At 36.9% G+C, this 144179-nt stretch overlaps 6 protein-coding genes and 1 pseudogene across 33 annotated transcripts; 4 read left to right on the top strand and 3 right to left on the bottom strand.

Moving 5' to 3' along the window:
• Positions 1–11969: 11969 nt before the first annotated feature.
• LOC145788764 (mRNA export factor GLE2-like) lies at positions 11970–36463 on the top strand. Of its 8 annotated transcripts, XR_014350593.1 has the most exons (8): positions 11970–12207; positions 15059–15120; positions 15966–16063; positions 17355–17587; positions 18713–19400; positions 20858–20976; positions 27798–27875; positions 33814–34790. XR_014350593.1 is itself a non-coding variant. In XM_082905752.1 (7 exons), exons 5-7 carry the CDS (start codon positions 19316–19318, stop codon positions 33997–33999), a joined length of 390 nt encoding a protein of 129 aa, XP_082761878.1. In that variant the 5' UTR covers positions 11979–12207; positions 15059–15120; positions 15966–16008; positions 17355–17587; positions 18713–19315; the 3' UTR covers positions 34000–34782. The 8 variants fall into 8 exon arrangements, 6 of the variants coding, with proteins under 6 accessions (XP_082761878.1, XP_082761877.1, XP_082761879.1 ...); XR_014350592.1 differs by lacking the exon at positions 33814–34790 and having other exon boundaries at positions 11971–12207; positions 27798–28314; XM_082905752.1 differs by lacking the exon at positions 27798–27875 and having other exon boundaries at positions 11979–12207; positions 15966–16008; positions 33814–34782.
• LOC114281053 (uncharacterized) lies at positions 16055–25184 on the bottom strand. The gene is made up of 3 exons (XM_082905757.1): positions 24964–25184; positions 23386–23504; positions 16055–16574 (listed from the first exon to the last, which is right to left on the bottom strand). Exons 1-3 carry the CDS (start codon positions 25046–25048, stop codon positions 16518–16520), a joined length of 261 nt encoding a protein of 86 aa, XP_082761883.1. The 5' UTR covers positions 25049–25184; the 3' UTR covers positions 16055–16517.
• LOC145807468 (uncharacterized) lies at positions 25131–30286 on the bottom strand. 6 transcript variants are annotated; one of them, XR_014350594.1, is made up of 5 exons: positions 29252–29384; positions 28309–28458; positions 26879–27009; positions 25588–25651; positions 25131–25201 (listed from the first exon to the last, which is right to left on the bottom strand). XR_014350594.1 is itself a non-coding variant. In XM_082905756.1 (4 exons), exons 1-3 carry the CDS (start codon positions 29341–29343, stop codon positions 25624–25626), a joined length of 270 nt encoding a protein of 89 aa, XP_082761882.1. In that variant the 5' UTR covers positions 29344–30204; the 3' UTR covers positions 25135–25201; positions 25588–25623. The 6 variants fall into 6 exon arrangements, 2 of the variants coding, with proteins under 2 accessions (XP_082761882.1, XP_082761881.1); XM_082905756.1 differs by lacking the exon at positions 26879–27009 and having other exon boundaries at positions 25135–25201; positions 29252–30204; XR_014350597.1 differs by lacking the exons at positions 25131–25201; positions 25588–25651 and having other exon boundaries at positions 25667–27009; positions 28364–28406; positions 29252–30286.
• A 5118-nt stretch (positions 36464–41581) lies between the features above and the next one.
• Positions 41582–52105, top strand: LOC114281052 (uncharacterized). Of its 16 annotated transcripts, none has more exons than XM_082905740.1 (5): positions 41582–41840; positions 45420–45561; positions 47660–47754; positions 49122–49240; positions 50384–50762. In XM_082905740.1, exons 3-5 carry the CDS (start codon positions 47670–47672, stop codon positions 50516–50518), a joined length of 339 nt encoding a protein of 112 aa, XP_082761866.1. In that variant the 5' UTR covers positions 41582–41840; positions 45420–45561; positions 47660–47669; the 3' UTR covers positions 50519–50762. The 16 variants fall into 16 exon arrangements, with proteins under 16 accessions (XP_082761866.1, XP_082761864.1, XP_082761867.1 ...); XM_082905738.1 differs by having other exon boundaries at positions 47655–47754; XM_082905733.1 differs by having other exon boundaries at positions 41585–41840; positions 47642–47754.
• An 8421-nt stretch (positions 52106–60526) lies between these two features.
• Positions 60527–68327, top strand: LOC114281051 (AT-hook motif nuclear-localized protein 11). Its single transcript, XM_028223486.2, has 4 exons — positions 60527–61059; positions 66122–66189; positions 66317–67247; positions 67653–68327. The coding sequence occupies exons 1-3, from the start codon at positions 60756–60758 to the stop codon at positions 66455–66457; spliced, it is 513 nt and encodes a 170-aa protein (XP_028079287.1). The 5' UTR covers positions 60527–60755; the 3' UTR covers positions 66458–67247; positions 67653–68327.
• On the top strand, positions 66802–67976 carry LOC145788802 (uncharacterized). Its single transcript, XM_082905047.1, has 4 exons — positions 66802–66822; positions 67086–67247; positions 67342–67395; positions 67653–67976. The coding sequence occupies exons 1-4, from the start codon at positions 66802–66804 to the stop codon at positions 67974–67976; spliced, it is 561 nt and encodes a 186-aa protein (XP_082761173.1).
• Positions 68328–68352: 25 nt separating the features above from the next.
• On the bottom strand, positions 68353–140803 carry LOC114281050 (GABA transporter 1-like; annotated as a pseudogene).
• Between the last annotated feature and the right edge of the window lie 3376 nt (positions 140804–144179).

Below are 144179 nucleotides of genomic sequence, written 5' to 3'. Positions count from 1 at the left end.
TTTTTTTTTGGTAATTGTTATAGTTTTTGTAAATCAAACTTGTACAGCCGATGTAAATGTGTCATACTTATTTACTCGCAATTATAATTTCACAATTTCTTTTTCTTACTTATATTGATGAATCACACAAATCTTTTTCACATCTCTACCTCTCTCTCATTACCCGTAGTCTGTGCATTATTTATAGTAATTTACGATTTTTCCTCAATTTTACAAATTGAGACAACCATTTATAAAATTGAAGTTTAAATAAATTTGAAGAATTAAATTATAAATCCTAAACCCTAAAATAAAAATAAATAAGGTAGCGTTTGGTAACGTTTACGTTTTTGGTTTATATTTACAAAAAAATTAAAAACTGATTTTTGTTTATTTTTAGAAAAACATAAATTACAAACGCGTTTGGTTTGAACAAAATGTTTAAACAACCCATAAAAACATAAAATAAAAAATATGTTTGTTCATGCCTAAAAAATGTGTTTGTTCAAGCTTAAAAATAATTGAAATATCTCCCTTCATTAATAAGTCGTGGATAAGCATTACAAATTCATTACAACATAAATGGTTTGGTCATTCATCCAAACAATTTCATTCATTATCATCATCATCTGACATCTCAATATCAGATTCATACATAACATCCATGCTCTACGCGTAGTACTAGTGTGCATCATCCATTAACCCATCTTCGGCACACTTATTTGCGGTCTTCATTAGTGAGGACCTTTGCAAACGTTGGGTCATGCGATTAACTTCGTCGCGGATACGATGCAATGCCTTTTGCAACAACTGTGGAGTGTCAGTTGGCATACGCATGGCTAACCGGCGAGGAAATTTAATATTAACTTCACGACATAACTTAACGAGAACGTTTGCTTGAGTTATGCGAAATTCCCACTCAGCTCTCATGGTATTGACGGTGCCACGTGAGTAACGCAAATTTGGATTTAATGGGTATTGAAATTCATCTCCATCCGCAACCCAATAGCGACCCATTGCTGAATATAGATCAACCACCGTATATTTCATGATGATATTGCTCGAAATAGCTGTAAAACTTTTGTTGTGGTATGATGCGATATTTATACCATATATACACATGGTAGCTGTATGTATGAAATTATTGTAAACAACTATGACAACTATGCATCAGAGTTGTCACGTCAACTTTGATGACCTGAACAACTATGCATCAACTTGATAGGAGTTGTCACTTCGACTTTTATGAATTGCATAATTTATTGTTATTTGAAAACAAAAAGTAACAAATTTGTGAAAGAATATTTCAAGAAATTAATAAATACATGAAAATACAAAAAATGTACTGAATGCTTGTATTTTTTTTATATATTTTTTGGTATTTAGTGAATTTTTAAAAGATTTTGTTTAGAATTTTTTTACTTTTTAAGTGTATTTATGTTAGGTGTGTCTAAAAAGTAAAAAAAATTGCTTAACATATTAAAAAAATTCAATAAAAGAAAAACACGAAAATTAAGAAAGTAGAATTTTCTGAAAAATATTTTTTGAAAAATAAAAACAAGCAAGCTAATCAACCGACTAAATGTCTGAATTAGTCAAATTTCTCTGCCTGAAATTTTTTTGAAAAAATAAATGTGAAATTATAATTTAAAAATGCAAAACAAACACCACGGCCGTAAAATTGGGTAAAAATGTAATTGACAAATATAACTGAACACAGCCTGAATTTTGACTACAACATTGCATTGAAATATACTTATAATTTTAAGTACTAAAATATTTTAATTTATTATAATATTTTGTCTCAACCAATTTATGAGCATTTCCTGTTGGATCACATGCATGCCACTGACCTTATACAGTGCATTCGGCTGGCAGGACTCGACTTTTGTCAAGTCATGAACGAATCAAAGGCCTGTAGCATCGGCTGTTGTGCCGCAGATGGTGTCAGCCTGGCTACTGTAAAAATGTAACTTTACCTTCTTTCAAATGGAAGTTGAAAATTAAGAGGTTGTTTGGGATGATCAAAATAAGTGTATTTTTTCCTCACATTACAATATTTTTCTACAATATATTTTTCTACCCATTGTTCAAACCACTTTTTCTACAATATTTTTTATTTTTATGTATTTCTTAATTTGTTATTTTTTAACAAATTTTTTTACTTTTTACGTGTATTGTAATGGTTATTAATTTATTGTTATTTTGTTCTGACACCCCCTCAAAATTTGTATAAATTGCATAATTCCAATGGGCACAGTAGGTAGGTATGTGACTTTGTGCAGCGATGCGGTGATGTATCTGACTTTGTGCAGTGATACGGTGATGCATGTGACTTTATGCAGTGATGCAGTGATGCATGTCACTTTATGCAGTGATGCAGTAATGCATGTGACTTCCTACAGCGCAACTTACATGCTTTGTTTTTTCCTCACATTTCAGAATTTATCTAAGTCACATTAAAACGACTGTGAAAAGAAGCAGAAAATGCTATTATGTTGGTGAAAAAAACATGATGGACGGTTGTGTAATAACAATGAAAATGGGATGACTGTGAAGTTCATTAAGTGAAAATAAGATAAAATATAGGCTGCAAAGTTCCAATCGTGTTTACATATCAAGTGACCATTTTATTGTTTTGGAAAAAAAAACAATGATTGTTTTGTAGGTCGAAGTGAGTTAGACGGTTATGTATTTACTTGCATTTTGTTTCATAGTTGTTTATGAACAATATTACTTTAAAACAAAGAAAATTAAAGCCGTTGTTTCATTTTCAGATTTCAATTAAAATTTTTTTAAAACACCTATACGTATTGAAATCGTCAATTCCAAGTGACTACTTACTGTATTACAAAAGTAAGCATGACAAAATAGTTTCATGTGGCGATGTGACAACTCACTGCATTTTGTTTTATTTGACAACTCACTGCTCGAATATGAAGGGATTGCATTCTGATTCTCTGGCCTACAATTATGATTTTATCTGACAACCATGTCCGTGACTACATCACAGGTACACAAAGTCACAGGTACTCAAAATTACATGAAATGAATAACATAAAATACTATCACGTGTATAACTTTGTCCATAGTGCCCTAGCACGCATTATCATCACCAGATCATCTCTAGTTAAGCCCCACTATGATGTCTATAAATACCCCAATATGATGTTTGTTGAAGTCATAACAATAGTAATATATCTACAATTACTATTATTATTAAATTTTTTATTTTATCAACAATGTCTTCAAGAGATGCAGAAAGTTCACGCCGGCAAAGAAATCCGAAAGTGTGGCTGCTACCTCCATTTACCTATGACTACAAGAGCGAAAAGTACTCGAGTCCGAAGGATTATTATGCTGGTATCCGAGCAGAATGGGCGTTCAGGGTAACGGAGCAAAAAGGATTGTATAATGATCTACGTAACTTTGGGGCACCGGTACCTCATCGTCGTTCATTGACCATGGCTAGACGAAATGTGAGTGACTATGAAAAAGCAGTTAGCATAATTAAGAAGGAGAACAACAGAATGTTGATGCGGAGATGTCGACATTTCATGCTTCAGTTAGCCACCGAAATGGCAGAAGCAAGCAACAGAGATTTGACAGTGATTGAGCGAAATAATGTCTTAAACAATGAAAAATATCTCTCTGACTACTACATGTCAGATGAGGAATAAAAAATCAAACACCGTTATCTTTCATATATGTTTGTATGTACGTTGTGTCGTATGTTCGTTACTGGAGTGTAATACAATGTTGTTGTTCATCTTACGTACGGATCTATTTCAAGTATTTGTTTTATGAACCTGAAGTTTATGACATAACTACATTTATAGTAATTTACAGTTATTAGTTCATGACTTTCTTTATTGAATTGCAATGAGTTAATGAATGTTCTGGATTAATGAATGGATTAATGTGCGGATCAATTATGTGAATAATTAAAACACATAAAACAGAACAGGTAGCTCGGTGAAAAGCTTCCCTTAACCGCGCCTCGTTAAATAGGGATCCTCTACGTAAAGAATTTCAATCTCCATCAGGAAAGAAGAAAGAGTCACCTTCCAATTCTTGTAAGTCCAGTACAAATGATGACTCTGGTAAGGAATGGGGGGTTAACAGAAAATTAAACTCGGTAAAACGAACTACCGCCTTCAATAACACATAAAACAGAGGAGGTAGGTCGGTGAAAAGTTTCCCATAACTGGGCCTCGTCAAAGGCATTTTACTCTACGTAAATAATTTCAATATCTATCAGGAAAGAAGAAAGAGTCACATTCTAATTCCTGGAAGTCCAGTAAAAATGATGACTCTGGTAAGGAATGGGGGGTTGACATAAAACTAAACTTCGGGGGCTGGACAAACAGGCTCAAAACCAAGTGGTTGGTCCAGTTGGGGGACTAATAAAGTTCAGACAAACGAACTACCGCCTTCAATAACGCATAAAACAGAACAGGTAGCTCGGTGAAAAGCTTGCCTTAACTGCGCCTCGTTAAATAGGGATCCTCTACGTAAAGAATTCCAATCTCCATCAGGGAAGAAGAAAGAGTCACCTTCTAATTCTTGTAAGTCCAGTACAAATGATGAGTCTGGTAAGGAATGGGGGGTTGACAGAAAATTAAATTTTGGGGGCTGGACAAACAAGCTCAAACCCAAGTGGTTGGTCTAGTTGGGGGACTAAGTTTAAAACCCAATTGGTTTTATTTGATTTGGTTGGGATGAATCACTATTTAGAATTAATTATACCCAAACAGATTGTTTTCTGCACATTTTTTAAGAAATTGACGATTCTCTTAGTATAGAAACTAGAATTGTTATCAGTTCTAATGACGCTGATTTGTTAATTTTCGGATTTATACCCAAAGAGAACAACACTTCCGACATTACTGTGTAACACCAGTTTTCCAGACAGATTTGAATGCACCACTTTTCTGGACAGATTTGAATGCACCATGATATTCATAAACATTGTTGGCCAAGTACTCCTACGTAACCCACGTTTCACTCACAAGATTCACCATTCTTTTAAAGTTGATTTCAAAAGTTGAGATTGTAAATGTTTCCCAAAATATTACAAATCGAATATTCAAAAGTTGATTTTAAAATAATTCCAAATGACAATAGAAATTCAAATAGTCATACTTTTCCCGTTGATAGAAATAGTAGGTCGTAACAACGAATGATGCATAGCTAAGTGAAACACAACATTGCCTACATAAGCTTCATTTTTTAAAACATTGAGTAGTCAAATCGTGGAGAGGCTTGTCATTGCGAAGTCATGTGACCTGGTGCATAGGCTTTGGTTTTCTCAATATTTTGCTCAATTATTTGATACACAGTGACAACTCATCTCTTATTGATATATGTGGGATTCTCAATTCAGAAAGTCACATGGCAACAGTGAATTCACTGATTTACCTTACAGTGAGCATGCCCTTATTTTGTCCGTATATGCAGATGGATTGTCAAGTCATGTGACTTTGTGCACAGGCTTTGGTCAAGTTGATGTTTTGCTCGATTTTTTAATTACAGTGACAACTCATCTCTTATTGATATATGTGGGATTCTCAATTCAGAATGTCACATGGCAACAGTGAATTCACTGATTTACCTTACAGTCAGCATGCCTTTATTTTGTCCGTATATGCAGATGGATTGTCAAGTCACGTGACTTCGTACACAGTATTTGCTTTTCTCTATTTTTTTAGTCTAGTGACACTCATACCTTGTTCATATATGTGGGATTGTGATGCAGAGGCATCTTTCTAAAGCCGTTCATAACCAACTATATAAACGGCTAAAGGTGAAGACACAACCTTACAACTCATTTCGCTCTACGAAATTGTCATTTATTTGTTTTAAAAAATTAGCATGGCTACATGGTTCATGGGAGGGAGTGGGAATCGCAGAGGTGGTAGGAACTTGCAAAGGGGTGACAGTTCACGACGAGGAGGGGGAAGGGGAAGTGGCAATGCTGAAGATGAAACACCATTTCCTTTGTTAGATGCCTCTTGTGCTTATCATGATAGCTTTGGGAAGCGACATTTTGTCATGCCCAAATACTATCGAGATCCATGTGGTTTGGTGGAGGATCCATCAGATAATCAAACAGGATATGGTTTAGCAAACGCTAGACTTCTGAAGTGGCCTGCACTATTTATAGAGCGAGTGCAAATGGAAAGATTATGTCGGGAAAATCGACTGAAGGTGCCAAAAGCACGTTCTGTTGAGATCCAAAAGGAAGATCCTGATAATGTTGATCGACTATGTGAAAGACTACAACGTGAGATTTCTCAAATGCGGCGTAGGTTAGCCCGCGATATGCAGCTATACATAGTTAAGAACGATGCCCAGAAGAACAGAACAGAACCAAATGTTGCGGCTATTAACGGTATCATGGAGGATCCTGAGCTTGTCTCTGATGCTGAGCTTTCGGATTATTTAGACTCTGAGCCACCTGCCGATTTAAGCGCGAATTAGGTGTTAATGTCTATACTTTGGCAATATTAGGTCATGCATTAATATGTAATGTTTGTGTTAGAGTAAGTATAATTGTTATGTTATGTTTATGTTTATATTTATGTTTATGTATTGTGTCTGTCAAATGTTGCGGTTATTAATATGCAATATTAGGTCATGAATTATGTGTTTGTCTGTCTAACTATTATGTTTATGTATTGTGTGTTCAGTTCAGGATGTCCAGGATGTATGTAATATGTGTTCAGTTCATGGTGTCCAGAATGTATTTTTGTGGGAGAATTATGTCTGTACTACCTATGTAACTGAAAACTATTACATTTGCAACTTCAGTTATGTTGTTTTCATGCTTGTATGAGTATTTAGTAAATTAGTGACTTCGTATATTATGTATTAAGATTTATTACAAAAATGTTGACAAAATTTATTTTAGGAGCTCTCGCTGTGGCCTTCGTCTTCTTGGCCTACTCCGCGGTGGTCTTCACGTCTCACCCTTCGTCGTTGCTCGTCGAGCTGCACAGTGTGTGGGTGTGTTTTGGACTGTAGAGCATGCATATCACCTTCTAACCCATAACAAAGACGAAACAAAATTTTTTTTTTTTATAATGAAAACGAGTACAAAACGGTTTTACTAAACTGGTTTTCTGAATTACATTCTCACCTTCTAACCCAAAACAAAGACAAAAGGATTAATATATATGTATATTTAAATGAAAACAGCTTTCGTAAATCCAAAATAAATTTCTGAATAACACCTTCTAACTCAAAACAAAGACAAAAGAAAAAAAAAATTACATGAAAAACGACTTTAGTAAAGCAAAAAAAAAAAAAAAAAATATTAATTACATTATCACCTTCTAACCCAAAACAAACACAAAACAATAAACAACAAAAATTTACATGAAAACGGCTTTAGCAAAGACCAAAAAAATTTTTGAATTACATTTTCTAAACCAAAACAAAGACAAAAGAAAAAATAAAAAACTTAATATGAGAACGGCTTCAGTACAGCCAAACAAAATTTATAAATTACATTTTCACCGAAACAATGACAACAGAAAAAAAAATATTTACAAAAAAAAATTAAATCTAATTTAAATGAACAGTGAAAGTGTGGTTTCAATCCATACTTACAATAGTGAACAGTGAAACCATGACTTTTGTAAATGAACTTGATTGGCTTAATAATATCTAAATGAATATGATTTTAAAATTATATATATGAAAAATATTATGTAAAACAAATATATGAAAAGAGGTTTTTCTCATATTATGTAAAATTTCTGAATTACACCTTCTAAACCAAAACAAAAGAAAAAAAAAAATTTAACATGACAATGGCTTTAAAAGCCAATAAAATTTTATGAATCACATTATCACCAAAACAATCCAGGAATGAAACAGTTTAAACGCTATTCTAAATAGCGTTTTATTCATTAAAATTGCTATTTGCAATAGCGTTTTATTCAGAAGTGAACTCGCTATTTGTAATAGCGTTTTCTTTATTAAACCAATCAGAAAATGAAGCGCTATTCAGAATAGCGTTTTATAATTGAGGTGGCAAAAATAGCAAATGAAGCGCTATTCATAATAGCGTTTTATAATTGAGGCTAACATCGCTATTCCGAACAGCGTTTTATTAATTAAACTCGCGATTCACAATAGCACCTTAACTATTCATCAAATTTTGGCCTCCAAACAGTTAAAGCGCGATTTGTAATAGCGCTTTAGCTTAGTTTGGGAAATAGGAGGCAAAAGAGGCTTAGTTTGGGAAAAGGCCCAATTATGAGTGTTGTAGAAATTGCATGTGAATTAAGAGAATTGAAACTATTTCCTCACTCATTTGCATTGAACATTATCTCACACTTATACATTAATAATGTTTATCTTTTTGAGAAAAATGGTGAATCTGGGAAACATGAATTATAATGTTGAACTAAGTTGGCTTGAGTGTCCAGGGTGAAAATCCTAAAAACCGCGCGTCTACATGGGTACCGATCCCGCGAACGAAATTTTCGTGAAATGGCAATAGTAGTGCTAGTATAGCCTATGTTTATATGAGTCTCGATTTACGGTTTTCTCCGGACGAAATTTTCGGGAAAGGTTGTATTTGTTTTGAAATTCCCAGAGTGTGATTCATTGCCTTATTTTCTATTGCAAAAGAAAGGATTTATGAACCATGATATTAATGTGGCATTGCATGGTTTTGGAAAGAGATATAAAAATGTTTTGGCACAAACATTGCATATGCAATCACCTTATAGCTTTGTTAAGATTCATATACTGTGTTCGATTAATTCTACTGAGCTTTGGCTCACTCTATGTGTGAAAAACATTTTAAGTGTTGATGATATACCTCCACCAAGGCAATAGCTTGGGAGGACTTTGAGTGAGAGCTTCTTTTGTGCATTTACTGTTTTCTTTTATTTTGTATAAGCCAAGGGCTTTAATTGTATTGGACTTAAGTCCACTTTTGTTATAACCAAGCATCGTCTTGGAAAAATGTAAGTCTTTAGGGCATTCTTATCTGTTTACTCTCCATTCTTTCTTTTAGCTTGCAACATATGCTATAGATTCAGGGCTATGCATTATGAATATTTACCGCATATGTTTCTCTTTTGTAAATCATATTGGACTTAATGAAAGATGCTTCTCTTATTATTGTTGTCGCAAAATGGATATTGTGGATGGATTATTGTAATTATTTCGGGCATTATGTTTCCATCAAACTTTTTGATTCGGATATTAATTTTATGAATTGGTAATACCAGAAACAAGCTACATTGTGGTATTATGATGATAGACAATGATTGGGGACATCTTAATTGAAAACACTTTTTTTTTTCTTTTCTTTTTTGTCTTTCTTTCTTGTAAATTGGTTGAGCCATACAATTACATGGCAACCATACAAAATTTTGTGAATGTGGCTAAAAGAATGCAGAGTATCCTCAAAAGATTCTATGTATTTGCAAAGATTGTCAACATTCATGTCACCATTTTGTTGAATTTGTTTGAGCACTACTTTATTAAGGGAATGTTTCTTAGTACATAAATTGGGTAAGAATAAACAGGTAAATTCATAACTTGGGAATTTATGAGCTTCCTCTCCTATTAACACCTTTTGATTCAAAGTTTTTCATTGACCTTGTTACTTTGTTTTTCTGCTTAACTAACAATGTTCATTTTTTGTTTACTGATTAATCATTAGTTTTGAAATTACTAATCCTATTAATTGTTAAATTATACTGGGTGTGAGATTCAGATCATCTCTATTACATAGTTGTAATGGAAGATTTCCAATCCCTATGTCTAACCCATTTATACTGTCTAGGGATTTAACTTACTTTCTGCAATTGTTGTTTTTAGAAAGAAGTAGGGACTAAACTTATGAGATAAGAAAGCTTGAACAATGGAAAGTTTGTACATGAAAAAATGGTGCATTTGAATGAGTTGGTTATTTTCTATAGTGCGTGGTTACATTGTCTTTAACATTGTTTATAAGTTATGTTATGTGAATATGGAGATTACATTTATATTCTTTTATTTTGAATTGTTTTCTACTCTAATTATATTGTATGTAATGTATGAAGTTATATATATATATATATATATATTTCACTACATCTCTTTGTGAAGGCCTCTACTGTTGGTTTTGATAAATCCATCACACTTTTATTTATAGATTATTGACAAGCATTACTTTTTGTAAGTTTTTTTTAAATTTTTTTTCCCCTTGTAGTTTTAGCTTATTTGTATGAATTATTTTCCAAGTGCTCATTTTCCAATGACACTCAGCTATTTACATTTTCCAAATAGGCTTATGCCTATGCATCCATCTTTCCTGATTTTTGTAAATCAAAGGCTCCGTTTGGTAGGCAATTTAAATTATAGTTTCACCCATTGATTTGAGTGTGTTGTTTGTTTTGAACTTTCAAATCATAATTCTACACTCATTTCTCAAAACTCAATTCAAAATATAATCATTACTTTTTAAAACTCATAACTAAACATATAATTCAAAACTCTTTTCAAAACTCAATTCAAATCAATATTTTAATTTTTTAAATATTTTAAATACTTAAATATTTTAAAAATATTTTAATTTTGTTAAGATTTTAAATATGTTAATATTTAAATATGTTATGATTTTTTTAATTTTTTAATTTTTTGAATATTTTTAAATATTTTAATTTCAAAATATTACGATTTTAATTTTTTTAATTTTAAAATATTTTATAAAAATAAATTCAAACTCTATTTTATAAAAATATTTTTAAATATTTTAATTTTTTTTGTTATGTATTTGGTTATGATTTGAGTGTAGAGTTGTGAAAGTAGTATAGAGTTTTGAGTTATGTGTTTGATTATGAGTTTTAAAAATAATATTTTAATTGAGTTTTGTTTTATGTGTTTGGTTACGATTTGAGTGTAGAGTTGTTTTTAAATTTAAAATATTAACATTTAAAATTATTTAAATTTTTTGAATATTTATTTTAATTTTTTACTTATTAAATTTTTTAGATTATTTAAATTATTTAAATATTTATGATTTAAATTTTTTGAATATTTATTTTAAAAAAAATTATTTCCTTTGTAGTATTTTCAATTAAAAAATTGATTAATGTTATTTTTTGTTAATAATAATTTTTTTTAATTGAATTTTAAAAAGAGTTTGGTTATGAGTGTTGATCAGAATTTTCAATAGTGTGAAAGTAGTGTATTTTGTTATGAGTTATAACAATTTTCTTACTTCACATGTCAAATCAAACTTTCAAAACTCAATTTCATACTCAATTTAAAACTCAATTCAACACTCTATTCAAAAACCATAACCAAACAAATTTTCTACACTCAAACCATAATTCCACAACTTACAAACTTAAAATACAACTCATACTCTCAAATCATATTTACAAAATTATACCAAACGCAACCAAAATTTTCTTGTAATGGGCACCAATAAACGCCAATAATGAGCATTAGTTAGCGTAGCGTGTCTTGCACGTAACCAATCAATTGTGATAAAGATATCTACACATACATGACTCTCAAAGCTCTCACTATTATCTCAATCACTTATAATGTGAGGTCCATCCATATATAAATAGACCTCACACACATCAACGGTCAAAATCAAATTAGGAGTTATGGAATCCAAAAAAAATCATCCCAAACATTTCTGTGCTGTCAATTCACTGTTAGAGAATATAATGTAAATGTGTCCACATTTAAGAACTTTATTATAATTTAAAGATAAATTATTTATTAATTTAAACTCATTTATTTGGAACTAGTATTCCATATAAAATCTATATAACAGGGGAATAAGGTTTTTGAATATTTGATGGGACTTTTGTTTGTTTGTCAAAGTGTGAACCGTTAGATTGGTTCAATCCCATGGTTGAAAATGTTTCCCTCACTTGGACATTTCAATGGTTCTGATTTTTTTTTGGGTGAATATCAAAGGTTGAGATCAGTTTTCCTTTTAGCTTTTAGATTTTCACATATTTACACAGACATCTTCTCTCTCTCTCTCTCTCATTTTGATTTCAAAACCGTTTGAAGCTCTGCTCTCTCACATCTCTTCCTCTTCCTCTTCCTCTTCCCATCACATATCTTCCTCTTTCCACCAAGCTTTCTCTCTCCGGTGGTGATTAGCTCCAACGGAATATAGCCCCGGTGGTGATATTCGGAATATAGCTCCATCTGCCTCAATCTCTGTCTCCTCTCTTCCTACACAACTCCAAGGTAGAAAGCTATCCTCCATGTTGTTTTTTGTTGTTTTTTTTAGGTGGTGTAAGAATCTAGGGTTTTTCCCCTCTTCTATTTCTAGAATATTGCTCCATCTGCCTCAATAGGGGTGGAAGAATCTAGGGTTTCTCCCCCTTCTATTTGGGTTTTGAAAATAGGGATGGAAGTTGTAGTGATTAACCCTAATGAAATCTAGAGAACCCAATATGTTGTTCTAGAATTGAGTATTATGAATTTCTTTTGTATACATAAAATTGGTTTAAAGTTGTATGTAAATGCTAGGTTTTGAATTTCTAGAATTTGTATACTCAACTTCTGTTTTAGTTGGTCGCTCTGTGTTTTCGTCCTCTGTACAAAACCCAAAAAGGAAAAGAATTTAAAGAGAAAAAACAAAGACAACCCATTTTTTGCTGATTGAGTTTATAGTTTTCTTGGCTCATTTGAGCTACCAAACGGAGGTTCAGACTCAGTCCTATTGCTCCTTTTTATATTTCTTTTAAATGTTTTATTTCATGTTGTTGATTATTAGTTGAACTCAGTCCTGTTGCTGATTGACTCAGTCCTATTGCTCCTTACACCCTCTGTTTGTTCCGACAGAAAGTAGTAGTTGCTAGAAAAAAACCCAATTCTTTGGATGGTTGCTTTTATCAGTTCTTCATATTTCTTCTATTACTTCAATTGGGTATGTGGGAATTTGAGTTTTCTTGGAATATTTTTTTCTGGGTATAATTTGATTATTATGCATTCATGAGGAGGTAAAAATTAAATAAATATAATCAAGGGTTTAGATCCAGAGGCTTCAATTGTTTATGGGTCATTTACATTGGGCTCCATAGTAAAACGCACAAAATTGATGACAATGTTGAGATTGTTAGGAGTGAACACATTTAAGGTTAATTGTGAAATTGATTTTTGATTTGCCATAACAACTACTGTTTGAACAACAACATGAATTGTGATTACTGTTCCTGAAAATTAGATTGGAATTGGAATCAACTTTTCATCAAACAATGCTCTGCATTTTGTGGATGTATGTAGATAATTATAATTTCTTTCGTTTATCATTTTTGAAAGAAAATTAAATTTTTACGAATTTACATAGTAAATATTTTTATAAAAATATGTAATTTTAATATAAATTCATATACTTACATAAATTTTTAGGAATTTATACATTCTTACTTATATAAATTTATAAAAATTTACGTAATTTTATATAAAATTACATATAAATGTATTACACAAAGAAATATTTCCTCATTTTGAATTGTAGGGTGCTTGGAACCATGGTAAAATTCATAATTTTTTTTAACTTTTATTAAAATTATATCAAAAAAATTAATTTTTAGTCGGTCTTGCAGACACAAATTTAAAAATTCCAAAAAATAAACTATTAAGAAATTCAATTGCTTTGATTTTTTTTTTTTGGGCCTTTCTAGACTTCTTTTCAAACTTTTTTTTTAAAAAAAAATTATTTTTTCAATCCATTTAATCCAATAAAATTCAAAATCCTAAAGCTTATTTACATTTTTCTTTAAATTCAGTAACGACGCAAAATAAGTCCAAAAAAAAGAAGAAAAAATCTTATAAAATGCTAAAGACAGCCATGAGGCTCTAAATAGTGTTGACGTGTGTAAAACTTGAATGTACCATTGCTTTGCTCTTCTTCTGCTCTATCCTGTTCATCGGTCCTAATTTCCCTTTTCATTGGAGGCCGTAACGACGACGATGACCCTACTCTTCTTCCAAGATTTATAGAGTGTGTGCTATTATTAGAGGAGAGAGAGAGAGAGAGAGAGAGAGAGAGAGAGAGAGAGATTGATATTTATAAACAGAAAAAACTATACGTATATATGTATCTATTTTTATATATTCAATAGGGAATTTTAGAGAGAGAAATGTTGGGTCTGGAGCGGTAGCTAATATGGAGAAGGATTTTGATTCAAAGCTAAGGATTGAGAGCAATTCTTCCAATGGAGGGAACATATCCAGATCTAAGAGTTTGAGAATTGTGCATGTATATAATCATAGATTATGTATACGTATAGATGTTAGAATTTCTGGTTCTTTATTTTATTACACGTAACTTCTTGGAAATCACCATTTTTACCTAACATGAGTAGATGATACAGATGGAAATCACCATTCTTGGAAATCACCATTTTGAGAATTGTTTAGTACTGATTTATTTTAATAACACCATTTTGAGAATTGTTTAGTAGTGATTTATTAATAACACCATTTTTACCTACCTTCTTGGAAATTACCATTTTGAGCTTCTCGCGAGGTTGTTTTTCTTTTTGATTATTTGTTTTTATTGATTGATTAATAACATATTTTGTATAAGCTAATTTTTTATTATTATTAATAGTTAGTATAGAGTACGTGTGTGCTCAAATTGTGAGATGGGTTTTTATATTTGGTTAAACATTCTAGAGAGTAATTGAGGGAATTATTGACTTCTTTCAATTAGCAATGGGTTTAGTTCTGAGTTTTTGAATTTTGCTTCGAAGCTCTTGCAGGTTTGATGATCTTCACAATCTTCTCTTTGTTATGTTTCTTTTTCATTTTTCATTTATGTAGCTTTCAATTTATTTGGATTGGTGTTTCTAAACCTTAAACTAATATGTATTTGTTTTTCTTCGGCCTCATATAATTTATTTAGCAATGGGTTTGCTTTTCCTTAAATGGGTTTTGTTAGCAATGGGTTTGATTCTCAAATATATATCAGTTAGCAATGGGTTTTGTTTTTCTTTGGATCACCTATAATTTATTTGGATTGGTGTTTCTAAACCTTAAACCTTAAACTAATTGTGAGATGGGTTTTTGTTTTTCTACTGCGCTGAAGGAAAAGCAACAGCAGCAGCAGATGCCCAGCTTTTCGGCCTCCTCTCCAATCTCCTCCAGCAGGTATGATTCCTGACATATATAATATCCTTATGTATGTATTTGTACCGTTTTTGTTTGGTAGATATGAAACTATAGAAGTGGCAAAACATGTGTAATGATTAAGTTCTAATTATTTCTCAATCTTTGATGAGATCTATCATCTTGGTATTTGAATTTGATAGATTAGGTGATCTGGGTTTTCTCTTTTATTTATCATTGAGTTGGGTTTCAATTGTTAGGGTTAGATTCTCATTCTCAATGTTCCTTTTGCTGCCATTTTATTGTTACAATCCAGAGGCTTCAATGTTATTTTACATTGTTTATGGGTCATTTACATTGGGCTCCATACTGTTATTATTAGAATTCCATTCTCCCCAACCCACAATTTTATTAATTAAACTCAACTCATCTCAATCTAATACATTTTATCCAAGCACCAAGAACTACATTAGTTTTTGAACTGGTTGTGGTGACCATTGAGTGTAGAACACCATTTAGTGTACACTGGTTAGTTTTTTATTTTGTTGTACACTGGTTAGTTTTTCCAATTTTCTGTAGAACACCATTGACTGTTTTTTTATTACCACTGGTTAGTTTTTTAGTTTGTTGTACACGGGTGATCCTCCCGTTGTTATCATAGCAGCCGCAAACCTGTGGTGATCCTCCTGTTAAAATTAGAATTGGGTTATTGGGTTTTGATTAAAATTAGAATTTTCTTTGATTAGAATTAGAATTCTAAAATTAAAATTAGAATTATTTGATTCAATTTTAGTTTTTCTGTTATTGGGTTTTGTGAATTTTCTTTTTGTTTCAGTGGCTTCAAGGTTCTGATAATTGGTCTGTTTTTGTCCGGTGCTGCTCTCCAGTTCTCCAGTCCTCGATTTTTGCATCTCGAATTTTGCTCGCAAGGTGACGTTCATCATCTTTTGAATTTTTTGGATCTATCTTTGCGCCTTCTTCCAAGGTATTCATTCCATTTTCCCACCACTTCGAACTGTGTTGATTGTGGACATTTGACGAGTTCTTTACATTTTCTTTGAATTATTTGATTCAATTTTAGTTTCTTTGAATTGATAATAGTTTATTACTTGAGTCTTTTTCCATTGAATTGATAATAGTTTATTACTTGAGTCTTTCCGCTCACAATTAATTGGAATAAGTTTTTTTTTTTTTTTTTTGTCTTTTTATAAAAAAGGCAAACTAATTTCATGACTCTGAAATTTTACCAAGTTTTTCTGCTAAACTACCAACTAAATTAAGCCTTAGAAAACATAGGCTTGCACCCTCTTTACAATTGGTTTTGACAGAATGTCTGTGAGTCCTTCGTATTGGTTTGAAATTTTAGGAAATTACGAGACATGAGCATCTTGAAGGAGTTGGAAAAATTTGTTCTTTACCTGCTCGCAAAACTTTTTGCTTTATTGTTGAATATAAACTGTGTTCACTCCAATTGTTTTCAGTTCTCCTTGCAATATCTGTTCCATAAATAAAAAATAATACATGGAAGTGAAAGGTATGCATTCCTTTTAAGCACTAAATTGTACAGATTCAGTCAGTTTGTCTGTTTTTTTTTTTTGCCAGCAAATAACAACCACTTTCTATAATAGGAATGCACTTACAAATACTTGGTAGCATGGGATTTGTTACATTTGAGAGGGACACAAATGCCTTGAGAGCCAGAAAAGTATTGATACCTAGAATAATAAACTCTAATTCCCTCTCAAAACAAGAATGAAATCAGAATCCAGCAAAGCCCATAGTGTTGCAATAAAAAATAAAGAATAAAAAGACATCCAAAGGGATTGCCCCCATTTTGGTCTAATAATAACCCAAACCCCTGCAACATCAATGGGGCCAATTTTGGCCACATTATTCTCCAACCATGAAAGCAATATCAGAATAATGGTTCCAGACCTTTCTGTTCAACTAAAAAATAAATAAACTTATCATTTCACAGCCATTCCCATAATATAATTTTGATTTCTGACAAACAAATAAGGTATGTGTACATTACTTTTGAGATCGCATAGTATGAACAAATATCAAAGTTCCGTTTCATTCAAGCTAGAATAAGCTCCTTTTGCTTAGGATATACATGTTTATAAACCAAATTCAATATTATATCACATAATTCCTGACCATATAGTCAATTTTTTGTTAGGAACAGAACCCCAATTTAAAACAACATCATGTCAATAGGTGTTTAAACAATCATCTAAATATCGTTGACCTCTAATTCCAGTTTTGTATGCCAGGCTGTTTTGGGAGATGATGAGCAGAAACTGGTTTAATGAGAGAATAATAGTTTTGGCATCGGAGAGAGATGATGACTTATTGAGAGAGTTCATGAAAAGACAAAGAATTGGACATTAATTAAGAATTGCAGGCAAGTAATCTTATTGACACATTTTTTTTTTCTTTTTCCTTTTTTAAATGTTGTGACTGAGGAGGATGAACCAGACACTTCCTGCTATTTTTGGTCTCAAAGGTACTGACTCAACACACACACACAGTTAATGAAATGTTTGATTCTTTAATGAGAAATGGGTGTTAATTTTTTTATTCATAAAATGGGTTTTTCTATATTATGAGTTTTTCTATTGTTTGCTAAATACTCATAAATATATACGGATCTATAAATACTTCTGAGCTTGCTAAATACACTTTAAATGCTGATATGGATTTTCCTATATTTATTGGCCTTTTTTTGTTTTTCTATTTTTCCCCCCCTTTTATTTGGGAGTAGGGATTGGTAAGCTGTGATAAATATATATATATAGTTTCAGCATTGCCTATTACTTTTTTAAGACCCTATAAACAATTGTCCCCTTACTGTATGTTGTTGATTTGTTGTTTTATCCATTGAATTTTATTATATCAGTTTAGTCTTATAGTTTATTTAATTTCAATCTAAATTTTGTTGGCTGCTGCCCATGAGCTAACCAAATAGATCCAAAGGGGCTGGTTTCATATTTTGCTTATGGTCATGTATTGCTTAACAAATATTCAAAATTTATTTAAGATTGGAAGCAAAATGAATCTTAATGGGTGTAGGTGAAGATTGAAGAAGATGATGGAGGGTTACATACACAAAATTGATGGGACTAAATTGATATAATAAATGGCTTTGGGTTTTTGGAAGAAAATAAATGGGGTTTTTTAAGTTGTATTTATTTGTAAATGATGGGAGAATTAAGTTAATTAGAGTTTGTTGTTGAATTACCAAGCGAAGAGTTTGCTTTTTGAATTTTATTTTATTAAATTTTTTCTTAAGAACACGTCTTTCTTAAATTCCCTCTAACCTTATGTGATCAATTAAAGGAAGTTCCAAAAAGAAAGAGTTGAAAAAAAATAAAATCCAAAGAAAATATTGATTGATTTTTATAAATTAATATTTTTATCAATCATTAATTTGTATTTGTGTTGATAATGTGTTGTGTTTGTTCGTAGTGTTTGCATTGGGTAACCAATTATTATTTTGCAACAATGTATGTGTTTGGTTTGAATTGGGTGGTCTATAAAAAAACATTTCATTAGTGTGACAATGCGTGCGTTTGTTTTGAATTGGATAGTCTCTTTTAATTATTATATTGGCTTTTTTTCTATTTTACAGGTGGATGAATACTACAAGCGAATGGTAGTATTGACTACCTTTTTACAAGTCTACATTTGCTCAGGTTTAAGTTTTTCTTATCTCTCTAATGATTTTGTATTTATTGTTGTATAAACTAAACGTGCACTTCTTTGATTGATGAGTGTTGAAAGTGGGGCAATCTCGAGGGTAGAATTTACGCTATTTTTGGTTTTATCGTTGACAAACTTTGAAAATGATTGACGTTGTAGAAACTTATACAGATTTGGTTTGGTTTGAGAGGTAAACATTTGAAGGTGTTTGTTATTTAGATTTTGATCAAGAATACTATTTTTGTATTGGCATGGTGTGCTCCAAAGGGAGAACACCATTTTGTTGTTCCTTTTATTTGAAGTTGTGTTTCTAATAAAGGGGATCCCCTTGCTCAAATGTATGTTATCTATTCATTTTTTGTATGTCATGGTAAAACAGATTAGGTATGCTTGATTCTCAGTGTTCCTAGCTTAAGAGAGAATGACATGAAAATTATTCAAACAAAATATTATTTACGCCGTGCCTTTAGGCACGGGCATACACTAGTTATCAACAATTGAACCGAGTAGCGAGTGAGAGAGAGAGGGAGAGATGATTTCAGAGAAGGAAGAAGAAGCATCAGTTCGTCGGCGCTTATCCTGCACCACCTGCTTTGATGCGCTCTGGTTTTGCTATTGTACGCTCCTTATATCTCTCTTTCAATTTGAGTTCCTTTTATTGTTTTCTACATGTACCTGGTAATCAATATTTTTCTATCCGATTGATCTCCAAAACGAAAATCATTTCAAAAAGCTTATCTTTATTTTAATCTTAAAGATGTGTTTTTTTTATTTTAATTTTTTAATTTCACTGTATTGTAAATCATTCTACTTGATATGCAAAATGATGATTAGGGTTTTGGCATACACTTGTTTGTTCATGATTTAAAGGTAATTTTTCTCTTCAATTTTACAATAGCTATTAACATGAACTATAACCTGCTTCTCTTGAACAAAATTATGCCCTAATATATAGAACCAACTATGGGACATACATTTGGAACAATTTGAGTGAAACAATTATTAGTTTTTGCTCTTGAAATGCTTGGTTCTCAAAAAATTGATTTTTTTGGCCTGGATTTGATACGTACTCGATCAAATTTTTATTTGTCAATGGTTCCGGTGCACAAATACTGCTTTTATGTACTAATCATAATTAGAGTTACAAATACTCCTAATGGTGAGTTCTCCCCTGCTTTTTTGCTTCTAATTTACTCTTACAACCATTTTAGCTCCAAATATTCAATTCAGACGTTGACAATGGTATTAATTGATTGATTAGAGCAATAGTTTAAACAACATTATTGGAAATTGTAAATATAAAGAAATGCAAAATAAAACGGGACTCATCATTGCCAAGTAGCCATGAAGGTCTAAACAAGTTGGATAGAGCAACATCAGCCCTTGGAGACCTTGGCCCCTCGGTGCACCTCTTGCTTTGAATAATTAGGTGAAAGTGAATTGTAACAGATGCTTCCTAGATCCATTATTGTACATAGAGCAACAGAAGGGATTGTGGAAGTTCTAGATTGTCATAGAACTACGTAGACCTAAGAATGACAAGTTCTACAAAAGTAATATTTTTTGATCATTTAGTTATCAATATAGTACTTACGTGAAATCTTGAGAAAATTAGAATACCGAATTATTTCAATAACATCCATTGAGGATTGTCCCCTACAAACCCCCAGAATGATAAGGGAAATAAAGATAAAAAGATAGCCGAGAGATGCTTAATTAACTTTTCCCCATAAAGCCAAGATACTTTTTGAAGACTATTGTCGGGCACTAAGGGTCTATTTAAGTTTGATGACAGTTTTATGCATTGTCTATTCTACTGCAATTTCACTAGGCATTCACTTTGTCCTTCTTCAATCTCTTTACGCTGTGTTTGGTTGGGGGATTTGGAGAGGGATTTGGAAAAGGAAAGGGAAAAAGTGTGTGAAACTAGGTGAAATATAGGTATGTTTTATTCACACCTACCTTTTCCATTTCCCTTTCCAAATCCCTCCTCAAATCCCCCAACCAAACACAGCATTAGTGGTTTTTTTTTGTTGTTTGGATTGTCAAACTAATGGCATTCATGTTTTCTCAGCTCCTGTCCATCAGATGCAGCAGTATTATAGGCTTGGTGTCCTTGATAACTGTTCTGGAAAATGGAATGCTCTTGTTGATTGCTTAACTCTGAAAACAAAACGAACTTCCGTAGTGGAGGTATGTCCTTAAACCTAAATTACTAGTAGGAATGCTAGTAACAACCTCAGTACATGGATTCTAAAATCACTGTTCGCATAGATTAAGGCCTGAAGCTATGTTTTGGTTTTTACTTATACTTTGGGATAATTGATGGTCCACTCTCAGATACCTTCTTGATGAACTATTACATGTTCTGCTGGTCTAAATTCAAAGCTGCTATGATCTTTTATTTACTTTTTTCTTTAATAGAACATTTTTTTTAAATATATGTCTGCTTTGTTCATATTTTTTTTAAAAAAAATATTTGTTAAATTTTTTGATAAAGATAAGATTCAAACCCCCAACTGCACAACTCCCTCTCATATGCCATGTTAGTGTCACCCATCCCCCACAACAACGAAATTCTTGTATGTGATACTAGAGTAATAGATTACAAACCCTGATTATGATCACTTCCTAAAACAGGATAGGGTGACCATGATTATTAATTTATTATTAACAAAAGTCTGCATGGACATTTTTTGCCCTGTTCTGCTGTAAACACCAAAGTAAATGAAATTTCTTGCATACTGTAGGATGTAAGATCCTCTTTATCAAGTGCAAAAAATGGCTTTATTTTGGTTAATCCAATTTTGGTTTTCTAGACAGTCGTAAGAAAAAGAAAAGGAGAGATAAATAAAAACCTTTGCAAATAGTTATTTGCTTAAGGTGATTCCAATTTGAACAACCTACGAGAGTGAACGTCAAACCACAATTTTGCTATTTCCGAGTTAAGAATCAAGGTTACTATGTGCTTTTTTTAACAATATTATATATATTGATATCATGTGAGTGGAGCCGTTATTGTTGCTGACAAAATATTTTTCCTCGTAATAAGTGTGGTAACAATTCAGTTCTTGATTTTTAGTATTCAAGCTCTCAGCTCATTTTTTCAGTGTTTCTGCCCCTTGGATGTGTGTGTTCATCCTTGCACATGTGAAATTGTGATTACTACTACCCTCCTGGATGTGCATAGAAATAGTGACTTGTAAATGAGAATCTAGTACAAGTATATGATAATAGAAAAAATATTACGAGTAACGGTAATTCCAGCTTCTAAACAGACAAGAACAAGTGCTCAACCACTTCAGTACAGACGTCAGGCAAACGTCAGAAGATTCTCCAAACTTCTGCCTTTTTAAAAGTTATCTATCTCCAAATTCCCCTTCCTAATGAATACATTGACATTACTTGAGAAAAAATTGCCTGCACCAACTTCTTTATCTCCACTACAAGAAGCCAAGAATCCAAACATTAGTCCCAATTACTGATTAGGGCAGTACCTATGAAGCATAGCACAGATACTTCATATTAGTCATCGTAGCCGTGTCCGCAACATGTTGGACATCGACATGCTTCAGACATAGATTCTCATTTACAAGTCACTATTTCTATGCACATCCAGGAGGGTAATAGTAATCACAATTTCACATGTGCAAGTATGAACACACACATCCAAGGGGCAGAAACACTGAAAAAATGAGCTGAGAGCTTGAATACTAAAAATCAAGAACTGAATTGTTACCACACTTATTACGAGGAAAAATATTTTGTCAGCAACAATAACGGCTCCACTCACATGATATCAATATATATAATATTGTTAAAAAAAGCACATAGTAACCTTGATTCTTAACTCGGAAATAGCAAAATTGTGGTTTGACGTTCACTCTCGTAGGTTGTTTAAATTGGAATCACCTTAAGCAAATAACTATTTACAAAGGTTTTTATTTATCTCTCCTTTTCTTTTTCTTACGACTGTCTAGAAAACCAAAATTGGATTAACCAAAATAAAGCCATTTTTTGCACTTGATAAAGAGGATCTTACATCCTACAGTATGCAAGAAATTTCATTTACTTTGGTGTTTACAGCAGAACAAGGCAAAAAATGTCCATGCAGACTTTTGTTAATAATAAATTAATAATCATGGTCACCCTATCCTGTTTTAGGAAGTGATCATAATCAGGGTTTGTAATCTATTACTCTAGTATCACATACAAGAATTTCGTTGTTGTGGGGGATGGGTGACACTAACATGGCATATGAGAGGGAGTTGTGCAGTTGGGGGTTTGAATCTTATCTCTATCAAAAAATTTAACAAATATTTTTTTAAAAAAAAATATGAACAAAGCAGACATATATTTAAAAAAAATGTTCTATTAAAGAAAAAAGTAAATAAAAGATCATAGCAGCTTTGAATTTAGACCAGTAGAACATGTAATAGTTCATCAAGAAGGTATCTGAGAGTGGACCATCAATTATCCCAAAGTATAAGTAAAAACCAAAACATAGCTTCAGGCCTTAATCTATGCGAACAGTGATTTTAGAATCCATGTACTGAGGTTGTTACTAGCATTCCTACTAGTAATTTAGGTTTAAGGACATACCTCCACTACGGAAGTTCGTTTTGTTTTCAGAGTTAAGCAATCAACAAGAGCATTCCATTTTCCAGAACAGTTATCAAGGACACCAAGCCTATAATACTGCTGCATCTGATGGACAGGAGCTGAGAAAACATGAATGCCATTAGTTTGACAATCCAAACAACAAAAAAAAAACCACTAATGCTGTGTTTGGTTGGGGGATTTGAGGAGGGATTTGGAAAGGGAAATGGAAAAGGTAGGTGTGAATAAAACATACCTATATTTCACCTAGTTTCACACACTTTTTCCCTTTCCTTTTCCAAATCCCTCTCCAAATCCCCCAACCAAACACAGCGTAAAGAGATTGAAGAAGGACAAAGTGAATGCCTAGTGAAATTGCAGTAGAGTAGACAATGCATAAAACTGTCATCAAACTTAAATGGACCCTTAGTGCCCGACAATAGTCTTCAAAAAGTATCTTGGCTTTATGGGGAAAAGTTAATTAAGCATCTCTCGGCTATCTTTTTATCTTTATTTCCCTTATCATTCTGGGGGTTTGTAGGGGACAATCCTCAATGGATGCTATTGAAATAATTCGGTATTCTAATTTTCTCAAGATTTCACGTAAGTACTATTATTGATAACTAAATGATCAAAAAATATTACTTTTGTAGAACTTGTCATTCTTAGGTCTACATAGTTCTATGACAATCTAGAACTTCCACAATCCCTTCTGTTGCTCTATGTACAATAATGGATCTAGGAAGCATCTGTTACAATTCACTTTCACCTAATTATTCAAAGCAAGAGGTGCACCGAGGGGCCAAGGTCTCCAAGGGCTGATGTTGCTCTATCCAACTTGTTTAGACCTTCATGGCTACTTGGCAATGATGAGTCCCGTTTTACTTTGCATTTCTTTATATTTACAATTTCCAATAATGTTGTTTAAACTATTGCTCTAATCAATCAATTAATACCATTGTCAACGTCTGAATTGAATATTTGGAGCTAAAATGGTTGTAAGAGTAAATTAGAAGCAAAAAAGCAGGGGAGAACTCGCCATTAGGAGTATTTGTAACTCTAATTATGATGAATACATAAAAGCAGTATTTGTGCACCGGAACCATTGACAAATAAAAATTTGATCGAGTACGTATCAAATCCAGGCCAAAAAAATCAATTTTTTGAGAACCAAGCATTTCAAGAGCAAAAACTAATAATTGTTTCACTCAAATTGTTCCAAATGTATGTCCCATAGTTGGTTCTTTATATTAGGGCATAATTTTGTTCAAGAGAAGCAGGTTATAGTTCATGTTAATAGTTACAGTAAAATTGAAGAGAAAAATTACCTTTAAATCATGAACAAACAAGTGTATGCCAAAACCCTAATCATCATTTTGCATATCAAGTAGAATGATTTACAATACAGTGAAATTGAAAAATTAAAATAAAAAAAACACATCTTTAAGATTAAAATGAAGATAAGCTTTTTGAAATGATTTTCGTTTTGGAGATCAATCGGATAGAAAAATATTGATTACCAGGTACATGTAGAAAACAATAAAAGGAACTCAAATTGAAAGAGAGATATAAGGAGCGTACAATAGCAAAACCAGAGCGCATCAAAGCAGGTGGTGCAGGATAAGCGCCGACGAACTGATGCTTCTTCTTCCTTCTCTGAAATCATCTCTCCCTCTCTCTCTCACTCGCTGCTCGGTTCAATTGTTGATAACTAGTGTATGCCCGTGCCTAAAGGCACGGCGTAAATAATATTTTGTTTGAATAATTTTCATGTCATTCTCTCTTAAGCTAGGAACACTGAGAATCAAGCATACCTAATCTGTTTTACCATGACATACAAAAAATGAATAGATAACATACATTTGAGCAAGGGGATCCCCTTTATTAGAAACACAACTTCAAATAAAAGGAACAACAAAATGGTGTTCTCCCTTTGGAGCACACCATGCCAATACAAAAATAGTATTCTTGATCAAAATCTAAATAACAAACACCTTCAAATGTTTACCTCTCAAACCAAACCAAATCTGTATAAGTTTCTACAACGTCAATCATTTTCAAAGTTTGTCAACGATAAAACCAAAAATAGCGTAAATTCTACCCTCGAGATTGCCCCACTTTCAACACTCATCAATCAAAGAAGTGCACGTTTAGTTTATACAACAATAAATACAAAATCATTAGAGAGATAAGAAAAACTTAAACCTGAACAAATGTAGACTTGTAAAAAGGTAGTCAATACTACCATTCGCTTGTAGTATTCATCCACCTGTAAAATAGAAAAAAAGCCAATATAATAATTAAAAGAGACTATCCAATTCAAAACAAACGCACGCATTGTCACACTAATGAAATGTTTTTTTATAGACCACCCAATTCAAACCAAACACATACATTGTTGCAAAATAATAATTGGTTACCCAATGCAAACACTACGAACAAACACAACACATTATCAACACAAATACAAATTAATGATTGATAAAAATATTAATTTATAAAAATCAATCAATATTTTCTTTGGATTTTATTTTTTTTCAACTCTTTCTTTTTGGAACTTCCTTTAATTGATCACATAAGGTTAGAGGGAATTTAAGAAAGACGTGTTCTTAAGAAAAAATTTAATAAAATAAAATTCAAAAAGCAAACTCTTCGCTTGGTAATTCAACAACAAACTCTAATTAACTTAATTCTCCCATCATTTACAAATAAATACAACTTAAAAAACCCCATTTATTTTCTTCCAAAAACCCAAAGCCATTTATTATATCAATTTAGTCCCATCAATTTTGTGTATGTAACCCTCCATCATCTTCTTCAATCTTCACCTACACCCATTAAGATTCATTTTGCTTCCAATCTTAAATAAATTTTGAATATTTGTTAAGCAATACATGACCATAAGCAAAATATGAAACCAGCCCCTTTGGATCTATTTGGTTAGCTCATGGGCAGCAGCCAACAAAATTTAGATTGAAATTAAATAAACTATAAGACTAAACTGATATAATAAAATTCAATGGATAAAACAACAAATCAACAACATACAGTAAGGGGACAATTGTTTATAGGGTCTTAAAAAAGTAATAGGCAATGCTGAAACTATATATATATATTTATCACAGCTTACCAATCCCTACTCCCAAATAAAAGGGGGGGAAAAATAGAAAAACAAAAAAAGGCCAATAAATATAGGAAAATCCATATCAGCATTTAAAGAGTATTTAGCAAGCTCAGAAGTATTTATAGATCCGTATATATTTATGAGTATTTAGCAAACAATAGAAAAACTCATAATATAGAAAAACCCATTTTATGAATAAAAAAATTAACACCCATTTCTCATTAAAGAATCAAACATTTCATTAACTGTGTGTGTGTGTTGAGTCAGTACCTTTGAGACCAAAAATAGCAGGAAGTGTCTGGTTCATCCTCCTCAGTCACAACATTTAAAAAAGGAAAAAGAAAAAAAAAATGTGTCAATAAGATTACTTGCCTGCAATTCTTAATTAATGTCCAATTCTTTGTCTTTTCATGAACTCTCTCAATAAGTCATCATCTCTCTCCGATGCCAAAACTATTATTCTCTCATTAAACCAGTTTCTGCTCATCATCTCCCAAAACAGCCTGGCATACAAAACTGGAATTAGAGGTCAACGATATTTAGATGATTGTTTAAACACCTATTGACATGATGTTGTTTTAAATTGGGGTTCTGTTCCTAACAAAAAATTGACTATATGGTCAGGAATTATGTGATATAATATTGAATTTGGTTTATAAACATGTATATCCTAAGCAAAAGGAGCTTATTCTAGCTTGAATGAAACGGAACTTTGATATTTGTTCATACTATGCGATCTCAAAAGTAATGTACACATACCTTATTTGTTTGTCAGAAATCAAAATTATATTATGGGAATGGCTGTGAAATGATAAGTTTATTTATTTTTTAGTTGAACAGAAAGGTCTGGAACCATTATTCTGATATTGCTTTCATGGTTGGAGAATAATGTGGCCAAAATTGGCCCCATTGATGTTGCAGGGGTTTGGGTTATTATTAGACCAAAATGGGGGCAATCCCTTTGGATGTCTTTTTATTCTTTATTTTTTATTGCAACACTATGGGCTTTGCTGGATTCTGATTTCATTCTTGTTTTGAGAGGGAATTAGAGTTTATTATTCTAGGTATCAATACTTTTCTGGCTCTCAAGGCATTTGTGTCCCTCTCAAATGTAACAAATCCCATGCTACCAAGTATTTGTAAGTGCATTCCTATTATAGAAAGTGGTTGTTATTTGCTGGCAAAAAAAAAAAAAAAAAAAACAGACAAACTGACTGAATCTGTACAATTTAGTGCTTAAAAGGAATGCATACCTTTCACTTCCATGTATTATTTTTTATTTATGGAACAGATATTGCAAGGAGAACTGAAAACAATTGGAGTGAACACAGTTTATATTCAACAATAAAGCAAAAAGTTTTGCGAGCAGGTAAAGAACAAATTTTTCCAACTCCTTCAAGATGCTCATGTCTCGTAATTTCCTAAAATTTCAAACCAATACGAAGGACTCACAGACATTCTGTCAAAACCAATTGTAAAGAGGGTGCAAGCCTATGTTTTCTAAGGCTTAATTTAGTTGGTAGTTTAGCAGAAAAACTTGGTAAAATTTCAGAGTCATGAAATTAGTTTGCCTTTTTTATAAAAAGACAAAAAAAAAAAAAAAAAACTTATTCCAATTAATTGTGAGCGGAAAGACTCAAGTAATAAACTATTATCAATTCAATGGAAAAAGACTCAAGTAATAAACTATTATCAATTCAAAGAAACTAAAATTGAATCAAATAATTCAAAGAAAATGTAAAGAACTCGTCAAATGTCCACAATCAACACAGTTCGAAGTGGTGGGAAAATGGAATGAATACCTTGGAAGAAGGCGCAAAGATAGATCCAAAAAATTCAAAAGATGATGAACGTCACCTTGCGAGCAAAATTCGAGATGCAAAAATCGAGGACTGGAGAACTGGAGAGCAGCACCGGACAAAAACAGACCAATTATCAGAACCTTGAAGCCACTGAAACAAAAAGAAAATTCACAAAACCCAATAACAGAAAAACTAAAATTGAATCAAATAATTCTAATTTTAATTTTAGAATTCTAATTCTAATCAAAGAAAATTCTAATTTTAATCAAAACCCAATAACCCAATTCTAATTTTAACAGGAGGATCACCACAGGTTTGCGGCTGCTATGATAACAACGGGAGGATCACCCGTGTACAACAAACTAAAAAACTAACCAGTGGTAATAAAAAAACAGTCAATGGTGTTCTACAGAAAATTGGAAAAACTAACCAGTGTACAACAAAATAAAAAACTAACCAGTGTACACTAAATGGTGTTCTACACTCAATGGTCACCACAACTAGTTCAAAAACTAATGTAGTTCTTGGTGCTTGGATAAAATGTATTAGATTGAGATGAGTTGAGTTTAATTAATAAAATTGTGGGTTGGGGAGAATGGAATTCTAATAATAACAGTATGGAGCCCAATGTAAATGACCCATAAACAATGTAAAATAACATTGAAGCCTCTGGATTGTAACAATAAAATGGCAGCAAAAGGAACATTGAGAATGAGAATCTAACCCTAACAATTGAAACCCAACTCAATGATAAATAAAAGAGAAAACCCAGATCACCTAATCTATCAAATTCAAATACCAAGATGATAGATCTCATCAAAGATTGAGAAATAATTAGAACTTAATCATTACACATGTTTTGCCACTTCTATAGTTTCATATCTACCAAACAAAAACGGTACAAATACATACATAAGGATATTATATATGTCAGGAATCATACCTGCTGGAGGAGATTGGAGAGGAGGCCGAAAAGCTGGGCATCTGCTGCTGCTGTTGCTTTTCCTTCAGCGCAGTAGAAAAACAAAAACCCATCTCACAATTAGTTTAAGGTTTAAGGTTTAGAAACACCAATCCAAATAAATTATAGGTGATCCAAAGAAAAACAAAACCCATTGCTAACTGATATATATTTGAGAATCAAACCCATTGCTAACAAAACCCATTTAAGGAAAAGCAAACCCATTGCTAAATAAATTATATGAGGCCGAAGAAAAACAAATACATATTAGTTTAAGGTTTAGAAACACCAATCCAAATAAATTGAAAGCTACATAAATGAAAAATGAAAAAGAAACATAACAAAGAGAAGATTGTGAAGATCATCAAACCTGCAAGAGCTTCAAAGCAAAATTCAAAAACTCAGAACTAAACCCATTGCTAACTGAAAGAAGTCAATAATTCCCTCAATTACTCTCTAGAATGTTTAACCAAATATAAAAACCCATCTCACAATTTGAGCACACACGTACTCTATACTAACTATTAATAATAATAAAAAATTAGCTTATACAAAATATGTTATTAATCAATTAATAAAAACAAATAATCAAAAAGAAAAACAACCTCGCGAGAAGCTCAAAATGGTAATTTCCAAGAAGGTAGGTAAAAATGGTGTTATTAATAAATCACTACTAAACAATTCTCAAAATGGTGTTATTAAAATAAATCAGTACTAAACAATTCTCAAAATGGTGATTTCCAAGAATGGTGATTTCCATCTGTATCATCTACTCATGTTAGGTAAAAATGGTGATTTCCAAGAAGTTACGTGTAATAAAATAAAGAAACAGAAATTCTAACATCTATACGTATACATAGGCCTCGTTTGGGGAGTGGCTATTTTAGCCAAAAAGTCAAAAAGTCAACTAAAACTAGTCATATCACCTCTCTATTTTTCTGCACATCTTTTCATAAAATGCCAAAAAATTACTAAAATAGAATATTAGTAGAGTAAATAGGACCTTTGACAAAATTCTTTTAAAAAAATTTCTAATGCAATAATGTAATGGAGAATGAATAATTTATGAATTGACGAGATTTGATTGCATGATTCAATCTATTGAACTCATTGAACACTTCGTAATGATGTCATTATAATATGTAATGATTCAATCTTCAAAATCGCAATATAGAAATCTTCCACTGATTTGAGTTTTGAGAGTTAAAGAGTGTAAGAAGTTGAACTATGTTTGCTTAGGATTTTCCGTCATAAGATATATATATATATATATATAAGGCAAATTATACTTTACCTCATCAACTATCACTAATTTTTACTTTACCCCCTCAAATTAAAAATTGATACAATATGCACATTTTTTTTTGTCTGTTTTATTAATAGAATGTAGACATAATAGTAAGATTGAAACTTTTAGAAAATGAAGGAGGTACATTGTGTCAATTTTTAGTTTGAGGGAGTAAAGTGAAAAAAGATAATAACTGAGGTCGACAATGAGTAATTTGCCCAATATATTGTGGGGGTATTTTAGTTAACTAATTTTGAGATGGGACTTATTGGGATTTTTACAAATAGGTAAGATCTGGTGGAATATTAGTTGAGTAAATAGGACCTAACTTGTTATGCAATAATGTGATGGGGAATGAGGAATTTACAAATTAACATGATTTGATTATATGATTCAATCTGCTAAACTCATCGTACGCTTTGTAATGATCTCGTTGAAATATGTAATGACTCAACCTTCAAAATTGTAATATGGAATTGAAGAAATCTTCAACCGATCTGAGTTTTGAGAGTTGAGAGTGTAAGAAGTTGAACTACGCTTGCTTAGGATTTTCCGTCATAAGATATATATATATATATATATACAAAGCAAATTACACTTTATCCCCCTCAACTATCATTGTTCTTCACTTCACTCCCCAAAACTAAAAATTGATACAATGTACCTCGTTCATCTTTTGAAAGTTTTCAATCTCACTCTTATGTCTCCATAATGTTAACAAAATAGATCCAAAAAAATGTGCATGTAATGCGCACGTGTCATATTATGATAGATATTTAAAGGATATTTTCATCATAAATATGACATGTGTATATTACATGCTCTTTTTCCGTCTGCTTTGTTAATAGAATGAAGATAAAAATTAGATCGAAAACTTTCAGAAGATAAGAGAATACATTGTGTCAATTTTTAGTTTGAGGGAGTAAAGTGAGAAACGATGATAGTTGAGATGGGTATAGTGTAATTTGCCATATATATCTATATAACAATGGAAGGCTTCATTTGAAAATATCTTTCAAATTAATGGTCCAGATCTATCTAATTTAAAAGCAATGGTTCAGATTTATTTTCAAAAATATCTCTCTCACAAACTATCTTCAATGGTCTAGATTTGTCTAATTTAAAAACAATGGCTGAGATTCAAAAGAGATTCAATGGTTTAGATTTATCAAAGAAATAATTCAATGGCCCAGATTTGTTTAACAATCAACTCTTACCAACCACTGCACTTCACATCATATGTATGTTTGTATGAACAAATCTCAGAAGAAGGCTCTGAAGAAGGAACAAGCTCTGAAGTAGGAAGACCAAAGCTTTGAAGAAAGCTCCTCCTCACATTCTTTTTGTTTTTCCATTCATTTTTTTACCTCTGTTTTTTTTTTTTTTTCATCGTCCCGTCTTCCCCACTCATCCAACTTTTCAATCTTTATACCACGATTATACCTTCACTTTGAGAGAGCTTTGCCCTAGCTTCACCCATTGTTTTGCTCTTCCCTGGCTTCAGTTTGAGGTAAGGCACTCAGATTTATTTTGCTCTTCCCTGGCTTCACCCATTGTTTTTTTAAGAAGCAATTTTTTTCAATTAAATGAGTTAATGTTAGATAGGATTTCAACACCCACTTCTCTCTCTATCAAATGGGTTGAGCTTTCAACACCCATTTCATGTAAACAATCATAAAAATAGATTTCATGTTCAGAATCATTTTTATTTCATCTTAGTAAAATGGGTTGGGACTCTCTTTAATTATCAATAGTCATATTTTTATTCACCAAACATAAAAATAGATTTGTATATTCAATTTTTGTGATTTTTATTTTGTTCTTTTTCAATTTTTTGTTTGATTTTTGATTGTCTTTTGTTCTTACTTGCATATTGCTGTTTCTCGGCTGGTTAGTACTTTGATCTCTGTTTTTTTGGATTTTCTCTCTCTATTTTTTTTTTAGTTTGGCTGTTGTTGTTGAGAGAGAGAGGAAAAGGAAGTTTGAATCTTATACATTGTTGTTTGGTATATGAGAAAAAGGAAATTGAAAGTTTTGAACTTTCTTCACTGAACTTTGCTCCTCCAGTGATTTGTTGTATGATCATGCTAATTCCTATTCCTTGATTTTTATTAACTGGTAAAGTTCATTGTTGACATGCCAATACTGGAGTTTCATCTTACAATAGTCAGTGATTCCAATAATTGAGACCTTTAATCTGTAGGTAATAGGTTAAAGGGCATGCGCTTATTTTAGTTTACCAAACTAACTAAGCTCATGAATCTTCTTGAAGAAAGCCAACCCATCAGAGAGTGATTTCAGAATGCATTTGATACATTTTGTGACTAATGTGGAATTTAATAACATTTTTAAATTCCACATGCCACTTCTTGGGCATTCAAGTAAAAATTTGCATGTGTCTTGGTCTTGGATAATAACATTTTTAATGATATCTAGAAATTGGGCAGATGAAAATGCTTCTTGGTTATATTTGTTTGGTTTTTATAAGTTGTCACGTAGATGGTTGGAGATTGTTTAAGGTCCAAAACTATAAATAGGATCCAATTTATACCTGGACAACTCAGACTTTCATGGTATGATCCATTAGAAATTTTTTGATTAGTGCAGAAGGTTATTTGCAATATTATGTATTTGTCTTCTGGATTTGTTATTTTGTAAACCTAAATTATTAGATAACCCTACTTTTCTTTTTGTTATGCCAGGTATTCCCAACTGGTCTAGAGCAAACTCTTGGAGAACCTTTTAGATTGTGCCTTCGATGCTAAATTGTTTTCTTCTTATCTGCATTTTTCATTACTGTTGCTCAGCATTTTACATGATGTTGTCTCATGAGATAGTAATACTCTATAGACATGAAGGAGGTGATACCTTTAAAAAATACATGATTTATTTATTTTTCTTTTCTTTTTTCTTGGCACCGGCACTGGACTCAATGCATCCTGGATTATTCAAAAATCAGATGAATTCATTTTTGTAGCCTGTGTTATGCCTTTTTCTGATACATTGGTATAGCTCTCCTCTAGGAATCATTTCCATAGGTTTGCTTGAGGTTTTCGTGTTCATTATATATGTTGCTCTGTCTTTGGCTTTCCAATATTCAAATTAAACATGTTTTCTCATCCAAAATTTGTGTTGTTATGTGCATTAAAATAACTTGATAATTTTTTCATTGTGAATTTGTAACTATTTCAGTTATATTATAGTTACTACGGATCGTTATTCTAAGACTGTTGAATTTGGTATTGTTTCTCTTCAGGTTGGCTCAATTGAGGGAAGGGTAGGTGTGCACCATCTCGATGATTCGCAACAAAGTAAAAATTTTACTTTCACTTGTCATAGAGAGGGCAATGAGATATATTCAGTCAACTCATTGAACTTTCATCCTGTAAGATCCTACTTTGCAACTGCAATTTTTCTATTTAAAGTTGCTGATCATTATTGATGGTTAGCTTTTGTAACTGTTTGCTACTGTCTAAATTAAAACGTTGGAAGACTACTTAGTATTACTGCAAAATTAGAGGAAAGTAAATCATTACTAATCTCTTTGGAAAGTAAACAACTCCCATTAGATGTCTCTTTGCAAAATATTTTCTATCAAATATTGTCACATGGCTTTGCACGTAATTTGGCAACATTTTTTTTTTTTTTTTTGTAACTTATTTAGCTTAAAATTTGGAATTTTATGCTTAAGCAGTTGTACTTTGAAAAGTTAGGTATTTGGTAAAACTTTCCATTTTTCAAACTTATTTGCTTTTTCAGTTCAAAAAGTTCACATAAGCTCAAAAAGTTATTTGTTATGCCAGGTATTCCCAACTGGTTTAGAGCAAACTTTTGGAGAACCTTTTAGATTGTGTCTTTGATGCTAAATTGTTTTCTTCTTATTTGCATTTTTCATTACTGTTGCTCAGTATGGAAAAATGGGTTTCACGTTTCAAATGAGGGTTAATGGAAAATAGGTTTCATGTGAACAATCATTTTTATTTCATCTTAATGGGTTGAGGTTTCAAAAAAACTCTGAGTTAATGTTAACATTAATTGGATTAAGGTTCTCTTTAATAATCAATGGGGTTGAGGTTCTCATTAATCATCAGTGGTCATATTCAAACATGAAAATAGATTCGTAAATATTTTTAGGGTTGAGGTTTGATTTTGCTTCTCAATCCATAAGAATTAACTATTGTCAATGCAAAATTACTATATAAAATCAACCACAAAATCATGTATTGCAATAGTTCTGCATTTTGGCCAATAGAGAAAAATGATGAAGATTTCTATGAGAGTATTTAATTTTTCTTCTATCATTTTTAATGTATATTGAAGACATAAAAAAATTATAATTTTTCTTCTATCCTGTAGTAGTTCAATTTTCCCATTTCTAAAGTAGGTTGTTAACTAAAATATGTTAGGAGGTTGTTAATTATGTGTCGATTAATTTTTCTTTATGACAATTATTAAACCTCATTCTACCTTCTTATAGTTATCTTTTCCCCCTCCTAGGCTGCATTTGGATTTAGGATTTGAAGGGAATTTGTTGATTGAAAGGAAAATGGAACATTATAAAGTAAACCCTTTTTATATGATGACCCTTTTTTTTTCTTTTTCTTTTTTGCTTTTAGTGAACTGTTTTTAATTTGATTTTTTATTGAACTGCTTTTTAAAAATGTTTAGGCTTATCTCTCTCTCTCTCAAAAAAGTCCAGTTTATTTAGCTTTTTAAATTTTGTTTTTGGACTTTTTCAAAAAAACAAATTACTCCTTTGTTTTTTTTTACTCCTTCAAGTAAATAAGCTACTGTGTAGTATAATTTTTTATGATGTGTATTGAAAAAGGCATTTGTACTTATATAGATAAGGCAAAAATATTTGTAATTATCCAGTTACAGTGTGGTGAGACTTTTTATAAATTTTTATTGTAGTTTTTTACTTATTTTTTTCACATTTTAAAATGGAAAATTATTAATTAAATTTCTATATTGAAGTTTTACTAAAATTTTATTCATAAGTAGTATAATTTATATTTTTTATAATTTACTCTTTTTATTTTTTATTTTTTATGGTATACATTAGTTGTTAGTAGGAAAAGTGGGCAATACAATCCATAAGAATTAACCATTGTCAATGCAAAATTACTATATAGAATCAACCACAAAATCATGTACTGCAATAGTTCTACATTTTGGCCAATAGAGAAAAATGATGAACATTTCTATGAGAGTATTTAATTTTTCTTCTATCCTTTTTAATGTAGACATAAAAAAATTATAATTTTTGCCCATTCTTAAAGTAGGTTGTTAACTAAAATATGTGTTAGGAGGTTGTTAATTATGTGTCAATAATTTTTCTGGCAATCATTAATTTTTGCTTCCTAATATTTGTTGTTTGGCATTTTCTTTGTATTACAGAACATTGGCTGGTGTGCTTAATTTGTTATTTGGCATTTTTCTTTGTATTGCAGAGCACTGGCCGGTATGCTTAATTTGTTGTTTATTTTTTTCTATTGCAGAGCATTGGCTAGCGTATTTCATCTGATTTGTATTGTTTGTGGGACTTACATTTTGTTGTTTGTTTAAAATCTTATATTTTTGTCGTGCTTGAATTTTACGTAGCATTTATGTCTTTATTTTTTACTATTTCGTTTACCTATAAATTTGCAAAAATTATGTTTAAATTGATTTATTTACCATTTCATTTATTTAATTTGTACTATTTCTTCTCACTATTTCATTTATTTAATTTTCTGCACAGTAAACTGACCACCAAACCATACAAATTGGTAGATTTCAACCATTAGATTAAAATTGATGCAAAACTATAGCCATGAGATCTCTCTTCTTTATTTCAACCAAAGCTCACTATTTAAAAAAATGTGGAATATAGAAATTTATTTGGGTACTGCTATTGGCCAAGGTAATGAAATGCTTATTTTTTGTTGCAAATTGCAAATGGGTTAAATAAACAAAAATACTACAATAGTAAATATTTTGTGATCTGGTCTTTGTTTGCATTTGTGTCGTCACTATTTTTCACGTTTTCTTGGCTAAGGTAATAATTGTGTCATCACTATTTTTACATTTTCTTGATAAATTGTAGCAATTTCCATCACATTGCCTCCACCACTACTAATCATGGACAATACCATTTTTTTCCATTTAAAAATAAAAATTTATAGCAAAATTTATTGTTAAATTCAATTGGACAGTTTTTATATGTTTATCGTTAAGTTTGTACTACAGACAAGGAAAGTCTAATTTTTTTTTTATTAAGTTACATCTCTCTAAATTTTATAATTTTGCAAAATATTTAAATTGAGTGGATCTAAAAGTGAAAAATATTTTGATTAAAATATTAAAAAGTTCACTAAAAATTTAAAAACTATTTTTGGAAACTCCAAAACTAGGTAATTTTTGAATTTTAAATTTGTAAAAATTATTTTTAATATATACAACCAAACAAAATTTTAAGTTTGACAAACACTTTTCAAAAATCTAATTATAAAATTTATTTGAAAATCCAAAATCATACGGATCATTTATTTATATTTTCACCTCAATTTTTTTTTTTCAAAAAATTGAATAAATTACATTTTAACCCAATAATTTTATATTCAATTATATTTTCATTCCAATAATATTTTCACCGTGCCTTCAGGCACGGGCATACCCTAGTATATATATATTGCGAGGGTATTTTAGTCAGTTAATTTTGGGATGGGATTTATTGGGCTTTTTTCAAATATGTAGGACCTGATGGAATATTAGTTGAGTAAATAGGATCTTTGACAAAATTCCCTTAAAAAAAATTTCTAATGCAATATTATAATGGAGAATGAAGCATTTCCGAATTGACATGATTTGCTCACATTATTCATTCTGTTGAACTTATCATTTGCTTTGTAATGATCTCATTGAAATCGTGTGGTTATAACTAGGAAAACGAACTCGTGTGGTTATAACTAGGAAAACAAGCGAGTACTGGAATGCCTTTAAATTATATTTTGAATTAAAGTTATTTGGGTAAATTGCACTAATTTTTTATAAGGTTTCTGACAAATATAGGGACATCTCATATGATTTTAATAATTATAGAAAATTTCTTTTGTTGACAATATCAAAATTTTCTCAATTCGTTAAATTTTTCAATTCAAAATGACCATATTACCCACTTGAACTAATAAGTTATTTAAATAAAAAATTTTACTCTTCTCCCCTGAGGTTTTTGCATATATATTAGCATTAAAGATCTATGCATATTTTAACTTAACACCCTAATAGTTTAATATAAGACCGTAATAATTAATACAATACTTATAAGACTTATTTCACACTATATAAATAACGAAATATTTATCAATTTTAATTAGTACATTTATTATTTAAATTTATTTTTTTAAGTTGAAACAAATAGATTAAATTTTTTTTCCAACAATTTGTCCTACTTATTTATTTATATGTAAGAAAATTATTTATCCCTCAATTGTTAAGATATTATTAGCAAAGTTTAATTTTTATCTTTGAGTTATTAAATTTCTAGTCGATGCATATTTAAAAAAAAAAATGTAGGTTATTTTTACATTATTAAAAAGATTAAAATTTAAATATAGAAATATAAAAATATATATATAATCGCCTCACAATAAATTAAAATTAGTTAATAAGGAATGAAAGATCAAGAAATCATTTGAGAATAATAAATAATTCAAACAATTTTTTATTTCTTATACCTAAAAATAAAATTAATCTTTACTTGAATGGAGAAATTATTTTAGAATACTAAAATACTCAATTAATTTGTTGTATAATACTTAAAATATATTTCTCCATCTTCATTTTTCCCATTTAAAATATTTTTATTAAATTAAATCTTAAAATTAATTTCTCACCTTCATTAGTGGCTAAATTTTTACTTTATTTTTTAATTTCTCACCTTTATTTTGTTCCATTATTATTTATAGCGAAATGTTATTATTCAAATTATCTAATTTTACTTCTTCCGTATATTTAATACTCATAAATTTTATTGGCAAAACCGAGAAATCGCGACTCTAATACTAATTTAAACACAACAAAATAAAAAAAAATCTAAATAAAAAATATATAAATTTAATTTAATTTAATTTACCTATTAAATATATATGAAACTATTATTTATTTTTCATAATTTTTTAAAAATATAAATGTAATTTCTTGACTCTATTTTTTTCCACAACAAGTTTTTGAACTTTTATAAACAAAAAATAAAATAAAAATTCAACCATTAATGAATGTGAGAAATAAATTTTAAGATTTAATTTAATAAAAATGGTTTAAATAAGATAAATAAAGATGGAGAATTGTATTTTAAGTATTATACATAACAAATTAACTTAGTATTTTATTATTCTCAAATAATTTCTCCATTCAAGTAAAGATTAATTTTAACTTTAGGCGTAAGAAATGATAATTGTTTGAATTGTTTATTCTTAAATGATTTCTTAATCTTTCATTGCCTATTAACTAATTTTAATTTATTGTGAGGCGATTAAATTTTTTTACTTCTATTTTTTTTTTTTTTTTTTTTTTTTTTGTAATCATGTAAGAAATATTAACCTTTGTTTTTTTAAATATCATCAACTAGAAGTTTAATGACTCAAAGACAAAAATTAAAATTTGAGAATAATATATAATTAAGAGAAGATAAAATAGTAATTTTTTTACATATGAATAAATAAGTAATGCAAATTGTTAAGAAAAAAAATTAATCTATGTATTTTAACTTTAAAATAAATAAATAATAAATGAATTACTTAAAATAATAAATTTCAAGTTATTTATGTGGTGTGGAATAAGCTTTATATTAAACTATTGGGATGTTATCTAACATTAATTTTAGAGAGATTATTTATTTTTAAGTATTTTATCAATAAAAATTTAGTTTTTTTTTTTGTTAAATGATTTAATAATGTCTTAACAATTTCAAGATTTTATTTAATATTGCATGAAATTTAAGAATTTTATTAAACAATGGTAAAATATGTATGAAATTTTGATAATATATATGCAAAACCTCAAGAGAGGTGAATGAAATTTCTTATTCGAATAGATAAAGTAATTAATGGAGAATTTCGTCATTTTTTGTATGACATCAACATAACATAAGCAAATTCTGTTAAATAGCCTATTAATGGAGAAATCTTGATAATAATTTCAAAAGTAAAAAAAATTAGTTTAATTATTGAAATCATAGAGGTCTCCGTAATTATCAAAATTTCAAAAAAGTGGAATTTGCCGAAATTATTTTGTTATGAATTTCTATAAAATAAAATAAAAAATACATGACATGACGTTTTTGTAAATTCAAGAGTAAATTTTATAAAGTTAATGATTTTTGTAAATCAAAGGCTCCGTTTGGTAGGCAATTTAAATTATAGTTTCACCTATTAATTTGAGTGTGTTGTTTGTTTTGAACTTTCAAATCATAATTCTACACTCATTTCTCAAAACTCAATTCAAAATATAATCATTACTTTTTAAAACTCATAACTAAACATATAATTCAAAACTCTTTTCAAAACTCAATTCAAATCAATATTTTAATTTTTTAAATATTTTAAAAATATTTTAATTTTGTTAAGATTTTAAATATTTTAATATTTAAATATGTTATGATTTTTTTAATTTTTTAATTTTTTGAATATTTTTAAATATTTTAATTTCAAAATATTACGATTTTAATTTTTTTAATTTTAAAATATTTTATAAAAATAAATTCAAACTCTATTTTATAAAAATATTTTTAAATATTTTAATTTTTTTTGTTATGTATTTGGTTATGATTTGAGTGTAGAGTTGTGAAAGTAGTATAGAGTTTTGAGTTATGTGTTTGGTTATGAGTTTTAAAAATAATATTTTAATTGAGTTTTGTTTTATGTGTTTGGTTACGATTTGAGTGTAGAGTTGTTTTTAAATTTAAAATATTAACATTTTAAATTATTTAAATTTTTGAATATTTATTTTAATTTTTTACTTATTAAATTTTTTAGATTATTTAAATTATTTAAATATTTATGATTTAAATTTTTTGAATATTTATTTTAAAAAAAAATTATTTCCGTTGTAGTATTTTCAATTAAAAAATTGATTAATGTTATTTTTTGTTAATAATAATTTTTTTTAATTGAATTTTAAAAAGAGTTTGGTTATGAGTGTTGATCAGAATTTTCAATAGTGTGAAAGTAGTGTATTTTGTTATGAGTTATAACAATTTGAATTAAGTTTTGAAAACTCTTTCCAAAACTCATAATCAAACAAATTTTCTTACTTCACATGTCAAATCAAACTTTCAAAACTCAATTTCATACTCAATTTAAAACTCAATTTAACACTCTATTCAAAAACCATAACCAAACAAATTTTCTACATTCAAACCATAATTCCACAACTTACAAACTTAAAATACAACTCATACTCTCAAATCATATTTACAAAATTATACCAAACGCAACCAAAATTTTCTTGTAATGGGCACCAATAAACGCCAATAATGAGCATTAGTTAGCGTAGCGTGTCTTGCACGTAATCAATCAATTGTGATAAAGATATCTACACATACATGACTCTCACAGCTCTCACTATTATCTCAATCACTTATAATGTGAGGTCTATCCATATATAAATAGACCTCACACACATCAACGGTCAAAATCAAATTAGGAGTTATGGAATCCAAAAAAGATCGTCCCAAACATTTCTGTGCTGTCAATTCACTGTTAGAGAATATAATGTAAATGTGTCCACATTTAAGAACTTTATTATAATTTAAAGATAAATTATTTATTAATTTAAACTCATTTATTTGGAACTAGTATTCCATATAAAAGGGAAGAAGGTTTTTGAATATTTGATGGGACTTTTGTTTATTTGTCAAAGTGTGAGCCGTTAGATTGGTTCAATCCCATGGTTGAAAATGTTTTCCTCACTTGGACATTTCAATGGTTCTGATTTTTTTTTGGGTGAATATCAAATGGTTGAGATCAGTTTTCCTTTTAGCTTTTAGATTTTCACATATTTACACAGACATCTTCTCTCTCTCTCTCATTTTGATTTCAAAACCGTTTGAAGCTCTGCTCTCTCACATCTCTTCCTCTTCCTCTTCCTCTTCCTCTTCCCATCACATATCTTCCTCTTTCCACCAAGCTTTCTCTCTCCGGTGGTGATTAGCTCCAACGGAATATAGCCCCGGTGGTGATATCCGGAATATAGCTCCATCTGCCTCAATCTCTGTCTCCTCTCTTCCTACACAACTCCAAGGTAGAAAGCTATCCTCCATGTTGTTTTTTGTTGTTTTTTTTAGGTGGTGTAAGAATCTAGGGTTTTCCCCCTCTTCTATTTCTAGAATATTGCTCCATCTGCCTCAATAGGGGTGGAAGAATCTAGGGTTTCTCCCCCTTCTATTTGGGTTTTGAAAATAGGGATGGAAGTTGTAGTGATTAACCCTAATGAAATCTAGAGAACCCAATATGTTGTTCTAGAATTGAGAATTATGAATTTCTTTTGTATACATAAAATTGGTTTAAAGTTGTATGTAAATGCTAGGTTTTGAATTTCTAGAATTTGTATACTCAACTTCTGTTTCAGTTGGTCGCTCTGTGTTTTCGTCCTCTGTACAAAACCCAAAAAGGAAAAGAATTTAAAGAGAAAAAACAAAGACAACCCATTTTTTGCTGATTGAGTTTATAGTTTTCTTGGCTCATTTGAGCTACCAAACGGAGGTTCGGACTCAGTCCTATTGCTCCTTTTTATATTTCTTTTAAATGTTTTATTTCATGTTGTTGATTATTAGTTGAACTCAGTCCTGTTGCTGATTGACTCAGTCCTATTGCTCCTTACACCATCTGTTTGTTCCAACAGAAAGTAGTAGTTGCTAGAAAAAAACCCAATTCTTTGGATGGTTGCTTTTATCAGTTCTTCATATTTCTTCTATTACTTCAATTGGGTATGTGGGAATTTGAGTTTTCTTGGAATATTTTTTTCTGGGTATACTTTGATTATTATGCATTCATGAGGAGGTAAAAATTAAATAAATATAATCAAGGGTTTAGATCCAGAGGCTTCAATTGTTTATGGGTCATTTACATTGGGCTCCATAGTAAAACGCACAAAACTGATGACAATGTTGAGATTGTTAGGAGTGAACACATTTAAGGTTAATTGTGAAATTGATTTTTGATTTGCCATAACAACTACTGTTTGAACAACAACATGAATTGTGATTACTGTTCCTGAAAATTAGATTGGAATTGGAATCAACTTTTCATCAAACAATGCTCTGCATTTAGTGGATGTATGTAGATAATTATAATTTCTTTCGTTTATCATTTTTGAAAGAAAATTAAATTTTTACGAATTTACATAGCAAATATTTTTATAAAAATATGTAATTTTAATATAAATTCATATACTTACATAAATTTTTATGAATTTATACATTCTTACTTATATAAATTTATAAAAATTTACGTAATTTTATATAAAATTACATATAAATGTATTACACAAAGAAATATTTCCTCATTTTGAATTGTAGGGTGCTTGGAACCATGGTAAAATTCATAATTTTTTTTAACTTTTATTAAAATTATATCAAAAAAATTAATTTTTAGTCGGTCTTGCAGACACAAATTTAAAAATTCCAAAAAATAAACTATTAAGAAATTCAATTGCTTTGAATTTTTTTTTTTTTTGGGCCTTTCTAGACTTCTTTTCAAACTTTTTTTTTAAAAAAAAATTATTTTTTCAATCCATTTAATCCAATAAAATTCAAAATCCTAAAGCTTATTTACATTTTTCTTTAAATTCAGTAACGACGCAAAATAAGTCCAAAAAAAAGAAGAAAAAAATCTTATAAAATGCTAAAGACAGCCATGAGGCTCTAAATAGTGTTGACGTGTGTAAAACTTGAATGTACCATTGCTTTGCTCTTCTTCTGCTCTATCCTGTTCATCGGTCCTAATTTCCCTTTTCATTGGAGGCCGTAACGACGACGATGACCCTACTCTTCTTCCAAGATTTATAGAGTGTGTGCTATTATTAGAGGAGGGAGAGAGAGAGAGAGATTGATATTTATAAACAGAAAAAACTATACGTATATATGTATCTATTTTTATATATTAAATAGGGAATTTTAGAGAGAGAAATGTTGGGTCTGGAGCGGTAGCTAATATGGAGAAGGATTTTGATTCAAAGCTAAGGATTGAGAGCAATTCTTCCAATGGAGGGAACATATCCAGATCTAAGAGTTTGAGAATTGTGCATGTATATAATCATAGATTATGACCACGTTTGGGAACAGGCTAATTTAGTAACTTTTTTGCTATTTGATTAAAATATGAGCTAAAAAAAACTAGTATATTTGGGATGACTTTTTGACTTTTTACGAAAAGATGTGCAAAAAGTAGAGAGAAAAGAAAATCTTTGACTTTTTGATATGAGTTGTTGGTTTTTTGGCTAATTTAGTAACTTTTTGACTTTCTAGCTAAAAAGTTGGGTTGCCAAACGAGACCTTAGTAACTTTTTGACTTTTTAACTAAAAGGGAGGGTTAACCCATCATCTCCTGAAAGTTTTTAATCTAATCCGTTTATTCTGTTAATAAAATAGACCAAAAATATGTTCATGTACGTGTTATATTAGTGAAAAAAAAATGATAGTTAAGGAGGGTAAAGTGTAATTTGCCCTATATATATATATATATATATAGTGGTGGTATTATTTTAGTCAATTAATTTTGGGATGGGACTATTTGAGCTTTTTTCAAATAAGTAAGACTTAAGGGTTGTTTGGGATGATCTAAATAAGTGCACTTTTTGTCTTTTTACGAAAAGATGTGCAGAAAAGTAGAGAGGTGATGTAATGAAAAAAAATAAAAAGATAAAAAGATGAATTATTTAGGGGATACCAAACCAGTCCTTCCAAAAAGCCAATAACCCATACCAAAAAGTCAAAGATTCTATTTTTTCTATACTTTTTGCACGTCTTTTCGTAAAAAGCTAAAAAGTCACCTCAAACATACTAGTTTTTTTTAGCTCATATTTTAGCCAAATAGTTAAAAAATTACTAAATTAGCTTGTTACCAAACGAGGTGGTATCAAATTTTAGTTTAAGGGGTTCGGTCCACGGAGTCTATTTTTTGAACCCGTTTTGATAATCCGAACCGTTGAATATGTAGAACTCGTCGAGTACTACATCTTTATAAAAAAATTCACGTTGATCGGATATCAATAGCTATGTGATCAAATCAGTTTTATATAAAAAAAATAGACGGTGAAACAATTAACGGTTGATAAAAAATTATTTTGTTCACATAGCTATCAATATCCGATCAACATAATTTTTTACAGACATATAGTACTCAATAAATTTTACACATTAAACAATTTAAATTATTAAAACGAGACCGTAGTGAACCTCCACGAACCCAAGAGGATGGTCCAGTCCGATCTTGGACTGGACCAAAGCCACTGCCTTTAGATAACGCTGATGGTGATAACGGTGATGGTGATGGTTGAGAGGGGTGTAAACTATAATTTTCCTATATCTATCTATCTATCTATACTATTATAAAGTAAACACCTCTTATGGTGTCCTGAAGCTTTACTCTCCTCGTATCATGTGGCAGTATTTTTTTACCCATGACCATGGATTTAAGTACGAGAACTCATACCACTTAAACTAAGTACACATTATAATATTAATTTCATTATTATTTTTTTTTATTCCGACTTATTTAAATTGCACACACGTGCCATCCACTAGTATATATATATATATATATCTTGTGACGAAAATCCTAAGCAAACGCAGTTCTTACACTCTCAACTCTCGAAACTCAGATCGGTTGAAGATTTCTTCGACTCCATATCGCGATTTTGAAGGTTTGTTTCCAAAAGCATTCATAATCGAAATCCTAACATTCGCAATCCAAATCGTAGTCTACTCCAACTGATTTCGGAGTTTCAAATACGTCGAAAACGAGTAAGTTACATCCAATCGAAACCCTAATCTACTGTAATTTTCTTTAATATCTTGTTCTTGTTGTCGATTACATTGTAATTGTTCTTTACAATCTGATTATTGCATTGCTTATTTGTTCATATTTCGTTGCAAAATTCATTTTATTCAAATTAGTTGCTGCAAGTCACACCCAAATCAATTTTGTATAAATAAATTTGAGAAATTTCTCAATTTTGTTAAAATAAAAATTACAAATTTCTTGGCATTTTCCCCCTTCCTTTTCTTTATATCTCCATTCCCTTTCTCTGTTTTTCTTTAACACACTTGTACAAAACTAAAAATATTGAATAGAATTGAGAAAGTCTTCAATTTGTGCGAAACTGAGAAATTCTCAATTTTAATTGAGAGAACAGTTAAAATTGAAAATTTCTTAATTTCGCATAGCTATATTTTTCAATGCTCTATATAGAAAAACGAAACTGTTTAGTCTAGAGAGAAAAACAAGACCACTTGCTCCACAGAAGAAAGCAAAATCATTCAATACTTATTCAAATCTTGAAAATCAAAATTACACAACTAGAATAAGAATTTGAAAATCGATAAACTCGTTCAACCAATTTCACGAGCTACCAATAACGAATTTGGAAACATTTACCTCATCTCCTTAGATCACAAACCGGGCAAATTTGTTGTAGGACTTATCCTAGCATGTGTTTCACAGATGAGACCTCTAGGTAATTAACCCATATTTTTAATTAAAAGTATAATTTAGAGACATCAATTTTTAATATGGAAAATAATAATTACTTTTTGAAATGCAAAACCAATATTCAAAATTGGATTTAGTAAATTCATTCATTACTATATTTAATTTCTTATTTTTGGGAATGAAATTAATTTCTTATTTTAGTAAATTTTGTTATTTAATTTCTTATTTTTGGGAATGGAATTAAACTTTAGTTTCTATAAATGACAAAACTATAAAACAAAGGTAGACTTTTTAATGCAAAATAAGTAAGAATAAAGCTATATTAGAGAAAATGATCAAAGTATTTTACATATCATAAGCATACATAAGGGTATGGATCAATACTCTCTACTTTGCTATTAACTAATAATGTTATTCGAATCAAAATAATGGTATTAAGTACATACTGATTGCTGATTTAATTAAGCATATAATTTTCTTGTATTAAAACTACAATTAAGTACACAATGATGTAGTTGAATATGTACGGGAAATTCTATTTCCACACATATAATTACCTCAGTGCACATCGTTTCTCAATGCACACAATGAGTAGTTTGATTATTATTTTTTGTTCTCGTTCCACACACTAATTATACCAATTATACCCTTAACTCATATATTATACACACACCACCTCAATCCTCTTTCCACACACTAACGTTTTTTCCACACACCTATTCAAACTTGAAAAGCAACGTCTTCCATATTTCGATTCACAGTGAAGACTTCAACAGTGAAGAGAAACTCCATTGAACAAAATGAAAACCTGAAAAACTCCATTGAACATATCATCTTGCTCGAGATCAATTTTTTAATTTTTTTTTCTTTTTCTCGAGGCTTTATAGAAAGAGTGTAATGGAAAGGATGGGGTGGTTTCATGTTTGTTTTATCAAATAGGATAGTTAAATAATAGTTTAAATGTCAGATCATTATTTGCAGCTTCGTGGGTTTGGACCTCTTGGCTGAAGCTTTTTTGTCAGAAACGGAATTGTTACCGTGCTGATGCTGCACGCTGGATTTGTAATTGGTTTGAATTTTAAAGTGATGTTGTTAGTGAAGTGTGGAAAACCAAGAATTTACCATCCCAATTTCCCTGACTTTGCAGCTCAATTCAAATTTTAGTTAAGATGTGCCAAAAAAAAAAAAAAATTACTTATCACAATTGCTCTGATTTTGCAACTCAGACTGCCGAAATGATTTTATTGTCAAAATTGGTTATTGGCTTCTAAACAAATAATCCCAATGCTCTGTTTATTAGAAACTTGGGAGCCAATCTGTTTCTATATGTGTACATAAAATATTTTCATATAATATTATGAGTGTGGTGGATGCGCATTATAATCATTTTAGTTTAAGGTATAAGTTCAGAGAAGGAGAGATGATTTCAGAGAAGGAAGAAGAAGCATCAGTTCCTCGGCGCTTATCCTGCACCACCTGCTTTGATGCTCTCTGGTTTTGCTATTGTACGCCTTCCTTACACCTCTCTTTCAATTTGATTTCCTTATATTGTATTCTGCATGTACCTGGTAATCAATATTTTTCTATCTGATTGATCTCCAAAACGAAAATCATTTCAAAAAGCTTATCTTCATTTTAATCTTAAAGATGTGTTTTTTTATATTAATTTTTCAATTTCGCTGTATTGTAAATCATTCTACTCGATATGCAAAATGATGATTAGGGTTTCGGCATACATTTGTTTGTTCATGATTTGAAGCTTATTTTTCCTTCAATTTTACTGTAGCTATTAACATGAATTGAATTCATTTGCATGAAAGAAACATTAGAAACTTGAATTCACTGGCACTATAACCTGCTTCTCTTGAACAAAATTATGCCCTAATATACAGAACCAACTATGGGACATACATTTGGAACAATTTGAGTGAAACAATTATTAGTTTTTGCTCTTGAAACGCTTGGTTCTCTAAAACTTGATTTTTTTGGCCTGGATTTGATATATACTCGACCAAATTTTTATTCGTCAATGGTTGCAGTGCACAAATACTGCTTTTATGTACTCATCATAATTAGAGTTACAAATGCTCCTAATGACGAGTTCTCCCCTGCTTTTTGGCTTCTAATTTACTCTTACAACCATTTTAGCTTCAAATATTCAATTCAGATGTTTAACAACAATGGTATTAATTGATTGATTAGAGCAATAGTTTATACAACATTATTGGAAATTGTAAATACAAAAAAAATGCAAAATAAAACAGGACTCATCATTGCCAAGTAGCCATGAAGGTCTAAACAAGTTGGATAGAGCAACAACAGCCCCTGGAGACCTTGGCCCTCGGTGCACCTCTTGCCTTGAATAATTAGGTGAAAGAGAATTGTTACAGATGCTTCCTAGATCCATTATTCTACATAGAACAATAGAAGGGATTGTGGAAGTTCTAGATTGTTATAGAACTATGTAGACCTAAGAATGACAAGTTCAATAAAAGTAATATTTTTTGATCATGTAGTTATCGATATAGTACTCACGTGAAATCTTGAGAAAATTAGTATACCGAATTATTTCAACAGCATCCATTGAGGATTGTCCCCTACAAACTCCCAGAAAGATAAGGGAAATAAAGATAAAAAGATAGCCGAGAGATGCTTAATTAACTTTTTCCCCATAAACCCAAGATATTCTTTGAAGACTAGTCAGGCACTAAGGGTCCATTTAAGTTTGATGACAGTTTTATGCAGATCATGCATTGTCTACTCTACTGCAATTTCACTAGGCATTCACTTTGTCCTTCTTCAATCTCTTTAGTGGTTTTTTTGTTTTTTTGTTTTTTGGATTGTCAAACTAATGGCATTCATGATTTCTCAGCTCCTGTCCATCAGATGCAGCAGTATTATAGGCTTGGTGTCCTTGATAACTGTTCCGGAAAATGGAATGCTCTTGTTGATTGCTTAACTCTGAAAACTAAACGAACTTCTGTAGTGGAGGTATGTCCTTAAACCTAAATTACTAGTAGGAATGCTAGTAACAACCTCAGTACATGGGTTCTAAAATCAGTGTTCGCATACATTAAGGCCTGAAGCTGTTTTTTGGTTTTTACTTATACTTTGGGATAATTGATGGCCCACAGTCTGTCAGATACCTTCTTGATGAACAATACATGTTCTGCCAGTCTAAATTTAAAGTTGCTATGATCTTTTATTTACTTTTTTCTTTAAAAGAACATTTTTTTAAATATATGTCTGCTTTGTTCATATTTTTAAAAAGATATTTGTTAAATTTTTTGATAGAGATAAGATTCAAACCCCCAACTGCACAACTCCCTCTCATATGCCATGTTAGTGTCACCCTTCCCCCATAACAACGAAATTCTTGTATGTGATACTAGAGTAATAGATTACAAACCCTGATTATGATCACTTCCTAAAACAGGATAGGGTGACCATGATTATTAATTTATTATTAACTAAAGTCTGCTTGGACATTTTTGCCCTGTTCTGGTGTAACACCAAATTAAATAAAATTTTTTGCACTGTAGGATGTAAGATCCTCTTTATCAAGTGCAAAAAATGACTTTATTGTGGTTGATCCAATTTTGGTTTTCTAGACAGTTGTAAGAAAAAGAAAAGGAGAGAAATAAAAACCTTTGCAAATGGTTATTTGCTTAAGGTGATTCCAATTTGAACAACCTACAAGAGTGAATGTCAAACCACAATTTTGCTATTTCCGGGTTAAGAATCAAGGTAACTATGTGCTTTTTTTTTTTTTTAAACAATATTATATATGTTGATATCATGTGAGTGGAGCCGTTATTGTTGTTGACAAAATATTTTTCCCCATAATGAGTGTTGTAACAATTCACTTCTTGATTTTTAGTATTCAAGCTCTCAGCTCATTTTTTCAGTGTTTCTGCCCCTTGGATGTGTATGTTCATACTTGCACAAGTGAAATTGTGATTACTACTACCCTCCTAGATGTGCATAGAAATAGTGACTTGTAAATGAGAATCTAGTAGGCAGTGGCATGGCCAACACGACACGTGTCCCGCGTGTCCGAGGCATGTCAGTGTCCAACACGTTGTGGACACGGCTACGATGACTAATATGAAGTATCTGTGCTATGCTTCATAGGTACTGCCCTACTCAGTAATTGGTACTGATGTTTGGATTCTTGGCTTCTTTGTAGCGGAGATAAAGAAGTTGATGCAGGCAATTTTTTCTCAAGTGATGTCAACTTATTCATTAGGAAGGGAAATTTGGAGATAGACAACTTTTAAAAGGCAGAAGTTTGGAGAATCTTCTTACTTCTGCCTGACGTCTGGACTGAAGTGGTTGAGCACTTGTTCTTGTCTGTTTAGAAGATGGAATTACCATTACTTGTAATATTTTTTCTATTATTATATACTTGTATTTCTTCATCATAGCTTGAGATCACGCCCACATTTTAGGTTGTGATGGAGGGAGACAATTATGCCTTTAAAATTCAAGCTATGTCATGCATGGTTTTGAATATCGTCCCCCAACTATGTTGGGTGATGAGTATCAAGTTTTTGTCCTTCTGATAAAAAATAACGCTCAATTAGTACACATTTATGTATGTTTGGAAGGGGAAAGATTGAGTATACACCATAGTATATTGGTTGGAATTGAAAATCACTTGCGTATTGGCGGTTCCCAATATGTATTGGCTCACAGTCAATTTGTAGTCAATACTATCAGCTCATAGCCGATTCAACACAAATATTTTTGAGGTTAGTGATTTTAAAAAATTCACGACCACAACACCCAATTCTCAAGACATATCAGTCGATACCCCCAATACTGTTACATATTCTGATACTGCTATTTGAAACCAAGCCCGGATCCTCGGCCGCACAAGCCTGCCGCCATCCTTGCGGCACCCCCAAAACGATGTCGTTTTGGGGGAAATTTCAATTTAAAAAAAAAAAAAAATGCAGAACAGAAACTAGAGGACAGAGGAGGAGAAGGAAGGAAGGAAGAAGGGAGAAGAAGATGGGAGAAGGAGCAGCCGTGGCGGCCCCATATCCGGGCTTTTCTCTCTCTACAAACCATCGCTCTCTCTCTCTCTCTCTCTATATATATATATATAACTGATCTGCAATGGCGAACATGAGTTCATTCAAGGCTTTGGCTGTCTTCTTCGTTGTCGCACTCTTCTCCGCTACTGCATCTGCACAAGAGGCTCCCGCAGCAGCGCCCGGCATGGATCGGCATTTGTGTTGCCGATCTCTGCCGCCGTCGTGTGCTCGTCCGTGCTTTTGTCCTTGTTCACTCTGTTCGCCTAGTCCGGCCGGATCTGGGGCTGCCACGGCTGCTCCTTCTCCTCTCTTCTTCGCCCTTCTTCTCCCTTCTTCCTTTCTTCTTCTCCTCCTCTGGTTTCTGTTCTGCATTTTTTTTTTTTTTTTAAATTGAAATTTCCCCCAAAACGACGTCGTTTTGGAGGTGCCGCAGGGATGGCGGCAGGCTTGTGCGGCCGAGGATCCGGACTCTTTGAAACCATGATGTCATGTGCAGTTTTCTGTGTTCTGCTGCAAATAACAAGCTGATTGCCTCTTAATGCAGGAAATCCTGGAAACTCGAGAGAAAGCAAAGCCACACATCTGGTCTTTTCGGACACCAGAAGAAGCGGCATCCCATTGGAAAGAACTTTTTGGAAATTTAGACGAAGTGGAATGACTTCTTCTCTATCTTCTATTTTCATCTTTGTTACTCTTTTCAAATGTCTAGCAATGACAAGAATAAGAACACAAGAGAAACCAGGTTTAGAGAGGTTTTGATCTGTAATGTTATCAACAGGTTTAAATGGTTACATGAGAAGTTTTTCTTGAGCAAGAGTAAGCATGACTTACAAATTTTACGTTGTTTGACATACTTGAATTGTCCTTCATTATATTATTTGTGTTGAATATTAAAATTTAATTATGAATAAGAACAAGTTATAGATTTTGTTTTGATAGTCTATATAGCATTTTTGTTTAACAAATGCCCCACCTGAATTGAAACAAGAGCCCTATGAGAACAATTCTGATACTCTCATTTCTCATGTTATTATTAAAATTTGCACCTATTAATATAAAGAAAAATGCTTGGGAGCACTAAAAAGGGAACACTAGAGGGAGCACTAATGATTTGTCAGTGGGCTCTGCCCACTTTCTATGCCATGTTTTTGTTTGTTTTTTTTTTTTTTTTTTGCCATTTTTAATGCATTAGTGCTATTAGTGATGTATTTTTAGTGGTTTAAATCATTGTTATTTATACACGTGATAAATTCTCTATTAAATTTTTTACATGTGGGATTCACACATGTGGATTTGTGTGGATTTCATATTCATGTGAGAGATTTGATAGAAAATCTGGTAGATTATTTGAGGTTCATAGCAATTTTTAATATAAAAAATTTAATCTAGTAATGTGCCATCTATTGTGACAAATTTGGAATGTTTTATTAAATTTTTAGCAAGTTGAACGTTTAATCATTAACTTTATAAAATTTACTCTTGAATTTTCAAAAATGTCATGTCATGTATTTTTTATTTTATTTTGTAGAAATTCATAACAAAATAATTTGCGTAAATTACATTTACTTTCTTGAAGTTTTTAATAATTACGGAGACCTCCTCTATAATTTCAATAATTAAACTAATCTCTTTTACTTTTGAAATTATTATCAAAATTTCTCCATTACTAGGCTATTTAACAGAATTTATTAATGTTATGTTGATGTCATACCAAAAATGACAAAATTGTCCATTAATTGCTTTACCTATTTGAATAAGAAATTTCATTCACCTCCATTGAAGTTTTGCATATATATTATCAAAAATTCATACATATTTTACCATCATTTAATAAAATTCTTAAATTTCATACAATATTAAATAAAATCTTGAAATTTTTAAGACATTATTAAATCATTTAATGCAAAAAAAAAAAAAACTTTATTTTATTGACAAAATACTTAAAAATAAATAATCTATCTAAAATTAATGTTAGATAACATCCTAATAATTTAATATAAGACTTATTCCACACCACATAAATAACTTAAAATTTATTATTTTAAGTAATTCATTTATTATTTAATTTTTTTTAAAGTTAAAATAAATAGATTGATTTTTTTCTTGACAATTTGCATTACTTATTTATTCATATGTAAAAAAATTACTTTTTTATCTTTTCTCAATCATATATTATTCTCAAATTTTAATTTTTATCTTTGGTTTATTAAACTTCTAGTCGATGATATTTAAAAAAACAAAGGTTAATATTTCTTACATGATTACAAAAATTAAAAAATAAAAATAGAAGAAGAAAAAATTTAATCACCTCACAATAAATTAAAATTAGTTAATAGGGAATAAAAGATCAAGAAATCATTTGAGAATAATAAACAATCCAAACAATTTATCATTTCTTACACCTAAAATTAAAATTAATCTTTACTTGAATAAAGAAATTATTTGAGAATAATAAAATACTAAATTAATTTGTTATGTATGATACTTAAAATATATTTCTCCATCTTTATTTATCTCATTTAAACCATTTTTATTAAATTAAATCTTAAAATTTATTTCTTACATTCATTAATGGTTGAATTTTTATTTTATTTTTTTGTCTATAAAAGTTCAAAAACTTGTTGTGGAAAAAAATAGAGTCAAGAAATACATTTATATTTTAAAAAAATTATGAAAAATAAATAATAATTTCATATATATATAATAGGTAAATTAAATTAAATTTATATGTTTTTTCTTTAGAAAAATGTTTTATTTTGTTGTGTGTTTAAATTAGTATTAGAGTCGTGATTTCTCAGTTTTGCCAATAAAATTATGTGAGTATTAAATATACGGAAGAAGTAAAATTAGATGATTTAAATAATAACACTTCGCTATAAATAATAATGGAACAAAATAAAGGTGAGAAATTAAAAAATAAAGTAAAAATTTAGCCATTAATGAAGGTGAGAAATTAATTTTAAGATTTAATTTAATAAAAATATTTTAAATGGGAAAAATAAAGATGGAGAAATATATTTTAAGTATCATACAACAAATTAATTGAGTATTTTAGTATTCTAAAATAATTTCTCTATTCAAGTAATGATTAATTTTATTTTTAGGTATAAGAAATAAGAAATTGTTTGAATTGTTTATTATTCTCAAATGATTTCTTGATCTTTCATTCCCTATTAACTAATTTTAATTTACTGTGAGGCAATTATATATATATATTTTTATTTCTATATTTATATTTTAATTTTTTTAATAATGTAAAAATAACCTACATTTTTTTTTTTAAATATGCATCGACTAGAAATTTAATAACTCAAAGATAAAAATTAAACTTTGTTAATAATATCTTAACAATTTAGGGATAAATAATTTTCTTACATATAAATAAATAAGTAGGACAAATTACTAAAAAAAAAATTAATCTATTTGTTTCAACTTAAAAAAATAAATTTAAATAATAAATGTACTAATTAAAATTGATAAATATTTCATTATTTATATAGTGTGAAATAAGTCTTATAAATATTGTCTTAATTATTAGGGTCTTATATTAAACCATTAGGGTATTAAGTTAAAATATGCATGGATCTTTAATACTAATATATATGCAAAAACCTCATGAAGATGAGTGAAATTTTTTATTTAAATAACTTATTAGTTCAAATGGGCAATATGGTCATTTTGAATAGAAAAATTAACAGATTGGAGGAATTTTGTTATTGTCAACAAAAATAAGGAGATTTCTATAATTATTGAAATCATATGGGATGTCTCTGTATTTGTCAAAAACCTTAAAAAGAATAAGTGCAATTTACCCAAATAACTTTAATTCAAAATATAACTTAAGGGCATTCCAATACTCACTTGTTTTCCTAGTTATAACCACACGAGTTCAATGAGATCATTACAAAGCAAACGATGAGTTCAACAGATTGAATCATGTGAGCAAATTATGTCAATTCGTAAATGCTTCATTCTCTATTATATTATTGCATTCGAATTTTTTTTAAAGGGAATTTTGTCAAAGATCCTATTTACTCAACTAATATTCCATCAGGTCCTATATATTTGAAAAAAGCTCAATAAATCCCATCCCAAAATTAACTGACTAAAATACCCCCACAATATATATATATATATATAGTGCAAATTACACTTTACCCACCTCAACTATCATCGTTTCTCACTTTATCCTCTCAAACTAAAAATTGATACAATGTATTCTCTTATCTTCTGAAAGTTTTCGATCTAATTTTTGTCTTCATTCTATTAACAAAACAGACGGAAAAAAGGCATGTAATGTACATGTCATATTTATGATGACAACATCCTTTAAATATCTGTCATAATATGACACATGCACATTATATGCACATTTTTTTGGGTCTATTTTGTTGACATTATGGAGACATAAGAGTTAGATTGAAAACTTTTAGAAGATGAAGGAGGTACATTGTATCAATTTTTAATTTGAAGGGGTAAAGTGAAAAACAATGATAGTTGAGGGAGATAAAGTGTAATTTGCTTTGTGTATATATCTATATATCTTATGACAAAAAATCCTAAGCAAGCGTAGTTCAACTTCTTACACTCTCAACTCTCAAACCTCATATCGGTTGAAGATTTCTTCAATTCCATATTGCAATTTTGAAGGTTGAGTCATTACATATTTCAATGAGATTATTACAAAGTGTACGATAAGTTCAGCAGATCAAATCATGTAATCAAATCATGTTAATTCGTAAATTCCTCATTCTGCATCACATTATTGCATAACAAGTTAGGTCGTATTTACTCAACTAATATTCCACCAGATCTTTCCTATTTGTAAAAAGTCCAATAAGTCCCATCCCAAAATTAGTTGACTAAAATACCCCCACAATATATTGGGCAAATTACACCTTGCCCACCTCAATTATTATCGTTTTTCACTTTACTCTCTCAAACTAAAAATTGATACAATGTACCTTCTTCATTTTCTGAAAGTTTCAATCTAACTCTTATGTCTCCATTTTATTAATAAAATAGACAAAAAAATGTGCATATAATGTGCATATTGTATCAATTTTTAGTTTGAGGGGGTAAAGTAAAAATTACTGATAGTTGAGGGGGTAAAGTATAATTTGCCATATATATATATATATCTTATGACGGAAAATCCTATAAGCAAACATAGTTCAACTTCTTACACTTTTAACTCTCAAAACTAAAATCAGTTGAAGATTTCTTTAATTCCATATTGCGATTTTGAAGATTGAATCATTACATATTATAATGAGATCATTACAAAGTGTACGATGAGTTCAATAGATTGAATCATGTAATCAAATCCCGTCAATTCATAAATTACTCATTCTCCATTACATTATTGCATTAGAAATTTTTTTAAGAGAATTTTGTCAAAGGTCCTATTTGCTCTACTAATATTCCATTAAGTCTTACTTATTTGAAAAAAGCCCAATAAGTCCCATCCCAAAATTAATTGACTAAAATAATACCACCACAATATATATAGGGCAAATTACACTTTACCCACCTCAATTATCATCTTTTTTCACTAATATAACACATGCACATTGCATGCACATTTTTTTGTCTATTTTGTTAACAGAACAAAGGATTAGATTTAAAACTTTCAGGAGATGACGGAGTTACATTATATCAATTTTTAGTTTAAGGGGGGTAAAATGTAATTTTCCTATATATATATATATATCTTTTGACAAAAAATCCTAAGCAAAAGCAGTTCAACTTCTTACACTCTCAACTCTCGAAACGCAGATCGGTTGAAGATTTCTTCAACTCCATATCGCGATTTTGAAGATTTGTTTCCAAAAGCATTCATAATCGAAATCCTAACATTCGCAATCCAAATCGTAGTCTACTCCAACTGATTTCGGAGTTTCAAATACGTCGAAAATGAGAAAGTTACATCCAATCGAAACCTTAATCTACTGTAATTTTCTTTAATATCTTGTTCTTGTTGTCCATTACATTGTAATTGTTCTTTACAATCTGATTATTGCATTGCTTATTTGTTCATATCTTGTTGCAAAATTCATTTTATTCAAATTAGTTGCTGCAAGTCACACCCAAATCAATATTGTATAAATACATTTGAGAAATTTCTCAATTTTTTAAAAATAAAAATTACAAATTTCTTGGCATTTCCCCCCCTTCCTTTTCTTTATATCTCCATCCCCTTTCTCTGTTTTTCTTTAACACACTTGTACAAAACCAAAATATTGAATAGAATTGAGAAAGTCTTCAATTTGTGCGAAACTGAGAAATTCTCAATTTTAATTGAGAGAACAGTTAAAATTGAAATTTTCTCAATTTCGCATAGCTATATTTTTCAATGTTCTATATCGAAATTGTTTAGTCTAGAGAGAAAAAACAAGACCACTTTGCTTCACAGGAAAAAGCAAAATCATCCAATATTTATTCAAATCTTGAAAATCAAAGTTACACAACTAGAACAAGAATTTGAAAATCAATAAACTCGTTCAACCAATTTCACGAGCTACCAATAACGAATTTGGAAACATTTACCTCATCTCCTTACATCACAAACCAGGCAAATTTCTTATAGGAGTTAGATGAGACCTCTAGGTAATTAATCCATATTTTTAATTAAAAGTATTATTTAGAGACATCAATTTTTAATATGGAAAATAATAATTACTTTTTGAAATGCAAAACCAATATTCAAAATTGGATTTAGTAAATTCATTCATTACAATATTTAATTTCTTATTTTTGGGAATGAAATTAATTTCTTATTTTAGTAAATTTTCTTATATTTGGGAATGGAATTACACTTTAGTTTCTATGAATGACAAAACTATGAAACAAAAGTAGATTTTTTAATGCAAAATAAGTAAGAATAAAACTATATTAGAGAAAATGATCAAAGTATTTTACATATCATAAGCATACATAAGGGTATGGATCAATACTCTCTACTTTGCTATTAACTAATAATGCTATTCGAATCAAAATAATGGTATTAAGTATATACTGATTGTTGATTTAATTAAGTATATAAATTTTTTTGTATTAAAACTGAAATTAAGTACACAATGATGTAGTTTAATATTTACCTTCTACTTTAAAATAAAACACCCATAAAGATGAATTTATTTACAAGTTTGGCATTGGGAAATCATTTTGTAATTTTTTATATGAATTTTATGTATGAATAGAGTTTTCATATTGGATTAGTTTTAGCTTTCATTTTTATTTTTTTTAATTATAATTCTTTCAAAGAAAAATAATTCCCTATGGCATGTCAATTGTCAAATAATTAGCCAATATTTTTTTGGCTAATTTATATAATCATATAAATTGTCAACCATAAGTAAGATTTACCATGTGTTTTATTATGCTTTATGGTTCAAAATTTCCATTTTTTTTTTCAAATTAAAAACATTACAGATAAACACTAATCATGTATTGTCAATCTCTTTATTTTTTTCAGAAAGTTAACTAATACTTTATCAGTTGTTTCCAAAAAAAAAAAAAAAAGAAGCTTGAAAACATTGTATTGATATCCATTATTATGATTGTAATTTAATGTAATATCATATATAAATAATAATAATTTAAAATAACTCATTCCTCATAATCCTCACAAAATTTACATTTTAAAATTTAAAACCAATATTTCTATTTAGTCATTTAATCTAAACTTTAATTTGAATTTATGATTTATTATTTTCAACCATAACTTACTAATGTAAAATGATTATCTTTCACATATATGTGCCGTGTAGTTTAGTGATATTCTTTGTAGTTTGTTTCATTTAATAATTTCAACTATTGATTAAATCTTGTATTTTTTTTGGGTCATCTTCTGTAATTTTTGGTCAAAGAAAAATAATTATCTTCCAAATATGTTTTTGACAATAATTTCAATAAGTGACCACCACAATTGTTAAGATTTTCTTTTTTTAATTCAAAATTAATGTAGAAAAAGGAAAAATTACTGAAATATCTCTCTCCAATTTTGTGTAGTAGAAGAGATCCAAGATTTTTTTATATTAGCTAAGGTCTCTCAACATTTTCACAGAGAAAATTTGATTTAGAGAAATTTTACCCGACTCAGAAAAATTTCAGCCCGGACTCAAAGAAATTTCTCTATGAAAATTGAATTTTTTTTGAGTCGGGACCAAATTTCTTTGAATCAGATAAAATTTTTCTGAGTTGAATTTTTTTTGCCAAAATGTTGAAGGATTTTAACAATTATGAAAATATTGTATGTCATTTATTTTATAAAATTTTAATATTAGAGATTTTTAAAAAAAAAATTCTTAAAAAAAAGCGCAAACATTAATAAAATTTTTAAACATCTTGATGCAAGGCAACAATGTTTTCTCAATGCATAATGTAGGTTTTTTTTTTGCTATTTGTACTATGTAATTGTTTTAACGCTTATGCCATCGAACTATAGATAAACCCTACGGCTACACCGACTTATTGTCAATTTATTTTTTTGATAAAAGTATCTGGTATTCCTGGCACTATTGTAAGAGGTACTTATGTGTAGGTCTTAATAAGTGAATTTATTATTTAATAGGCTTTATGAAAAAAAAATTCATAAAAAAATATCACTAACTATAAGTTTTAGCGATAATTTATAAAAATAATGACAAAAAAAAGTCACTAATTGTTAATTTTTAGCGACATATATAAAAAATTGTTACAAAAAAAATATTTTTAGTGACAATTTTACCAAGACTTATTTTCAATAGGACTTAATGGGAATTAAGTCCAACTATTAGGACCTATTGATAGTTTATCCCTATTTTTTTTTTTGTAATTCCATGGTCCATGCCATGATAAAGATTTTTTAAAATTCAAAATTAGTATTCAAAAAAGAATCAATAAATGTTATTTATTACAATATTCAAATGTTATCACACAATTTTTTTTTTGTTTTATTTATTTATTTATTATTAATTACCAAATAAAAAAAAATTAGATACACACAATTGAAACAATCCAAGAATCATTTAATGTAAAGGAAATAAAAAGGAAACAAAATTAATTAAAAATAAAAAAAAAAATCAATTTTTATTCCATTTGCTTTAAATAATGATTTAAATTGAAAGAAAAAAAAAATTAATTCAAGCTGGTCAATTTTTATTTAAATACAGCTTCATCTCCAAACGGCTCCCTCACACAAAAACCAGTTCACACAGAGAGAGAGAGAGAGAGAGAGAGAGAGAGCTCTTCTGCAGATATATGTATGTTTGAATTCATTCATATGTGTATATCTTATATATATATATATGTATGTCATTTAGAAACTTTTCATGGTGTCTTAAGAATGATTCTTTAACTCTGTTCTCTCTTTCTTTGTAACTAACCATATATATGTATATATGTGTGTGTGTGTGTGTATGTATTGATGTTTTCTGTGTATAGAAACTGTATGATCTTCTGAAAGTTTCAAACTTTTTCAAATGGAAAACAACAACATTACTCAAAACCCCACCGTGGAAGTGGCTGCGGCAGCGGCGGAGATAACTGCCGAGGAGGTGGCGGTAACAGGGTCTGGCGCCGATGAATATGCCGCCGTGAACGGTGGTGTGGAGGGACAAGTAACTGTTCGGAGAAAGAGAGGCAGACCTAGAAAGCATGAAGTGGAAGAGAACTCTCCATTGCCTATTTCACCTGACTTTTTGGCTTCTCCGGTACGTATTACTCTGAAACGGGGACGAGGAAGGCCTCGCGGTACCGGTAAATTGAAAAAGCTTGCTTCCTTGGGTGAGTTTTATCTAACCGTTCAATTCAAATTAATCTTCAGAGTGTATATATATATATATATGTGTGTGTGTGCTTGTTATTTGATTGTGTTCCAGAATTTGATCATATGGTTTTTAATTGGTAATATAGCAATGGAGTAGATTTTGGTATGAAAAATGGAGTTTTTATTGGTTTGTTCACAATTGCATTGATTATGGTTTACAATGAATTGATATATTTGTTGGGTTTTGTCAATTTTTGTTTTTTTTTTTTTAAATTTTATTGATTGATTATAATATTCTGAAAGAGATTTGAGTTTAGGTTGTATGAGATGGCTTAACCAGAGGTTTGTTTTGTTTATCTGAGGAGTGTGGATCTAAGTACTTTGGCAATTGGGTTAAAAGCCTTAGGTTTTTTGATTTTTTTGAGTCACTATGCTTGGTTTCACTTTTCAAAAAATATTTTTCAGAAATTTTTACTTTCTTATTTTTCATGTTTTTTTGTTTTTACTGATTTTTTTTAATATTTTAAGCAATTTTTAAAATTTTTAGACATACCTAACTTAGATATATCTAAAAAGTAAAAAATTTGTGAAGAAAACCTTTTAAAAATTCACTAAATATCCAAAATACAAAAAAAAAAAAAACGAGAATTCAGTACATTTTTTGTATTTTTATGTATTTATTTATTTTTTAAAATATTTTTTTACAATTTTTTTACTTTTTAGATACATCTAAGTAAGGTGCATCTAAAAAGTAAAAAAAAAATGTTTAAAATTTTAAAAATATTCACTAAAAACAAAAAAACACAAAAACCAAAAAACTTAATTTTCAAAAAACTCAAACCAAACACACTGTATTATATTTCTACTTCTTACACGTTTTTTCAAAAAAAAAAACTAAAAAACTGACTTTTAATCTACTTCTCAAAATAGGGTAGAGGCACAGGGCACATATGTGGCACGACACGGACACGACACGACATGTGTGGGACAAGGGCAAAACATATAATTCTATTTATTTATTATATATCATATATTTATTCTCATTAAATTAATCAATCTTGGTAATATGGTATGCTACTTGGGTGAAAAAAAACTAAATTTTTTCTTACACCGCTGTGTCCCCCAACGTGTCCATTGTGTGTCCCCATCGCGCCATTTCCTCTAGCATGTCCATAGTTTGTTCGACATGTGTCTGGCACAACTCCGTCATGTCTAACACGTGTTGGGCATTGGTTCATGACCTCTAGAGACGTGTATGTGCTTTATAGTCTTTCTGGCAAGTGCTGTTATGCAATCCATCATTTACTGATATAATCTGTCATTACAGTTTTGAATCCTTATATTTAGTTGCAGATAGGGTATCCTTTATACTAGATGTCAGTCAATTGCTTGGAGACATCAAGATTTTGCATAAATGGATGGGCTTGGCATCAGTTTGCACATATAATATGATCCCTTCATATAACCATATGTTTTAGTTGCCTCTTTCTGGTACTAGCTTATTATTGTCCTGACTAAAATTGAGAAATTTCTTACATTTATTTATAGAAAATTGAGAGTTGAGTGTGACTTGCTGCAACTAATTTGAATAAAATGAATTTTGCAGCAAGATATGAACAAATAAGCAATGTAATAACTAGATTATACAAGAATTGCAATGTAATCAACAACAAGAACGAGATATTGAAGAACGATTAAAATAGACTAGGGTTTCGATTGGATGTAACTCACGCTTTTTCGACATATTTGAAACTCCAAAATCAGTTGGAGTAGACTATGATTTGGATTGCGAATGCTAGGATTTCAATTCTAAATGCTTTTGGAAACAAATCTTCGAAATCACAATATGGAATTGAAGAAATCTTCAACCGATCTAAGTTTTGAGAGTTGACAGTGTAAGAAGTTGAACCACGTCTGCTTAGGGTTTTCCTCCATAAGATATATATTGTGGGGGTATTTTGGTCAACTAATTTTGGGATGGGACTTATTGGGCGTTATTCAAATCAGTAAAACCTGATTGAATATTAGTTGGGTAAATAGGACCTTTCAAATTTCATAAATGGATAGGTTTGGCATCAGTTTGCACATGTGATATGATCCCTTGGAAGAGTGGGCCAAATATAACCATATGTTTCTATTAGTTGCCTCTTTCTAGTACTAGCTTATTGTCCTGACTAAATCTTGTCATTGACCTTGCATAGCTTCATCATATTGAAACAAGTGAAGAAAGTAGTTGCAAGGAGTGTAGGGTCACTATTTTGTCTCCTCTTAAGTGTTTTGTTAAGAAGCACGGACACGTCTAAAAAGTGGATTGTTCGTGTCGTGTCCGTGTCAGACACTGACACTAGATGGACATTTCCTGACACTTGTCTGATACTCATCCAAACTTGTCTTAATTTTTTTTTAAAAAAATTTAGACTCTAATACTCTTCGGACACTTAGATAACACACGTGTCCTTTGTTTAAATATGCTTGTCCATTCTTACCTTCTTGGGGCTCCATGGACCAAGATCTTCTTTCATTATATGGGCAATACCGATCTATTTTAGTAGATCATATGGTTGTAGAAAAAGCTTATAATTTTAATGAATTGGAAACATCTCTTTTAAACAAGCGTGTCTCTTGGAAATGTCTCTTTTATACTCTGATACTCTTCGGACACTTAAATGACACGTGTCATTTGTTTAAACACACGTGTCCATTCTTACCTTATTGTGACTCCGTGGACCAAGATTTGCTTTCATTATATGGGCAATACCAATCTACTTTAGTAGATCATATGGATGTAGAAAAAGATTATAATTTTAATGAATTGGAAACGTCTCTTTTAAACACAAGTGTTTCTTGGAAACGTCTCTTTTAGACTCTGATACTCTTTGGACACTCAGATGACACGCGTGTCCTTTTTTCAAAGACACATGTCCATTCTTACCTTCTTGGAACTCCATGGACCAAGATCTTCTTTCGTTACATGGGCAATACCGATCTACTTTAGTAGATCATATGGATGTAGAAAAAGTTTATAATTTTAATGAATTGGAAACGTCTCTTTTACATTTCTATTTACACAGTTCATATCTTTGTTTCGTGTGTTGCTAGGAGGAATTCGAATTCTTCAATCTCGGGACACCCACTATTCCTTCTTTTCTATCGAATCGATCATAACTACTACCTACATTTTACGAAATTGTGCACCACAAATAGGTGCTCATAAAGAGACCCATGATCCCATAGAAAGACATTACAAGCCCTTGTGGAGGGGGGGGGGGGGGAAATGATTTGTTGTGACGGAAATAAGATATCAAATTTCTAACACACGAAACTAATTACAACTTTGAAGAAAATAACTTAGAATATGATGATAAAAGAAAAACTATGTCAATTTATAGAAATTAGTATTATATTGTATTTATTGTCTTATCTTGGAATGATATAGTCATATATATGACATATAATAAATATATAAAATTATATATTCTGTACGTGTCTCCCACGTCATGTTGTATTCTACAATTTTTTGAAAATTTCTATACCGACATGTTCGTGCTTCTTAGGTTTCTTGTAATAGTGTTTTTTGTACAAAATTTTTGGAATTGTCGAACAATTAAACTTAAATCCAAGGAGAGAGTGTTTGGGCTACACCTTGTCTCACTAAAGTAAATTTTTCTGAACTGCTACCAATCATTTGGTCTATTTTCTCAGGGCTTATTAGTCCCTGAAATAGTTTGAGGCATCTAATTGGCTTCATATTTATCCTTTGTTGTGACATAGAAGACTAAACACAACCCCAAATTCTTTTACTAGTTGCTCCATTGTGACCAGCACTTTGTGGGTTCAAACCACAGAAATAGCCTCTCTCTGTATGTGGAGGTAAGGCCGTGTACATTTAACCCTCCCAGACGGCATAGTGATGGGGGCCTCATGCACTAGCACTGCCATTTAGTTGTTTGGTTGTGGATGCTATGCTATCAAAGCCCAACACACGTACATATATTTTGAAATCCATGATTAAGGCTTCATGTTCTGCATAAATAACACGACATTTAGTTTCTAATTCTGTTGCAAACTGAGTGCTTGAATGAGTCCCGTACATAATTTATTGTAAGTTTGCGATCCATGTTTTCCATCAAAAACCAATTTCCATGGAGTTAACTGCGAACAATTTCATTGTCCACCTTGGTTGATTTCAACTAAATATTGGAGGGCGTGGAATTTGGACAACTGAGCTAAAATATAGATAATCAAATTTATACCGGTGAATGGGTGGACATGCCATGCTGCACCTTTTACTAACAACACCTAGAGAGATACCACCATCTATTGGTGTGATTAAATATAAGTTCATGAATCATCTGGAAATTTTATTAGAACCTGAATTTGATCTCGATCTATAATTTCTGACAAATGATTGAGACAAATTGGCCAAGACTTCTCATCAGTTCCATGGTTGGTTATGTGAAAACATTGGAATCTATTCAGAGGAACTTGTTAGCTAATGCAATAAAACAGGCTAAATTTGTTTAATTACATGAATGTTCCCTTTACATGGATCTTTAGAGAAGTCTATAACTTCTGAAACTATGGTGTTTTGTCTACATTATATTAGATACCATGATGATAACATATTGAGAATATATCTCATCTATCCCTCAAAATACATTACTAGGATATAAAAGAATTAGAGTTTACTTGTTCTACATTTTGTTTCAGAGTTGTTACATTTAGTCCATCTGTATGTGCATGTGTGGATGTATATATGTTTGTAGTAAGTATATCTTAATACTCATGAAAATACAAAACTAAGTATTTGGCAGTGTACGATTTAATAAATATGCTGATTCCCTAATCCAGTTTTTATGCATGTAGAGATGTTGCACTTCATTCATTGGCGACTTTTATTACTTTTCCATGTGAATGCTCCCTGTTGATGTCCATTATTTTGTTGCTTAAACATTTTTTTATGACAAAGTGAACTGAAACAGAATTGGTATGCTTTATTTGATGCATTCTTTCCACGAATTGAATAGCTTTGCTGCATATACTTGAGATTTTTTTCTTGCCCCTAATTTTCTGGTGAAGGTGGAGTTGCTGTAGACACAACTGGACGTGACTTCACTCCTCATGTGGTAAAGATAAAAGTAGGAGAGGTACCGTTAGATATGGAAAAGAAGTTTCCCTTATCGTCTTGTATTTAATGTCTGTCTGTTCTTCATTTCTTGTCAAGTTGCTACTATTGGTGGGCGTACATGAGATGATTACTTTTTGATTTTGTAGGACATTGCCGAAAAAATAGTGTCATTTTCTCAGGGAGGTCCTCGAGCCGTCTGTATTCTTGCTGCTACTGGCCCTGTTTCTACAGTAGATATTCACCAAGCTGGTTCTTTTGGCAGCGTTATTTTAAGATATGAGGCATGATCAGATACTAACTGTTTTGTTTTCTGCATCTTCCTATTTTTAATTTATTTCTGACATGATTTTTAAAGGATGAAATATTGGTATTATATTCTTGCTTGTGATTGAGATATCTTCTCTTTTTGTTCTGCTAGTTATTGGGATTTTGTTTCTTGTAGCTTCTATAGAGACTCCATCCCTTTGCCAGAAAAATTTCAAAAAATAGAAGTAAAAAAAAAAAAGAGGAAAAGCTTGACTTTGACCATGAAAAACATGAGGGATCCCAAAATGTTGTAAAACAATCCCATGGTGTTAATGATCCCACTCTAATCAAGCAATCACATGGTACATCGGAATTGTATTTAAATATGAATTTTAAAGATGAAAAGGTTAGTTAGGGGGTTATGCGCACATGGACCAAACCATGGGGGTAAAGTGAACTATGCTGGGCTGGAAACTAAGGAATCACACAAAAGATTTGATTGCATTGCAAATGCAACCTCCACGGTTTTTGCATTTGAATTATAGGATTTCAGCTCTTTGATGTCATACAAAGAAAAAGAAACAGTTTTTTCATTCATGCATTATGAATCCAAAAAAGAATTTTCTTTTATTTTTTGACGTTTAACTTCTCCTGTCATCCTTCATGCAGGGCTGTTTTGAGCTATTAACTCTAACTGGGTCACCTGCGTTTAATGAAGTGGGAGGTGTACGGCGCAAAATAGGCATGTTAAGTGTTTCGCTGGCCAAACCTGATGGGACAGTTTTTGGTGGTGCTGTTGCAGGATCTCTAATTGCAGCTGGGCCAGTTCAAGTAAGCCTTACTTTCATCTCTATAATTGGAATTGCTAAAATAGCCTTGTATTTTGTTCTTCTATAACTCCTGTTGATCCTAAAGGTAATCTCAGTTCTTAGTAGTTCTTAAAGTCCCACCAAACTTCATTCTAGCTGCAGTTAGAGAGGTTCTTAAAAAATTCCTCAAAAAAATCCAAAAAACCTTCATTTTTAGCAATTGTTTTATCTCCAAGAATGTATGGTGCTTCACTTACACAACCGTTTAGCTGACATGATCAATATAAAAAATTTTGCTATGCGCAACCTTGTCATTTACTCTGCAAATGACAGTGAAGTGAATGTTCTGCTTGTGTTACTGTTTTTAGATTGTGGTATCTATAAGATCCATGTAATACTAATGTTAATTTCTTTTTTGATTTACCAGCTCATTATAGCAAGTTTCAAGCAGATTATCAAGAAACAACTTCTCAAGAGGCACTCTGCTGAATCTTCAACAGCTAACGGCATGCCTGGTGGTGATTTGGATACTGTAAGAGTTCTGAGATCACAGGGTAAGACAAAAAGTGTTGAAGAGAACGGTGTTGCGACACACCCTTCTCGGTTCCCAGAACTACCCAGTGGGACAAGGAATAACATCGGTGACCAAAATGATAATCTTGTCTTCGATCAAGAGGCTTCACAACCATCAGAGCACATGTCAGATGAGAGTATGTTTGACATCAATGATAGTGTTATTGAGATCGATTGAAATGATACCGAGGGGCGACTTTCTTTCTTCTTCATGTTATCAGGTGAAATGTTCCATACTTTCAGAGAGTGGTGGTAGCTTTGGCAGTAGTTAAAGTATATTTTACTAGTGCTTTTATAAACCTTTGGAACTTAAATATTTGTTGTTTTCTATGTTCGTTTGCTATTTATTTCACAAACCCTTTTAGACAAAAGGTTGCCGTTAATTTTTTTGTGTGCGTGCTATATAGAAAATTAATACCTAAAAGTTCAAGTTTCTGGTAAATGGTAGTTTGTTAAGAACAGCATCATGTAATCTTTTACAGTTACTTTAAATGGAATGATAAGCTGTTTGTGGGTTGGTGTTCTAAAACCATTTTGATTTGGTATATTTTGCATTATTTCCAATTTATTGATTATCTAATGCCATTGATGAACCCTGTTCAAGTAGTAGAGTGCTTCTAATTAGACATTTGCAAATAACCTATAAGTTTTGGCATCCAGACTTATTTGCCTGACTGCTGCAACTGCGGCTATGACTCCAATTGCTGCGAAAACTACAGCAATGGTGACATTTAACCAGAAAACCGGGTTTTGCTTCGACGGCTTAAATGTCAAGTTGTAGAAAACTACAGGCAGAACAAAATCGAGTGGCAAAAATCCGAAAGCTCCAATCACTGCATTGATGTCGCCGAAGAAGGGAAGCATTGCAGCAATTGTTGTTGCTATGATGACTCACAGTGATCGATAGATCAACCTTGGGATGACATTCCGGGAAGAGAACTCACCGCTCTTGGGGTCTGCAAAAGTTCGCTCGAGCAACTCATTTGTGGGCTGCAAATAAACCTGCAAGAGACAATGCAGTTAACTAGCTGTGAATATGTGCTGGTTTTGGCAGTTGACAGTTAGAGATGTATGTTGTTTTTTACCACACCAACAGTTGCTAGTTGGAGAACAATGGAGATGTTAGACATGAAAAAGAACCATTTGGGGACCAAAGCTTTGCCATCAATACCCAAGACGTTGGTGAGGATTTGACCAGAAGCTTGGTTGCCAAATGCCCAATACCCAGAAATGGCTACACCAAGGAAAGTTACTATCACTACTGCACAACAAACACATAGTGCTTTGAACATCTTCCCCTTTACTGGTGGAGCCAGGGTTGCCTATAAATGAAGTGAAAAAAAAAAAACAAAAAATCCTCAACTAAACAATGTTTGTAAATTATTTATTTATTTATTAAAGGCACGAATAAATGCCCTATAATTCCAAATGCCCTATAATTCCTTTTCTCAGTTCACTTTCAATAGCACGATTATTCTTAGCAAAATGTGTTGGAAATGGTAGAAAAATTCTGGGTAAAACCAGAATTTTTTTTCTCAAGTTTGGTCTATTTTTTAGGTGGGTCCCGAGTATCGATTTACTCGGGTCAAAGTGGTAACGCGTTCTATGCCTCTATGCCGCGTTGTGATTCACGTGGTATATTTGGTTGCTCAAAACCATTACCGAGTGAATGGGAAATTGAAGCCAAAGTGTGCTCCATGGAAATGGAGTTATGGTGGAAATTCCTTAAGGTTGTAAATTGGCTTGTCCCACATTGATTTGGTGGGAAGTTTTGAAAAGGTTTATAAGGCTTAGGGTGAGATACTTGGGGTGTGCCCCAAGGGGTACCCAAGTGTTTTAGAGGGAGAGGTTACGGGCAAAATGGGCTAGACCCAAAAATCACCACGCGCCGCCGGCCGTCCGGGCAGTGCGTGGTGTGTGGTTGGGTTGGGCTTCTAATCTTTTTGGGGTCTGTTTGATTTATTAACCCAACAGATTCAAATCTGTTTAAATTTGAAACTAACAGGTTTCATACCTCTTCAATTCAAAACCAAGAGTCACCTTTGCATCTATAAATAGACTAGCCTCCTATTTGGATTTAACTCCAATTTAATTTTCGTACTCCATCCTCTACTTTAAATATTCTTCATCTTGCTGCATTTTATTTGTGAAAGAAAGAGTGTAAACACTTAGTGTGTTCGTAAGGCAAACAATTTGTAGTGCTGCTATTGTTTGTGGTAAGATCATTTCATCCTGGGAGATAGACGTCCAAATTCTGAAAGCACCGTGGAGAGGACGAATCTGTCTTAAGGACACAGTGTTAAATACTGGACTTGATCAGAAAAGTTATTCAAATAAATTAACCAAGTAAGTTGTTTAATTTTATTCTGTTTTTTATTTGATTTTTTAATCAGATTTTTTTTTTTGTAACAAAATAAAATCTGTGGTTTTATTTATTTATTTTTATTTCGAGTTTGATTTTGGTAATCAAACAAATTCTCTCCTTTTCTTTATTTCTTTTTATTCTTGTTGTTGTTCTGTACACAACAGAATTTAATCGTTTAAATACAGTGAAGATTGTCGAACAAAATGATCATACCTCAAGATTTTTATATTTTGAGATTTTCATAATATTGTATGATTGGAAGTGGATTAAGATAGGAAATCCGGATTTTTGAATTTTTGGGACACAAGATCCCTGGGTGCATTTTAGTAGGTTGAATATGTGCTAAAACAACAAAATTCTTAAAAGAAATGATTTAAGGATGATAGAAACCTGGGATTTCAGGAAGGAATGATTCCATTCCCATATGTTGCTGCAATGATGGCAATGGCATTGAAGATACTGAAAACACGAGTTTGAGTGTCACCGTTCATGGAGTAGTCCTTTTTTGGCCCCTTGGATGAACTTCCTAAAAAAAAGAAGAAAGATTAAAAAAGAATACTTCATGATGAGATTTTATTACAAGTGCATACAATGATTTTCCCTCTTAGATGATGTAGATTAAAATTGAATTTGAAATGTTGCTTTCTGTAATTTGTTTTCAAAACAAATAAAATCAAAAGAAGAAAACATGATCTGTGAGTTGCTAGAAAGGATGTAGTGGCCAGAGGGGGGAAGTCATTGGCGGAGGGATAGGAGGAAGGAAATGAAAATTTGTTTTGAAAACAAGTGAAAACATGTTATTCTCGCTTTTACTTTATGAAACTTGTTGCTATTTTTTTTGGCAACAAAAACTATTCAATTTGTTTGGTTTGAGTTTTTTGGATTAAGTTTTTTGAAAATTGAATTTTTTAGTTTTTGTATTTTTTTGTTTTTAGTGAATATTTGTAAAATTTTAAATTTTTTTTTTTTACTTTTTTAGATGTACCTCATTTAGATGTATCTAAAAAGTAAGAAATTTGTGAAAAAAACTTTAAAAAATTAATAAATACATAAAAATATAAAAAATGTACTAAATTCTTGTTTTTTTTTTTTTTTTTTTTTTTGTATTTTTGGTATTTTTCACAATTTTTTTATATTTTTTTCACAATTTTTTTACGGTATATTTATGTTAGGTATGTCTAAAAAGTAAAAAAAAATATTGCTTAAAATATTAAAAAAAATCAGTAAAAACTGTGTGGGTGATTTTCCGACCACACTGGCCGCCTAGTAATTAGCTGGACAGCACCGGCAGAATAGATGGCTTTAGTAACCTGTAACAGAAAGAAAAAGGCTCCGGCGGTGGCTCTTCCACCCGGGGGCACTCCGACGATCAAGTCAGTATATCTCTCAAAGATAATCAAGTGCTAAACTCACAAGCTTGAGTATAAAACTGCGTACCTTAGACCCACGGGGGTGCCTCTCTTTTATAGTTTACTAAATCCAAGTCCCACTAGAAGTCTGACTTCTATGGACTCCAATTTAGTACTCACTTTGGATTCCTCAAGAGATAAAGATAAACTCCCTTAGAGTTTTATCCTTATCTTAGTAAAGTCTTCTCTTTTCTCCAGGACTCTTAACCCTTATCCGCTTATCTCGGATTCCGATATCTTCGAAGGCAACCTCGGCATCGCCAAGATAACCTCGGCACAGCTACCACGACACGTGGCACCTCGGCTGACACGTCGGCATCACCATGCCACGTGTTGGTACTCAGAAAATATATCCCCACAACTGCCCCCTAGGTTCTATTACCTCGGCATTCTGAGGTGATGGAACCTATATCTGTATTTTCTTCTATTACCTCGGCGTAAGAGCTCCTTGGCCGAGATCATTCACGTTAGGCCCACATGTCTTCATTGGGGAATAAGAACTTCAAATGAATCCCTTTATGTGTATGAGCTGTCATACATCACTTTTCAACCGTTTTATTCACGCGTTACATCCTTATTGGCCCGTGTCCGCGACGCGCCTGTAAGCCGTCTTTCGTCCGTTTGCGCCGTTTGACGCACGCGTTCCTCCAGGCACAATAAATGCCGTGTTTTTGTCGCCGTTTCGAGTTTTTTGCAAAACTTTTCTTTTCATCTTCACTTCTCTACTTTTGTATTCGGCTTTCTGGCTTTCTCTCTCTCTAAACTTTCTCAAAACCGCCATTGATCTTGCTCGAAGCTCTGCAACCGTCTTCATTCCTCCATTCCAACGAAGCTTTCGTCATTCCGTCGTGTCTGCAACCGCTGCCTTACCTCGGCGACTCTTATTCTGGCATCTTTTGTTTTGGTAAGCCTTCGCTCCTCTTATTCCCAATTTCTTCTATGTGCTTTTGTTTACGTACTGCCATTACTGCTCTGTTTCAAACCTTTGATTTACTGAACTATCTATTTGGATGTGCCTATTCATGATTTCACTCATATCTTGAACACTTGCACTGTTTTCAACACTTTTCTTGCCACTGTTCTTGACCTTTTACTTCTGTATTTTCTTTTCTTTTAAGAACCGTACCTCTGTTCTTTGATTCTGAAACGTCGTTCTTTGTTTTTTGTTTTCTGTTTTTCCATTCTAGATCTCGGCTTTTAAATCTTGCTTTCAATCTTTGCCTTCATAGATTTAGGTTTGGGTTTTGTCTGTAGAGCCTTCAATTTTTAGGAAAAAACTGAAACAAGCCTTATCAGTCCTTACCTAGGGTTTTGCCGAGGTCCCAATAACCCCTTGACAACACCTTCTTTCTGAAATCTAGCCCTCTGATTTTAGGCTGACGTTATGGGCATGTGGAGACATAGGGTCGATACCCCGACCAGACTTGAGTACTTTAGGCGGGAGTTTTCTATTCCTGCCGATGTCCATCTGAGGCTAGCTGAAGATGATGACATTATCGTGCCCACAGATGATTCAATGTCCTTCCCTATAGTAGCTTTTACTGAGTGCAGACTCCGGCTCCCACTTAACTTTCTTTTTCGCGAAATTCTTCACTTTTACAAGTTGAACCCCATGCAACTTACCATCAACTCCTATCGCGTGATTAATGGTATCATAGCCCTAGCTAGGCAGGAGAATGTTAGGATCACCCTTACCGATGTACAATACTGCTATACCATGTGCCCCCTTAACTTGAAAGAAAGAGGTTACGTCTACTACCTCGAGCCGAGGTCTACTGAATTTAAAATTGTAGCCGACCTCCCAGACTCCAACAAGGGAGCCGGGGATGACTATGTCATTGCTTCGGGAAGTTGGGAATTTGGCCCAGACAAAGATGTTCATCTCTACCCTCTTCCTCGAACAGTTAAAGAGGGCAAGGGTAAGAGCCCAGCGTCAATACTTAGTTGTTTATTTTCCAAGTCTTCAAAACTTTGTCTGTTTTTAATGTCCGTTTGTCTGTCCTGCAGATCTTCATCAGCCACCAAAAAATTTCCGCCAATCCTTCTTCCCAGGAAAAGATTTAAAGAAGCTCCTAGCTCTTCCAATCCACAAGCGCAAGGCTCCCCTATTACTGAATTTTATTCCGACATACAAATCCACACTGCCCGACGTCCCAAAAAGAAAAAAGAAGAGCCTATCTCCTCCCTCTGCTACCATTCTACAAACAGCATAAACATCTCGGGCTGACCAAGGGTCAACCTCTGATCCAGTCGACTAACCATCAACTTCTGGTCCATACCTAATCCCAATACCAGAAAGAAAACGTCGGCGAAGACTTGTAAAAACTACCGAGATGGGTCGCCCAAAGCCTATTGCCCAAGATCTCCTAGTCGACCTTCCTATGGATGTTGACGCTCAACCGCCGCAAACCATGCCCCCATCAAAGCCGAAGAGAATTAAAAAGGCGCAGCCCAAGGCCAAACCTACTGAGGTTGAGGCTGAGGACGCTCTGTCCATCTCACACTTGGCTGAGAGTAAAAGAACTACTTCCACTTCTACAAAAAGGTCTGCTGAGGCCCAGCCATCGGAATCCACCCAATCAAAGAAGCCGAGGTCATCGTCTGTGACGACCTCGGTTTCCAAAGTACCAAAAGTCCCTTGGAGACCAGAAATTACTCTGGAAGATAAGCCAGTCCTAGCCAGCGACAGTGCCAATGACATTGTCACGACCCAAACCCGGCCCTATGGGTTTAGCACCGTAACCGGCCAGTAATCCGAGATTACCGAAGGCCTGCGGAACAGTAATACAGTAAAACAGAGTACAGGGCCTGGCGGAAGCCAATACAGTAAATAAATAGTGACCATTGAGCTGTGACAGTCTGTATGCAAAAAGGCTTTTCATACATTTATACATAAACAGTACAGAACAATATACACAATATTTACAATCATTCAGACTAGGGACTCGACCCTAGTTAACAGTACAGTAACACTCGGTCTATACAGAACAGTAAAACAGTACAGAAGGGGGAAAAACAAACAAAACACCCCCAAGCCATAGCATGGCAACTTGGGACCTCGCAGTGAGGCACAAAGGCTGGCTTGACAAAACTGGAGTAACCCTGACGCCTCTAGCTGCGGTCTGGTGCCTGAACACCTACATATATATATGAGCAGTGAGCTAAAGCCCAGTGAAAAACATAAAGCGTAAAGAGGTTTAGAATGAATGTCCTTACAGTAATGAAAACAGTTCAATTCAATCAGTAATTCAGTCGTTCAGTACAGTAAACAGTCATATGTGGTACATCCATTGGCATAACAGTAACAGTAGGTCTTGAAAGACCGAACAGTAATGATGGCCATCAGTCAGTAAACAGTAGTGGTTCCACGAGGGAACCGACAGAGATCTCTGTAACAGTAACAGTAACAGTAAACAGTAGGTGCTAAGGATGCCACAGTACAGTTCAGAAATAAAGGCCATACATTCATTCAGTTAACAGTAATCAGTTCAGAAAACAGTACAGTTCAGTTGTTCAGAAAATAATCATTTGTGAACATATCTTTACACAATCGTTACTCACAGAGTTCTGGGCTACAGTATGCTAGAGCGTGTCCCCCAGTCGCCAACCCTACACAGTTAACAGATTGAACACACACTAAGCTACACAGTTGGGAAATATCATAACTTAGTCCCTAATTTGCCTTGGTGTGTTCTACAACGATATCCTCATCTAAATGTCTTAAACTAGGCCTAAGAATGCCTAGGATGGGATGAGGATGCAAAGATACACTTAGAAAACATTTTGCAAAGTTGCTGAAAATAGGGGCTTCGCTCGAGCGAGACTTTCTCCGCTCGAGCGTAAGTCCAAAATCAAAGGCTTCGCTCGAGCGAGGAATCCTTCGCTCGAGCGGTCTGCAAAACAGTAAAAGTACTGGATGCTGAGATTTTACGCGCGATGGTCGCTCGATGGTCGCTCGAGCGGAGCCCTGGACAAAGGTGCTCGCTCGAGCGGGGAATCCTTCGCTCGAGCGAGGAAGCCAAATCTGGAATTTCCAGATCTGCCTCCCAAGCTCAAACCAAGCATTCTACCACTCCAAACTCGACCACTTGGGCCCAAATTCTGGAAAACATCACTAAATTCAATGTATAACAAGTTTCAAAGCTCAATTTATGAATTCAAGCCCCAAAGGTGAGTCAATTAAAACCACATTCAAACCCATTTTCAAGAATAACATTCAAACATGTCATGCATGAGTTTTTAAACCAAATTAAAGCTCCAAAGCTTGTTCAAATGAGCTTATTTCTTCAAAACCAGATGAAAACATGGTCTATAACAACAATATGAGCATGCATGTACCAATGTCCATGTTATCAACCTCAAAATGCAACAATACTAACATGCATGCAAGAAATGAGCTTCAATCCACCATTAATGAACCAAATCATGGCTTAGCTCTACAAATGAGGCATGAATTGTGCAAGAATGGATTCTAAGACAACAACAAGAAGATGGATGTCCTACCTTAGTCTTGTAGAATTAAGAGTGAGGGAGCTCAAATATGCAAATACACTTCAATTTCCAAGCAATTTTCAAGGTAGAACTCAATTTCTCTCCCTCTCCCTCTCTTGGTCGGTTAAGCACAAGAAAATGGCTGAGCAAAATGTTCTTCAAGTGTGTACATAAGGCTCAAGTGTGTGTATTGAGTGGGCCACTAAGGGTGGCAAAATGGTAATTAAGTCCAACTCTTTAATTAGTTTATTTTAATCTAATTTAATCATACCTAATCAGTTTTCAGATAAATATACCATAAAATCACATAAATTATGAGGGTCACGGAACATCAATCGGTTTCTAATTCGGCCGCCGATAAGGCCTTCAATTAGCAGTTTAAACATATAAGCATGAACAGATAATCATACAATCAAACAGATAGAATGCAATTTAACTAACATATACTCAATCAATTCGGTTTCCAATTTCAGTCAGTCAGTTCAGTACTTTAATCAGTTCAATTATCAGTCAGTTATCAGTCATTATCAGTTCCGTTTAGCAGTAATCGGTGATTATCGGTAATCAATCAGTCCCTAATCAGTAAACAGTATGAGGGTTGTTACAGACATAAACGTCGGCGTGGCCCTAAGTACTGCTCTACTCCTCCCAGGCGATCTTGAGCGAAACGCCAAGATGAGTGAGTATGAGAATTACGCCTTTATGCTGCAACACTCTGTCCAAGTAAGTGCCTTTGTGTTGAAATTTGTTTTCTCTCTTAATTTGTAAAGGTTTGTAACAATTTGTGCCTTGTGTCCTTTTAGGCCATCCAACATGCCCACTCCTTCTCCATGCAAGCTTTCGAAACAAGGGAGAAGTTGGCCGACATGAAGAAGGAGGTTTCTGCTCTCAAAAAGGAGAACAAAGTTGTTCTGATAAAGATGAAGAAGCTGGAAGATCAGGCCGAGGCTGCCACTAAGGCCCAACAGATGGCCGAAGAAAAAGCGGAGTCTGCTGAAGCCATCAAAAAAGTTGCCGAGGTCGAGAAGAGAGATGCCGAGGTAAAAAAGGCTCAAGCCGAAAAAGAGCTCGAGGAGGCCCTGGCCACTAAAAATGCCGAAATTACTGAAGCCGATGAAAAAGCTTACGCCCAAGGAATGGCCGATGTTGCTGAGGATTACAAACTGCAAGTTAGGCAGGCATGCAACAGGGGCTTTTCCCTTGGTTGGATGTCCCTGGCCAAAAAGCTCAATGTTCCTGAAGATTCCCCTCTGCTCAAGGCTGAAGCTATTCCTCTCCCATTCCCTCCTCCTGCTCCATCTTCAAGTCAAGCTGAAGATGAGTCAGAATCTGAGGCTGAGGATGAAGATAACAATGAAGATGAGGCCTTGGTGAGGAAATCCAAGGATGCTACTGAGGCCAAGTCCCTTCCTCCAACTGAGCAAGTCATGGACTTAACCTTGGATGAAGAGGGTGATGAGGTTGGGGAGGCGTCTAGGGAAGCTGTTACAGGGCAATTATCATCCGACCTTCTCTTAGCTGAAAGAAGTCTTAACAAAACGCTTGCGGAGATTGATGCCGAGCTGGCTGCAGAGAAGGCTGCCGAAGTAGTTCCCCAGGAATCTGCCGAGGTCCAGACCCAAATCGCTCCTGAAACTAAAGAATCATAACTTGGATGTCTTCCGTACTCTTTTTGTTTCTTTGGGTAATATAAGCTTTTCTGTACTTCTGATTTTGAAGCAATGTAAGCTCTTCTAGTTAGCTGATGTATCTTCTGCTTCTGTTGGATACAACTTTATTTCTGGTAGGCCGTAGTGCCTTCCTTGTATACAACTGTAACTGCTTTAATCTTTAATTTCTCTTGATTGCGTTTATATGATTCTATACTTGGAATATTTTGCATGCCTTTCCATTTTGCCTCCTTTGTGCAATCTTCTCAGGGTTACATACCTCGGGTATAATAACGTTTTACTTCGGCAAGATACAGACCTGCAAACTCTTCATAAATTCCAACAAGTGTTTAACATATACTATTTAATGTTAACTTTGCAAGCTTCTTCTCAAGTTTCAATAAGTATTTAAACAGTGATCTCGGTCTAACCTACTTGTAAATTGCTACAAATTTCAACAAGTGTTAACATATACTGTAAATTTTTCTCAAGTTATAACAATGATCAACTTGTAAATTGCTACAAATAACAAGAGTTTAAACAATATACTTAGCTTTTACTTCAACCTGAAAATTGCTGTAAATTTCAACAGATGATCACATGTCGGCTTAACATTATCTTGTAAATTGTTACAAATTTCAACAAGTGTTAAGCATCTTCTTTGGTTGGATCAACCTGTAGATTGCTATAAGTTGCAGATATAACCTCGGCTTCACTTCGATTTGTAAATTGCTACAAATTTCAACAAGTGAAGAGAAACAGTAATCTCGGCTTAACTTCAACTTGTAAATTGCTACAAATTTCAACAAGTGAAGATAAGGAATCAGCTTAACTCCAACTTGTAAATTGCTACAAATTTCAACAAGTGAAGATAAGGAATCAGCTTAATTCCAACTTGTAAATTGCTACAAATTTCAACAAGTGAATTAAGGAATCAGCTTAATTCCAACTTGTAAATTGCTACAAATTTCAACAAGTGAATTAAGGAATAATCTCGGCTTAACTTCGACTTGTAAATTGCTACAAATTTCAACAAGTGAAGATAAGGAATCACCTTAACTCCAACTTGTAAATTGCTACAAATTTCAACAAGTGTTAAGGAATAATCTCGGCTTAACTTCGACTTGTAAATTGCTACAAATTTCAACAAGTGAAGATAAGGAATCAGCTTAATTCCAACTTGTAAATTGCTACAAATTTCAACAAGTGAATTAAGGAATAATCTCGGTTTAACTTCGACTTGTAAATTGCTACAAATTTCAACAAATGAAGATAAGGAATCAGCTTAATTCCAACTTGTAAATTGTTATAAATTTCAACAAGTGAATTAAGTGTCTCTGTCTTCTCTCTGCCCCCAATGTGAACCTGAGTTCTACTTGGGTTCTCATTATTCATGTCTCCAAAAACACCAATATGTAACTTCATCAAATATATGTGTTTTAAGAAAAGGGAAAAGATTTATTGATGACATCGGCTAAAAATACTGCACATCTAATGATCGAAGAATTTCAAATTACAAGTGTTCCAAGGTCTTGGCAGTGCTTTACCCTCGTTATCTTCTAGCTGATAAGCTCCATTGCCTAATACCGAAGTAATTCTGTAGGGTCCTTCCCAGTTTGGGCCAAGCTTGCCTTCTCTGGGATCCTTCTTGTTGCCGACGACTTTTCTCAGGACTAGGTCGCCGACTTGAAAATCTCTTGGATTGACCTTCTTGTTGTAATCTCTGGCAAGCTGTTGCTGGTATACTGCAGCTGAATTGCAGCTTTCTCTCTTCGTTCTTCCAAAATATCCAGATCTCGGGCTAAGAGTATGTCGTTGGTACCATTCTCTACTCCCTAGGTCCTGATCCCTGGGATGCCGATCTCCAATGGAATGATAGCTTCTGTGCCATAAGCCATGGCAAAAGGGGGATTCCCCTGTTGATCTTCTCGGCGTAGTCCGATATGCCCAAAGCACGTTGGCAATTCGTCTACCCACTTTCCTTTTGCTGCCTGCAGCCTCTTCTTTATTCCATCCAAAATTACTTTGTAGGATGCTTCTGCTTGCCCATTACTTTGGGGAAAACTTGGTGTTGAAAAGTAATTCTTGATCTTGAATTTCGCGCAAAAGTTCTTGATGAGTTTGCTATCAAACTGTGTTCTGTTGTCGGCAACTATTGCTCTTGGAATCCCAAATCTGGTGATGATGTTTCTCCATATAAAGTTCTTGACGTCCACATCTCGGATTTTGGCAAGAGGTTCTGCCTCTATCCATTTTGTAAAGTAATCTGTTGCCACCAGCAAGTATTTTCTCTGCCCAGTTGCCTGGGGAAGTTTCCCAACCAGATCCATGCCCCATTGGGCAAACGGCCAAAGGCTGGACACTAGGTTTAGGTCAGCAGCTGGCTGATGTATCAAAGGTGCGAACTTTTGGCATTGTTCACACTTCTTTACGTAGGCTTCAGCATCCTTTTGCATGTAGGGCCACCAATACCCCTGGGTAATGGCCCTGTGGGCTAATGATCTGCCCCCAGCATGGCTTCCACAGATTCCTTCATGAATTTCATATAGGAAATCTTCAACCTGCAAAGGGTGTACGCACCTTAAAAGTGGTCCAGTGAAGGACCTTCTGTAGAGATGTCCATCTTCTGTCAGATTGAATCTTGCAGATTTCATTCTGACTTTGTGTGCCTCCTTACGATCTTCTGGCAGCTTTCCTTCTTTTAGGAATGCAACAATTGCATCCATCCAGCTTGGTCCCATGTCCACACACATTGCTTGCTGCTCTGTGCTCTCTGGTTCTATGCTCGGGCCCGACATATAGTCGATCATAATTGTCCTTGTTTTCCCGTCTGCATTGAACTTACCAGGTTAGCCAACGCGTCGGCGTGGGTGTTGTCATCTCGGCTAACTTGGAGTAGTCGGCAGTTCTGAAATAAGGCTGCCAATCTAATGACCTCTTTTGCATATGCCGACATCCTTTCGTCCCTAGCTGCAAATTCACCTGTTGACTGGTTAACAATAAGTTGTGAATCACAAAAAACTATTACCTCATCTGCTTCTGCTGCTGCTGCCAGTTTTAGCCCTGCAATTAATGCTTCGTATTCCGCTTCATTGTTTGAGGCCTTGAACCCTAAACGGATGGACTGTTCTATTATTTCTCCATCTGGAGATATCAGCAGTACTCCTGCCCCTGCTACTTGTTGGTTAGAACTCCCATCGACGAACAGTCTGAATGAGTCGCCGATGTAGATGTTGCAGGGTCTGAGCTTTTCCTTCCTTTGATCTTTTGCGTTTGGCTGGGATTCTCCTTGCTTGCTGGGACAATGCTCATCCTGGCTCAACGGAGCCCGATGTTCGATGGTTTCAGGCGTGAATTCTGCCACGAAGTCGGCTAAAACTTGGCCTTTAATTGCCGTTCTTGGCCTGAACTCTAGGTCATACTGACCCAGGGCTACTGCCCATCTTGCTATCCTTCCTGTTACGTCTCCTTGTTGCAACAAGGACTTCAGTGGATGCTCTGTTAGGACCACAATCTTGTGCGCCTGAAAGTAATGGTTCAACTTCTTTGAAGCCATTACTAAGGCTAGCATTAATTTCTCCAGTGGTAGATACCTTGTTTCTGCGCTGGCCAAGGTTGTGCTTACATAGTAGACCGCCTTTTGCTTCCCTTTTTCTTCTCGGATTAGTACTGCACTTACTGCGTGTTCTGAAACTGCCAAGTACAAAAACAGTTCTTCCCTTGGTTCTAGATTGGAAAGAACCAGAGTTGTGGTCAAGTACTTCTTTAGGTCGGTTAGAGCGGCTTCGCATTCTTCTGTCCACAAAAAGTCTGTGGCTTTCTTCACCAAGTTGAAGAAGGGTCTGCATTTATCTGAGCTTCTGCTGATGAATCTGTTTAGGGCTGCGGCCCTTCCAGTAAGCATCTGAACCTGTTTTGCCGACGTTGGGCTCTGCAGCTCTAGAATGGCCTTGATTTGGTCTGGGCTGGCCTCAATGCCCTTTCTCGTTACCAGATACCCTAAAAACTTACCTGATCCAACTCCAAACGCGTACTTTGATGCGTTGAGTCGGAGCCGGTATGTTTTGAGTATATTAAAGACCTCTTTTAGGTCGGCAAGATGACCCTTAGATTCTTTGGTCTTCACGACCATGTCATCGATGTAGACTTCTACCATTTTGCCAATCAGGTGCTTGAACATTTTTGTTACTAACCTTTGGTAAGTTGCTCCTGCGTTTTTCAACCCAAAAGGCATTACCTTGTAACAGTACAAGCCTTTAGGGGTGATGAACGCGGTTTTCTCCTCGTCTGGAGGGTACATGGCAATCTGGTGGTACCCCCTGTATGCATCCAGAAAACTCATTCTTTCATGCCCTGAAGTAGCATCTACGAGCTGGTCAATCTTGGGCAGAGGAAAGCTGTCTTTGGGGCAAGCTTTGTTGAGGCTGGTAAAGTCTACACAAACCCTCCATTTGCCGTTCTTCTTCTTCACCACCACTGTGTTGGATAGTCAAGTTGGGTAGTGAACTTCTCGGATGGCCCTGGCCTCCAGAAGTCTATCTACTTCTTCTTCTACTGCTTCGACGTGCATCAACGTCGGTCTTCTGGCTCGTTGAATCACAGGTTTTGCCGACCTGTCGACATTCAGTCTGTGGCAAGTGACCTCGGGGTCAATGCCAGGTATCTCGTAAGGTGTCCAGCGAACACCTCAATGTTGGCTCTCAAAAATCTTCCAGTTCTCTTTCCTCTTCTTCGGCTAAGCCTGAGCCGAGAAGAAAGAAGCGTTCTTCGTCGCCCTCCTGGACAAGGATTTTCTTTAGTGTCTCTTCACTCTTTTCGGCTGGCTCCTTGCCGACATCATCTAGGACCTCCATGTCCTCGTCTTCAATCTCTGCCTCTTTTGGCTCCCAAATGCAGCAAGTAGACTTCATTGCTGCCATGGAGCAACTTTTTGCCTGCAGTTGATCTCCCCTGACTTCTTCAATCCCATGCTCTGTTGGGAACCGTAGTAGTTGATGCAGTGTTGAGGGAACTGCCCCCATTGCATGCAACCATGGTCTTCCCAAGATGATGTTATATGGCGAGGGTGTGTCAATCACCATAAATTCTGTTTTAATCTTCTTAGTACCAGCTTGTACTTCCACGCTTGCTGCGCTTAGTGGCCATGTCGGCGTTCCATTGAAGCTGACCATAGGGTTGCTGGATTGTTCCAGGTCGTCTGGGTGAAGGCCCAGCTCCTTGTAACATCTGACGTACATGATGTCACAAGAGCTGCCTTGATCTATTAGGATGCGTTTCACTTGGTATTCCCCAACCTGGAGGGATACTACCAAGGCATCATTATGCGGATGTTGGACCAGCTCCAGGTCGGCTTCAGTAAAGGCTATCACTGGCCCTTGGCACTCTTCTGGCCGATGTCTTTTTTCCCCGATTTGGTAGACATGCTGTAAATGCCTTACCCTCTGGGTCTCTCCTCTAACTTCGTTCTCGTTGACCCTTGAGTGGATCACATTAACCATCCTTGGTCCTCCTGCCTGTGGTTGCTGTACTGGAGGTGGTGGAGCTGCTGGTGCTTGAGGCAATCTTGCCTGTTCTTCTCTGGTCCTGGCCTCATCAACAAGGTCCCTCAGATGGCCTTGCCTTACCAAGTCTTCTAAGTGTGCTTTTAGGGCTCTGCAACCCTGGGTTGGGTGCCCTTCTTCATTGTGGTAAGCGCAATGCCTACCCATGTTTCTTCCCATGAATTTCCCTCGTGCTCTTGCTGGAGTTCTGAAATAGGGTTGGTTTCGTATTTGATCCAAGACTTTGTGGATGGGGATTCGGAACACCGTGGTCACTGCCTGTTTACCTTTCAATTCTGTTTCTTGTTTGGTCGGTCTGTTGTTACCTCGGCCTCGCTTCGGCGAGCCGTTTCCTTTCTCCTGCTTTATCTCTTTGTTTCCCGATGTATCTTCCTCGGCTCTGGCGTACTTCTCGATTCTTGCCATGAGTTCTTCCATACTTTTTGGCAGTGTTTTTGCCAAAGACTTCCGTAGTGGGCAGTCATCTTTCAGGCCGTTCTTGAAAGATACGACCGCCACTTCTTGGTTGCATTCGGGTATTCGATTGAACACCTCGTAGTACCTCTTCACGTAGGCCCTAAGGCCTTCTTCCTTGGTGATTCTTAAAGCCATCAGGGCGTCAACCCTTAAGGGCTGTAGTTTGTTCGTCACAAACCTGGCCACAAACATCTCGGCCAGGCCTTCCCACGTCTTTACGCTTCCCTTTGGTAGTTTATGGAACCAATCGGATGCAATTTCCCCAAAGGATGAGGGAAATACTTTGCAGAGTAACGGCTCGTTGCCACTGTATAACGCCATTGAGTTCAGGTATAGTCCAACATGAAAGTTGGGATCTGACTTACCATCATAAATTTGGAACCTCGGCATACTGAATCTTTTTGGTGCTTTAAATTTGTTGAGTTCCACCGAGAATGGTGTTCTCGGCTTAACTGCGGAAGTCACCTCGGCTTCAACATTCTGCTGCCTCCTTTTGAGGTAATCCCTCAAGTCTTCCTTACTCCTCCCTGGAGCTCGGCTATCTCTGGACTTCAATCTTTTTGGCACACTACTTTCGGCCTCGTGGTGGGCCCGTTTCGATCTTTCTCCATGGGTTGTGTCAAAGCAGAGTGCTTGACCTTGAATATTCCGATGTTCTTTGGGCCTTGGGTCCTTCATGTGATGTGTCCTTTAGGACTCTTCTTGCCTTGGCTCCTCTCGTCCGATTTCCATGAAAGGTTGGTGAGAGTGCCTTCCACTCCTGGTGTGCTGAGGGGCTTCGGGGATTGCTTTCCTTCCTCCCTTCTGGGCATTAATTGCTGGCATCGGCGTATCTTGCAGTGGGTATGGTGGCTGCATAACATTGTTTTGCATCATGAAGTTGACCACTGACTGTAGGTCCGCCAACTTGTTTGCCAAGTCTTTTACTTCCTCATCTCTCCGTAGGCACCTATCCCTCCATACCTGAAGGTTATTTTCATTATAATACTTACTTTGGTCTATCCTCTTCGAAGCGTTGCCCTCCTAGCTGACGTCTCTTTCTCCGTGGCCCTGATCATGATTTCCTGTACTGTGGTTGTCTCCTTCAATGTCAAGGACAATTGGTCTGCCACTCTCAGCAGGAGTGTTGCCTCCAATATTTTCCCCCTGTCCGTTACTGGCCATCTATTCTTCTAAGATTCCCACAGACGGCGCCAAATTGTGTGGGTGATTTTCCGACCACACTGCCCGCCTAGTAATCAGCTGGAGAGCACCGGCAGAATAGATGGCTTTAGTAACCTGTAACAGAAAGAAAAAGGCTCAGGCGGTGGCTCTTCCACCCGGGGGCACTCCGACGATCAAGTTAGTATATCTCTAAAAGATAATCAAGTGCTAAACTCACAAGTTTGAGTATAAAACTGCGTACCTTAGACACACGGGGGTGCCTCTCTTTTATAGTTTACTAAATCCAAGTCCCACTAGAAGTCTGACTTCTATGGACTCCAATTTAGTACTCACTTTGGATTCCTCAAGAGATAAAGATAAACTCCCTTAGAGTTTTATCTTTATCTTAGTAAAGTCTTCTCTTTTCTCCAGGACTCTTAACCCTTATCCGCTTATCTCGGATTCCGATATTTTCGGAGGCAACCTCGGCATCGCCAAGATAACCTCGGCACAGCTACCACGACACGTGGCACCTCGGCTGACACGTCAGTGTCACCATGCCACGTGTTGGTACTCAGAAAATATATCCCCACAAAAACAAAAAAAACACGGAAACACAAGAAAGTAAAATTTTCTGAAAATTGTTTTTGGAAAAATGGAACCAAGCAAAGTGATTAAATTTTTTTTTTTTTTTCAATTTTCAACGTTTTTTAAAACTAAGTAGACAACAGAAAACCAAAAATGATACCAAACTGAGATAAGATTTACCTATATAAATGCAACCCGCAGTGGCACAAGTGCAGTAGGCAAGGCATAATAGGGAGGAAACCAAGTTGATGTGCCTCAATGAGTGAAAAGATGGCATTTGAGCTAAAATCAACATGAAACTTCCAAATATTATTACAAATTCGTACAACTTCATCGACCCATTTGGGTTTGATAACAAGTAAATTGCCTGTAAAAAACAAACAAGAAGTTAAAAAAGAAGAAGTTATATTCTATTTTATTCCCAGTATTTTATTTCCAATTTACAAAAAATAGGAAATAAAAAATTTGTTTGATTTGAAAAGGCCAAGAAGATACGTGTGTCACGAGTTACTAGAGGTAGTGGCTGACAGTGGAGTGGCCAGAGGCGGTGACAGAGTTAGAAAATTAAATTAAGGGGTACTTATTAATTATAATATTAAATTTTTTTATAAACATATTTCACGTAAGTTTTTACAATTGATTTCGAGAAACATCATAAAAATAATATTATTTATAATTAGTGTATCATGAATAATATAAAAAAATATGTATATAAGTCTTAAAATAAATTATATAATGATAAATTATTTTTTTATACAAAATTTGATTAAAAATTCAATATATTGGTAATATCATGTCATCATTAGTATGCGATATCACCAACTAATAGTAAATAAACACATAGAGTAAACCCTACATTTCAAATGTAACTAATAATTCAATAAATTTCATATCTTTATAGTGAAATTACTTATACAAGTATGTCAATAATAATGACATCATCGTTACATTTAAAATTTTCATAGATAATATGGTTTATAGTAGTCTCTTCCTTTTCAATCAAAACAACAATTATTATTTTCATAATTTTTAAAATATCATTGACATTTCACCCTAATAATATTTTTTTAATTCTTTTCATTTAAAATATTTTCTTTATATTTGTAAAAAAATAAAAATAAAATCACAAAATTCAGGTCCCTACGTGGCTCCGCCACTGGCTAGAGGTTACCAGTGGTGACCTTCTGATTGTCGAAAAGTGGCTGGCTGAAACTTGTCGGCCAGTGACGGCAGTGAACACTATGAGAAAGTGAAAACTTGATTTAAAAATAGTGAAAACATATATATTTTTTTTTTCAAGAAAATTTTGAATTATTCTTTTTTTTTTTTAAAAAAAACAAAAATAATACATCAAACAAGTTTCCATTTTTAGTTTTTGCTCCAAAAAAAGAAGGAAAAAAAAAAGGATTGCACATATAATAATGATTCATCCAACTAATTTGGGAGCACTAATTGACCACTAATGAGGTGAAAATTCAAAAAAATAAAATAAAAATAAAAATACAAGAGCAAAACATCTCATCATGTGGGACCCACACCACTTTAAAGCTATTAGTGCTCTTTTTTTTAGTGGTCTCACTCATTTTTCTTGCACATGTTAGCATAATAGTCATACCTTTGATGAAAATATGAGAATGCAAGTGAATAAAATACCACTATTTTTTTTTTACAAATATTTTTATTTAATTTAATTCTGCTTATCTAGACTCAGCTCATAAATTTTATTTTCAGGTGTCAATTTTTCTTTTTTTTTTTTAAAGAAAAAAAGAAAAAAAGAGAAGTGAAGAAACTGGAATAGAAATGAATGAATGGAGAGACCTTGATGCACTGTCCTTCAAGAAGAATATAACCAACAACTGTACCATAGCAGACCATGAACTGAATTGGAACCACGTAATATCTTCCCCAGCTTGGCCCTGTCAAATTCCATTTTCATCATATGTAATTATAAAAATTATTATATATATACACATACACAAAAATAGTTAAAACTAAAACAGTCACATATATTTATTTAATTGCTAGAGTTAAACTTATTATCGTCATTATATACGTTGTAGTAATACAATTTAAAATAATGATATGTATAGACTTTATAAAACATCATTTTGAACAAAAATATCTTCTATCTCGTGGGTATTGCAGGGTCAACTAGTTAATGTATATAATGGAACTACATAGGACTTCTTTGTTTGTGAGTGAGAGGTTTACAATCTAATATTGGGCTGAGTTGGCTTTGGGCCTAGGTCAAAGACCTTTGCTCGGTCGGATGTTGAGTGCATGCTGGATTGAGGACTCGATCTGGTCGAATTGGGACAACTTTAGATTGCCAGTCCGGAGGAGATGTGCGTTCTACAGAGTAGGACCGGATTAGTTTTTCCAATGTTAAGATCGACCGAGCTCTTGCTCGGTCGTGACTAGGGAGCTTGGTTAAGCCACGATGTGGAATTTTCAAGGAAACCGGACAGGTAGCACGGTCGTGAGGTGATGCGCGGTGCCGTGCTAAGCATAGCTTGGTGGGGAGTACTATGTGGCGCCGCGAGACTACAAGAAGGAGATTCTGCTGTCCGTACGCATCAATATCGTTTGGCGGTTTCGTTAGGTGGTGTTTAGCTGTATTGGCGCTGACGTGTGGGGAAACATGAAAAGAGAGCAGGTCCACGCATCCAGAGGGGAATGGACGCAGAAGCGCATGCAAAAACTATATAAGCGGTGCTGCGCCCCTATACTCGGGTCTAGAACATCATCTAATCAGAGTTCACATACCACTTTGTCTCCTCTCTCTTTTCTTTCTCTCTAAGTGTGATAACTTGACTGTCAGAGAGGTTTTCTGACTTCACACTGCTGGGTAGCTACCATCGCTGTGTTCTCAGGTTGATCGGAGTGAGGCGCAGCTTGGACACGAGGAGTACGGCTAACATCGGATATTTGGCTCCCGTACAATTGGCACCGTCTGTGGGAAATACTCCAACAGACAAAACCCTCCGATCATTTTCCATGGCGAACAATGACGACGTTCCACTATTCGCCATCGACGGTATCACTCCGGAATCCGTTCAGAGAAGAGATGGTCTTCCTGCTATCCCTACCATGGCTGGTCTGGAGACCTTTTCTAGAGGGCTCCCTAGAGATGCACGAGACAAGCGCGCAAGGAGCACTGACCACTTACAGAGTCCCCGACAAGCATCGACGGCGAAGAGAATTGCATGCTCAACGCTTGGAGCATAAGCTGAGAGACCAAGACGCCATCATTCGAAGGATGGCGGCGAAGATAGAGGCGCTGAAGCGGCAAGTCAAAGGGAAGGGTGTTGCTGGAGTGGGTAACCACAGTGAACGCACCCAACCCCGTCGCTCAGGCAGCTAAAACCAGCGGTGGATGCCCTCTCTCTCCATCACTAGAAGTTATGGGGTTGGTGACTCTGACTCGCCAACAGAGAAGTCTTACGCGCGAGACAGTAGTTACTGTCCCTTACGTCCGTCGACGACGTCGAGATATTCCTACTCTGCCCGTTTGGAGGACCTGAGGGACGTCTTGGAGGAACGAGCACGCTGGCGGGAGGCGCAAAGGGTGCCGGCTCTATAACAGTTATCCCACGAAAGTTGCGCCAGTAAGGAAGTTGTAATGCCGTCACCTCGCCCAACTGTATATGTTCGTTTGGACAGAGACTTGGCGAGGTTGAGCGCCACTCCCTTCTCCCTCGAGACAGAGACCACATCGCTCCCTGCGGGCTTCCACCAGCCCAAGTTTACACTCTACGATAGAAAAACCGATCCATACATTCACGTGAGCCACTTCCGGCAGGTTATGGCTAGATACTAGTGAAACGACGCTCTTATGTGCCTCATATTCTCGTCAAGTTTGGATGAGTTGGGCCTGAAATGGTTCGAGAGGCTGTCGGAGGAAAGTATCGAAAGGTGGCAGCAGTTGGAGGAAGCATTCGTGACCCGATTCAAAACCAACACCAAAACGCCGAAGGAAGTCAACTACCTTCTGAGCATCAAGATGGAACCGAGCGACTCCCTCAAAGCATACAATGCCAAATATTAGGAAACCTTCAATGAAATCCTTGATTGCCTAACCAACCTGGCAATCACCCAATACAAGCGTGGTCTCCCGGTCGGACATAGATTGAAGGACTCGATCACTATAAACCAACCGGTAACCATGGAGCTACTGATGCAACGCATTAACGAGCACATTCGAGTAGAGGATGATGCTACCGTGGCCACTGCGAATGTGAATCCGGTGGCAATGGACAAAAGAGTGGCTGGAAAGGTTCACGCGGTCAGATAGGAGGCAAACCGTCTAAGCGACCGTACAAGAGAGTCAGACCGCGGTGCAGACCGCAGCAACCGAGGTAAAGGTTGCCACACCGACCAGGCTGATTACCCTCGTGACGCCGTAGAAGATGCGAAGAGAAAGTTGAATGCCTGAACATGCATCACCATGGTTTTCAAGATCCCAATCTACTGCATCCTTAGTGAAATCCGCGACGAGATGTACGTCCGATTTTCAGCTAAGTTGGGCGACGCACAAAGGGGCTTCAATCCGCTGTATCACTACACCTTTCATGGCAAGCGAGGGCACCGTACCGAGGACTATCTGCCTCTAAAATAGCATTTCGAGGAGTTGGTGACCACGAGTCATTTGGGTCGTTACATTGACAGAGGCGTCAAGGCCGCGTCCCACGCTCTGGCTCAGCCAAATGGTTTGGCCGCCCTAGAAGCACCCCCACAAGGCGTGATCAACGTGATCCACGGTATCATCGAACTAGCGCAGGTATGTGAGCTCCGAGGGATGATCAAAAAAAGAAGAGCATATGAAGGAAGTCCTGTTTGTCCAATCCGTGGTCAAAAAGGGCAAAACCAAGGTGAAAGATGTGCTCAGCTTTTCAAGCCGGGATCTTGAACGAATTCAAACGCCTCACAATGATGTGCTGGTGGTTACTCTTCACGTCAGGGACTTTGACGTTAAGCGCATTCTGATCGACCAAGGAAGCTTGGTCGAAATCATGTACTACGACGCCTTCAAGCAACTCAAACTAAGAGATACAGACTTAGTCCCAGCGACTTCGCCACTAGTCGGTTTTAACTCGGAACCGGAGTGGCCCATGGGAAAGATCATCTTACCAGCCAAAGCCGGGTCCATGGTCAAGCAAGTAGAGTTCTGGGTGTTAAATGTGCTTTCCACATACAATCTGATCTTAGGCAGAGGATGGCTTCACGCCATGCAAGCGGTGGCTTCAACCTACCACCAAGTCATGAGGTTCCCTTCTACTTCGGGGATCGTTGAGGAAATTTGGGGTGATCAAGTTATGGCCAAGTAGTGTTTTGTGGCCATAGATGGGAGTCGAGCTGCCAAGGACTTCGTGCAAATGATCGAAGGACTAGAAGATCAAAGTGTCCTGGATGATGTGGGTACCAAGGCCGAAGAAAAGGTTGTTGAAGACTTGGTGGAGGTACAGGTCAATGAGAGCGATCCGGAGAAGTTCTTTTTGTTGGGATCCATCTTGATTGCCCAAGAACGGATAGAGATAATTGAGTTCTTAGTGGCAAATATCGAAGTATTTGCATGGACATCTTACAACATGTCTGGCATCGACCCAAACTTTATTTGCCACCAGCTCAATGTCTATCTGGATGCCCGGCCTGCCATTCAGAGAGCTAGGTGATCTGTGCTTCATCATGCCGAAGTAGTAGCGGAGGAAGTTAAAAACTTGCTTAAAACAAGGGCTATTCAGGAGGTACACTACCTTCGGTGGGTTTCTAATACGGTCGTGGTACCAAAGAAGAATGGAAAATGACGAGTCTGCATTGACTACAAGATGGTCAACCGAGCTTGCACCAAGGACAGTTTTCCCTTGCCCAGAATTGACCAACTGGTGGACTTGATGGCCAGACTCAACCGACTCAGTTTCTTGGATGCTTACCGCGGTCATCATCAAATCGCCATGCATGAGCCTGACCGAGAGGTTACTTCTTTCACAACGCCAAGGGGGTTGTTTTGCTACTGGGTTATGCCCTTCGGGTTAAAGAACGTCGGGGTGACTTTTCAAAGGATGATCATGAAGATGTTCGCTCTTTTGCTCGGCCGAACAATGGAGGCCTATGTCGATGACATGGTCATGAAGAGCAAATGTGAGGCCGACTACCTGTCTGACTTGGCGGAAACACTCGCCATTCTTAAACAACACAAGTTGTGTCTGAAATGTGTCAAAGTGTGCTTTCGGCGTGAGATCGGGAAAATTCTTGGGCTTTTTGGTCACCAACCGTGGCATCGAGGCGAATTCTTCCCAAATCAAGGCCATACAAGAATTGAAACAGCCCAACTCAATGAAGGACGTGCAACATCTTGCCAGGATAGCAGCCGCGCTTAACCGATTCATAAGTCGGTCATCATATCATTGTCGTCCTTTCTTCCGAGCCCTGAAGTCCAAGTCTTCATGGGACGAAGAATGCGGCAAAGTCTTAGCCGAGCTAAAGATGTATCGATCTTCCACTCCACTCTTGGTCACGTTGAAGCACGGCGAAGAACTTTATCTTTATCTGGTTGTTTCTTAAAATGTCGTAAGCGCAGTACTTGTTCGAACATAGGGCATCTAACATCTACCAAAATCTTGCTCCCGGCAGAGTTGATGTACTTGCCGCTGGAGAAACTCGCCTTGGCACTAATGATGGCCTCAAGGAAGTTGGCACACTACTTTCATGCTTACACGATCGTGGTGCTGACCGAGTTCCCTTTAAAAGCCTTGTTTGAGCGGGCAAACTTCTCCGGTCGAATCCTGAAGTGGGCAGTCGAGTTGGGGCAATTCGACGTCAAGTTTCAATCCCGAATTGTCATCAAAGCCCAAGCATTGGCCGACTTCGTTGCGGAATCCTCTCCCGAAATTCATCCAGTTTTCCCGGTGGATCTTATTGACGCAACAGGGTTACAAGGGGTAGGCACGGCGGAAATTGCATAGCCTCTCATCCAACCGAATGTTGAAGGCGATGCGAAAGTTGCGCGCCTATCTACAGACCCATCACTCGAAGGCCCACTTCAACCTAGCAATGTGCTGTCGGATTTGGGAATAACAGGACAACTTGTTAGATCCAACGCCGCATCGCCAAGGGGGGATGAAGGCATGCTTGTTGCAATCATCAACGGCACGCTCGCTGCGGAAGTAGCTGAGCAGCCAAGCAATTCTGATCACCTGAACTTTCAAATGTCCCAAGACCCCCGCTGAATGTTGGAAGCTTTTCATCGGCGAAATGTGGAAACTTTTTGTTGATGGCGAATCAAACAGGAGGGCTGGGAATAGTCTTGATCTCCCCAGACAGACTGACTATTGAACATTCCATCACATTAGGAGTTCCTGCGTCAAACAATGAGGCTGAGTATGAAGCACTGCTAGCCGGACTGAAAAGTGTACTCCAAATGCAAGCATCCAAGCTGATGGTCTACAGTGACTTCCAACTCATTGTAAACCAAGTATCTAGGGAATACGAAGCCAAAGATGACAGAATGGCCAAGTACCAAACTTTGGTACGAGAGCAAATCAAGAAATTCCAGGCCATAAGAGTCCAACAAATTGGCCGAGAAGATAACGATTGGGTAGATGAGTTGGTCGGCTTAGCTTCCATAGCCGACAAATCAATCCCCAACCCTCTCCTAATTGAATTCCTTCCAAGACCCAGCATTGAAGACTCAGAGCAGATGAAAGTTCTCTGCATCGAGCTAGGTCTCTCTTGGATGGACCATATTGTTCTTTTCTTTAAAGAAAGGATCCTGTCAACCGACAAGAAAGAGATACATAGAATTTGAGTGAAGTCTGAGCGGTTTTGAATCTCTCCATCCGGTGCTTTGTATAAGAAGTCATTCACCAGTCCATACCTCAAGTGTGTTCACCTAAACAAAGGCATGTGTGGAAGCCACATCGGCGGGAGATCTTTAGCCTACTGCGCTATTTCACAAGGATACTGGTGGCCGTGTGTACAGGCAGATGCCCAAAAATATGTGAGGAAATGCGAGAAGTGCCAGAAGTTTGCCCACCAAAGTCGTCAGCCGGCCAGAGAACTCTTCCCTCTCACAAGTCCTTGGCCTTTTGCAACGTGGGGCTTGACATAGTGGGACCACTCCCAACCGCGCCGGGCAATTGCAAGTTCTTCATAGCGGTGACAAAATACTTCACCAAATGTGTCGAAGTCGAGCCCTTGGTGACAATTAAAGAAAATAATGTAAAGAAGTTTGTCTAGTAGAACGTGATAACACGGTTTGGAGTCCCTAAGCCTTTGATCTTCGACAATGGCACCCAATTTGATGGACGGTTGTTCAGAGGATTTTGTGAGGAACTAAAGATAGAATTTTATAATTCCACATCGGCCTACCCTCAGTCCAACGGCCAAGTCGAAGTATCAAACAAAACCATTCTAGATGGGCTGAAGAAAAGGTTAGAGAAAACCAAAGGAAAGTAGGCCGAGGAACTTCCAAATGTTCTCTGGGCTTACCAGGGAGACGCCTTTCACCTTGGCATATGGCATGGAGGTATTCATCCCATTGGAGATCGGTATGCGTACCATTCACAGCGAAAATTTTGAGCTCGACTTAAATGCCAAAGCCATTGCCTTACAATTGGACCTTGTAGAAGAAAGTCGAGAAAAAGCCCTGATCCATATCGCAGCGTATCAATAAGAACTGTCCAAAAAGTATAACAAAACAGTTCACCCCAGACCGTTCAAGGTCCGGGATTGGGTCTTAAGGAAGGTAATGGGCAACACTCTTGTACCGGGCGAAGGGAAGCTAGGGGCAAACCGGGAAGGGCCTTACAAGATAACCGGTCTGGCGGGCAAAGGGGCATACCATCTAGAAGACTTCGATGACAAAGCTATACCCCGGCCATGGAACGCGGCCAATCTGAAGTTGTATTATTTTTAGTTTCAATCTTTGAATGTAATTTTTTGTAAGGGACAAGCATTCCCCTCTATTTGCCAATGTAATTCTTTCAGTCACTATGTGAATTCATGAAAGTAATAGAAATGAATTACTGTACATAGCAAATTTGTTGTGGTTAATGGATTGTAATGAACAAAGAACAACTACCCTTCTAGCTGAAATGATTTTGCTCGACCATTAGAGTTGATGAATTGTTCAACTCCAATCTTTTAGCCGAGATGATTTTGCTCGGCCATTAGAGTTGATGAATTGTTCAACTCTGAGCTTTAGCCGAGATGATTTTGCTCACCCAATGGAGTTGATGAATTGTTCAACTCTAGAATTATAGCCGAAATGATTTTGCTTGGCCATTACAGTTGATGAATTGTTCAACTCCAAGTTTTTAGCCGAGATAATTTTACTCGGCCATTAGAGTTGATGAATTGTTCAACACTGAGCTTTAGCCGAGATGATTTTGCTCGGCCAATGGAGTTGATGAATTGTTCAACTCTAAGATTATAGCCGAGATGATATTGCTCGGCCATTAAAGTTGATAAATTATTCACCTCTAAGCTTTTAACTGTGATGATTTGCTCGGTTAATTTAATAGATACTTGTTCGGTATGTGCTGCATGGTTGCAAGGAAGAAACACAACGTACATTGCTAGAATACAAGAGATAAGTTGGTAAAACTTTCATTAATTAAGAATTTAAGTACAAGAGGAGGGGCTTGTAGCCCAGTTACAAAAGTTTAACACAAAAAGATGGAGAATACATGACCAAACTAGGGGGGAAAGGTTGGCAAATTCGTCTCCGGCTTCCTCTGTGGCAGCTTTCAGGTCGACCATGGTAGCTTTTTCTTTGTCGCTGATCTCCTTCTGGCCGGCCTCCCCCTCGGCCTTTTCCTCAACTTCTTTCTCAGTCTCCTCTTGCAGAGAGTTGAAGACTTCATTGGCATAAGGCACCATATAGACCGGAAAGAAAGAGGGGAGATGAGAGGTGAACACCTCAGTTTCAGATCCTTGGCCGAGTTTTTCACAAGCAGCCTTCCAACTTGACTTGAAGAAAATGTCTTTGGTGGCTTCAACTTGTTTGGTATAGTTATCTTCGGCCTCCTTGAAACCGAGGTTGTTGGCCTTGTCCATGACCTTCTGCCTTGCTTTTTTCTCCTTCTCTAGCTTGGCTTTCAAAGCGTCCCTCTCTTGCTCAGCCCTATTGTAACAAGCCCGCGGGGGGCCTCGCTACAGCTCGGACTCGATTTCGTAGTCACGGTTCTAAGTCTGAACCAAAGAGTCCAAATCCGGCAAATCGTTTTGAGAAAACAGATTTTTGAAAGAAGTGCCAAACATGGACTGCTTTGCTAGATACAGAGTCGCCACCTAAATGTTTTTTTAATGGGAAATTTAGGAAACCCTGACTCGGTGCCAAAAGGCCACGTGTCCGTCATCACCAAAGTTGCCTCGGCTCGGGAACTTGGGTACGATTGGGGAAGGTCACTTCGTGAGCACCCCCGCTCGCCCGATCAAAGATCGGCCTCTACTAACCATGATATCTATTTTTGAAGACATTGTGAGTTCTTATTCCGGTTATTAGCCTAGGTTACTATGTGATGCGCGCAGCATACAAGTATAGACTGGATCGCCTGAATTGGAACAAAACATTTCATGTTTGCTTTTTGAAAATGGTTTGCTACCCGCAGGTAGGCTTGAAACATTTGATGATTTATCCTAATTTAAGTAACCCAACCTTCACCCACAGGCATTCAGGCAGTTATATCACATAAGCATATAGCCTCATGGTAAGCATGCTATTCATGGCAGTCACTCACACGCATGCAAGGATGCTAAAGCATAAAACTCACCGAGTACTCCAAGCCAAAACAGAAACTTATTAAAAATCATGCATGAATCCTAAATATACAGAAATGCCTAATGCAACACATGCAAGAATGCAAACTATAGCAGGCTCGGCTATTCTAAACATGGCATATGAGATGCTACAACTATCATGTATTCAATTTAGAATTGAAAAATACAATGCAGTTAGTATCATGCGCCGAGCCCGGTGCATGCAATACAGGTGAATGATGCAAACATGCTGTCATACAGTATGCTAATTTAAACATGCCCTAATCTAACCATCAAAAGCGGATAAATAAAAGGGAGAAAGACGTGGGGTTGGAAGACATACAACACACATACGCACACTTATTACAGTTGTGCCCTCGCGCAGAGGGTCCGAATAAATAATACAGTCCCGAATAAAAGAATATTACAGTCCAAATAATGTACAAATTCCTAATTAATTAACAAATTAACTAAGAAAATAAATAAAACTGGCATGCAAGCCAGGGACTGCCTTGCTTCTGATGGATGATGCATGTCCGGGTTGTCTTGCGCGGAAATCCACCGGGATGCCCCAATTAGCCTCTGTTTAGCAGTTATTCTTGGAAAGCGTGCTGAGCTCCGAAAAGTTGTTGATTCTTCATTTTGCTGCAACAAAGAGCAGAAAAGGGGCATAGCAATGTATTTTCACAAATATATGCATGCCTCGATCCTCGTACCACCAATCACGCATACCGAGGCCTGATGGCCGAGGAGTCGAATTGCACAACTCAATATAGAATGAATGCACATGAAAACACAACAAGAACCTAACTCCATCATGGGTAATCCGGAGTGTCGGTGACTAGGGAATTGAGATACGTTCCGTCACTCGGAGTACGAAATGCACCTCGTTTCCCGTGCCCGGGCTAACTCCTATTCCGAACACGATGCAATATGCATGACATGCATGAAATGCGACTAAGATACAATCCTAACATACACAATGCTATGAAAATGAGATGCCTCGAAATGCGTGCACACGGGCACGCAAACCGAGAAAATGATAGAATGCGATCTAAGATACAACCTAGTATGCACTATGTTGTAAAAATGAGATGCCTTGAAATGTGTGCACACGGGCACGCAAACCAAGAAAATGACAGAATGCGATCTAAGATACAACCTAGCATGCACTATGCTGTAAAAATGAGATGCCTCGAAATGCGTGCACACGGGCACGCAAACCGAGGCGATGGCATACGCAATGCAATATGGCTAAAATGGCATGGAAAATGTAACATGGACTTATACTAACATGAGAGAGCCTCAGCCACACTCACATAAGAGGCCGGTAGATGAAAATGAAGTGCCTCGAAGTGCGTGCACACGGGCACGCAAACCGAGGTAATGGCATATGCAATGCAATATGGCAAAAATGGCATATAGAATGCAACATGGACTTATACTAACATGAGAGAGCCTCAGCCACACTCACATAAGAGGCCGGTAGATGAAAATGAAGTGCCTCGAAGTGCGTGCACACGGGCACGCAAACCGAGGCAATGGCATATGCAATGCAATATGGCAAAAATGGCATATAGAATGCAACATGGACTTATACTAACATGAGAGAGCCTCAGCCACACTCACATAAGAGGCCGGTAGATGAAAATGAAGTGCCTCGAAGTGCGTGCACACGGGCACGCAAACCGAGGCAATGGCATATGTAATGCAATATGGCAAAAATGGCATATAAACATGTTAATGGATTTTCAACAATGAAAAGTGGGGGAAAACAGCCCCGAAATGAGGCGAAAACACACCCGATGCACAGAATAGTCCCGAAACACGAATTTTGGCATCCGAAATGGCCTATAGCTATACCAAACATGCAAAATTGGTACATGAAATGTAAAGAAAGAAGCAAGGAAGCCTCAAAATTAGCATTTTACCAGTACAAAACATGGCCAAACAGCAAACCGAGATAGGGCAAAACTAGCATGCAAGAAATGGCCCTAAACATGAGATTAAAAAGAAACTCATAGCTGCTGGCCCCAAACAGGTTAGGGTCCTTCAACAATGTTGAAGAGGGACCCAAAATATGATGTTTTACAGTTTATGGCAACCCCAAAAACAGTATACAAATATATTAGAAATGCAATGCAAAAATGAGGCTCAAAAGTGGCTATAACATGAGGTATGCAAAATATTCACCAAACAGCCAAAGACCCTTAATGAAACATGTTAATAAGGTAAAAAAAAGACTATTTCTAGGCCTGTAAAATGGCCAAAAACAAAAGCATGATAGGCTAACAAAACATGCAAGAATGGGGACCAAAAGAGAGATATAACATGAAGTGGCATATGGAGGTCCCAAACCATGAAAGGCCCTAAATGAAACATGAAGAATGGACCAAAATAAGACTATTTTCAGAACTGTAAAATGGCCAAAAACGAAAGCATGATAGGCTGCCAAAGGATGCAAAATGGGACCAAAAAAGGAGTATAAAGGCAAGTATAGCATGGAGGTCCCAAACAGTGTTTAGCCCTTCTTCAATGTTGAAGAGGGGCTCAAAATAAGCCTATTATCAGTTTACAACATGCTCCAAAACAAATCACACACAAGCTAAAAATATCATGCAAGAAATGACATTTTAGAGGGATAATGAAGCAAGTGCAAGATGGAGGGCTCAAACAGGGTTGAGCCCTTAATGAGACATGAAAATGAGCTCAAAAGAAGGCCACTTTCAGTTATGGCCGGAGCTCAAAGCAAAAATCATAGATGGCTAAGAAATATTGCAAAGAAAAGCTCAAAAAAGGGGAAATGGCAACTCACCCTTGGAGACAAGTCTTTTGTTGCTTCTTGGACCAATTTTGATGACTCTAAGCTGCTGGAATTCTTCCCCTTGCTGCTGAAGTGGAGTGGTGGTGGTAGAGCTTGGTGGTGATGAAGAAAACAAGGTGTAGGACTTAAGGATTTTTAGGAAAATGAGGAAGATGGAGGGAGATATGTGTATTGAGGCTTGAAGACAATTTTTTCTAACCCCAAAATATGATATTGCCTGCTGGTTATATGGACCAAAAAGGGGGTGTAAAGGTGGGGGAAAAGGAGGCCAACTTTTCCCCACAAAATATCCCCTGGATACAGATATTTTCCGGGGGATAAAACTATACAGCTGTAAAGTGAACAGTGTGAGGATTATGGCCGGCCAAGTATTTTGGTTGCAGGTGGCCGGCCGGCCACACCCCCTAGCCGGCCGGCTAGGGGTCAAAAGGGTCAAGCTGGTTTAGTGGCCGGCCACCACATGATGGTGTCCTCCCATGTGTGTACATCACAAATATGTGGTTGAAAGTCCAAGAAAGTGGCTCAAGGGTGTTCAACATTAGCTCGGAAGGAGGGGTTCAAAAGGGTCAGGTGGAATTACTGGCCGGCCACCAACTTTTAGGGTCCTCCCATGTGTGTACATCACAAATATGTGGTTCAAAGTTCAAGAATGTGACCCCAAGGTGTTCAACATTAGCCCGGAAGGAGGGGTTCAAAAGGGTCAGGTGGAATTACTGGCCGGCCACCAACTTTTAGGATCCTCCCAAGTGTGTACATCACAAATATGTGGTTGAAAGTTCAAGAATGTGACCCCAAGGTGTTCAACATTAGCCCGGAAGTGTGAAAAACGGGCGTCGGAGGGCGTCGGAGGATGTATAACTGGTTGCTGCAACAATTACTGGCCTCCCACCCTTCAGTGACCTCCCCGGTGATAAAACAGAGGTACCTGCCAAAAATGAACGAAAACCGTTGCAAAACGAATGTTCGGGGGCCAAAACGCGCAGTTCGAGGTCCCGAAAATGGGCTGTTAAGCACCGAAAGTGGCATTCGGCCACGAAGTGGGTTTCTCAGAACCCAGTGTCCCTCAAAAGGGAGTATAAAGAAAGTATGCCAAGAATCAGAACAAACGGAGATGGTTAGGCGGTCCCGAACCGAGGCACACGGCCAACGATCCTGAAAAACCGGAAACCGGACTCCGAAATGGGCAAAATAGCCTGCGGCCACAAAATGTAGCCCACGGCCACTGAGAGATGGTCTACGGGACCTCTCCCTCCCCTCGGGAAAAGAAACAGAGAAAACCGAGTCTGGTTCGCAAACCGAGACAAGGCACAGAAGAGGGTTCGGAAATCCGGAGGCAGGGCTTACGGTCGCGACTCTGAGACTTTTGAACGAGCACGATATGCAACGTCACCGAGCGCTCAATTGGTGATGTCTGAGTCTTAAGGTTGGTCAAAAATGGGGTGTCTACACCTACCAAGCTAGCCAAGAAGCCTGGCATTGTCAGCATTGGCAATCTCGAGAGAGGCCAAGACGTTCTTATCGGTGTTATTCAGCTCGGTCACTTTATGACGCAAATTAACAATCCGGTCCATAACAAGATGCTGTTTTTGGATGGCCTGCAAAAAGTAAGAAGACAATCAACCCAAGCAAAGAAGTATTGATAAAATTCTGAATCATACCCTAGTCATGGACTTGACCGCCGATTTCACGAGCCGGGTGTTAAGAACATGATCACTCCTAGTCACGTCGCTCGGCAGCAATAATGCTTTTGATAAATCCAAAGCCAAGAGATGCTCCTTATCCCCCTTGACTGATGCATTGGTCGGGATCTCTTTACCCCGGTGCTTGAACTCCGGCCTCCATGGAGGTGTAGGCTCGGCATCCTACACTAGCTGCTCGGTGCTTAGCACGGCCACGAGCTCGGTAGAAGGATCAGCCGGATGGGTGCGTTTACTAGCGCGGCGAGACTCAGCATGAAGAGCGGCCGTGGAAGCCAGGGCAATCACGGTCCCTGAACTCTAGCCAATAGATGGAGCAAGAGGAGGGATACTTGGTAGCTCGGTCGAAGTGGCGGTGATGAGGTTCTTAATCCAGCTCTTCTTGGCCATCTCTTACTCCTTAATCAACCGTATTAGGGGCAAGTCGGGTAAAGTGGGGCCAAGTGGAGGTGAAGGCGCTTGAAGAAAGTCTGTGACCTTGCTCTTCCGGGGTACCGAATATCTGTAGCTCGGTACATAGCCCAGAAGTTTGTGGCAATCTCGGTGCCAATATCTTAGCACGACTCTAATTATCCCTTCGTCTGGATAAAGATAACTGGCCTGTAACGCTTCAATAGCTACAAAATGATAGTAGTTAGCACGGTATAAAGAATAAAGGAGAAATTAACAAGTTAGAGAGCTCGGCTTACAAGAAGAACCGAAGTTCTTGCTGATGTACCAACCAGGCACATCAGTAGTCTCATAATTTTCGGACACCTAGAAAAATTCATCATCGTACATGTCTTTGTCCAGTGTGCTGATCACCAAACGTTCTCGGCCCAGCCTTATTTTTAGGTAATAATTGTACCTGTCCGCCGTGCGTTTGAGCGTGTATTGACGCAATATCTCAGCCAAGCCCAGATTTAAACCAAACCAGTGGTTTAACTCAGCCACGCCGTTTATGATTCTGTAAGTGTTGGTGGATACTTGTGTTGGAGTTAACCCGGTGGGTCTCAGGAACTCACAGATCAAGGGTTGCACAGGGAAGCGCAGTCTCCCCTCTACTATGCTTAGTACGGTAAAGGGGTAGGACTCCAGCCTACCCCATAGATTTATGTCCTCCTCATCGAGCTCTAAATGCATATCGAGCGGAATGTCGTTGTAGACGTCCCCGAATGCTCCGGGAGGATGAGTCCCGTTACCCGTTCTGTTCGTTTTGCGGGTCTACTACAGTTCAGGACTCTCAAATTGTCACGGTTCTTAATCTGAACCAAATAGTCCAAATCCGGCAAATCGTTTTGAGAAAAAAACAGATTTTTAGAAAAGAAGTGCCAAACATGGACTGCTTTGCCAGATATAGAGTCGCTACCTAAATATTTTTTATGGGGGAATTTAGAAAACCCTGACTCGGCGCCAAAGGCCACGTGTCTGTCATCACTAAAGTTGCCTTGGTTCGGGAGCTTGGGTACGATTGGGGAAGGTCAGCTATGAGCACCCCCTCTCGCCCGATCCGAAGATTGGCCTCTACTAATCATGATATCCAATTTTGAAAACGTTATGTGTTCTTATTCTATTTATTAGCCTAGAATTACTATGTTATGCGCGCAACAAACAAGTATAGACCAAATCGCCTAAATTGGAACAAAACATTGCATATCCGTTTGTTTGGAAAACGCTTTGGAATTTGCTACTCACAAGTAGGCTAAAATACGGATTTCAACGAGTTATCCCAACTCAAACAATCCAACCTCCACCTACAGGCATTCAAGCAGTTCATCAAATAAGCATCTAGCCTCATGGTAATCATGCTATCATGTTAACGTTCACACTCATGTGAGATGCTAAAGCATAAAGAGCTCACCTAGTACTCCGTGCCAAAACAAGAACATGTTAGCAATCATGCATGATCCAAGTCCATGTTTAAATGCCTAATGCAACGCATACGGAATGTCACTAGAGTAGGCTCGGCTAGTCTATAAATGACATGTGAAAATGCACAAGTAGCATGTATTCAAGTTAGATTTGAAATACTTATGCAGTTAGTATGATGCGCCGAGCCTGGTGCATGCAAGACTAATGACTGATGCACGCATGCATAGCGTAAGGTATGCTAAAGTAAACATGTCCTAATACTAACCATCAAAGCAGGTAAGTAAAAGGAAGAAAGAAGCGGGGGTTGGAAGATATGCACACACGCACCCACACTTATTACAAATTCACCCTCGCTCGGAGGGACCAAAAGAATAATACAAATTAATTAACCTACAAGCTAATTAATTATTACAGACCACCTAATTAATTAAGCAAATTAACTAAGCTAAGAAAGCAGTAAAGGCCTTGGGAAGAGGATCCAATGCGCGCGTGCTCGGGTTTGCTCGAAAATCCAACGCCATGCACAAGTTTGCCTCTGCTTTGACTGTTCTGCTTCTCTGAAAATTGCACAACTCCCAAGGTTGCTTCTCTGAGTGTTGTGGAACACTACCGGTTGAGTGAGAACACCACCGGCCATGGAGAATGGTCACTAGCCACAAACTTATGCTCTCGGCCAAACATGTTTTGCCGGTCGGCACCTAAAACTGGCGGCCAGCCAATTCTTCCTGCTGAAACCTGTTTGACAGCAGCAGAGGGCAGCCAAGGCATGGCAATGTATTTCAAGCAAATATATGCACCAACATATCCCCTATCATGTTTATGACTCAAAAGGACACGGTTCTCGATTCTCAGACCATCAATCGCGCATTTCAATGCATGATGGCCCAAGAAACCAAGTATGCACTTTGATTTTAAATGAAATGCAATGCAAATAAGCAAACAAAGGGACTTTCAACCTCTATCATGGCTTGATCAAGAGGTGAAAGATGCATGCAAATGCAATGCAACCTAAGTATGTTAACTAGGCATGCAACATGAGCATATGGGAAGCATGCAAGGCATATAACAAGCATGCAAGTTAAATGAGCATACAAGGCACAATGTCCACACACAAACATGCAAAACATATGGCATGTTAAGCAACCAAAACAAAGAGGAGAATACATGCCAAATGCAACATCATTTCAACATGCAACAACATGTCATAAGCTAGGCATGCAACAACATGCCAAATGGTGGACTTAAACTAAATTAGGCAGCCCTTAAATAAGCCTAAAACAATGGCCAATGCTATGGAAATGATAACCAATACACACACACACATGCATGCAAATGGGCTAACACTTGAACATCAAATAAGCAACCTTTAAGCACACTTAAAGGAAGACAAATATGAGCATATGGCATGTATCATAAGCTCTGAAATTGCATGAAAGAGAGGTGCCAAACCAAGTAATCAAAACAAGCAAAACATGCAATAATGGCCCAAGTACTTAAGGCAAGCTAAGGAGGTATTGAACTACCCTTAGCAAAACCAAACATGGTATGAATTAAATGATCAAAACAGAGTTTTAACATATTAAAACAAAGCCTAAAGACGCTTAGATGGCATCTAAATGACTTAAATTCGAGGGCATGCACAATGACCAAACATGGAGCATAAGGCACAACCTCATAAGGCATCAAAGAGGCATCAAAGGCAAGGATACAAGCATGTTATAAGGACTGAAATAACATGGTAAGTGGTTCCAAACCACTGAAACAATGCAAGTAATGCATGCTAGAGAGGCCAAAGCTTAAGGCATTCAAGAGGGATTGCATGGTAGCTATACAAAGCAAGACATGAATGACTTAAATGACCTAAAACAGTCCCTTAGCACATCAAAATATGCATGTAAGCTTCACAAAGCTGAGCCTAAATCATGCTAGAACAAGGGTCTACACCTAAAGCATGTTAAGGCAAAAATGTGGCATTACAAGACATGTATGCAAGGCATGCAAGGTGTGTCCAAACCAACTAAAAAAAGAGGCATATTATGACATAATAAGCACAAAAATCAGTTAAAGCATGGCCAACATACACTTAAACAAGATGCTCCCTCAAGAGGCAAAAATGGCCCTTTTCAAGGACAACAAGGAGAGGGGGTGACCCTCTCCTTCTTAGGACCTCAAGGCACCATCCTCATCACTAAAATCCCTCAAGATTTCAGTGGTGAGGAGGCCCAAACACAAAGGTCTCGAAGCTCAACCAAAATGGCACAAAACAAGGGCCAAACAAGCCTTAAGAGGGGTAAAACAACCCCAAAGCTTAAAACACCCTTAAGAAACTATTTAGTGTAGATAAAAAAAAGACTTTTCTATGTTATATGTTAAGCTCAAAAATAGTTGCAAGTATGGCAAAACAAGCTATGAAAACAAGGCTTAAAGGAGGTAAAAGCTCACCCTTGAAGCACAGCAGCAAATCAGCAACTTTTGGACCAAAAAAGGGGCTTCAAATCACCCCAAAAATCACCTCCAAGGACCTTAGCTCAATAAAGGGAGTAGAGAACTAGGTGTTTGTATGCAAAAGTGCAAAGAAAATGCACTTTTGAGCACAAACAAGCCCTAAACCTTAGAGAGAGAGGCAGAAAATGTAGAGAGAGAGAGATTTTTTTGCTCCAAGTTGTATATCTCTCCTTTTTTTTGTTAGAGAGCTTGATTGATATAGATATGTATCAATCTGCAGCTCCTCAAAACTCCCACGTCCAGGCATGGGCTGGGGTATGGCCTGGAATGATAGCTGCCAACTGTCTACAGAGATATCTGTTGAAAACCACACTTGGCCGGCTGGCCATAAAGGTAGTCGACTGGCAGTCAAATTTGCCGGCCGGCCATTACATTTGGCCGATTGAAAATCAAGGCGGCCGGTGGGCAGGAGACTTGGTCGACAGGCTCCCCCCTTCCCTCAGGAACATATCCACAAGCTCTTGGTGCAACCAAGCACAAAACAGAGAAGTTAAGAGATTCTAAGGCAAGGCACGCAGCCAAGACTTTTCGAAACTCAAAACAAACACAAGCATGGATAATCATCGCGTGGTCAAATGATGACGTCCAAACCTTGAGGACGGTAAAAAATGGGGTGTCTACAGTTACCCCTCTTTGACAGAACTCGAAAGTCATAACAATGACGGGAGTGAATGTCAAAGCCCAGAGACAACCCATTTTTGACAAGGCCGAAGACTTAGACAAACATGCAAGACAAGCAAAGATATGCGCCCGAAGGCAGGGGCAAAATGTAACTGACAACGCAAGGAGCCGAACATAACTTATGATCATGCAAAGAAAGCTGTAACGAAGCATAACATGCGACAGTTTTAAGCTAGCATACACTAAACTACACTACAATGCAGAAAGGATGTAAGAGAATTATGGAATTCTCGATACGTCTCACTCGGAGAATACAATACCTGTGCGGTTCGTCTGGTTGCACCAGCTTCAAATGAACCATACATACAATATCGTGCCTGAAAGAAAACTTAACAGGTACAGATATCGTTAGCAATATGCACAACATGCAAAATGATATGCGATATATACAAAACTATGTATAATAATGCAAATGAAAATGCAATGCAATTGAATCATGATCAAATCATGAGCGGTTCAAAACCACACAAATGTCAAATAGATTGATGGAGATGCAAAGTCCGTCTACCATAGAAAAGGTGCCGCAACCCTCAAACCAACATACTAACGTGGAATAGGCGCGTACACATGCAGAACTATGAGTGATGTAGACGGACACAAGAACAAGTAATTGGGTGAAATGACATAGGTGGGGAAATGACCCATTGAAGAAAGACCAATGATCCTAATGCTGGATGCAAAAATTACACTACAATGTAATATATATACAATGGATATGGCAAGCAGCCAAACCAAATCTTGCCTAGGAAAGGCATGGACACACACAAACCACGTCTAACATAGAACGGTCATACAGAACTATGAGTGTATACACATGAAAAGTATGGGCACATACCAGACCAAGCTCAACATGGAAAGGCTCAAGCCATAGATGAGGGAATGCAGTCGATGCGTGCAAGCTACAATGCACTATTTACAAATATGCAATGGAATGGATACAGTGGAACAAGGCCTATGGCCAAGCCGTATCTTGCCTAGGAAAGGCATGGACACTAACAAATCACGTCTAACATAGAACGGTCATACAGAACTATGAGTGTATAGACGTGAAAAGTATGAGCACATACCAGACCAAGCTCAACAAGGAAACGCGCAGACCCTAGATGGAAGTGATGCAGTGAATGCATGCAAGCTACAATGCAATATCTACAAATATGCAATGGAATGGAATATTTATAATATTTGTAGTAAGATGCATGACATATGCATTATTTACAGTGGTATGCATGACATATGCACTATTTACAATGAATGCATGACATATGCACTATTTAACAATGATGCATGACATATGCACTATTTACAATGATGCATGACATATGCATTTTTTGCAATGATGCATGACATGTGCACTATTTACAATGATGCATGACATATGCACTATTTATAATGATGCATGACATATGCATTTTTTTTGCAATGATGCATGACATATGCACTTTTTTTGTTTTGTTTTGTTTTTGAAATGCAAATGCATAATGATGCATGATTTTGAAATGCGCAACAACGTGCGGCTTTTGAGATGCATGACAATACAGATGATCCTGAAATGGGCGACAACGTACGGCTTTTGGAATGCACGTGAACTTGAATATGTGACGACGCGAGTCGCTTGAAATACATGTATAATGCAACTTATCAAAAGTCATTCGGGCACGACAAACACTGAAGGACTTACACCTTCAGAGGATTTAAGGTCTCCTAGACCGAGCGTATTTAAGGTCTCACCAGACCGTTAATATGCATGTTGCTCTCTTTTTTGTTTTTCTTTTGAAAATGCATGATAATACATGATTTTGAAATGCGCGGCAACGCGCGGCTTTTGAGATGCATGACAATGCATGTTGATGTAAGTTCGCGACCACGCACGTCTTTTGATATGCATGACAATGCATGTGAACCTGAATGCGCAACCACGCGCGTCGTTTGAAATGCATGACAATACAACCGAGTGGGTTGAAGGTCTCGCCAGACCGGGCAAATACATGAATTTTGTTATTTTGAATGCATGATTATGCATGATTATGACATGCGTGACAACGCGAGATGTGTGTGCAACGACGTGACAGAAATGACGCAAAATCAGCGCGCGTTCATGATAGAGCATTGTAATGTAACCCACGTGGGGCAACTTTCGAACCTTGTAAGAGATAAAAAAGGATACCAAAAGGATACACCCTGCACAAATTCGGGTGCCACGCACAGAAGACACGGTCCGAGGTCGAAATAGAGGCTGGTTGAGTTTTGGAAATGCACTGTTCTTGCACTAACTTGAGCAATGAAGGTCCCAAACCACTCACTTGACCCAAACAAGGCTGTAGGAGGCTCACCGGCCAAAAGGGGAGGTCACCGGCTATCCACTGGCTATCGAAACAACTCACCGGCCAAATATTTGGCCGACCGGCCAAAAATGCCTGAATCAGGGCAGTTTTGTCTTTTTGGCTCGGGTCTTTTAAAATAGGGTTCCAAACCCTATTTTTCTTACTTTCTCTTAGCCGAAATTCTCTCCTCCCTCTCTCTAGAGTATTTTCTTCTCTTCATTTCCTCGTTTTCCTTGATTCTCGCGCCCTTTTCGACGTTTAATTCGGGAAGTTCATCGCGTTTCGAACACTTTCATCCGATCGAAACTTCGTTTCGGTGTAGTTTTTTCGATTTCCGCCTCTTGGGGTTTGTTTCCCCCAAGTTTCTCTTGATTTCTGTATATTTTCCACATTCCGGCTTTTCTGGGCATTTTCCGCCCTCTTGGGGTTGACTTTTCAGTTGACCTTTCATATTCTCATCCGGTTTCCACTTTTCCGGCCGTCTTCACACCACTTTTGACATGGCGGGTGATGTTCCACGGGGCGGGACTCCCCCGGATCACGAGATGGACCCAGAGGCCGAGCTCCTCCCCTTGAGCGTCCGCCCGTTCGACTCGGCGACCTACCGGCCGGCGATTCATGTGCTTCCTCCTGACGGGCTTCGCCAGTTCCGAAGTTTTGACAGGAGGGTGCCACCAGAGCTGCTTCTGCGTGAGCCGGAGTCACATTTATCACATGGCGCTTCCGAGGCATACTCTCCCCCGTTTCATTTTCCGCAATGTAGAACACTTAACTGCCATATTCGATTATATTCTTTAACTGCTTAGCTCAGATACACTGATGTACTGTATACTGTAGTTAACTGTGAACACACCTGCAACTGATATCTGTTTGAAACTAACACGTGCACACACACTGCACTGGCCCTGAATCACTCAGACACACTGACATAGTACACACTGTATTCTACTGCGAGCACACCGGCACTCGGCACCTATTTGAATCTGAAAACATGCACACACGCTATATTTGTACTGAACCACTTAAACATATTGACACATCACATGTTGTAGTTCCCTACTAGCACACTGGCACCCGATGTTTGTTTGAATCTGAAAACGTGCACATACGCTATATTGCCACCAATTCTGAATACTCTTCAAAATGGTACATTTTACATTCTTTGCAACTATTTGCTTTTGAACAGGGAGATTCCCATACTGCCCGTGGGTATGGGAATGTTGCCTCCAGGGACTGGTACATGGAGTTACCGGACGTAGTTCGTCGCATTGTTGACCAGGCCGGATTTGGCGCATTCTGCAGGGGACTCTCGCGCCTTACGGCGAGCAGGTCTCTCCTTGCTGCTTTAGTGGAGAGGTGGTGGGACACCACCGATTCTTTCCACTTCTCCATCGTGGGAGACATGACGATGACTCCTTATGATTTCTCGATGCTCACCGACATCGGAGTAGGGGGTGATTCGATCCCCTTCGACACCGACATGGGCGAGTAGGAGGCTGCTCAGATCTACCTGCTCGGTAAGGTGCCGCCTCTTGCACGTCCCGGCTTCGTTCGATATTCATGGTTCGAGGTCCAGTTTAGAGTCCAGCCAGCCTTAGTCGAGGAGGCTCTGATGACTCAGGAGGCGGTGGAGCGATATGCGCGCGGCTTTCTCATGTTCCTGCTGGGGACGACTATTTTCGCCGACCGGGCGAACACTGTGTCCCTCTGCCTGCTCAGCGCTCTCGTGGACGTCACCCGGATCTTGCGCTATGACTGGGGTGGCGCTACCTTGGCCACTCTGTACAGGTACATGAGCTCAGCCTCCCGTTGCAGTGGACAGCTGCTCGGGGGCTACTGGCGAGCTTGGGTGGTACGTTTTCTCCTCTGCTTTTCATTTTTGTTTTACATTTTCTGTACTCTGTACACTGCACGCACTGTGGTCTGCTTCATACTGATCGTATACTGCACACACGACACACATATACTCTGCTTTACACTGACTGTATACTGCACACACGGCACACATATACTCTGCTTTATACTGACTGTACACTGCACACAGTGTACACTCTGCTCAATACACTGCACAATACACGGTCCTGCAATTTCTGCTTTATTTTGTGTTCTGCTTTATCTGATAACCCTTCTGGTATTGGTTCTGCAGTTGTGGGTCTACGCTTACTTTTCGAGACTCGCCCCAGTGCCAGACGTAGAGACTCCTCTCGTCGTCCCATTTTCGCGTCGCTTTGACATGAGGTGCGTGCGGAGTCCCCAGGAGACATTCATCTTTTTCCGCCGCTACTTCGACACTGTTACCCCCGCAGAGGTATGTTTTACTTGCGGTTCATTTGAGCTTCGCTTTACACTGTATTGTCAATAATAGTAGATAACAATCTGTATTTCAGTTTCAGATCACCTGGCAGCCTTGGACTCCACTGCCAGCCGTGACTCGGGATCGGTTTGCCGGTGCAGAGGAGACTGCACGTTTTCGGATTTTGCTGGAGGGCCCGGTCTGTCAGGCTTGGTACTTGGGTGAGCGTTTCCTACGCCAGACCCTGGGCTTGCCAGAGCAGATAGTTCTGGGTCCGTCGCCTACCCACATGAGGGACACCGAGAGGTTCACCGCCGATGAGATGGCCGATTACACGATCGGCTGGGACGCAGAGGGCTTTAGGGGCGAGGGCGACTACTTAGAGTATGTTCAGACGTACATTATGCGGCCTCTGAGTAGTGGCCGCTGAACTGAGAGAGAGGGACCTGCGGCGCCAGTAGCTAGAGCGGGAGCGGGGGCAGGGACGTCGAGGACAGCTCGTGTCCGTGGCAGGAGCGGAGCTCAGAGGGGTCGGGGGGTTAGCTGGCCAGCGCTACCCACGATGATGACATGTCGAGGACAGGGTGGGGCGACCTACCAGATCCCCTTTGCTCCTCCTCCGACTAACCACGAGTTGGTTGGTTTCCATGACTTACCTCCGGTATGTACTAGTTCTTCTTGCATTGTCATTTTATTTCAGTTTATTTGATATTTCGCAGAATACTGATGCATTTAATACTTTTACAGGCTTCTTCCGAGTACACCCGGCAGTCCTTGGAGCTGAATGCCTCCATGATGGGGATGTTGCAGCGGACTTTCGACCTCCTGGCCCTCTACAGCATTCCGGTATGTTCTTCTGATCACGGTCTCAAACCATACTCATAAGCTGCTTCACATAATCTGGTGCACGACACAACACTTGATAAGCTGCTCACGTCATTCATACACTGTACTCATATACTGCATCTGCACTGATAAACTGCTCACGACATTCGCACACTGTACTCATACACTGCATTCTGCACTGATAAACTGCTCACGGCATTCGCACACTGTACTCATACACTGCATTCTGCACTGATAAACTGCTCACGGCATACTGATGCATTTGCCTCTTATACTTTTCAGCCTCCTTTCCAGATTCCCACTGTGGGAGGTGTTCCAGCAAGACCTTCTGTTCCTACGGGAGGAGATGGCAGAGTATACCCCCGCACCAAGGCGGGGCGCACCCATGTTGGGAGTAGCTCACGGGCACCCGTCCCTGATGATGATGATGAGTCCGAGGCTGAGGTAGAGGTAAAGTCGTCCGAGGAGGAGACCGGAGACGGCTCGGGCTCAGGCTCAGATGACAGCGCTGATGATGCTCCTGGACCTTCGTCCAGGAAGAGGACTAGGACGGACTCCCAGGCCTGAGATCCTTTGTGATTGATCCAGATTTTTGCTGTTTTTCTTTTTCTTTTTCTTTTGTACCTTTTGCTGGTAGTTAGAGTACCTTGTACTGCCGCAGGCAGATTTTTATTTCCAAAACTATGTACTTGAAAAAAGATGATGAAATGAAACAAACTTTTGTCTGAAAAAGTGTTGCATTTGTACATTTTATATATTGCATCGCATTGCATCATGTTGCACCCTAATGTAAATGAAATTGATCTGTTGTCTGAAAATTGAACACTTGCATTGTAATAATCAGATAACGAACCAGCCAACAGCAAAACAACCCATACCAACCACTGCACATTCTGAACACTCGGCTCATACTCTACTGGGGATTAATCTGCATACAGCTCATAACACAGTGCTTGGCTCATTTTGCACACAGCGGATCCTGAACAAACAGCCCAAATCTAACAAGACGGACCATGAAGGTTGAATCTACTGAAGTTGAAGCACACTCAGATGCGATCTGAAACCCAGAAGCTTCAAAGAGGCCCAGGTTTTCCTGTTCACACTTATCGGGGGTGGGCCCTGTAGTCGTATGAAAGAACCAAATCATGTTTTTGCGCAAATGTGGAGAATGGCACAGCATTCTGAGCACAAAACGATTAATTTTTGAAATTGAAGAAGGGGTTTTTTTTTTTTTTTTTTTTTTTTTTTTTTTTTTTTAAACCGGGGGTAGTGAGCCTACAACTGGACATAACGAGAACGACTCGACAGCAGAGACAAAAAGGTAAACAACCTAAACACGAGACACACTCGAAAAAGACTCAAAACAAAGGTTGAGGTAAACAAAACAAAAGACACGACATACAGACGCGTTAACGGAGACGGGGGACCTCAGATCAAGAGGAGCTAGTTTCTCTGGGTATTGTTTCCCACCCTTTCTTATTTGTGATTCTCACATCCCTCTGGCACTCAAGCTCGGTTTTTCTCTCAAAACCCTTTTTGCTTACTCTTTCTCTCAACTTACACCTCTCTATTCTTTATTCTCTCATTTTTTATCCCTCCCCGGGGTGTTTAATGGATGAATAAGAAGTTGTGGGTTCATGCCCAACATGGTTAGCTCATGACTATTTCTTCCGGTGGTACTTGGTCGATGTCCCAGGTAAGGGAACAGAGTACCTTGATCCCTTCAGATTCGTGCTTCGCACTTGGTTGGATACCTCATTGAGAGAGCTTTCAGCCCTTTAATGACAGCTTGAGTTGTGCCCTTCTTGGCAAGTATGTTGGCGATGGGGGAAAAACAGGAAGCCTGACTCAACCGTGCCCCTAGTTCATCATTATGACAATTTTGACCAAGATGAGAGTTAGATTAACATACTTGTTCAATTTTCTGATTTAAAATCATGCAAGTCAGGCTATGAGCACTGAAAATTTTCCTTTTTTTTTGGGGGGGGGGTCCCAGAAAATGGTCCAAGTTTTGAAAAATAAAGCAATTTTCGAGAAAACTAGTCAACCTCAGTAAAAATTCTCAAAAATAATTTTTGCAAACGACCGGTGCTAAACAAGCATGGAACTTACCCTCGAGATGCGCAACCTCGGATCGGAGGTAATGGAAAATTGCCCCTGGCTTGGAAGGGGTGGATGGCAATGGAAAGTTACCCCTAGTTTGAACGACGACTCATGGCAACGGAAAGTTGCCCCTTGTCTGGATGATGTCGCAGCATTTGGTAAACTGTCTTTGACAGTGATGATTGCAAACGAACTCTCGGATGCTGAGAAGACGGAGATGGTCAAAACCAATATATGGACACAGTCACTTTGAAGGTGTTGGGGGCTGGACTTCAGGATGAAGTTGCCTACGTATCCGGTTGTCACAACCGAACTATCGGATTCGAGAAGGGCAAGAATAATCAAAACCATTACATGGACTGAGGCGCTATGAAAGCGTTGGGGGCTGGACTTCAGGATGAAGTTTCCTACGTATCCTAATCATGGGAATCAAGCCTTACGTAGTTCCGTTTAAGATACACTCGGGTATTTTAACTTTCACCTTTTAGGCTCTAACTTTTGCCAAGGCGTCCGATGCAGGTTTTCGACCTTGCAAGCTTTTCTTTCTTTTTTCTTTCTTCCCCCTTTTTTTTTCTCTCTTTTGTATATTTTATTTTTTTCCTCTCTTTTGTATATTTTCTCTTTTTTCTCTCTTTTGTATTTTTTTTCTCTTTTTTTGTATATATTCTCTTTTGCTCTAACTTTTGCCTGGGTCGCCCCTCTGGGTTTTCGGCCCAGCGAGCCGCTCAAAGGGTAAAATTGTAACAAGTCCATGCCAAATGGTTTTAGGGTTTTGAAGCCATCCGTATCCAAGAAAGCGGCTGTTGCATTGACTTACTGAAGGACCCATCTTCGGCTCTTCGAGCAAATTGGACATTTTTGCCCCTGGTTTGGAGGGGTGCTTCTGTTCTAGCTTTACAGGCTTCTTTTGATGAGATCTAATCTTCTTGATCTGACTTTGGTGCCTCTTGTTCGAGGGCTGCTTCCAATCTAGCTACATAGGCCTCTCTTGATGGTCGATTGTTGAACACTCCGAATTGTAGTTCAACGCTTTAAAACGGGGGCTCAGGTCTTGAGGCTGAGAGCGATCCTAAGCTACACAATCTCAAGAGCGATCCCACACAGGTCTTCGCAGGACTGCGCAAAAAATTTTGTTTTTGAAAGTTTTTAAAGAAGCGACAAATCACTCGCACTGAAGATAGTGTGGAACCAGTCTGGATCAAGCCAGGGTCCTTCTCAGTATTCACGCTGACAAGCATGATTTCAATCATTAAGGGCTTAGCACGCCTATCTTTCTCTCAATTTGATCAAAGTTTGCAAAACCCGAGGAATTCCTTCCTCTTTGTTTTCACCGCAGTGTTTAAAAAGTTTTGAAAAACTTAGGTCAATGCAATAATTTTCAGGGCACAAGAGAATAGGTGGAATGTACTGATGTTCCATTCAAGTCCCTTGGCACAACTAATTCAAAATAGTAGTAAGCATGGAAACATGATAGCCGCAGCTGTTTCATTCAGATTCCCTGGTTGCAACTGGCTCCATGACAGAGACAGACTCAAAAGAAAGCAAAAGGGTAATTACAAAACAAAACGGTGTTCGAGGAAACAGTTCCAGAATCACCCGACATTCTATACAAAGGGGACTGACTCGCTACAACAAGACAGACCCATAAGCAAAAGGACTGACTCAAGACAATGAGACAGACTCAAAACAAAAGACTGACTCGACACGCAAGCCAGGATTTACAAAACTAGCATTCGCAGATGCTCTAAAAATGCGTGCCAGACGCCACATCCAAAATACACCGAGCGCTGCCCGCAGGTGGTCCAACCCCTGATCACAAATTTGCAGTATCCTCGAAATCCAATAGCTCAGTGGTAACAGACTTTGCTGAGGTAGGAGGAAGGATGACCTCATTGTCGATCAAATCTTGCACTTCATGAAGAAGGCAGAAACAATCATCGGTACTGTGACCGGACTGTTGGTGGTACGCGCAGTACAAGGTAGCATCATGCGAGAGAGGGAGATTCTTCGGAAGGGGCCGAGGCTCAAGGGGTTTAAGATGCCCCTTTTTAGCCAATATTTGAAATGCCCTAGACAGAGGCATGTAGAGGGCATGAAAAACTCTGCGCCCTCGAGGCAAGTACTTTGAAGTCTGAGGGTTCTTGCTAGACGCACTAGCGAAAGGGTCAGCAGGCACTGCCTTGGCTTTCTGATCTTTTCCTGGTATAGGGTTAGGGATGACAGGGACTGTCTTGGCATGACGGGGCCCATCCCGATTTTCCGCCCGGCTTGAACCGCCTTCGGTTGAAGTGGGGAAAGCATCATCCACAGCTTTAGTCATGACTGCGAATACTTGTTGCTTATTCTTCCCCCTGGCTTTCAAAGCCTCGGCTGCCCACAGCAGTTGTTCAATGGGATCAGCATCTGCTTTCATTTTGTTCTTATCTTTGGCCTCAGCCTGATTGGGGGTTTGGGTTACTACATCAGAGCAAAGCTCGATTGTTGCTGACACGTCGTTGCTGTAGCTGGAGGCAACCTCTGGTTGACTGAGCTCGATCACAATCCGCCCCAGTAGCGGGGGCTCCTGTGGTATGAAATTTCCGGCATACGGTGCAGCTGGTCGCGAAGCCGACATTCCATAGGCCAGATCGGCCACGGATCTCTGGAGGTCACCTATCATTCCCATCAATTCAAATATGGTGGGCTCACAAGCCTGATACAACTGGGGGGTCCAGACCGGGTGCGCGACAGGCGACCTGGGTAGACGCGGTACATCGACATTGGTCTCGATTTGCAGAGTGATTCCTTGATCTGATGCAGCCGTCACAACCACAATCTCCTCCGAATTCTACGTCATGATAAGTCCGCTGTACTGAACGGTGACTAACGGATCAGATATCTATCTTGTCTCAGCAAGGAGGAACACTAGCTATTTTGTATCAACTCTCTGAACCTGAAAGAGAAAACACGCAGCATTTCAGACCAATCAGAACAGACGCTAGTATAGCTGAATAACTGTACTCTACTACTGATCACTTTTGCCCGAAATCACTACCCTCAAAATACTGAATCGGATACTCACAGATATAACTGATTCTTATAAACTGATACTGGTGCCCTCAGGTCTGATACTCAAACTTGCAAACTGATATGTACGTTCTCTGTAGAGATGCATTCTAAAAGCACATAGCAAGTAAAGAGAGCCAAAACACCCCTATGGAGGGGTAGGGTTTCCCTGTCCTATTTTTGTCAGGAGCTAGGGTTTCACTATGCACGCAGCAGTTTTCAAACAACCTAACATCGGGTAAGCAACCTGTCCTAGTTTGGAATGGTCACTATGGATTTCGATATGCACTAGGTCGAATGGTCGAAAAGGGTGCCCCGGTAAAACCGGGGTTTGTGTTCCCATACTGTCAGAGCCCACAACCGGTCAGCCTTATGGCATGCTTTGACAAAGTCAAACCTCCGGCAAATCGTTCAGGAATGGCAGATGGCAAACACGGTGTCCTAGGCGCACCAATGCACATGCAATGCAAAGAGATACATAAATGAAATCAAAACAGGATATCACGAGTTCGAGTCAAGCTCTCTAAATCCCCAGTAGAGTCGCCAGAAATTGTAGACGTCCCCGAACGCCCCGGGAGGATGAGTCCCGTTCCCCGTTCTGTTCGTTTTGCAGGTCTACTACAGTTCAGGACTCTCAAATTGTCACGGTTCTTAATCTGAACCAAAGAGTCCAAATTCGGCAAATCATTTTGAGAAAAAAACAGATTTTTAGAAAAGAAGTGCCAAACATGGACTGCTTTGCCAGATACAGAGTCGCCACCTAAATATTTTTTATGGGGGAATTTAGGAAACCCTGACTCGGCGCCAAAGGCCACGTGTTTGTCATCACCAAACTTGCCTTGGCTCGGGAGCTTGGGTACGATTAGGGAAGGTTAGCTATGAGCACCCCCTTTCGCCCGATCCGAAGATCGGCCTCTACTAACCATGATATCCAGTTTTGAAAACGTTATATGTTCTTATTCTATTTATTAGCCTAGAATTACTATGTTATGCGCCTAGCAAACAAGTATAGACCAAATCGCCTAAATTGGAACAAAACATTGCATATCCGTTTGTTTGGAAAACGCTTTGGAATTTGCTACTCACAAGTAGGCTAAAATACGGATTTCAACGAGTTATCCCAACTCAAACAATCCAACCTCCACCCACAGGCATTCAAGCAGTTCATCAAATAAGCATCTAGCCTCATGGTAATCATGCTATCATGTTAACGTTCACACTCATGTGAGATGCTAAAGCATAAAGAGCTCACCTAGTACTCCGTGCCAAAACAAGAACATGTTAGCAATCATGCATGATCCAAGTCCATGTTTAAATGCCTAATGCAACGCATACAGAATGTCACTAGAGTAGGCTCGGCTAGTCTATAAATGACATGTGAAAATGCACAAGTAGCATGTATTCAAGTTAGATTTGAAATACTTATGCAGTTAGTATGATGCGCCGAGCTTGGTGCATGCAAGACTAATGAATGATGCACGCATGCATAGCCTAAGGTATGCTAAAGTAAACATGTCCTAATACTAACCATCAAAGCAGGTAAGTAAAAGGGAGAAAGAAGTGGGGGTTGGAAGACATGCACACACGCACCCACACTTATTACAAATTCACCCTCGCTCGGAGGGACTAAAAGAATAATACAAATTAATTAACCTACAAGCTAATTAATTATTACAGACCACCTAATTAATTAAGCAAATTAACTAAGCTAAGAAAGCAGTAAAGGCCTCGGGAAGAGGATCCAATGCGCGCGTGCTCGGGTTTGCTCGGAAATCCAACACCATGCACAAGTTTGCCTCTGCTTTGACTGTTCTGCTTCTCTGAAAATTGCACAACTCCCAAGGTTGCTTCTCTGAGTGTTGTGGAACACTACCGGCTGAGTGAGAACACCACCGGCCATGGAGAATGGTCACCGGCCACAAACTTATGCTCTCGGCCAAACATGTTTTGCCGGTCGGCACCTAAAACTGCCGGCCGACCAATTCTTCCTGCTGAAACCTGTTTGACAACAGTAGAGGGCAGGCAATGCATGGCAATGTATTTCAAGCAAATATATGCACCAACATATCCCCTATCATGTTTATGACTCAAAGGGACACGGTTCTCGATTCTCGGACCATCAATCGCGCATTTCAATGCATGATGGCCCAAGAAACCAAGTATGCACTTTGATTTTAAATGAAATGCAATGTAAATAAGCAAACAAAGGGACTTTCAACCTCTATCATGGCTTGATCAAGAGGTGAAAGATGCATGCAAATGCAATACAACCTAAGTATGTTAACTAGGCATGCAACATGAGCATATGGGAAGCATGCAAGGCATATAACAAGCATGCAAGTTAAATGAGCATACAAGGCACAATGTCAACACACAAACATGCAAAACATATGGCATGTTAAGCAACCAAAACAAAGAGGAGAATACATGCCAAATGCAACATCATTTTAACATGCAACAACATGTCATAAGCTAGGCATGCAACAACATGCCAAAGGGTGGACTTAAACTAAATTAGGCTGCCCTTAAATAAGCCTAAAACAGTGGCCAATGCTATGGAAAAGATAACCAATACACACACACACATGCATGCAAATAGGCTAACACTTGAACATCAAATAAGCAACCTTTAAGCACACTTAAAGGAAGACAAACATGAGCATATGGCATGTATCATAAGCTCTGAAATTGCATGAAAGAGAGGTGCCAAACCAAGTAATCAAAACAAGCAAAGCATGCAATAATGGCCCAAGTACTTAAGGCAAACTAAGGAGGTATTGAACTACCCTTAGCAAAACCAAACATGGCATGAATTAAATGATCAAAACAGAGTTTTAACATATTAAAACAAAGCCTAAAGACGCTTAGATGACATCTAAATGACTTAAATTCAAGGGCATGCACAATGACCAAACATGGAGCATAAGGCACAACCTCATAAGGCATCAAAGAGGCATCAAAGGCAAGGATACAAGCATGTTATAAGGACTGAAATAACATGGTAAGTGGTTCCAAACCACTGAAACAATGCAAGTAATGCATGCTAGAGAGGCCAAAGCTTAAGGCATTCAAGAGGGATTGCATGGTAGCTATACAAAGCAAGACATGAATGACTCAAATGACCTAAAATAGTCCCTTAGCACATCAAAATATGCATGTAAGCTTCACAAAGCTAAGCCTGAATCATGCTAGAACAAGGGTCTACACCTAAAGCATGTTAAGGCAAAAATGTGGCATTACAAGACATGTATGCAAGGCATGCAAGGTGTGTCCAAACTAACTAAAAAAAGAGGCATATTATGACATAATAAGCACAAAAATCAGTTAAAGCATGGCCAACATACACTTAAACAAGATGCTCTCTCCAGAGGCAAAAATAGCCCTTTTCAAGGACAACAAGGAGAGGGGGTGACACTCTCCTTCTTAGGACCTCAAGGTACCATCCTCATCATTGAAATCCCTCAAGATTTCAGTGGTGAGGAGGCCCAAACACAAAGGTCTCGGAGCTCAACCGAAATGGTACAAAACAAGGGCCAAACAAGCCTTAAGAGGGGTCAAACAACCCCAAAGCTTAAAACACCCTTAAGAAACTATTTAGGGTAGATAAAAGAAAGACTTTTCTATGTTATATATTAAGCTCAAAAACAGTTGCAAGTATGGCAAAACAAGCTATGAAAACAAGGCTTAAAAGAGGTAAAAGCTCACCCTTGAAGCACAGCAGCAAATCAGCAACTTTTGGACCAAAAAAGGGCTTCAAATCACCCCAAAAAAGCACCTCCAAGGACCTTAGCTCAATAAAGGGAGTAGAGAACTAGGTGTTTGTATGCAAAAGTGCAAAGAAAATGCACTTTTGAGCACAAACAAGCCCTAAACCTTAGAGAGAGAGGCAGAAAATGTAGAGAGAGAGAGAGAGATTTTTTTTGCTCCAAGTTGTATATCTCTCCTTTTTTTTGTTAGAGAGCTTGATTGATATAGATATGTATCAATTTGCAGCTCTTCAGAACTCCCACGTCTAGGCATGGGCTGGGGTATGGCCTGGAATGACAGCTGCCAGTTGTCTACAGAGATATCTGTTGAAAACCACACTTAGCCGGCCGGCCATAAAAGTAGTCGACCGGCAGTCAAATTGGCCGGCCGGCCATCACATTTGGCCAATTGAAAATCAAGGCGGCCGATGGGCAGGAGACTTGGTCGACAGGCTCCCCCTTTCCCTCAGGAACACATCCACAAGCTCTTGGTGCAACCAAGCACAAAACAGAGAAGTTAAGAGATTCTAAGGCAAGGCGCGTAGCCAAGACTTTTCGAAACTCAAAGCAAACACAAGCATGAATAATCATCGCGTGTTCAAACGATGACGTCCAAGCCTTGAAGACGGTCAAAAATGGGGTGTCTACAGTCGTACTCTTCACGAAACGCGACTAGTGCGCCCGGTGTGTTCACAAGGAAGCGGTAGCGCCCCGTGGAAGGTCAGCTTGTTTTGCACGACAGTGTTAAGTTGGCAAAGTATTATACGGTGGCTGCTCGGTCTTTGAGAGCACTTGTGTTGGTGTGCCTGGTCCCCTAGGACTCTGCAGTTAAAAACCAAGTGTAAGTGGTAGCGCGGTTGCGCAGATAAGCCTGATTTTAGCTCGGCCACATCGAGTGCTCTTGGCAGCTCGGCCTATTTGGTTAGCTCGGTCGTACAAGCAGGCCAGATATTAGCCCGGTGACACAACCGAGTATCTAGTATCCCGATTTTCCACCCTATTCCACGTACAATGAATTTGCCCGGTTGACTAGTTCTTTTAGATCGAAAAGGTGTTTCGAGCCTGACCGAACCCAGATTCGTACCTATTTATCACAAAAGATGATGAACAGTGGGAAACTGGGGGCGCTTGAGCTTTTGGACGTCAAAAACAACATAAAAAACCTAACCCTATTCCATTCGTGGTATGATTTGGGTGTTGCTGACTTCCTTAGTGAATGATGAACAGATATGATGAATAGTGGAAGTGAAGGGTTGGTTTGAGGGGGACGTATATAAAATGAGAGGAGGTGCCAAAAATTTGAATTCGAGGAGACGGCGGGGGACAACTAGGTTGGCTGTACGAGGCTAATGGACAAGTGACATGTGTCTGTGATAAGATCGGTGTCAGTCTCGAAAAGACAAGCTGAAAAGTCGAAGAGCCGATCGAGCAAATCGTGCGACCGAGCGTGAAAGTTAGCGCGGTGAATGATTTGAGATGGATGATCGAGCAAATGAGTTATCTCGGGTGGACAAGTTAATCTCGGTCATGCTAGTGCGGACAGATTTTTGCAATTGAGAGGGAGGTTTATGACCTAATATTGGGCTGATTTGACTTTGGGTCAAGGTCAAAGACCCTTGCTCGGTCGGATGTTGAGTGCACACTGGACCGAAGACTCGATCCGGTCGAATTGTGACAACTTTAGATTGCCAGTCTAGAGAAGATGTGTGTTCTACAGAGTAGGACCGGATTAGTCCTCCCACCGTTAAGATCAACCAAGCTCTTGCTCGATTGTGACTAGGGAGCTCGATTAAGCCACGGTGTGGAATTATCAAGGAAACCGGACAGGTAGCACGATCGTGAGGTGACGCGCAGCGCCGTGCTAAGCATAGCTCGGTGAGGAGTACTATGTGGTGCCGCGAGACTACAGGAAGGAGATTCCGCTGTCCGTACGCGTCATTACCGTTTGGTGGTTTCGTTAGATGGTGTTTAGCTGTATTGGCTCTGACACGTGGGGAAACGTGAAAGGAGAGCAGGTCCACGCGTCCAGAGGGGAATGGACGTAGAAGCGCGCGCATAAACTATATAAGCGGTGCTGTGCCCCCATACTCAGGTCTGGAACATTATCTAATCAGAATTCACCTACCACTTTATCTCATTTCTCTTTTTTTTTTCTCTCTCTCTCTCTAAGTGTGCTAACTTGATCGTCGGAAGGGTTTTCCGGCTGCACATTGTCGGGTAACTTACCATCGTTGTGTTCTCAGGTCGATCGGAGTGCAGCGCAGCTTGAACACGAGGAGTACGGCTATCATCGAATATTTGGCTCCTATACAATTTGTTTGTTGGACAAGTGAATATTATGTTTATGGGTAGGAAAAACTCCTATATAAAAATGTACTATATATTAATAATATTGTACAAATAATATGATAGTGACATTTTAAAATTTTATTTATTTGTAGTTGATGAATGTAGCTTGTAAGGGTGCTATAAATATACTGCTTGAGTAAGAGTATAATTGTAAGAGTACAATTTTCAATGCGTGTGAGAAGAATGTGGGTACATTGAAAATTTTTCAAGATGTATTTTTCATAACCACCATAAATATTAATATGTCATATCATCAATTTTCATGTTAAAAAAAGAGTTTAATTTAAGAAAAAAATTGAAAAAAATGGGTAAATTACAATAAAATTTTAAATTATGAATCATTTACAATTTTCTTCCTTGAATTTTAAAACGCAACAGTTAACCAACTCAAACTATTATCTTGTTACACTTAACAATTTCTATTAGAATTTTGTGAAAGATTTAAACGGAATCTGATCATGTGTACACTTATTGCTTTTTCGAACAATAATACTCGTTATTGATGTTTTTAGTATAATAATATTATTATCTGGTGATCTCATTTACACTTTATTTTCCTTACCTTAGTGACAGAGAGCAAACGAGATGATTACTAAATAATGATATTATTGTCCCAAAAGTTCAATAAATGTGCTTTGTGTTTCACGCATGATTTAATTTTATGTAAATCTCTAATAGAAGAGATTAATTGTATCAGGATAATATTTTGAAGTAATTAACTATTGAATTTTGAAGTTTAGGGATCAAAATACAAATAACTTATAATTTAAGGGGGTTTATTAAAATTTACCAAAAGAATAATTATAAGAACACATATGTGTTTCACAAAATACAACACCAGATGTGATGTTTTTTTTTTTTTTTTTTTTTTTTTGTGATCAATCAAAAAAGAACATTTATTGATGAAACAAAAACAACCAATACAAAGTAGAAGAGCATTACATCAATAAAGGGAGAGGGGGATGGTGCAAACATCATCATAGCTCAACTTGCAAATCTCAACTAAGTTGACACTAAGAAGTAAGTACAATCACATGACAGCACCACCCAAGGCTGGTGAGAAGCCAACCAAAAAAACTAAAAAACAAAGCAATGACAGTAGCAAGCCACCCACAACCAGCCACCTCAGAGGCATAGGCTCACTTGACTCAAATTTTCCACAAGATGATGCATTGAGTAATGGACACTAGGCATAGAAGACTTAACCCACCACAACCAAACCTTCATTTCACTAATGGACACTAGGCATAGAAGACTTAACACCATAAGTGGAACACATAAGTTTTCTTAGCACTCCTCTTACCAAAAAAATAATAGAGAAAAAGAAATGGGTTTTGAGTGTTTGGATAGGAGTTGATTATACAGCATGTTCCAGATGGAACGGGTCGGACTGATCCACGCTTCCCAAACTGGAGCCAGAGGTACCAAGCCCACGGAGAGACCTACACAAGAGTTCAACGGGGAACTAGGAGTCCCCCAGCGAACCCTCCGACGAGCAAGTTAGAAAGAGATATGGAGTGTAGAGATAGATTAGTGATAGAAAGCTTAACCTTCTTCTTGTCTTCGACGTCTGCTTATATCCTCTGGTAATCATTTTGTTGTCCCTTCCGACCTGTCATCTTGGCTGAACGTTTATGCTCTAGCTTGCCTTATTCATGGTGAGGCCGTTCTGTCTCGACGGGGAGGGGTTATTGCAATAAATGCTGTAAGGGACTTCATTAATGGCTGATGTGCAGTGCAATAACTTTGCAGGATCTTTGTCTGCTTATGTGGCTTGTCCTTCTCTTGCCACGTGTTTAAATGTCATTGGTCCTTAATGCCATGTTGAGCTCCAGCACGTTGGGCTTTAGTATTTGAATTATGTATTGGGCCCTAAGTGGGGGGCTATATCCTTTGTAGGCTTACTTGTGTCAGTAGTCCCCCATTCCCAAGTGCAGCTTTAGTCCAACGAAGGGAATAAAGAAGGAAACAGTAGTTGTGAGAGACCGGCGGGGCGAAGACCGACCGAGGGGTGGGGCCAATGGCGATGGGTGGCCAAGCGGAGGCTAACCACAATGGACGACCGAGTGGAGGGACCGACCATGAGGAAGGCCGATCGCAAAGGGTGGCTGAGAGGAGGGACCAACCATAAGAAAGGCCGACCGTGAAGGGTGACCGAGTGGAGGGACCGACCATGAGGAGGGCCGACCGCCAAGGGTGGCCGAAAGGAGGGACCGACCATGAGGAGGGTTGACCGCGAAGGGTGGCCGAGTAGAGGGACCGACCATGAGGAGGGCCGACCGCGAGGGTGGCCGAGAGGAGAGGCAAGTGGTGGTGTGCGGGGCTCGAGGAGTGGCAGGGCACGTGGTGATTTGAAGTGGAAAAGACAAGGTAAGGGAATGGGGCAGTGGATCGTGGTCGTACACGTGGTGGAATCCTGTGATGGGGGAGGTTAGGCGTTGGGCAAGAAACGAAAGGGTAGGTTAATATAGGGTGTTAAAAAGGCAGTTTTGGCGGATTTTTTGAAAATTTTCAAGCTGGAAAAATTTAATCGTGACACTTGGAATACAGGCAAGCCTTGGGCTTTTGGTATTATCCGCTTTACCTACCTTTTTGCAAAAAACCAAAACATTCCAAGAGTAAACTCCTTTGTGTCGAGTGATACACCTTTGCAATATTTTGTGAATTACCTTGTACCGGCATCTAAAGCGATATGTAGGCATATCAGAGAGATGGCTCGAGAGGAAGTGTCCAATGGGAGACTAGATGCCTTGGGGGACGACGATGCGGTGGACCTGGCGGAGCAATACAGGACAGAGAAGCGAGCACGGAGTAAGGGCGAGACGGCAGGGCGACCCCGCTCGTCGACTCTGATAGCGGCTGCGAAGCCAATTAATCAGGTTGAGCCAAATCACTGGCACACGAAAGCTGACAAGTCGACCGTTACCGTGGAGGAGTTGGAGAGTATGCGCGAGAAATATTAGATTTCTGCGAAAATAGAGTTAAAGCTGCCGACATCGAAGAGAGGCCATCTGACGCCCGACTGGGGGAGTTTGCCCTCTACGAGGAGGCTATAAAGGAGGGGTTGAGGTTGCCGCTTCCGCAGGTGGTAGTGGATGTGCTAAATCGGTTGGAGGCGGTGCCGGCTCAACTAATGCCCAACGCGTGGAAGATCTTACTGGCCTGTGCAAGCACGTGGCCACGGGCGAACGAGGGGGCTGCAATGACGGTGGACGTGTTTTTTGCATGCTACAAAGCTTCGGGCTAGCAAGAGACTTGGGTCACATTACAAGCGGCGGCAGGGAAAGGGCTGGTGGCGGGGTTGCCGTCGTCAATTAATGGGTGAAGGCCGCAATGGTTCTATGTGTCTGCCAATGGGGGAGTAGGAGTGCGCACTGTGTGGACGGTGCCAACCAAATCGGTGGATCCAAGGTTGGGGGCAGCGGCAGAAGAGGGGATGAAGAAGGTGAAGGCATGGAGGGAGAATGAGGGCGTCAAGTGGGACGACCTTGTTCAGCCCTCAGCCTTGTTTGCCTTAAGACTGGGCCCTCAGCCGACCGGCGGAGATCTAGGACCAGTGGAACTAGAGGCGAGGAGGAAGGCGCAAGAGGCGGAGGATAGGACAATTTTTGCCAAGGCTAATAAATTCAAAGAAGCACAGTTGGGCCGTCTGCCAAAACCGATCGCGAGGGAAAGAATCCGACCAGCCCTAAGCCGCTGGGGGAAAAAGACTTGGTTAGTTTTGAGGCACGACCTCTCCCAGTCGATCCATTGAAGGAAAGGGACAACAAGGAGGTGGAGGCTGTGCTGAAGAAGAAGAAGAAGTGAGTAAGGGAGAGTAGGAAGGGGCCAGCCTTGAAGAGGATGAAGGAGGTGATAGCAGAGGAGACCCTTGAAGTGGGGTTGGCGGAAGCAGAGAAGGGGGTGGAGAGTGGGGCGATTGACCTTGAAAAAAGAGTGGAAGGTGGGGCGATTGGCCCTGAGGAAGGGGCAGAGCAACAACCCAAGGGGGGTCTTGCGCCCCAAGGAGAATGAGAGAAGGCCAGGTTGAAAACCGCCATTTACCACGCTCCAGCAGTATCCAGGCGATTGGAGAGAGAAAGAGGCAAAGCCAGGACTGCTGCCGATCTGCTTTTGGGAGTAGTAGAGGACGCGGTCGTGCGTTCGCTGGCGAGCTTCACAGAGGCCGAACTGCTAGGGGGGTTGTGCTCGGCCCAGATGGAGGCGACGGCCTTAGCAGGTGCCTTACTGAAGAAAACGGCATTCGCTAAAGGTGAAGTTGAGCTACTGAAGGCAAAGCTGGAGGAGGTGAAGGCCCAACTTGAAAATTTAAGGAAGGAGACCGGGGGGTGGAGAAAGGTCGCGCGGAGCGCGTGTGTGAGGGGGCTGGAGTATGCCCAAAACGCCAAGAAGATGGAGGTGTTGGCGATGGTGCAGGGCTATCCAGCCGACCGTGCCAATGCTGAGCTGCTGGCGACCAAGTTAGAGCTGGAGACAGAATGCCACAAGGTGGTGTCGCTCGAGTTCCAACTGACTAGCGAGCAGAGGAAGCTGGAAAACGCTCAGAAAGCCTGCACTGTTGCCAACGAAAGGTGGGACGAAGCCATGGCCTGCAATGAAGACCTGCGCGCTCAGTCGATCAAAGAAAAGGAAGAAGCAGATCTGAAGATCGCTGAGTTGGAGCGGGCGCTGGCGGACGAGAGGGCCAAGTCGGTGGCTGAGAAGGCAGGGCTAGAAAAAGCCTTGGAGGAGAAAAAGACCAAGTTGGCGTCTGAGAGGGCGATGTACCCCGACCCGTGTATTGCAGCAGTTGAGCAGTTCAAGGGGTCCGCCGACTTCCAGAAGGCCATTGATGCCGCAATTGCCAGCAGCTTGGTGAGAGAGGGGGATAGGGGGCTGGCCCGTCGAGAGCGACCGCTGGAAATAGAAGTGAAGATGAAGTGATCCAAAGCTTCCAGCGGTCGGACTTCTACAAACATGAGATGGCTAAGTTCTGGGACAGCTGCTGGAAGATGCTTAAACGTAAAGTAGAAGAGCTGTTCTCGGACTTGGACTTCAACAATGTTAGAATAGACGAAGACGACGTGGCCCAGACCCCCCTAGATGAAGGGGTTGACGAAGAAGACCTTGCTTCGAGCGAGGATGAATGACTGATGTAAAATTTGTGCATGTTGTTTGCAAATAAAATTTTTGTTGTTGTTGTTTTTGTTGTTTTTGGTTGTGTAATTTCTGTAGAAAGTTGTATGTAAGGCACAAGTTTGGGAATAAAACAAATCTTTTGTATCATTGTTGCCCTTATTTCTTCTGAGCTGTAAATTTGGAAGTAATTCAACGAAAAATGGGTATAAAATTTAGACTTTTGTGCAGAAAATCATTAAAAAATGAGGGTACATCAAAATGTGAAAAAATGAAAGATGTAAGATTGATTTAGACAACGACGAACCTGAGTTTTAACGATGTGGAAAATGTGAGATTAAAAATATAGACACTGCACAAATGGGTTGGATTTTGACTAAGTATGGCCACCATGCTATAATATTAAATCATTAAAATTAAGTAACTCAGTCTGGCTGAGTTCTTGGTGCTTAATCTGGCTGAGGCTTTAAGTAACTCAGTCTGGCCGAGTCCTTCGTGCTCAGTCTGGCTGAGGCTTTAAGTAACTTAGTCTGGCTGAGCTCTTCGTGCTCAGTCTGGCTGAAGCTTTAAGTAACTCAGTCTGGTCGAGCTCTTCGTGCTCAGTCTGGTTGAGGCTTTAAGTAACTCAATCTGGCCGAGTCCTTCGTGCTCAATCTGGCTGAGGCTTTAAGTAACTCAGTCTAGCCGAGTCCTTCGTGCTCAATCTGGCTGAGGCTTTAAGTAACTCAGTCTGGCCGAGTCCTTTGTGCTCAATCTAGCTGAGGCTTTAAGCATGGTGTTATTTGAAATACTACGTAGATAACTGAGGTATAAGGTTGTTTTCATTTAAAGTGGAGTCCATTGATCAAAAATTTACACCATGTGAGAAAAGAACAAAAACATCCAAGTGCGTAGATTGTCAAAAAGAACATACAACAATTGATCAATACAAAAAATAGGGCTTTATTGAAAATAACGCTTCAAGTGCTCGGCGTTCCACGGATGGGGGAGATCTCGACCTTCCATGTCCTGAAGTCGGTAGTGCCCGGACGAGGTCTGGCCTTAACAATGTAAGGTCCCTCCTACTTGGCTACCAGCTTGCCTTCAGTCGGATTTTTGGTGGCAAGAGTTGCTTCGCGTAACACAAGGTCCCCCACGGCGAATTCCCTCGGTCGGACTTTGCAGTTGTAGTGCGTTCTCATTTTCTGTTGATATGAGGCCCGCCTGACAGCAGTGGTCTCTCGGAGTTCTTCAATTAGGTCCAAATTTGCTCGACACAGTTTTTCAGTTAGTTTTGGATTTGGGTGTTGAACCTTCGGGATAGGCAGACCGATTTCCACTAGGATGACCGTCTCAGTGCCGTATGTTAAGTGAAAGGGGGTCTCTCCAGTGGGGGTTCGGGCGGTAGTGCGGCAGGCCCAGAGTACGTTTGGTAATTCCTCAGCCTAGAGTCCCTTAGCAACTTCTAGTTTAGTTTTAATGATCTTCAGAAGAGAACGGTTGGTAACCTCAACTTGGCCATTGGCTTGGGGATGACCTGGGGATGAGAAACATGGTTGGATTTGAAGTTCTGCATAGAATTTCCTGAACTTGGCATTGTCAAATTGTTTGCTGTTGTCGGAGATGATGGCTTGAGGGATACCAAATCAGCACACGATCGACTACCAGATGAATCTGGTTGTGTTCCGCTAGGTAATTGTGGCAAGGGGATCCGCCTCCACCCATTTAGTGAAGTAATCAATGGTGACGATTGCGAATTTGGTTAGGCTGCGGCCGGTAGGCAATGGGCCAACTAAGTCGATCCCCCATTTGGCGAATGGGTAAGGACTGCAGAGTGTGATCAGTTCTATAGGAGGAGCATGAAGGATGTTGGCAAAGCATTGGCACTTATCACATTTAAGTACGAATTCAGTGGCATCTTGATTGAGAGTAGGCCAGAAGTAACCGGTGCGAAGTATTTTGTGGGCTAGTGACCTGGCACCTGAATGATTGCCACATATACCCTCATGGACTTCCTTCATCGCGTAGGCCGCTTGAGCAGGATTGAGGCATAGCAGGTATGGACGTGAAAAGCCACGTTTGTACAAGAGGCCGCTGATGAGAATGTAATTGGATGACTGGGCCCTGACCTTGGCGGCCTGGTGCTTGTCGGCGGGCAGTTCCCTATTTGTCAAAAATAGCAGGATATCTACCGCCCATGGAATAGGTTCATTTTGGAGGAAATAGACTTGCTGCTGTGGTGGGGAAATGGCCGAGTGGGCCAGGTATTCGAGGCGATGCCATGGCTAAGATTTGACTGGTCGGCAGAAGCTAACTGAGCCATTTCATTTGCCTTGAAGTTTTCAGTCTGAGGGATGTGCTTGATGTGAAAATTATTGAAGAGACGAGCAAGGGGGAGTGCAATATCCCTGTAAGCCCGCACTGTGTCTTCCTTGACATCGAATTCCCTTGTGATTTGTCCGACAATGAGCTGGGAGTCGTTGAACACTTGGGTATGGGTGACACCAATGTCTCTGGTGAGGCGGAGACCTGCGATCAATGCCTCATATTTAGCCTCATTATTGCTTGCGTCGAACAAAAAACGGAGAGCACACTTGAAATAGCCACCCTCGGGAGCGGTGAGGATGAGACCAGCCCCACTGCCTTCTTTGCGGGATGATCCGTCGACGTTGAGGGTCCAAGAGTGGGGGTCTTCTGCCTCAGTGTGGGATTGCGGGAGCGGGGGAGCCGTGATTGGAGTGGGATTGGTGAATTCTAGGATAAAATCGGCAACAGCCTGCCCTTTGATCGTCGTTCGAGGTCGGTAGGAGATGTCAAATTGGCTGAGCTCAACCGACCATTGCATAAGTCTGCCAGACAGCTCTGGTTATTGCATTATCTTCTTCAAAGGTTGGTCAGTGAGGACCACAATGGAGTGGGCTTGGAAGTAAGGACGGAGTCGTCTTGAGACAGTGACTAGGGCTAAGGACATTTTTTTTCTAGCAATGGGTAGTTCTGTTCTGCGCCTCTGAGAGCCTGACTAATGTAATAAACCGGCCACTGTACTGAACCGTCCTCCCTGATGAGGGCCGCATTGACTGCGGTGCTCAATACGGCTAAATAGAGAAAAAGAGGCTCACCCGTGAGCGCCTGGGAGAGTAAGAGAGGGTTGGCCATGCACTGCTTCAATTGTTGGAAAGCCTCTTCAAACTCGGTCGTCCACTCAAAAGTTTGCTGAAAAACTTTGAAGAAGAGGAGGCATTTGTCTGTTCCGCGGGAAATGAAACGGTTGAGGGCGGCGACTCTACCAGTAAGCCTCTGAACCTTCTTAACCGTTCTGGGTGACTGCATTTCTATCAAGGCCTTAATCTTTTCGGGGTTCGCTTCGATGCCCTGCTGACTGACCATGAAACCTAAGAATTTCCCAGATCCTACGCCGAAGGCGCATTTCTCCGGATTGAGCTTCATTTGATACTTTCGTAGGGTGTCGAAGGTCTCTCGCAGGTTGGCCAGATGATTAGTGGAGAGTTTACTCTTAACTAGCATGTCATCGACATATACTTCCATGTTCCGGCCTATCTGATGATGAAAGACGGCGTTGACTAACTGTTGGTAAGTGGCTCCGGCATTTTTCAACCCAAATGGCATGACACGTTAATGGTAGGTTCCCTGGTCGGTGATGAATGAGGTGTGTTCCTGGTCAGACGGGTGCATCAAAATTTGGTTGTACCCAGAGAAGGCATCCATGAAGCTGAGCATTTGATGAGCTGCCATGGCGTCAACAAGCAGATCTATGTGAGGAAGGGAATAACTGTCTTTGGGGCAAGCTCGGTTAAGATCGGAGTAGTCGACACAGAGTCGCCATTTGCCGTTGTTTTGATGGACCAGGACCACGTTTGACGGCCATCTGAGGTAGTCCACGTTTGTGATAAACTATGCCTCAAGGAGCTTATCTACTTCAGAAGCAATAAGAGTATTGCGCTCCGGGTGAAAGATGCTCTGCTTCTGGCGGAAGGATCAGAAATGGGGCTCAATGCTGAGACGATGGGTGATGAAGGAGGGGTCAATACCTGGCATGTCAGAGTGGGTCCAGGCAAATACATCGTTGTGCTCAATCAGGAGGGCCGTAAGGTCGGCCTTGCCTGGGAGGATAGTTGGCTGCCGATCTTGGCAGTTTTTGTCGGGTTGGTGGGATCGATGAGGACCTCGACAAGCTCTTCCACTGGTTCCCCTCTGACCAACTCATCTTCGTCTCTGACGTCAAGCCCTTCAATGATCATGGCCTCCTTTAGCTGGACCTCTTTAAGTGAAGCGACATAACATTCTCTGGCCATAGTCTGCTCTCCCCTCACCGTGCCGACCCCAAGGTCGGTGGGGAATTTGACGGCAAGATGGAAAGTGGATGTGATAGCTTGGAAATCATTTAGGGCTGTGCGGCCGAGGATGATGTTGTAAGCAGAGGGACAGTCAACGACAAGGAAGGCGAGCAACTTTGTGGTCTACCGCGGGTATTCTTTGATTGTGATGGGAAGATCGATGGAGCTGATGGAGGTCACCCAATCGCCAGTAAAACCGACCAATGGGGTTTGAAGAGGGGACAGACTTTCTTCCCCGACCTTGAGCTGGCGAAAGGCATTTAGGAAGATGATGTCTGAAAAACTGCCGTTGTCAACGAGAACCCGTCTAACTTTGTAATTGGAGAGGAGGGCAAAGATGACGAGGGGGTCGTCATGGGGGTAACGGATGCCTGTGCAGTCGGCCTCCGTAAAGGTGATAGGCTCTATCCACTGCTTGGGCTGTTTGGAAGGACGGTCTAATGTGGCAACTTCTTTATCCGAGCCCTGTTTTATTTTTCTGAGTTCTGCCCGCTGAGCCGAGTGGGATGGTCCTCCACAAGCAAGCCCGCCGGCAATAACTCTGATCTCTCTAACATGGGGGGCGTGGTTAACTTGTGCCTGGGGTTGTTGTGGAGGGCGATCATGACCTTGGTTAGGTTATGCAGGTTGTCGAGGAGGGATGTGACGGCGGTTGTTTTTGATGGGTTCAGTCCTTTGCCTCTGCTGAGGACGGGCTTCCGTGAACCGATTGAGATGTCCTTGACGCATCAAGCCCTCGACCTGGTCTTTGAGGTTAACACACTCCTCTGTATTATGGCTGTGGTCCTGATGAAAGTGGCAGTATTTAGACTGGTATCGCCGGTTGGAAGGAGACCGTGACGGTTGGGGCCATTTTAGGTGATAATCTTGTTGAATCTGGTTCAAGACTTGTTCCATGGGGGAGTTAAGGAGGGTGTATCGTTTGAACCGACCGGGCGATTGGGTTGACGCCGACCGGTCGGCTCGGGGTGGTCGGTCGATATACTGAGGTGTTTAGTGAGTGTACTGGGTGTTTCTGGTTTCTGAGTCTTTTCTCTTCTCTCTGGGGGTTGGGTTTTTGGCCATAGGATCTTATCGGGCGGCTAGGGAATCTTCGGCGTTCATGTATTTTTGGGCTTTGGAAAATAGGGTTGCCATGGAGGTCGGGGGGTTTCTGGAGAGAGAGAAAAGGAAATCAGATGATCGTAGACCGGCCATGAAAGCCGTGAGAATGACCTTGTCATCATTTTCTACCACTTACAAGGCCTCGGTGTTGAAGCGGGTGACGAAGCTGAGTAGTGACTCTCCCTCCGTCTGACGGATGTTAAGGAGTTGAGTTGCCGGACACCGTTGGCGCTGGGCACCAATGAAGTGGCTGAGGAAGGAGTCACTCAGGTGCTGAAAGGTAGAGACAGAGTCCGTCAGTAGCTGACTAAACCACAGTCGGGCTGACTCAGTAAGTGTTACAGGGAAAGCCCAACACATGATCTCATCAGGGAATGCATGGAGAATCATGAGGGTCCTGTAGGTCTCTAAGTGATCGACTGGGTCCGTTGTACCATCAAAAGAGTCAATCGATGGCATTTTAAACTTAGGAGGTAGAGGTTTGTCCTTGATGGAGGCAACGAATGATGAGTTGGTTGTGATAAATGGTTTATGCTGTATGTTCTGCATGACTCCTTGAAGCTGGAGCTTCATGGCTCGGAGTTCCGCGTCCCAGAGTAGAACGTGGTCACCACCGAAATGCAGTGGGGGCTGGACACTACTGGCCTCTCCCTTGGCTGTGGGTGCCTGGATCGATAGAGGTGGGACCCGGGGTGGCGGGTTTATATCTGGGGAAGGGGGTTGCAAGCCTTCCAAGTTGGGTGGATGGGGCTGCTGGATAATATGGCTCGGGGCTCGTTCTTGGTTGGGTGGGATATCTAGAGGTGGTGGAGGGGGCACAGGAAGGTTTCTTTAGAGTAAAGCATTAATCAGGGCTTGGTTTTGCTCGACCAGACGGTTAATGCTGTTGGTGAGCTCGGTAAAATACTGCGGTGGGTTGTTTGGATTGGGAGGGTCGGCTTGGTGGTCGACAAGATTGTGGTGAGAAGTCATGGATCTAGTCGTGACCATCTACCTTGGTGGGTGGCAGGAAAGGGTTATTAGGGAAGGGTTTTCGGAGACCATGAGCACAACTGGCGCGCGGAGCAAAAAATTATTCCCACAGACGGCGCCAACTGATTATACAGCGTGTTCCAGATGGAATGGGTCGGACTAATCCACGCTTCCCAAACTGGAGCCTGAGGTACCAAGCCACGGAGAGACTTGCACAAGAGTTCAACGGGAAACTGGGAGTCCCCTAGCGAACCTTCCGACGAGCAAGTTAGAGGGGGTGTTTGGGAAGAAAAAAAATAGCCAAATTTAGGCTAAAAATCACAAAAAGATAAAATAGGCTAAAATAGCTAATAAGACAAAATATCACATCAAACCCATAATCATTTCACTTTTTCTCTCACAAACATCATATCCAACCACAAAAAAATCCAATCATCTTCCCAAACACAAAAATTTTAGCCTACTTAAAATAGCCAAAAACTAAAATAGCCTACTAAAATAGCCATTTCCCAAACGAGGCCAGAAAGAGAAATGGAGTGTAGAGATAGATTAGTGATAGAAAGCTTAACCTTTTTCTTGTCTTCAACGTCTGCTTATATCTTCTGATAATCATTCCGTTGTCCCTTCCGACCTGTCATCTTGGCCTAAAGTCTATGCTCTAGCTTGCCTTGTTCATGGTGAGGCCGTTCTGTCTCGACGGGGAGGGGTTATCACAATAAATACTGTAAGGGACTTCATTAATGGCTGATGTGCAGTGCAATAACTTTGCAGGATCTTTGTCAGCTTATGTGGCTTGTCCTTCTCTTGCCACGTGTTTAGATGTCATTGGTCCTTAATGTCATGTTGAGCTCCAGCACATTGGGCTTTAGTATTTGAATTATGTATTAGGCCCTAAGTGAAGGGTTATATCCTTTGTGGGCTTACCCGTGTTAGGAGTAAAGTTACCTAAGATGTTATTCGCTATGTCGCGAAAGCGAAGGAATCGGTGACCATAGTGAGCATAGTGGTCGAGAACCAAAGAGATCAAATGGTAGGAGTAGAAGGAGACGAGTGCTTCAATGACTAGACAAATCACTCCCCACTCCCATCCAAGGGACACAAATGCAAAAGGCAGACTCAACGAACGACGATGGTGCTACAATCGTTGTTGTCAAGTGGTAACTACTGTGCAACCATGTCCCTGCATGCACAAAATCTTATTTATTTACCACTAAAAAAAGTTACTTAACAAGTGAAATCATTATATTAATCAACTTTAATGACAACCTAGTTCTCATATTGTTAAAATATTTAACAAAAAATTAGTTGGTAATGAGTTGATAGACCTTTGCATTATATTAATCAAGTATGAACAACTTAAATTGGTGATATAGGTTTAAGTCTAAAATCATCTCTAACGCTTCATCAATTTTATTTTTATTTTTTTTATTAAATTTGAGTAAAAATTTTATGAAAAGTTTGATATGATATGATGCACTCCAACAGTCTTCATCAATTTTATCGATTGTCCAATGAAGAGTAAATTTTCATCCCAAAACCTGGTTGTCCGAGAGGTTGTCCACCCGGTTATCCATCAACGATAACTTATGAAATTTGATGAAAGGTTAAACACTTTCATGATCTGATGAAAAATATACTATTTCTTTCATTTGATATCAGTCTGATGAAACGGTTGGAACACTATTTTCATCAATTTTTTTTTATCAAATTTGAATTTGATGAAGGATTTGATACAACATTAGAGATGGCCTAACAACTCCTATCAAATATTTGAGTCTTATATTGGATCAATCCTTCGGTTACAGTTTTTTTACTTTTCTTTTTTAATAATTTTTTAACCATCCAATAAAAGGAAAAAAAAAAATTATATTAAATTTTTTCACCATCCAACAAAAGCAATGCTAGATATCTCAAAAAAATTATTAAATATTTTACACAATACTTATATAGATATGAAACCATATCACATGAGACCTACACCTAGATAGATATTTTGTTAAATATTTAATAATACATTTAGCATTTTTGCTTTTCATTTAATGGTGCGTCTTCCCCTGCACATCATTAGCATTGGGTATGTGACAATTTAATTGGAATAAGATGCTTGTGTAATAATTTATTTATTTTTTTAAATAATCTTGATGTATTCCATTAGTACTTATTTATTTATTGTTAATAAATTCTTTTTTTTTATTAAAAAAAGAAAAATGGAAAAAAAAAAGTAAACGAAGTGCTCATGATCCAACCAAGTAAAAGCTTAAGTACAAAAGGTTAGAACAAATATTGTGACAACGGTGACACATTAGTTGATAAGATCGACTAAATAAAATGATGTGAAATTGATTTTTTCTTTTATTGAACTACCTGAGTGATTTATATATATATATATATATATATATATATATATTTTTATTAGTCTATGATTTGAGAGATTTCTATTCAATTTTATTATTTAAAAAAAAAATTGTTTGTTAATGTATCAACTCAAAACTGAAGGCTAGGTATACTTGCAACAGATTGGTGCTACTTGGTAGTCAAATTTGATGAATTTTATGGGTATTAAGAGATGGGAATGACTTCCCTCCGGTCCATGATTGGACTCGAGAGTACTGTTAGGCTCGTGGAGATCTATTACGGGTCTCATTTCGATAATTCAAACCGTTTAATATGTACAGCTCGTTGAGTACCATAAATATGTAAACAATCACATTGATTGGACAACGATAGCTATGTGATTAAATCAGTTTTGTATGAAACAAAATGAATGGTGAAAAATAAACAGCTTACAAAAATCTGATTTGATCACATAGTTATCGATATCCGATCAACGTGATTTTTTTACATGCATATAGTACTCGACGAGTTCTACACATTACTGTTTGAATTATCGAAACGAGACCTGTAGTAAGCCCTCACGGGTCTAACAGTACTCTCCAATCTGATCATAAATCGGAAGGAAGCTATTCCCGAAAAGGATTATCATACATCCGTTTTCTAATTATTGTTTTTTTATTGGGATGAGTGACATATATTGACTAATATATGATTAGTTAAATAATATGGGATGATATTGATTTTATGTCATACGTAACTGACTGAGTGATTTATATTCGATTTTTTTCTTTAAAAAAAAAAGTTTATTAGTTCAATGATCTTGGTGATTTATTCAATTTTTTCTAATTTTATTTATTAGTCAATGATACAGGCAGAACTTAAGCCTGGGAGCAACTGGACTGTTTGGTATAGATTCTTAGAGGTAACTATAACTTATTTTAATTTTAAAATATGTGTCAGACTGTTTGATGCAGCTTTTATTTATAATTTGTTAGGCAGAAATAGCTTAAATAATTAAAAAAAAACTGATTATTTTGAAGCTAGAGCATGTGTGCTTTTAATTTCTACATTCTACTTATCAGATTTTAGCTTTAAAAAAATTCTGCCAAATGTACATGTTGTTTTCCCTTCTTTTTTAGTTTTATTTTATACCAACTCGTATTTTCTTACTACTAGAAAAAATATTCTATAAATGAAATATGTGAATCAGATTTTTCTTACTACTAGAAAAAATTGAATCTCCATTGTAAACTTATTTTAATATTTTGTTTGAATAACTTTTACGATGAAATAAATGTTTTTGCACATAAACAACAATACTGTGACAAGTAAGTGAATTGCTGATGGGGGTTCATTTGCATTATTTAATTATATATTTAAATAATTTTTTCAATCGGTTGATCCTCTTCATGAAATTCTCTATTTCACTTTTGAGAAAGTGACATCTCATTTTTTTAAAAATCAATCCACTAGAGATATATGTGTTGTCTCAGCTCAACGTAATTTTTATTGATTAAAATTGTAAAACTAATTAGTTTATTTTGATTTTTAAAAGACGAAACAAGATAAGTATCACGATATATATATATATATATATATATTTTGTAAAAGTCAGTTGTTGACAAAAATACTATGGAGTATAAAAATGTAACAATAATAATTCCTCGAGTGATGATTGAGACCTTTACAAGATTCTTACAAATTTGGACCATTCATGATGTGGACTCCACAAATAAATGAGTGGGCTCTACACATATATGAAGGGTTAGAATCACTTTGGGAGTGTGAGTGTCATCCCCAAAAAGGGTCCCAAACATTTCCCTAATTCCTCTTACAATAATGGAAGATTGACCAATAAATTTCGTATTTTGGACTTATGATCCATATATAGTTTCATATTTTTTCTTGTGATCCATTTAGTTCTTTTGGATGTGTAATGACTCATTTGCCTCCCATATTAGAGTGTCACATTTGGAAAAAGTACACTATAGAATTTTTTAGTGTCATATCATACTCATGATGTAAGAATGTCACATTTAAAAACAGTCGTGATAGAGGCCTCGAATTCGAGGCCTCGAATTTGGCTCGAATCCCAGCAGCCCCCAAAACAACGTCGTTTTGGGGGTGTTTTTGGTTTTTTTTTTTCTTTTCTTCTTCCTCGTTCGAACAGAACCAGAGGGAAGGGGAGGGGAGAGGAAGAAGAGAGAGAGGGGGAGGGGAGGGGAAGAAGAGAGAGAGGAAGAGAGAAGAAGAGGGAGCCGCCGGTGGGCCGGACTGGAGGGGGCCATAATCACCGGGGGAGGAGGAGGAGGAGGCGGAGGCGAGCCGAAGGCGGAGGCGGAGGCGACGGCAGTGCAGCTGCTGCGACGAGCTGGATCGGGCGACGATCGAACAGCTGGCGAGCTCGACGAGCTGCGACGGTGAGTCTTCGGCGAATCCAGACCCCCTCCCCTCCCCTTCCTCTCTCTCTTCTTCCCCTCCCCTCCCCTCCCCTCTGGTTCTGCAAAGAAGAAGAAGAAAAAAAAAAAAAATGATTTCGAGGCAAATTCGAGCCTCAAATTCGAGGCCTGAATCATTAATCATTTAAAAAAGTACACTAAATAGTTTTTAATTTTTTTAGAGTGTCACATCATACCTGCCACGTTGGAATGTCACATGTCGCGTTTGAAAAAAGTATACTGAGGAGTTTTTAATTTTTTTTAGTGTCACATCATACCCGTCACGTTGTCTCATTTGAGAAAAGTATACTAAGGAGTTTTTATTTTTTTTTGAACTGTCACATCATATCTGTCACGTTGTCACATTAGGAAAAAAATACATTAAAGAATTTTTATTTTTTTAAATATCACATCATACTCGCTACATTGTCACATTTAGGAAAAGTACACTAATTTTTAATTTTTTTGGAGGGTCACATTGTTAGAGTGTCACATTAATACCTGTCACATTAGAATATTATAGCATACCTATCATATTAATAAAATGGTATAGTTGTCTACCAAAACACTACTAAAATCAAAAATAGGATCACACGGAGAGAAACTTTCCATTAATAGGACTTAACAGATCAATAGAAAAAAACTCGGGACTAATTGAAGTACTTGTTTGTGAGATGAAATTTATTGGTAAATATCCCGACATAATCCTTGCTGTGGTAGTCTAAAAATGATTTATAATTAATGAGCATTGTTATTCAAGATAAAAATTATACTCATTTTTCATGATATGACAATCAATTAAGATATTAAAAATAATATTCTCTTTCATATCTTCTCTAATCGTCAAATAATTATATCACTTACACATCATTGAATCTATAAAATGGGTCTAATAAATAGACTTGTATATTAGTTTCCATAATTAATTGAGAAGTTTAGCCGAGAATCTCGCTTTTTTATTTCAAGAATTATTGCATAGAATCATGTTCCCTGAAGAATAAGTATTATGGTAGCAAAATCATATGATTGTCATAGCTGAAGGAACACATCTTAACAAAGTGAGCACATGCATGAAGCAAAGCAATGCAAGTCTTCTACCAGAAGAAAAACAAAAACCCCAAAATCGCCTACGTAAGACAAAGCTTTTTCTTTTTTTCTTTTATAGCAAAAATAATTTATGGATAAATTTGGTATTACAAACACAAATACAAATATTAATTAATAAAGAAAAACACAAGGAAGGTGCAAAAAGTATTATAGCAAAACCAGCCCATTCCAACTATGTTGACATAGAAAAACAAGCAAAATGATATGCAAGCATCATCCAAAAACAAGCCATGCTTAACGCCAAAGATAAAACTCCAGATATGGGGGGCTACCCGCCAACCTGAAATAGTACTTGGAATCTAAGACCTCCTAATAATTTAACTAGGGACTAGTACCATTCGAACTAACTCTCTGTATTGTGTTGGAAATTAATGTCTAGAATTTGGTTGAAGTATATATATTCATCACCTGGGCTAGGAAGTTGCTGGCTTTGAGCTCCAAAATCTAGTATATATGCATGCATATGTAAAAACAGAGGAGAGGAGAGAGAGAGAGAGAGAGAGGCCTAGGGAGGCGGTGATGATGATTATTTTTTATTCGGCAAAATAAAATTATATTGATGAATTAAATGGTACATGAAGTACAATAAAACTACATCAAGAAATGAGGACTAGGGCGACAAAATTAGCATATGAACCAAACCAATCAAATGCGAATCCTAGACCAAGCCAAACAAGGTTGTCAAGACAAGGGGGATGATGTGATAAATAATACATAAAGAAATAAATAAACATACGAAAATTAGCATCATGACTTAATTAGAAGTCATCATCACATTTGGATTTAAGAACAAAAAGAGCACCAGCATCAAGTTCCTTCTGGTGGGATGGTGGAGGATCAGGATGAACACTATTACAATCTTCCTCTCCTCCTTCATCCACAGCTATGGAGCTCCTATAGAGGGTACCCATCTCTGTGTGTGTGTGTGTGTGTGTGTGTGTGTGTGTGTGTGTGTGAAGGGATGTAAAAAAGGAGAATGGAAGAGAACAATGATATATAGGGGTCCAAGCTAGGGAGTGTCTTTGGATTTTGAAAAACATGTATATAGTATTGTGCATAGGATCTATTTGGGGGGGGGGGGCAATTGCACCTTCAAAATTTGAAAAAATATCATATATTATATTAAAAGATTTAAAGTTGTGGTTAATATAAAATAATCAAGAGTACTGTTTTTGGGTTTACAATGTCTGGAGTGTGGTTGGACTTTGAGGGTTCTTGCTTTTTGTTTTTAAGTTAAGTGTTTCTTAACTATTTGTTTTTATATTGTATTGTTTTGACCTTTAATTTTATGTTTTTAATGAAATTTTTACTTCGTTGATAAAAAAAAAAAAAAATCAGAAAATTTAAAATAATTAAAAATTATAAGAATTTATACTCTCAAACATATTTTTGTACTCTCATAATGATAATCTTAAATCCGGCTTTGCTTATAGATTGACACTATTTGATTTTGAAAATTGTCTATTTTTTATATAGTGTAGTATAAAGACTTTACAATGGTTTAATATAATGACTCTCTTATATTATGAATAATGACTTTTCACCATTCATACTTGGGGAAATTGCATTTCAGCTGGACATGGAAAATAATTCAATTTTCATCATAATGTAAGTCTCTTGCATATATACTACAAGTATTTCTACTATGTGAGATTTGCAAAAAAAAATATTTCACCTGTAATACAATTAGTTTGGAACTGTCCCACTGAAATACTATTTCCTCTACATACTTTGATGTATATATAGTACTTAAGGATAGTTTTGACGTGTATTTTTTAAACTTCTTGTGACTTTGTTACATTTTGCGGAGAAAAGTAATACTCTCTCTTTATATATAGTTTTATCTGCAAACAAAGTTACAGTCTATATTATGTTATTGTAACAAACTCTTTAAACAGTGGAGATTTCTCTCTAATATTTTTGAGGCAATTATACATTTTTATTCTTATCTCATGATCTCAACTTCCTTTAATAGAATTTTAGGTTTTTGTTTTAACCATTTGTTATGGATAAGATTTTATATATTGTCATATCTATACTATATATTAAGCAAAAGGTAGTTTTTAACCTCCAAAGCTTGTGAGAGTTTCAATATGCTAATCCTAATTTCCTAATTTTTTTTTTTAAAAAAAAAAAATTAACTTCAGCATTTATTAACTTCTCTCAACCCACAAGACTTTTTGACTTCTCTCATAATTACTGCAGTACCTTTTCCAATATATTAAAAAAAATTTAAAACAAATATAAATATAAATGTCTATATCTATATCTATCTATTTATTTATATCTATCTCTAACCCACAAGTTTTGTGAGAGTTCAAATATCTGAACCTTAATTTCTTAATTTTTTTTTATTTTTTTTAATAAAAAACTTAGCACTTATTAAATTTTTCCAAATCTTTTTAACTTCTTCAATACACACACTCTTTTTAACTTTTCATATACCTATTGCAAACTGTGAGGCTCCTTTTTGTTTTCTCCTTCTTAATTTTTCCTTTTGTTTACTGTTTTAATATTGTAGTTAGATAGCGCATAAAAATATTTGTGATTTGTCTAGCGAATAAAAAATTATAATTTGATTTTTTTAATATGATTGAAGTCAAATAAATATAAACCATCATAAAGAGAAAAATGTGATTATATTAGTTGAATGATTCTTTTTTTTTAATGTGATTGTAGTTAATTTAATAATTTTTTTTTCATTTGTTTATTTTATTTATTATGGAAAAAATGTGATTTGTAGTTTGTTTAATGGCTCTTTTTTTTAATATGATTGTTGTAATTAGTTCAATGTTTTTTTTTTAAATGTTATTTAATCTTTTTATTTACTATTTTAATTTTATTTTTAATAAGATTGAACTTAGATAAACATAAACACTCACAAAGAAAAAAATGTGATTGTAGTTAGTCAATGGTTCTTTTTTTCATTTATTTATTTATTTTTATTATGGGAAAAATGTGATGTGATTGTAGTTTGTTCAATGGTTCTTTTTTTTAATGTGATTTAATCTTTTATTTACTGTTTTAATGGTTTTTCTTTACAATTATTTATGAAAAAAATATGATTGTAGTTAGATAGCATAAAAATATTTGTGATTTGATTTGATTTTTTTCTGATTTGATTTTTAAAGTACCAATTATTGATAATGATTAGATTGTATTTTGAAAAAAAATTGTAATTGATTTTTTTAACTCACTGTGTTTTTTGAAAAAAAATTATTGTGTTTTTCTAACTATCAATTCACTTAATTTGTGATTTGATTTTTAACTCACTGTGTTTTTTGAAAAACAAAATGGATTGTACTCATTAGGGTCACATAATATACCAATTATTGATGATGATTAGATTATATTTTGACCCCAAAAAATTGTAATTGATCTTTTTAACTCACTATGTTTTTTGAAAAATAAATTATTGTGTTTTTTAATTATCAATTGACTTAATTTGTGATTATTTTTTTAATTATTGATGATGATTAGATAGCATTAAAAAAATTGTGATTTGTATGATTGAAGTTATCTTCTTTTGTTTATAATTTTATTTTTTAATATGATTGAAATTAGATAAACATAAACACTCACAAAAGAAAAATGTGATTGTAGTTTGTTCAATGGTTCTAAATAATCTTTTTTATTTCTATTTTAATGGTTATTTTTTCAATTATTTTTTTTATTATGAGAAAAATGTCATTGTAGTTAGATAGCATTAAAAAAATTGTGATTTGTATGATCAAAATTATCTCCTTTTGTTTATAATTTGATTTTTTAATATGATTGAAGTTAACTCAGAAAAAGAAAAATGTGATTGTAGTTTGTTCAACGGCTCTAAATAATATTTTTATTTACTATTTTAATGGTTCTTTTTTTCAATTATTATTTTTTTATTATGAGAAAAATATGATTGTAGTTAGATAGTATTAAAAAAAATTGTGATATGTATGATTAAAGTTATCTCCTTTTGTTTATAATTTGATTTTTTAATATGATTGAAGTTAACTCACAAAAAGAAAAATGTGATTGTAGTTTATTCAATGGCTCTAAATAATATTTTTATTTACTATTTTAATGGTTCTTTTTTTCAATTATTTTTTTTTATTATGAGAAAAATATGATTGTCGTTAGATAGCATTAAAAAATGGGAAATTTTTTTTAAGGTTCCTGGTATTAAGATTTTATAGCATAAAAGACATTCAATATTTTTATGATGTCTAAGGTCCCTCAACATCAATCCAGAGAAATTCAATCTAGAGAAAATTCGATCCAGAGAATTTCTCTAGACAAATCACAGAGAAAATT

This window comes from Camellia sinensis, chromosome 14 (genome assembly GCF_055761805.1).
Source record: "Camellia sinensis isolate YWXY chromosome 14, ASM5576180v1, whole genome shotgun sequence".
Lineage (NCBI taxonomy): Eukaryota > Viridiplantae > Streptophyta > Magnoliopsida > Ericales > Theaceae > Camellia > Camellia sinensis.
Note: the sequence above shows the minus strand (reverse complement) of the source record. Positions and strands in the feature narration are given on the sequence as shown.

Bases quoted from the DNA above. Each gene is read 5' to 3' on its own strand.
- LOC145788764 (XM_082905752.1), top strand. From the start codon at position 19,316: ATGATTTCAGAGAAGGAAGAAGAAGCATCAGTTCGTCGGCGCTTATCC. The intron at 19,401-20,857 runs GTACGCTCCTTA...ATGTTTTCTCAG, and splicing joins TGCGCTCTGGTTTTGCTATT to CTCCTGTCCATCAGATGCAG. The intron at 20,977-33,813 runs GTATGTCCTTAA...GTTTCTCTTCAG, and splicing joins AACGAACTTCCGTAGTGGAG to GTTGGCTCAATTGAGGGAAG.
- LOC114281053 (XM_082905757.1), bottom strand. From the start codon at position 25,048: ATGATTTCAGAGAAGGAAGAAGAAGCATCAGTTCGTCGGCGCTTATCC. The intron at 23,505-24,963 runs GTACGCTCCTTA...ATGTTTTCTCAG, and splicing joins TGCGCTCTGGTTTTGCTATT to CTCCTGTCCATCAGATGCAG. The intron at 16,575-23,385 runs GTATGTCCTTAA...TTTATGGAACAG, and splicing joins AACGAACTTCCGTAGTGGAG to ATATTGCAAGGAGAACTGAA.
- LOC145807468 (XM_082905755.1), bottom strand. From the start codon at position 29,343: ATGGGTTTTTGTTTTTCTACTGCGCTGAAGGAAAAGCAACAGCAGCAG. The intron at 28,459-29,251 runs GTATGATTCCTG...TTTTTGTTTCAG, and splicing joins TCTCCAATCTCCTCCAGCAG to TGGCTTCAAGGTTCTGATAA. The intron at 27,010-28,308 runs GTATTCATTCCA...TTTGTATGCCAG, and splicing joins TCTTTGCGCCTTCTTCCAAG to GCTGTTTTGGGAGATGATGA.
- LOC114281052 (XM_082905730.1), top strand. From the start codon at position 47,607: ATGAGTGTGGTGGATGCGCATTATAATCATTTTAGTTTAAGGTATAAG. The intron at 47,755-49,121 runs GTACGCCTTCCT...ATGATTTCTCAG, and splicing joins TGCTCTCTGGTTTTGCTATT to CTCCTGTCCATCAGATGCAG. The intron at 49,241-50,383 runs GTATGTCCTTAA...TATGCTTCATAG, and splicing joins AACGAACTTCTGTAGTGGAG to GTACTGCCCTACTCAGTAAT.
- LOC114281051 (XM_028223486.2), top strand. From the start codon at position 60,756: ATGGAAAACAACAACATTACTCAAAACCCCACCGTGGAAGTGGCTGCG. The intron at 61,060-66,121 runs GTGAGTTTTATC...TTTCTGGTGAAG, and splicing joins GAAAAAGCTTGCTTCCTTGG to GTGGAGTTGCTGTAGACACA. The intron at 66,190-66,316 runs GTACCGTTAGAT...TTGATTTTGTAG, and splicing joins TAAAGATAAAAGTAGGAGAG to GACATTGCCGAAAAAATAGT.
- LOC145788802 (XM_082905047.1), top strand. From the start codon at position 66,802: ATGAATTTTAAAGATGAAAAG. The intron at 66,823-67,085 runs GTTAGTTAGGGG...TCCTTCATGCAG, and splicing joins TGAATTTTAAAGATGAAAAG to GGCTGTTTTGAGCTATTAAC. The intron at 67,396-67,652 runs GTTCTTAAAAAA...TTGATTTACCAG, and splicing joins TTCTAGCTGCAGTTAGAGAG to CTCATTATAGCAAGTTTCAA.